Here is a 144,179-nt window from a genome sequence, read left to right as displayed (position 1 = left end):
ATTTAATATTATTTTTAATTAATTTAAAACGTTTAACACACTCTTCAAACTAAAAAATTAATTATATAATAATAAATGATTTGATAATACTTCAAAAATAGATAGAATGATAAATTAATAATTAATAATTAATAATTTTTTTTAAATATAATCCATCATAATTCTAATATCATATTAAAAAATAACTTTTAAATTTAACATTACAAATTCTAATCATAAAATACTTTTATTTCTAATTTATATGGAGTTCCACCAAACTATTTTCAAAGAGAAAATATAAAATTCTAATAACCAAATAACTTTATGAAAAAGTACATCTCAAACTAAATACCAAAACACTATGAAAATTACACCTCCTACAATAGCCTCTAGGTTTTTAATTCGGAGATTTTATAAAGATTGTGTATGTACTGTAAATAAAAACTGTTTTAAGATTTTTTTATTAAATGTATATTAAACCATACTTCCCATAATTTAAGAAAAAAGTTAATTTTTTGATAAATTAAAATTCATTTATGCCATTTCTCATATATCTTATTAGTTTCTTAATTTATGCACAAATATTTTTTTCTCTATAAAAAATTATCAAAAAGGTAGTCTAAGTAGTGCTAAAATTATATCATAGTCTAAAAAGGACATAATGATATAAAACTAGACATATTCCATGAATTTAGACTCTAGTCTCTACAAAATGATAATTTCATAAAGTTTCTATCCTTATTGATTTCCCTCTTTGGTTCTTTTCTTTTCCTTATTCAAATTTGCCAAATCTACACTATTCTATTTTAGTCTTATTTCAAACAATTCAAAATTAACTGATAAACAACTTAAATTCATTAAGAAACATAAAGTTACATAATACACAAAACAATTCAAAGTGACTTTTAGTGAGATTAACCCCTCTCGTGTCCATATATTTGATTTTTTTTTGAAGAAAAAATATTTAACAGCGTGTTTTAAAATTGTATCCAAAAAGTTAAATATTTAAAAATTAAAAAAATAATCATAAATAAAAGTTGCGTCCGAAAATAATCTTTCTAAACTTAATATATGACCCCGAACTTATTTATTGTTGCAACTAATGAGAAAACCAAAATGCTTAACAAACTGAAATGTTATACAGCCAGTAATATTATTGCACCTAATTATGTTTTATATGTTCGTGTATTGATTTCATTTGTTAAATTTAATCATATTAATGATTAAATGAGATATCAAACTTATTGAATATAATATACTTTTACACTGACATTTTCTTTAAGATGATAGCTAAACGTCTGTTAAAATGATAATAATTAAAAATGAGTAAATCAATTTTGTTAATAAAGTTATATTAATAGTATTAAATATTAAAAAATAGTATGTATACTCACAGTATAAATAATTTGTAGTCTACATCTAATTTACAAATCTATTGCGAATAATGTATTTATTTGTTTGTACAATAATTATCTCAAAATCTCTTACCAAATAATTATTTATAATCATTTAACATTACAAATTACAAATTCTTAAAATATTAAACTTCGAGTGAAAATGTCCTCTTCTCACTTTATACACAGGAACATAGCAATACCAATAATGGAAAATTACGTATACAGCAGTTTATTCTTCTCAGAAATCTAGAAACTTGATGACGGGGATTCCGTAGAGAGAAATAGAGTGAAAGGGGAAGGTGATGTTAAGAAACTTTGCAGAACTCACGAGTTTTGGACTGAAATTACAACAATTTTGGAGGCAAAGCAAGCAATGGGCAACGCTCAATCACCATCCAACAATGATCCTCGATATGTTTCTGCAGCCAGGTTCCTCTTTTTCTTTCACCACACTTAATTTCACAAATTCATTTCAATAGATTGATTTCCAAAAGCTTTGCAGAGCTTTTACTCAAAAGGAACTTGAAGACTTGAGGTCTCTGTTCAATCATCTGGCAGCTCAGTCACAGAATAACGCCAAATGCATCTCTCCCTCAGTTTTTCAGGTTTCTTTTGCAATCCAATGATTAATTGTCTTCGTAATAACCCACTTTTATTATCCCTAAAACACATAAAAGATTTGTTTTTGGGGGTTGTAGTCATATTTTGGACTTCATGGACCTCTTGGGGAGAGGATGTTTGATTTAGTTACTCAAGAGCGCAAGGATCAAAGGTTAACCTTTGAGGACCTCGTTGTTGCTAAAGTGAGTTCTGGCTTTCCTCATCGTTTTTTGTTGGTGTTGTCTCAAAATTAGGACATATTTATCGTGGTGTCATGCATCCAATATATGTTGGGTTGTTTTTCATGTTGCAGGCTACTTATGAGAAAGGGACAAAAGATGAAATTGAAGAATACATCTTTCGCCTATTAGACGTATCTGGAGATAATTTTATAACGAGGTAGGATGCGGGTCTGATCATATACAAGCCTCCATTTAGTTCAAAATAATTATGTATTAAAGCTAGTTTGCCTATCTGCTAGTTTAAATTCACATACTTTTCTTCGCGGATAAGTAAAATTTAGTCACTTTATATATAGATATCTCTTGTTTTGTTCAGTTCTACAATTGATATTTCTTTAGAAGTTATTTTGTCAGCCTGGTTGATGTTCTGTTTATGTTTCTAACGAAGGACAAAGGATTATAAGACGTGTGAATTTTATGTTTAAGTATAGGTTCATCCATTTGAAATTCGGTTTTAAAAGTTATTTTGCTTTTGCTATCCCCTCTTAAATTCATGTATATATATTTGATATGCAGGTCTGATTTGAAAATTGTTATGATCGCCATTTTTAACAATATATTATGCATAAAAGATTCTCAGGATAGATCAAGTTCACATGAGGACATTGTTAACATATTTCTGAATGCTGCAAAATTCTCCATGCATAATGAAGGGGGCACCGAGGAGACTATGTCTTTTGAAGATTTCAGAAACTGGTGTACTCATCTCCCATCTGTGAAGAAGCTTCTTGGAAGCCTACTACTGCCACCTGGTTCAGGTATTGCAGCACTTAATTTCCAAATTTTTTGTTATTGACTTATTTTCTTACAATTTTATCTGAAATATGAGAAGGCGGACGGACTGCAGATTGGTTGGGTTGTTTGTTTCATGTAAATTGAACTTTCCTGTTGTTTATGATTTTCCCTCCCCCAAATTGTACAATGTCAGTCCTGAAGTTGGGATAAAAGAGGAAGCTGGGCTGGACAGTCAGGAGCCTATGTAATACTTTGTCTAACCATTTGTGTCATGGATCAATGATACAACTACTCTAGTGTCAGGTTGTTACTTTTAAGTATGCTTGTATGTATTAAGCTGAAATTCCGTTAAATGTTAGCCATTTAGCATCCAGATTTAGTTTTAAATATTTGTTTTTTTCCTTGATGTGTCATAAGAATATCATTTGTTTCAGAACATAAATTACTGGAACTCCTATAGGTGTAGTTGGTACCATGATTATGAGGATGAACTACATATGCCTTCAAAAATCATGTGGGACTAATAAAATGCTGCAAAGTTAGTTGTCAAGATCTGTATCTGGTTCATAGGTAAGGTAAAGTTAGAACAAAAAATAGGGTGGGTAGTATTGTTGATTACGATTGACAGAATGATGTGGGGAATGTAAGGGGAGAAACCATTCAAAAGGTTATAACGATTCACTAGTATTTTGGTGTCTATAGAGCCCAATGCTATTTATTGATTCACTTGACAAACACCATTTAGTGGGATAAGGCTTGGTTGATGTTGTTTATATTGTAATAGTAGTTGTGATAGTCTTCTCATTATCCACCATTTTTTTTTTCAGTGCAATTTATTTGACCTACCTAAAACAAAACGTTTTGACTAAAATAGTGATATTTCTTCTGTTAGACTAGTTATTGAGTAATATTAGATAAAAATAGCAATTAATGGTGATGATCTGTGCAGCGCACTTGAGAAGCTTGGCTAAATGGCTACCGGTGACCTAAGAACAATTCTTTGCCTGATATATAATTTTGGAAACTGTTCTTATAGTTTCCAAAAACACTTTTATGTTAATTGTAAATTTTATTTTTCTAACTGTTTGCACAACTCAAATGTATCTGTTAGACTGTTACACAGACACATGCAATTCATTAAACTATTGGCTTCACATTATGACTGTATTCATTTCATTACCATTTTCTTAGATCAAATGCTACTGAATTAGTTTTGAGCAAAGTTCACCATATATGATTAGCATATATTCTTATTCCAATGTTTTTCTTTTTTCTAGGACGACCTGGTTCTCAGATTCCTAAACTATTAACTTCAACGGCTATTGATCCTAACATTATACTTTTAAGAAAGGAATATGCTTGGCATATTGGAGGCGCACTCTCTCAGCATGACCTGGAAGATTGGAATCTTTTGTATCATAGTTCTGTTAATGGTCTTAGTTTTAATACATTCTTGGGCAACATTTCGTAAGTATATCGTCTTTTTCCTTTGAAGCATCCTACTGCTCTAAATTAGTAGATTCCTAGACACTTTGCACATAAAAACAAAATTGTGGAAATTTGCTAGAGGGGATTGTGAATGGCTTGGCTTTTTAACTATAACAATGTCTCCAGTATATTTAAATATTGAAGTGTTGCAGGCTTTATGTACTGGTTGTACTGCTACTTCGTTTAGTGCTTTTAATGCAGTATATTCCTCAGAAAGTTTTCATTTGAGATATCTAAAATACTGCAAGCATTCGGTACAACCGATGGACTATAATTGGTTTATTGTTAGATTTAAAAGCCAATAGTTATGCATAGGTTTTAGTATTTGTTAGGAGCTTTGTTATTACAATACAAAGTTAAAGGCTCTGAATTAACTTATAGTTAAATTTTATTGTACAATAAGAATGAATAGTTTGTCAATTTGAAATTCGTATTTGACTTTTAATTTTAATTGCAGAAATCATGCAGGCCCAACTGTGTTAATTATTAAGGACAAAGAGGGTTATATATATGGAGGGTATGCTTCTCAACCATGGGAGCGACATGCTGATTTTTATGGAGACATGAAATGTTACCTTTTTCAACTAAATCCAGTGGCTTCTATATTCAGGCCGACTGGAGCAAACAATAATCTGCAATGGGTAACTACTGTCTACTTGAATCAAAGATTCTAGAATGCTAGTTTTAACGTCCCTTTATTATATGTTGAACTCTAATTGTTAAACTGTGTCTGTATTTTGTATTGGCATTACAAAGTTGGTTAAGGTTCTGTTTCTGGTTAAAATTTTCAGTAAATATTAAAAATAAAATAAAATAAGAAGGTAAAAAAGTATCGATCTTTTATAAGTTAAAACCAGCCTATGCGGTCCAATTTTTATAAGAGTTCATTCATCTAACTTCTCCAAAAGCATTACAATTTATGCTAAGCTTATGATCTATCTAATAAAACTCTTAAGTAACATTGGTGCTGCAATTTGAACAAGGGAAATTAGTCCTGAATTCTACATGATTTTCACTCTGTAGTAAATATTATATTGGAAAGACTAGTTTTGTTGAAATCATTTCACGTTTGAACAATAATAATTTGCCAAATGTGAGCTGCAAGGTGTTGGGCTTCCTATCAGTTTCAACTGCTTTTTTGTATGTTGGAGGTTAAGCATGATCAAATTTTTTTTAGTGTTGTTATAGCAGAAAGGTAGCTCTATGGTTAGCCAAGTCTTACCAGCAAGATCGTTTGACACAATTTTATAAGGAAGATTAGTAAAATGCTTGAATAGGTTCCGTTCATTCCAAGGCAGAACAGTGATCACACTGTACACGTTGGATTGGATTTTAATTGGTAATGATGTATTTAAAAGAGTTTATATATTTTTATTTAACTCTTGAAAATATGTATTGTAGTGTGCTATCAACTTCACTTCAGAGGACATTCCAAATGGCATTGGTTTTGGGGGACGAGTCAATCACTTTGGTTTGTTTGTATCAGCAAACTTTGATCAAGGACATACATTTTCGTGTACCACGTTTGGTAGCCCTTGCCTCTCCAAGACTAATCGTATATTGCCAGAAGTAATAGAATGCTGGGGAGTGACTCAAGTTGCAACACAAGACAAGCATGATGCTGTTAAAGGCACTGTTCTGGAGAGGTTCAAGGAAGATCGCAATATGCTTAAAATGGTCGGGCTTGCAAATTCCAGCGAGTAGAGTATTGCATGAGTGTCATATACTGGCCTTTTCATCATTGTTCATCTCATCAGAAAAACAAATTTATGCAGCAAGTCTTTGTTAAATAACATATTGTGAATCTGTTTTTTTGTTATTCTTTTTTGTACTTTTAGAATAGTGAAATATATACATGTACTTTCTTCACACTCTCTTTGCTAATTAAAAATTAATGATAGTAACAATTTGTAATGAGAAATGGGAGTAACTTACCTATTATTACACACTTTTAACAATAACTGAATTTTATTGAAAATCATAGAACTAAGTTTTATTAATATCAAATGAGAAACACTCGTGATTTTATAGCTTTTAATAAATTTTAACTTATAAACAAAGTGTATTTCAGAGTTCGAGAGACTTAGCAATACCATGGTTTTTAAAAGAGATGAACCAGGAAAAATTGCACTGCGGCCCTCGTGAGGCCCACTTAATAATCTGAGCTTATAAGACTATGCATTAATCTGAGCTTATAAGACTATGCATATGGTTTTTAATCCTGTAAGAAAAACAAGCTCATATACAAATAACTAAATTCATAGGATCCAACCTTAGAAAGATTGATTTCTGTTTGATTAATTGACTGTGAGGAATTGAAATTGTTGCTAATTTTTTAAAATGTACGACGATACTTTGTATTGAAATTATGATAGTGAGTGTTTCAGTTGAATTAAAAATAGTTATTTGTGGAACTCATTAGTTATAGTAAGATTGTTTAATGTAATCTATTTGAGCTACATTTTGAACTAAACAATAATGACTTTGAGCTAAGATAGGGACAAAGTTGTCTATACAGATAAATTGGATAATGAGATATGGTTAGATAGTGTTTGAGTTTTGATATGGTATTGAAAGGTATCCTAAATTTGGGTATTACAAATTTTACTTTAATATTTCATTAAAAAAATGTTAAATAACAGAGCTTTACCAATTATTTTAAAAATGTTATCTATTTTGGTAATTTGAAAAGAATATTAGTTTTATAGAAAAAACTTGTAATAGAATGTCACATAGTGTAATACCATTAAAATATACTAAATTAATGTATAATATACTTTATTTTCAATTCAATTCTCTCCTATTATTAAATAAAATATTGATATGATGGAAGTTACTTTGATTAAGTGTTTACATTAAAGTGTATAAACATTAATATTTTCATACTAGATCTTAAATGATAAAAATGATTTGTTTAATTAGAAATGAATAAGTTCGAAACAATAATTGACTATTTTACTTAAGATGATATTACTTCAAACGACACTGGATTGTTTAGTCATAAGTAATTATATTTTAAATAATATTTGGTTGTTTAGTTATAAGTGAATGTATTTTAAACAACGCTGAGTTGTTTATCTGTAAGTGATTGATGTTTAAATATTTGGTTATTAAGTTAAGACTGTTATTCAAATAATATTCAATTATAGTTAAAAGTGATTAAATTCCAAACAATTATAGTTAAAAGATAATATTCATATTGTATTTGCAGTGTTAGACTACTTAGTAAAATTTGATCACGTTGGTAAAAAAAACTAAACATAGAATATATTAAGAGAAAAATCAATATAAAAATACAAAAAAATAAATATTTCTCTATCTTTATCTATTTTGAACTGTATATCATTAGTGTTTTCTCTTTGGTAAATATCATGTTCATGTCACATAATTAATCTCAATTTACATCCATTTGCATTTCACAACTCATTATTCATAACTACATTATTTATACAACATAATTCATTTAATACAAAAAAAAAATCAATTATGTAGGCACACATACACACATAGAATAAAAAATATAGTAACATAGACACAAACACTAACATAGAGACACACAAAAAAATATATAAAGAAAAAAATACTAACACATACACATTTATTTAATTTAAAAAACTCCATTTCAAAGTTTTTAAGTTCTTTTATGAATTTTAGTTTGAATGAAAATATCTTTACTTGAACCAAAATCATTCTTATCTCGATTTAATAAAAAAAATTGAATCCTCTCAAACCTTTCACCATAGAAAAAGAATTATGCTTGAGTAAAAATTACCAAAATTAAACCCCTCCTCTTATCTACAAATTTGCTTGAATAAAAAAATGTGTAAACTAAATAAGATTTGTGTAAAATTAATACAACCAAAATTAAATAAGAATTATTTAATTCAATAAAAATGAAATTAGTTCAAACTTAAAATATTCCACGTAATCCTAAAAAGAGTAAAATTTATTTATTCACTACTTATTCATTTATTTCTATCTAACAACCAATTAAAGGTAACTATCAATTATTCAGACCAAAACATAATCTCATCAAAATACAACTACAAATTTAAATCATTTTATCAAAATTTTGAACACTTCCACATTTTTATTTAAGTCAATATTTTAAAACCTAACCTTTCTTGTTGATAAAAAAATAAAGAACAAATTATTGACATTCTTTTTAAATTATAAATTTGGGTAGATCTTATAAAAATTATTCAATATTTTAATTATATGTAAAAAATTATTATGTTTTAATAAAATGTTTGTAATTATATAAAGTGAACGAGATACTAATCAATGAGTGAATAGTATATATACATAAGTGCAATATGAAATAAGAAATAATTAAAGTCATATAAATGAGATAAAATTGTAAAATATAATAATATCATCAATAAGTTCCCATCTCTCACTTTTTCTTCAGATCCCACCAACAAATAAGTAGTAAGAGTTTCCTTTTCAAGTAATTGTCATCCTTTTTCACTGTTATTTTCTTAATACTAATAATTAAATTTATTTATGGTAACAATGGCAATAAACCTTAAAATTTTGAAATATATGTTACCAAAGTTAATTAAGCACGTTTTATTATCGTAACAAAAAATTAGTATAATATATCTGATATATTTGTACCGATACTATTTAATACAAAGGAAGATATACTTAATATATTTATACTTTTGGTTTTAATTGTAATTATGTTTGTATATTTTTCTAATCCTTTTTAGTTTTTTATTATTTTTATAATTTTATTTATTTAATTTTTAATTATCAACAATTGGATTGTTAACTTATCTATAATTTCATTACAGAAAAGAAAAACTAAATAAGCTATACATATGATTTATTATACTCTATAAGTTATAACAATAGCATTTTCAGGAGAGGAAACAGCATGCTGCATATTGGATGGATATGGAATAGATGGTTTATAATTAATTCAATAAAAAGAAAGTCCTTATTTTGCTATTTTCGTTGTATACCTTCTTTAAGGGTTTAAGGGTGTTGCTCCCACCACCACCCCAAGTAATTCTACACCTTCTCACTATTTTTTTATTCCAAAAATACTCTACATCTCTCCACTATTTTTTTTTATTCTAAAAATACCCTACACCTCCCCACTATCTTCAACAATCTTTCTCTTTCCCTCTCTGCATTAATGGAGCATTTATATGGCTTAGATTTAAACTTGTGATATATTGCAAAATATAAAATTCAGAGGAAACTTCAATATTAGTGCTTCTACCACTTTCATTTTATAAACTTAAAAGTTAGATGCAAATACAAAATAATAAACATAATAATATTAATAGTAAATAATATATTATTATTATTATATACTAACTTTAGAATGACGAAAGAACTAAATAAATTCAAAATCTTTAACAAATAACTTTTCTTTTATATTTTAAGTATTTAATAATATTTGTATATTATTTATCTAATAAATTAAATATTTTATTCAAGTTATTTGAGTCAAACATGTCGGTAAGTTAAAACATAATATAATGTTAAAAATTATAGATATTAAATGTAAAATAAAACACACATATATATAAACATTTTTCTAAAAATTTAGAACAAAATTTTACTATTTATTAAGTAATTTGAAGAAAAAATATATATGGAACAATGAAAATAAGATTGAATCAAACTTATTTAAGGGAAATTATAAATAAAGTTTTGCAATATATCATAAGGTTTAAATCTCTAAGCCATGTGAATGCTCCATTAATGTGGAGAGAGAAAGAAAAATATTGTTGAATATAATGGGGAGGTGTAGGGTATTTTTGAAATAAAAGAAAATAATGAAAAAATGTAGAGTATTTTTGGAATAAAAGAAAATAGTGAGGAAGTGCAGGATCACTTAGGGTGGTGGAGGGAACAAGACCCCTTCCTTAATTATACCTAACAAAATGGGCTCTTAAAAAGGCCCAACACAATCACGTGATATCTTAATCCTTTGGGCCTACAAAATCCCGTAGTTGACGGTAATAATAAATTAAATCATGCAACAGTTAAAATACAGCATATTAATTAACCTCAAAATAACTCCATAAATGTTAACTACCTGCACTATGAAAACTTTCATATTTTCAAGGGTGTTACTCCCTCCACCCCCACACGTCTCTTCCTCCACCTCCCCAATTTTCTAAAATGCCAATTATATCCTTCTAAAATGACAATTATATCCTTAAAAGTTAAAATTTTTTATTTTTATTATTTTAATATTTTAATTTATTTAAAACTTCTGATTTACTTCCCTCTGCACCTCTTCTTCTCTTCCATTTTCGTTTACCTTTCTCTCTTCCGTTAAGCTTCTTCTCCACCTATAACAAATTCATATTTTAACAAATTCATATTTTAACAAAATTATTACGTTTAAAAACTAACCATATATAACATTTAAAATTATAAATTTAAATATAAATTACTGTAAATAAAATAAACAAATAAAATAAAAACGAAACGTAAAAGGAACACTGCCTCTGGACGGATGACATCCTTCAACGGATGTCAACATCCGTTGAAGGCAAAACGGATGTCGACATCCGTTTTGCCTTAAACGGATGTCGACATCCGTTTTGCCTTAAACGGATGTTGATATCCGTTGAAGGATGTCATCCGTCCATAGGTAGTGTTCCTTTTACGTTTCGTTTTTATTTTACTACGTTTTGCGGCTCATGCAAGGATTATAGGCTTGGATATTAAAAGGATTATTGGAAGTATGGGAAGGATTTAGGGTTTAGGATTATTGGAAGGATTATGACTACGTACCTGGAGAGGAACCACGACAAGGACACTACACCATAAACGCACTGCACCACGTACTGCACCGAGAACAAGAAGAAGATTGTTTGATAATTCTTTTCACGATCACCAAGCTTTGTAGAAAAATATTTTACTCATACAAGAAACTACGTAGGTTATCAGTGAAATATGTTATAAATGAATAAAATTAAAAAACAACAATTTTAAAAATAAAATTTTACTGAGGGGCAAAATAGTAAAGGAAAGGTGGAGGAAGGGGCAAAATAGTAAAGGGGAGGTGGAGGAAGAGATGTGTGGGGGTGGAGGGAGCAACACCCTATTTTCAATCAATTAGAAAACGTTATTAATATAATTTCTAGGCAAATTACAGTAAAAATCAATAAAATTTTTATTCATGTAGCTCTATAATTGATAAAAGTATTTTTTTTATGCAGTGTAATTTATTTTTTCTAAATATAAATATAGAAATATGCCCAGTCAATATTTACTACTTTTTCTTTTAGTTTTGTGAATTTTATTCGTTTAAGAGAATAGAAAAAATAAAAGAAAACGAATGTATATAAGAAAATGAAAGATGAAGTTAATAAGTAGACGAATTAAAACGTCTTTACTCTAAAAAATTAAAATGACCAATCGCATGATGAATTTGTTTTACAGATTTAAGACAGGGCTATGCAATTTGAAACGGAAAATCCATTTTAGGAAGATTATTTTGGAACCTATTGTGCTTTGCTTCTATCCTAAAAGATTTACATGTCTACTTATAATTTATGTCAACATATAATGGAATTTTGGATTTGTTTTAAACAATTCATTTTTTTATTATATTTTAAAATGTTAACATTTTAAATTTCAAAATTATCATCGTATTATACATTCATTTAAAATCTTATACTAGACATCAATATATAGAATAATAATACATATTTTTATTTAAATGAATATATAATTGATTAAACTTAATAAAGTAGGATATCATAATAAAAATTAGATATATATAAAGACAATGATTTCTATGCTTGCTTTAGCTTTAAATCAATAAATAAAAATGAAAAACTTACTCTTTGTAACTTTAAATGGGTATACTGCTTTCAAAAAACTAAAACAGTAAAAACAACTTATAGGAAAATTTGTAATAGTTGATATATATTACTATTTATAATAGCAAAACAATGGTAATAATAAGAATAGTATAGTTTTTTTTCTTAAAAGGAGGTAAAGTTATATAGTGTTTATGATCTAAATAGTATAATATATAATAATTATATGTATAAGGTCATTGTTAACTGGTCACTGTTGGCTGAAGTAGATAAGGTCGGAATACAATTAATAAATGATGTAAAACTAATAAATGTAGCTTTTATTATTTTCTTAAAGAATTTTGAAAATATACAGTTTACAATTGTTCAAATATCTTTATTCTTCATTTAACCTTTCATTTATTAATTATAAAGAAAAAGATAATGAAACATGCCCATTTAGCTAACTGTTGCTGTATGCAATAATGTCACTTGAATCCATAAATCTTGTTAGCGACATTTAATTTGGAGAATTGAGTTTGAGTAATTCATTAAAATATTTTGTTGGAGTAATATTATGTCCTTTTATAATTTCTTCAACTAATCTTTCCAAATTTTTATAAAATTGTCTATAATTCATAACAAAAATAAAATCTACAAAATGGGAAGATTAATAAAATTATATTGCTATATATATATATATATATATATATATATGTATAGCTTAACTTAGTTACTATTTATAAACATGTAAAAGTTTGGTTTTAAACTCTCTATTTACTATCTCTTACGTATATGACGTGACACCATTAGATCTTGTGTATTGAGATAGAAAAATATATTTTTAACAACTTTTTTTTTCTTTTGAGAGATTAAGAAATTGTTTAATTTTTATTTTCCAACTAAAAGGTATCCGTAATTTTTATTTTCAATTAAAATCTCATTAAAAACAATAATATCTGAAAATTCAAAGTTAAACATAATTAAGAAGAATATTTGTTTAAAAAATGTATGTAGTACAAAAAATGTATGTAGCAACTTTATATCTTTTGTGACATTTATATTTCCTACGAGAACATATTGGTTTAATGTCTTTGTAAGTCTTTATTTTTGTCAAAAATTTCAAATAGGTCTCCTTCTTTTTCGGCGTCTCAATTGAGTCCTTATTTTGTGAAAATTGCATCAATTAGACTCTTACCGTTAAATTGGACCGAACGACAGTTACTGAATATTTGACGTGACACGTTGGATTTTATTTTTAAATGACATGGTTAAATGATTTGGATTTGAGTTATTTTAAAATTAAAAAATTAAAAAAGAATTAGGATCCTTTTTACTGCATCATCATCTTCACCAATTCCATCCCAGAATCCTTATCTGCTCCATCGTATCCTCATCATCCTTATATGCTCCATCATATGTTCATCGTAACCATCATCCCTTCTTCTATCATTCTTATTTTTGCACCAATTGATAATCTTTAGACAGAAACAAACTAACCTACCCCAATCAAAAAGAGCAATTGAAAAACAGGAAAGAGCAATCAGAAAGAGCAATCTGTAAATGAAGAAATTCACAAACATGGAAGGAAGGAAGAATTTGAGGCCTCACAGTTTCAAGAGAATCAACACCCAAATATGAAAATTTAGTTTGTAGAGTCAAAGTGGTTTCATTAATAGAAAGCTCCTTTACAATTGTGCATTGGATAATTTGCAGAGTTTCTGGATGAGCCTTCGGCTAGTAAAGGGAACATATAAGAGAAGCCATTGTTGAAAGTTTCTTCAAGCACATCTCGACAGTCACCGTCAACTCACTCCCTTTCGTCAACGAAACCTCCAAAAAGGTTCCAAACCAATTTCACCCAAATTTCTTTTAAAGAAACGAAAATAAAAATGAAGGATATGGACGATGAGGAAGAGATCCAGTCTCATCTGTCGCTGACAAGCGAATCTCCGATATCTTCTCTGAGGGCGAACGGTTGAATAATGCTAACTCTTGGAATGCTGACACCATTGAATAGTTTGGCATTAGCGCTTCTGATTCAATAGTCGTCGAAGGGGAACGGTGGGGAAGTAGGCGGCGGAGGAAGGGAGGATTGCTGGAGCGGAGGCGCAACGATGGTACTAATTGACTCATGGGGAGAGAGGTATATAGACGAACTCAGATTCCAAAGGAACCCTAATTTGAGGAAGCACTCAGATTTCTCTAATCCCTAATTTTCATAAACAATTCATTTTAATTAACTTCTCTCAATTTCTTTAATTTTAAAAAAACAAATATCCATGTTAGAGTAACTTAACCCTTGCCACATCATTTAAAACACTATCGTCAGCATGCCACATATACATCAGTCTAACGGTGTTTGTTCAATTTGACGGCAAACCTCTATTTGTTTCAATTTTTCAAAAATAAGGACTCAATTGAGACACCGAATAAGTAAGGGACCTATTTGAGATTCTCGACCAAAAAAAGGACCTACCGAAACATTAAACCATAACATATTTATTATATTATTGATCACCAACTTAGTTTAACTAAGAATGTTGTAATTTTAATTAAAATAAATATAATATTATGTGCTTTAAAAATAAAATAAATTTGAAAGATCTTTATCTTATCTGAATGGTCAGTCCTTAATAGTTCCATCATCAAATAATTGATTGATCTCTCTCCATGTGCTGTGTTTGGTTAAATAAATATTATATATATATGAATGTGCGTGACCATTGACCATATACAGATAAAGATATAATAATTGTTGCATATAATTAATGAAATCCAGAATCAATTATAATACATAGCTCTTTTATAATATTATACATCAGCATCAATTTGATCCTCTTATATTTTTCAATATCAAGGAAAAATTGTTAGAGAAGTAAAGACATTTTTTTCCTGCTATTGAAATGTTAAAATCATATTTAAAATTTTGAATGAAGCAAGATCATATTAATCTAGATTTATAGTGGATAATATGAAAAGAACTACAAATATTGTTGCTACGTGTATAAAATAAAGCAAATGAATATTTTAATATTTAATTATCTAAACGAACCTCAGTATCATAAGAATCAGTCTTCAACTTTCCATTAAAATATACCGTGGCTTGTTCAAAAATCAAAACACTAATATACAGTGTGGTTGGTGTCATTCAAGAAAACTGTTACAAGCTAATGGTTAGTTTTTGAGTTCATTCTATTAGTATTAATTAGTATAACTTTTCCTTAACAAAAATTAAACTCAATATAAATATTACACATTTACGTACATATATATTATCTTGTAATAAATGTTATTACAGTGTACAGAGTAATATCACTGTTAACATATATACAGCAATTATTATTAAAATTGGTAACCTTTTCATTCATAATTTATTTCTTATTAATACGAAATAAAAAGAATGTTAACGTAATATATATACATTCGTCTCTCTCTCTCTCTCTCTCTCTCTCTATATATATATATATATATATTCATCAACACATTAAAAAAATAAAAAATGTAGCTTTACAGCCAACAGCACGACACACATTTTCATTTAAGGAAAGGCCTAGTTAGCCAGTGGTACATTGTTGCATTAGAGAGGAAACAGTGTTGAGTTTTCCATCCTCACGATGTAGTAGAAAAACCAGAAAGCAGTGAGAAAATAGATAAACTATAGCTTAATTATTTCAGCATATATCAGTAGAAGCAGGAAATGCGCAGAAAGGGATATTGGTAGCCATGATTAAGCATGGTTGTTGCTGTTGATGTTGTTGGTGTAGTTATCCATGAGACCATTCAGCACTGAATTGAATGACATGTTGGTGGTGCTATAACCACCGTCCAGAACAAGGTTAACTCCACTCACGAACTTCGCCTCGTCGCTGCACAAATATAACGCAGCTTTTGCTATGTCTTCAGCTTCAAGAACCGTCCCTTTCAACACTGCAACCTTGCACAGCAATTCCTGCGTCTCCTTCTTGTTCATCTTCAACGCCTTGTTCAGCATCGGAGTGGGAATGCCACCTGGACAAACGCAGTTCACTCTGATCCCATGCTGCCCCAGTTCAACGCACAGGTTCTTCATCAGTCCCACCACTGCGTGCTTTGAAACGGCGTAAGCATGCGACGTTTCGCCACCCAGAAGCGAAGCAATGCTCGAAGTGAAGAGAATCACCCCTCTCTTCGCTGGAACCATGAACCTCGCCGCATGCTTGGAGCCCAAGAAAGCTCCGTACACATTAACCTCGAGAACTCTTTTGAAATCTTCCTCATCGGATTCTACTACGGATCTGTTCGAGTCTCCCGAGATGCCGGCATTATTGAACATTATGTCGAGTTTTCCGTATTTGGTTATGGCGACTTCCACCACGTTTTTGACGTCCGAGTCGCTTGTTACGTCGCAGTGAAGGTAGTGAATGGGACTGTTCGTGGTGAAGGTTTTGCAGAGGGAGTGGCCTAAAGCATCTTGCACGTCTGCAATGATCACTTTGGCACCGTGTTGGAGGAATAGTTTGGCGGTGGCGGCTCCGATGCCGCTAGCTCCTCCGGTGATTATCGCCACTTTTCCTTCAAGCCTACAAGGTTCCAGATTGTCATTATTAGGAGAACACAGAACTTATATTAGATCTCTTGGCTATTTTCTTTTCAAAACCATTTTTGTGGAGGTTATTGCATGAGTTGACGTGAGTCTCCACTATCAATCAACAAATTACTCCTTTTTGGGGGTAGCCAATTTTTGTAAAAATTTGCTTTTAGTAGAGATTTCTTTTATATATTTATATATAACTTGGTCCAATTTTTCGATGAAAATCAATTATGATGTATAACTTGGATGGATGTTTTCCTATATGGCATGTTAAGAAAAACTCAAATATTTTCTTTATGTATTCTTGAAAGTAACCTTTTAAGAAGAATAATATAAAAAGAATAAAGAATTAAGATGAGTTGAAGATAGGGAAGTTTTTTAAAGATGGGAGAATAGTTTCTGAAAATAATAAAGAAAGAAGGGTTTAATATGAGAAATTTACCTTTTGGAAAGTGAAGCCATGGAGAGGGAGTTGATGAAATAGGAGGAACAATGTAAGCAATGAAAATGTTGAATGAACGATAATATTGGTAGTGTATATATGGAGACTTTATAAAGGGTTTAGAGCAGTTAGATAAATGAAGACCACCGGCCAACATCATCAAACAACTACTTTCATTTAATGCTGTCAAGTGACAGAACAACATAAACCAATGGACATTACATAACCATCGGGTTTTCAAAATTGAAAAAAGAAACATTTTTATTTATATTGCAAGGTTCTCCAGGTTGAGACTATCTCATTTAGTATATACTTTCTACACTCATATAACCAGTTTTATATATAAAATTTAAGCTTAGAGAATAAAAAAAATCATTTAAAAAAAATCGTTGAAACAGTTATAATCAAATTCACTATAAGGTCTAACAGTCTTAATACTATTTAATAATTATTAATAGATATTCTTATGTTCTTTTTATTAGATAATCTAATTATCTGATTTAATTATATCACTAAGTTTTTTCAATAGATAGTGTGGTACATATAATTCAGAGTCAATCCTCACATAATTTAAATTTAATTATACTATATTCGAAAAGTACAAATGTTTCACACTATATACGAATTATTATGTATAGTAAGCGTAACAATATATATTAATTTCTTTAATTTAAAAATTATATTTAAGATACCTTTTAAATGTTTGTGAGTATTTTTTTTTTCATTCCAACCATTTATCTAAATTTTCAATTTTTATGTTTCTTATTAATTGAATTTTATTAAACTTGTATAATTGTGAACGAGATTCATTGAACTAATTAATCCTTTTACATTTCATAAAGGTGAAAATAAATTCAAACTCACATTAAACCTGAACAAGATAATTTGTATAAATATTGTTGTAAGTATTTAGTTTCTTTTTATTAGCAAGAATTACTATTTATGAAACTCTTTGTTTTTCTTTAAATAGTAAAAAATAGGTTAATTACACGGATGGTGATTTCATTTTTAACACCAAATAATCAAGGTTAAAAATAGGTGGTGACATTTTTTTAATAAGAGTAATTTTTTTAAAAATCTAACTCCTTGTGATCAAACTTAAAAAGTCTCATTATATTGAAAGGCCTAGAAGTCCAACATAAATGAGTCTTTTTTACCTTTGATCATAAGGGATCCAATAATGAGTTTTTGAAATGTTGCTTGTAATTTTCTTTTTCACTTCTTCTTTCCCATAAAACTTGTGTGTGACTTTTCTCCTCTGGCGACAACAGGCATGGCAGAGACTTCATTAGTGACAAAAAACTCTTTTCTTCATCTTTTATGGATTGTTTCTTGAGGGGAACAATTTTGTCCAATTGAACTATGTCATGCATTGAGTTAGTTGTTTAAACATCTACTTGTTCATATTGAAATTGTGATTATTTTTGAAAAACTCAATAATGTATCCTTTTGTTGTTAATGAGTTGTTTGTGGTGATGGTGGGTGTTTCATGGTAGTTGTTCCGATTGCATTGAAGTTTTGTATATCAAGTGCATAATTGAAGTATGTGCTTTGTATCTTTGTGGTTTTTTTAGGGATCTTAATTATGGAATTGTATGAATACTATAGTGATTCTCTTTCATTTTTGTTATTATTTGTGTTTCATGTATGTAGAAGCCATTAGAGAAACCCTTAATTCTGTGACTCTGTATAAAAAAGAATACAAAATATGTAGATCACATTAAATTCATAATAAAAATTATACTTTCCAAAATACAAAACTATACATATTATAAAAAAATATAATACATGAAAATAAAATATTAAACCACTTATATTATTCTTTATAAAAAATTAAATTAGCTAATTTAATAACAAATATCAAAGAATAATTTACAAAGCTTAATACCTATATACTAATTAGTGTAAAAAAAATTACAACTAATTAGCAATTAATAATTTTGTATATACATTTTATGTTGAATTTTCTCGAAATTTAGGTGGATTTTCACTTCTTGCTTTGACTTTATATCTTCTTGCTTTGACTTTATGAGCACTAATGATGCCATACATTGTGGAATAATTCACCCTATACTTAACATTAACATAGTTACTAGAATATATCTTACAAAATCGATAAAGAAAAAAACTTTGCATATACTAAAATCAAGACTCACTATTTCTAAAAAAAAAGTAAAAAAAAAAATTTAAATGAAACAAAAATTAAATATTGTACTGTAAGTACTATTATATTTTCTAATCAAATTTAAAGGTTAACTTGAATAATTAACCTGTTTAATACAAAATTTATTAAATTTCAACACTTCCTGTATTCCCATTAATAAAAGGTAAAAGTTTTTTTCCCTCACTACAATGGTAAATACCTTACTTAATTCAATAATATATATTTTTAAGAAAAATCCAAACTTTAATTAATATACGACATTTTTTAGTTACACCATTATAATATGTTTTCTAGTGCAATAATTGGGGTGGCCACTTTCTTTTAACGAAATTAATAACGGGACATTTTAAGATGAATATCAGAATATTAGTAAAATTGAATTCAATTTAATACGTATGAATTTAGTGAGTCTTTGTGTTTTTTTTTACTCATAAATGAGAATGACGGCATTATATATATATATATATATTATAGAAATAAAATCTTGATTCTTGTTAAACACCAGCACCGACAATAGCTAAGTTGGTATATATATATAGAATAATTTCTGTTCATAAAAAAATTGATAAAGTGTTCTTCCTGCTCCTTAGACAGGGAGCCATTTAGTTTTTTGAGTTTATATCATAAGAATTCGGTATTTATGTCTTTATCACATCAGCAATGCCAATTGTAAACTGTTCCTTTCATTTCACCTAATTGCCAACTTTTCTTCAAAATGAACAACTTAATACAGAATGTAAATGTCCACCACCCTCGAGGGGACTAAATTCCCAAGTAAAATTGACTTTTTAATTTTGAAAATCTGTCATTAACGGGAAAGAATACACGCAATCGTCAACAATTTCGAACTTCGCAACTGTCATGGAACAAACACCTTTATGAATGAATTGTCGGTGGAATGATCTTTCAAGAGTATAAAGAAAAGTCAAAGAAAACTGTGTAACAATAAATGTTTTCTTTTGAAATTTGGATCATGAACTTAAGTACTGTTGTTTTGCAGGAGCTCTAAGTTGATTTTGACTCGATGAATGAAAATTTTTGGATCTTATAATTAAAAGGAGATCGTTGCGACCCAGGAATGCTTTGATTATATATGTCTCATTTGTGGTTTGAGACAGAAGGGTTATGAAAGATGGTTGAAGATTTTTTCAAATTGTAAAGTTATGCTGCGGCTTGGCCTAATGCTAAAGATAAAGAAACATGGAAAAAGGAAAAGTGTTCTCTTAAAGTAATTTCATCGTCTTCATTCATCTACTTTCTTTCATTTTTTAAAGCTCCAATACCAGACTCTATTTAAAGAGAAACAATACATTATTAGGTAAACGAAGATAGAGGTTGAGGGTTGAGAATGATAGGTTGCAGAACAACGTTTTGATGTCAAAATATGATTAGGTGCTTAAAAAAGGAGTCTTTTTTTGAGAAATAGGGCTCGAGTCAGTGGAAAGTTTTTAGTTAGAATAAAGGAAAGTGAGGGATTTTAGAAGAATTACAGAAAAAAGGAATCGGTGATGGACAACTCTACTATATATAGTGGTACTTAAATTGGTGATGTTATGTTCCCTGGGTTGTGTAATTAATCTTGCCTCAAACAGTAATGAAAAAATAGGTCTCTTTGGAAAAATGGTAGGTGGTATGGTTCGCACTCATTTGGAAAATTTGCTTACATATTCTTCTTAAAAGATAAATATGAAATTGGTGAAATTAAGTTTATGATCTTGGTTGAAGAAAAAGTTGTTTTTTTCTGATATTAAGTTAATCGAGTCGTATTATTTCATCTTAAAACTTGAAATTCGCTCAGAAGATAAAAAAAAGCAAATAATATTTAATTTTATAAACAATATAAAATTATTGACTGAGATAGTAACAATTATTAATTTTTAAGGACAATAATACGATAAAGCAGATTTTTTTGACATTTTGGTACAACATACACCACAAAAATAATTAATTTTAGAAGGGGTTATTTTTCGGGGGTTTTATAAACCTCAAATAATTTCGGCGGTTTAATGTTAAACCGCAGTTAACATTTTTTAAAAAAATAAAAAAACTATTTCCGGAGCCGGTACTCCTTAAATAATCCCAAAATATTTTCCCGCGCTTTCATTCCTTCTACGTCTAATTCTTTCTGAATATTTTTCCTCCAAACTCTAGTCCCTCCCCGCTGCCTCATTTCTCCCAAACCCCTTGTCTGCACCATAATCTTCATTTTACTACACCACAAGCTTCATTGTTCATGGATTTTCAACTGCTTCGTGTTGGTCTCCCTCTGCTTGGGTGCGAGGTGTCCGTCTTGAACTTCAACGTCAGCTTCAAATTCTCTCTGTTTGATCCGTGGATTTTCTCCGCTAAACCTTTCATCTCTCACCAAGGTATGATCGTTTGTTTTTTCTGTATAAATTTATTAGTTTAAGAAAAGATAATAAACACTTCTAAATCATAATTTTGGTGTGTTTGTTGGTTGATTGAAAAAAGTGTTAGATTAATTGAATGTTAGGGAAAGTGGAAGAAGACAGGGTGGATGAGGTGGATGGGTAATGTTATGTAATGGAATTGATGAGTGCTAGTTGGATAGGGTTCTGAAATTACTTGGTAAATTGTTACCTATATGAGTATGTGGTCTGACAAATATACATGAATGTGTACAATAAGATCAAGTATTTGACACAGCTTTGAGATTGATGAAAGAACTTTTGATTTTGTCTGTGATAGAGATTGAAGAATGGAATAAATAATAGGAAATGGAAGAGATAAGCAGTGTGAGATGAGACGTCGAATTTTTTAACCTGTACCATTTTTTTGGGTCCTTTTTACCAAATTAATAGTAATTTTCTACAAGGATCACAATTATACGCACTGTGGCTGCATTTTGTTCTGAAGAAAAGGTCCTTGACCTTTATGCTAATGAGCTTCTTGATCCCTCTAAACACTCATTTAAACAAGGCCAAATTGCTGGCATATTCTATGGCGTTTCCCAGTTCTTTATTTTCTAATCTTATGGTCTTGCCTTGTGGTAGATGTTTTAACTTTATTATGTCTTAAGTAGGCTACTTGTAGGATTAATGTCTTACCAAATGTTGGTTACATTTGTGCTCAGAGTGTAAACTTTTTGCAGGTATGGATCTACTTTGATGGAAAAGGAGCCTTCAAGCTTTAAATCAATTATGAAGTCATTTATGGTTTTGATAGTAACAGCTCTGGCTATGGGGGAGACTTTGGCCCTTGCCCCAGACCTTTTGAAAGGGAACCAAATGGTTGCATCAGTTTTCGAAGTGATGGATAGAAAGTCAGGAATAACAGGAGATGTTGGAGAAGAATTGAAAACAGTGGAGGGAACAATTGAGCTCAAAAGAATCAATTTCAGCTACCCTTCAAGGCCAGATGTGATTATTTTCAAGGATTTCAACCTAAGAGTTCCTGCAGGCAAGAGTGTTGCTCTAGTGGGGCAAAGTGGTTCTGGTAAAAGCTTTGTGATTTCCCTTATCCTCATATTTTGTGATCCACTCTCCGGAAGGGTGTTAGTTGATGGTAAGTTTTTCGTAGAACTTTATCCAATTAAATGCTAAGGATTTGTCATTGACCCATTTGCATGCATACGCTATTTGCCTGTAACATTCTTTTAACAAGAATAAATTAAACTTTTACAAGCAAAGACATCACAAAACTTAATCTGAAATCTCTTAGGAGCACATTGGTCTTGTGCAACAAGAGCCAACTCTTTTTGCCACATCAATTTATGAAAACATACTCTATGGAAAAGAAGGTGCCTCTGATTCAGAAGTGATTGAAGCAGCTAAGCTTGCCAATGCTCATAACTTCATCAGTGGTCTTCCTGAGGGCTACTCCACCAAAGTAGTTTTTCCCCCACATTTATAGAGAATGATGTGGATTGGGAAGCTGATGTCGGATCCAAATAGTTTCATACAATATATGTGTATGTAATTGCCATAAAATGTAAAATAGCTTCATGTATTTAGTTCTTCATTCTGATTTATTATCACCTCTGGTGCATGCTTATAACATAAAACAAAGAAAAGATTGCACATTTGTTTATAGCATGCTTTATCCTAAGAGTGTTTTTGGGACTTATTCACATACAACAATGATTGATTGGCTTGGAGTTGCTGGATGGGGTGTTGGGGGTATTGAAGCAGAGGTAGCAATGCTTGGCCAAGTATATTTACTTCCAAATTTTTTAATGGTTTAAGTGTCCTTGGTATATAATGTGAAGAGGAAAAATGCAGCTTGAGTTGGTTGATAACTAGGGAGTGATCTTTGCAGGAGATATTTCCTTGGGGAATGGCTCAACGTGGTCTCCAACTTGGAGGACTCAATGCTATTGTTGCATTTACCCAACAAACATGGGTTAAAGTAAGAAAATAGTTTCTATAGGTCACGAAACAGCATCATATCAATTTAATATCCCATCTCTAAATAGTCTGATACAATAATTAACCCATAGAAAATTTATACTTTTATATATATATATATATATATGCATGTTGTTTCAATTTTACATGCAGGTCTTTCCAACTAGTATTTATGGACTTGGAGGTCAGGTACTGCAAACTTAGAATTGTTTGCTTACCCAGCCAAAGTATTATAATTTTGTTATTACTCCCTTGTGTTCGGGTAGTATATAAAAACATGATTTAAACTTCTTTTATTCTATAAAATTAATTTTTAGTACAATTAAATTTGAAGTTAAGTGAATTATATTCAATGTTTTGTTTTCAAAGTAAGTCTATAGAAAAATAATATTTATGTTACAAATGCGTTTGTTTATCACTTTCAAGAATAAATTTGATCTAGTTTTCTTGGATCAATCCTCGACATTTATCGGTGATGTTATGTTTCTTAATTCAAAAAAATGCATATATTATTGCCTTTTTACTGATAGAAAGAAATAGTTATTATATTATGTTATAACATATAACAAAGTGTGTTTTTATTAAATATATTACTGACTAACTATTATGTTATATTGTAGGTATTTGACCAAGGGAACATGCCAAATAATAAAAGTAACAAAGAAGAACAAACTTCGACATTGTTTCTTTTTTAGTAATGTAATAAACATCTTAGTCATATTTTTAGTATGTTAATTTAGTATTAAATATCTTTCTTTTTAATATATGAACAATTAGTTGTATGAACATATTAATATGTTGAACAATGTAATTTATTTTATATATAATATTCAGTTTTAGTTTATATTATTCCTGTTTGGTTAATAAAAATAATTTTATTATAATCTCATTTTACAATTAAAAACTAAAAAACAAGTGTACACATTTCTGGCGGTTCCAGCAAAAACCCCCGCTAATTCCGGCGGTTTTTTCAAAACCCCCGCTATTTCCGGCGGTTTTTCCAAAACCCCCGCTATTTTCGGCGATTTTTCCAAAATCGCCGCTATTTCCGGCGGTTTCCCAAAACCTCCGCTATTTCCGGCGGTTTTTCCAAAACCCCCGCTATTTCCGGCGGTTTTCCAAAACCCCCGCTAATTCTGGCGGTTTTTCACAAAACCGCCGGTAATCACTTAGCGACGCAGCTTTTCCCGGCGGTTTTTTTAACCGCGGGTAACGTATTTTTCGGGGGTTAAAACCGCCGGAAATGGAAAAAATAACCCCCGGCAAAAATCTAAATTTTTGTAGTGATATACGTCTGATTTTTTTTTATTGGATTTAGAGTACGTAAACATGATGACAAATAAAGAATGAGCCAATTAAAAAAATGATACTTATGCGGTATCAAAATATTGTAAAAAATTTGTGTGTGAAAAATAACTTTTTCCAATTTTTAGATACTGTCACCTTTTGTTGAAGTGATACAATTACAGCAAAGCGTTTATTTTGCAGAATGTTATGAGTAGGGAAAATCAAGATGGGGGATACTGAAACATGTTAAAGGAAGGATTAACAATGCTGAAAGCTCCATCTATGAGCAAATTATGGCCACTGACGTAGCTGGAATCATCACTGGCAAAATAGAGTGCTGCATTGGCAACATCATCAGTTTTGAGGGTGACACCCTTGAGATTAGCGAGTGAGTTCATGATAGTCTCAAGCTGTTCATCATTAGCTCCGACGAAGCTGGTGGCCAACGGAGTGGCAAGAGCGTAAGGTGACAAACAATTCACCCTGATTCCGAACTGTCCGAGCTCAACCGCTGCATTTTTAGTTAGACCAACCACCGCGTGCTTGGCACAACAATATGCATGGGAAGCTGCACCACCGACGTAAGAGCTTATGCTCGCCGTTGAGATAATGCTGCCACTGCGTGCTGGGATCATCGCCTGTGCCGCATGCTTCATCCCGAGGAAAACACCTGTCACCTTAAACCACATATCAGATACAACAATGCAACAATATAAAATCTTCTTATTAAACAATAACTTATTCTATTAATTACTGTAAATCTCTTAATCGTTGATATTATAATTTCATTATGACTTATAAATATACGATATTCCATTAATGAAACAAGTATTATACCTGTAACATTGACGCTGAGAACACGTTCAAAATCTGCCTTATCGTTATCAATGATTCGATGCTTGTTGGGATCAACTATGCCGGCGTTGTTGAACATGATGTCTAGCTTGCCATAAGTTTCGACGGCTGTGTGGACAGCGTTTTTGACCTGATTCTCATCGGTCACATCGCAGTGAACATAAGAACAAATTGATGCCCCTATGGACTCAGCCACTGAATGCCCCAATTCGTCTTGGATGTCAGCGATCACTACTTTGGCTCCGTGCTGGGCGAACACTTCTGCGGTGCGTTTCCCAATTCCACTAGCTCCTCCTGTTATCAATGCAACTTTTCCTTCCAACCTGCAAAACAATCAATGTTATAAGAAACCCTAATTCAATCTAATATTTCAACTATGCATCACATTTATATAATCTAAATTATGAACTTCCAACACAACACATACCTTCTGTTGGTAACAGAGCTTGAGCTTGCCATTGATAAATCAGACCTAAGAAACAAAATCAAAGGATACCAAATTATATAGAAACAAGGTTCATATAGAGAAAATAGCAGCGATAGGAGGTAGGACAAAGTTGCTGATATTTTATTATCCGATTTATTGGAGGTTACGCTATGGGGCTTCTGCTTACAAAGTTGTTTATATTCAATTGGGGTATATCAATGATTTGAACCAATTTCAAGTTGTAGCAACTACATAAATTTTTTATATACCTTGGGTTGTTTAAACACTTATTCATATTCCCTGCTTGATATACGACAAGGTCAGTTCCTGCCTTGGACAGGGAATAATCAAGTTGGAATCTTACTACAATATTACTTCTTTTTTCGATTTTTTAAGACCAAAACTCAACATTATTTAACCTTTTTTTTGTCAGCAATATATTTATGGAAATGAATATTTCTATTTTTTAAATTAAAAATATTTGTTGAAAATTATTACTTATATATATTAATTAGTGTGAATACAGAAGTTGTCGCATTTTTATATACATATTTAAAAAAATAAATTATTTAATTTTTAAAAATAGTAATTAAAAGTGTGAACTTAAAAAAATAAAAAATGTATATAATTAAAGATAAAATATTATAAGTAATATTGTGTAAATAATTTTTTTATTATGAATAATTTTTTAAATTTAAAAAGTAGTTACTAAATTGATAAAATAGTAAATAGTTCTTATTATGAATTTAAAGAAACAACTATTTTATATAAATAGTTGATGAGCCATCAATCCTTGCTAGAATTTTTTGGTCAGTCAATACACATTCCGTTTTTTATTAAATACTTTTGATACCTTTCTTCATGCTATATAGCCAGCTTCAAGAAAAATTGACTTACATTTTTTGGTGAAGATACGACCTGCTCTTGGAAAAACTTGTAATAATAGTATTTTTAAGTTAAGATACAGTATGCTCCCAACTGAGATAGTATATTTTTAAGTCATGATACAACCTACACTCTCAACAGAAATAGTAATGGTAGTATTTTTAAGTTAGGATACAGTCTGCTCCCGGTAGAACTGGTATTGATATTTTAAGCCAGAATATAACTTACTCCCAACAGAACAGATAATGGTAGTATTTTAAAGTTAGAATACAGCCTGCTCCCAGCAAAATTGATAATGATAGTATTTTTAACTCAAGATATACTCTACTTCCAGCCGAGTTATCTCCACCCTTGTTTTCATAACTTCGCTGGTTATCCTTGCTATGTCATGTATTTCTTCCATAGCGTCAAGGTTAACCCTAATTCTTGTTTTTTACTTTTCAATGGAAAATTTCTTGACTCTCCAGGTTGGTTTGGACACTTGGTAACATGTCATCAGTTCCATATACGACCATATTATACGAAAAACTTCTTTCGGCCACTCTCCCTTTGCAGCTATCAACCTTCATTTCAGACCTCCAAGAATGACCCTATTAGCGGCCTCTACCTGCCGATCTGTATGTGGATATTCCATCGAGGAGAAATTTTGTTTGGTTCCTAGATCCCAACATCGTCAAACCAGAAAACTTGTAAGTTGAATCAAATTATCATATTATATCAATTACTAATGGACGGTTATGATCATTCAATGATATATAAAAGTCCAAATTGGAATATTTATCAAATGGTCATATTGATCTCTTGGAATTCTTCCATATCATGATGGTCCAGTGTGCACATGGATAATAAAGAAGTGAGTTTGTTGTACCTTATGTAAAATCCAAGTTAAATTTTATCATTCAAAATAATAGTTATTAATGTAAAAAATTCTTAAGTTATGTTTGATAATTAAAATATAAACTAAATAATACATTTTCATACTTTTTTAGGATAGCTGAGTCTAAAAAAACCATTATATAATCTTCTATCTTATTGACATGTCATAGCAAAATTAAAGAAAAAGAAAATCATGTTTGATAAGTATTTTGGGGGGTGGAGGGGGGGGGGTGTAAAAAGAGAGCTCGGAGAGTTCAACTAAATGGACACATGGTTGTTGGTCCAATAAACTAGGGAAGGAGGAAAAATTCAAGTTCCAAAATACAGAGCATGTTGAATGATTTAGACTGTGGTATATAGAATTCTATTAGAAGAGAGAATATGCATGGCTGAATTCCAATCTTCTCATTATAATATTTTTCTATTCTATCTACCTTCTTTTTTGCGTCTTACGTTGATATTGCTACATATTTCTCCTTCTTCATTCTCTGAATGTCTTCCACTATACTCATGGCCACTTCTCGGGTATAAGGAGCCTAATAAAATTGCTATAATTTTTCCCTGCTAGGGTAGCATTTTTCAAATTTTCTAAGTTGTGAAAAGAGACAACCTAACCTAAAACCAACCATGATCATGTCCCAGCCAATTTGATCTTCCTCCCTCAAAAAACACATTATGGGGGAAATAGTGGTAGCATCTTGAGATTCAGATGGGAGAAAATACAAAATGTTCTTAATCACCTTCAGCATATATTACAGGAGAAAACAAAAACTCGCCGGTTATACTTATGTAACACATGTTCTGAACTCTACAGACACGACCGTACCTACACATAGGGTGAAACGAAAATTTAAGCAGCGAGTGCTGCAACTTCAGCAGACATGGGCTATCAACAAGATAAAACTCAAAAGGGGAAAAGTTCTTTCAGCTACTTGGCTAGCGGATCTATGATATTCGCCTTGAACAGTCACCACCATAGCAGAAGCAAACGGGTATGCGCTTCACAATCAAGGCCATTGTGTCAAAAGATATGGGTATTAACTCACCTTTTGGACTTTCTTACACTCTGGCCCTCACCCCTGACTTCTCCTAACCTTGATTTTGGACCATTGCCCTGTGTTGTGGCAGGTCTCTCCTGAAAGTTATTTGTGAGATCACGTGATGGCCAAGGCTGAGAAAATTGTCTGGTGGGACTGCCATAACCTCTTGAAGATCCAATCTTCGAACCAGCCAATATCTGATCCCTTAAACCTTTTACTGATTTATAGCCTTGCATTTCATCCCCGTATCCTTTTCCTTGTGCTTGCTTTTCCAGCTCATAAAAGCTTTCCCAATCGATCCCATCTGAATTCTGAAGCTTCTCAGCTTGGCCACCCCATTCCATTCCGTCTGATATACTCCTTTGCAGGGATGTGCTTCTCCTTGAAGCCCTCCCAGAGGTAGACCTCCTGCTACCTTTCACTTCTTCCTCAATTGGATATCTTCTTGTATCAAATCTGCTTTCAGAAGGGTAGGACCACTTATAACTCTTGTTGTTGTTGTCCATATTTAACTCTATAGAATGCAGATCACTTTCAGCGGATTCCTCCTCACACTCTACTCCATTGTCAACCTCTCCTCCATCATCTTCTTTGTCTTCAATGAAGTGGGAACTTAATCGGCTTCTGCTCAGATACGCAGCGATTTCTTCATCATTCAAGTGAGTGGAACTGCGACCTTTCTCTTTAACTTGTTTGCTTCCTAGAAAAGCTTCAAGTTGATTCCTGAGCGTATCCACAGCTGCATTTTTTTCCTCAAGCTGATATTTTTCCTCGGAGAGTTTCTTTTGAGCTCTCTCCTCGCGTAACCTATCAGTCAGCTGCATTATTTCCTTTTCTTTCTCTACCTCTTCACAAACTTTTGTAGACACTCGCTTTTGTTGCTCGATCTCGGATTTATCTTCATCAGCATCTCTTGCTAACTCATCGCATACTTGCTCAATAATTTCTCTTGCTCTTTTCTCATTTTCAAGTTCTTTCACAACCTTAAGAAGGGATGTTTTGGTGTCAGCCAGTTCTCTCCCAAGCTTCTTGTTCAAGCTTTCAAGACGTCTCCTGAGCTTCCTCTCTACATCAAGTTCTCCAGCAACAGATTCAATTGCAGCCTCAACAATTTCTTGCTCCTTGTTTTTCCAAGCAGCCTTTTCTTCAGCAAAACACTTCATCAAATAATTTATCTCATTCTGATCCGAGCGCTGTTCCTGGATAAGCTGATTGACCTGTAGGCGAGCCCTCTCCAGCTCAGTATGCAAAGCTGAGATTAAGGACATACTAGATGAAGGACGATCTTCATGACCCCACATGCGGTTTATAATCTTAAGTAGCTCTTTAGATGTTGTTAAAGCATTGCTAACATCTTTTAAACGTGATTTAACTCCAACAGCAGATGAGGCAGGGGTCTGTGCTCGGGATCTGGTTTCAATCTGCAAACCAAGAAGCAACTGTAAGGAGGCATGGGCATCACATAAGGCTGAGAGAAAAGCGGAATGCAATTGTAAGTTGAATGGGGGAATTGCAGGACAAGTGTTTTGTGCTTGTACAGAGAACATTTCAAACTATACAAAAGTACAGAACAAAACAGAATCTTCCATTCAAAGTAACAGAACAATAAGTTAGTTTTGTCATGTAGTTTGGCCATTCTGATGTGAATATGAATATTGGCATTGCTATATCTGTTTCAGTATAGATATTCTATTCACATGTCAAGAAGAAATATTAATCTGTCACCAAACATCGAAGTGCTTACACGTTAAAAATATAATTACTGGTAAGAGTATCAACGAGGGACTGTGTGCAATTGGTGCACTGCACACAAATCCCTTGCAGCTGGCTCCTATACATCCTTTTAATCGAAAGAAGCTCCAAACTTTTCCAAATTCTACTGAAAACGTACAAGCAACTGAGAGGTAAAAAGGTCCAATAGTTGTACATGACAGAGCATTTCACACTGGAGGGATTTCAGCCTCTTTAAACAACAACAAAAACTTAAAAGACTTCTATCCGAAAAACTAAAAATATAAATAACTTCAACGAGAATGCCTTCTCTCATGTGACATTTTCACAATACAAAGATCATGTAAAATTTGTAATTCTCTATTTCTGGGAGGAATGGATCTCACATCAGCGGCTATATCTCTCTTTACAGACACCAGATTGCAGGACCCATTCATCATCAACGAAGAGACAGAGATACAGACAAATAAACATAATTTTCACGTAACATGTTCACATAAAAATCTCCAAGAGAGGGTCCATCTCCCAAGTATGACAGGAGCCCACCCATTTAATGTTCATAAAGAGAGATAGACACAATTCTCAACCAAACTTAATACGTTATGAAAATCTGTTACGCAATTAGGCCAGAACCGTTCTCATAGTATAAAGGCTTTATATTAGATAGTATTAACATAGATTAAATACCTCCATGAGACTGGCATTGCTAAGAGAGTCCAAAGGGCCAACATGGTGTTCAGGGATCCTCGGTCTGTGAGAAACAGAAGGAGTTCTTCTCTGGCGACTCCCAGTTCCAGATCGATCCATCCTCTACAAAAACAAAACTCTGAGAAACATATACAGTGATATAATATGTAGTTGGTTAATTAGTTAAAAAAAGAAAAAAGAAAAGAGAATTCGAGAGAAGGTACCTCGGACACGGGACTGTGTGATGGATCGGACAAATGGGGAGGCAAAGAACCAGAACGCATGGACCTAGCGACCTTTTCTCTGGCTCTGACTTCCTTCTTGGACCTCAAGCTGGGCGAAGGAATCTCGTTCATCTCCCAGAGGGTGGCGGCGAGCTTCCTGGCCGACACCGGAGCCAGACGAGGCTTGGCGGCGGTCTGCGACGGCGGGTACTTTGGGGAGGAGGCGAGTGGGCGGAGAGGAGATCTGGAGCTCATGAGCTTCCAGGTGGGCACGGGCGTACTGGATCCGCCCCGCTTCCCAACCAGAATAGTCCTCTTGAAGCGGTAGTTGTGAAGCAGGGAGGAGGAGGAGGAGGCCGAGGAGGAACAACCTCGTTTTCTGATCTTGCCAGGAATGATGTCCATGGTGGTTGGGTTTTGGTGCCTGGGCATGAGATTAGAGTGACATAGCAACGGGTGAGTGCAAGAGAAGGAGAAGGAGGAAAGTGTGATGGAACACGTGGCGGGTTGTGAGTGGTGAGAAGGATGCAGAGAAGAGAAAGAGAGTTAGGAGTATTAGCGAAGATTGGGTGGAAGGGTATTATAGCGACACCATGTACGCCGCTTTTGGCAGTTGGCACCTTCATTCACATATCTCAATCATCATCACCACTACATTTGACTTTCCAATCCCTTCTACAATCCCGCATTCATTATTACCATTTTCCCTTCTCTTCCCACCTTCACACACCATCTGAGATACTATTCTTTTAATCAACTTTTATGGCCTCTTTCAAATCAAAGCTTGAAAGATTAGGTGATCTTATTCCATCTTAATTACCAATTAATAAAGAGATAAAAAAATTACCAATTAATAACGTCTTTCATCTTTGGTTACATTTTAATTTCAGAGTTAGGAGCTTATTTTTCTTATTCGGCTTTTAACATTTATGAGAGTGTACACTAATTTTCACCTAATACATATTTCAGATCCACTTAAAAAAAAAACAAAAAGAAGAAGATGAAGAACAGAACATGACAAGCCACGTGGTCAGTTGATGCCACAAATACAACCTCAAACAAGTCCTCCTCGTAAAGCATCGTCTTCCCCACTCCCACTAACACTCCAATTTCAAAGTACGCACAAACAAAGACAATTACAGAATTAGACAAAAATAAAATAGAAGGATAACGGAGTGAGAATCTTGAGAGGTGGGGACATGCATGATGATCGAGATCACACATCACATCCCCTAATTTGAGCCTGTCAATCTCAGCCAATTATATGATCTTCTCTTCATTTAAGCTAGGGGTCATTCTTTTTAATTTCTTTGCTTCGTAATCACTTACAGTCACCCTAATCCTTCAATCAAGATACTAATTTTAGTATAAATATTCTTTTTGGGACAGTTTTGACTCTAAGCTTATCAAAAAATTCTTTCATTTTTATACGACCACTATTTAGGTTGAATATAATTAATATAAAAATCACATGGAATTTTGTGTTTCCATACTCTTAACTTGTATTCCTTTTCCACGTTTATCAACGTGCTTATCTTTATCGTACTGTGGTATCCACTGTGTTACCATTTTTAATTTGAAAATAATTATCCGTTTTCTATAAATAATCTCATTTGCGAGAGTAATTATTTGTTAATGCACAAACTACTTTGCAGAAGTCGCACTCTTCATCTTCCTACCAATGTTGCTCTATTGGAAGCTGATGAGTACTTACTTTTAAACAGTCCTTCGTACGTCTAACGAAATCACGGTATTCATGTTTTCAGATATTATGGTAATAAGAATTATTTTTGTTAAAGAACGAAAAAAAGCAAAACTATAAAACAATGTAAGAACAGTTGTTTTTGGAAGGGACAAACAAAATGCTAAAATCGTAAATTATGTCTAAGAAAATAAATAAGGATTTTAATTACTTAGTTGTTTATTTTTAAAAATGTATTATCTCTTCAAATTCTCTCTCTCTCTCTCTTTATATATATATATATATATATATATATATATATATATATATATATATATATATATATATATATATATATATATATATATATATATATATATATATATATATATATATATATTCTTTCCTGTTCTTCGAAATTACTTCCTTTTTTAGTAAATGTTTCTACTGAGGGTAACTCTATTCAATCAAAAATTGATTTAAAGTGGTGTGTATATTAGCGTTAAGGAGTTTTTGATGTATTTCCAAATTTTCCTCCAACTAAGAGTTATATGTTTGGGAAAGAAACAATAATAAGGGGGAATTGATATGAGATTTTGAAACTAATTTATAGGAGTAGTTGTAACGTACACTATTGTGTATAGCTAAATGCTGATGAAAAAAATTACGGATAGTTGAATGATAAAATCTTGTGAATTAAGGAAATATTTACGTATAAATTGGATTTGTAAGATCACATTTTTTATATTCAGAGTAGATTATTTGAACATGGATAAATGTTAAAATTTTAAGTTATATTATTATTATTATTATATTAGAATTTTAGTTATTTAGTAATTCATTTTATGAATGTCAATATTTTTCTTTTATAACTTTATATAAAATTTGAGACAGGTTATTGTAGATTTTCCAATCACAAGTTACAATTTAGAAGGCAACAACGTTTAAAAAAATTATCTAATTATATTATTTTTTTAGTAAGCTTTTTATTTCTCTTAAGTATCAATTTTTCTCTTTTTCTTTTATGATAAATATCTACATTTTTTTTCTGCATGTATGTGGGTTTGATAGATTAATTTTTGCAAGAATAGGACAATAGTAATATGTTTTGTTTGTAACTCATTATTTTGTAACAGTAATTTGAGGATAACTATATACAATTGTATTAGGATGTATATACAAGCTGCATATATATGGTTAGAGTACAATATTCTTCCTCAAACAATAGGTTTCATTGTTGAAGTAATAACTTTTGAGATCTAGAGTGTGTTCATGTCTAATATAGATTTAAGGGAGAATAGGTAGATAGATTTGGGAAAATGTGAATGAATAGATTTAAAAAGAAAATTTATATTATTTTTTAAGGAGATTTAATGGTGAGAGTAAATGGATTTCAAAATTAAATTTATGAAAATTTATAAGTGATGTGATAGCTAACAAAAAGTTTTAATAGATTAAAATTTAATATTATTATTTTATCTTTATAGTTGAAATTAATATATTATTATTATTATTTATTATATATATATATATATATATATATATTATTTTAAGAGAAAATTTATGGTGTAAAAGTAGTTTTTATGTGAAAAATAAAATAAACTAAATTAAAATAATGTTATAAACATACTTGTATATTGACTTTAGCTAAAATTCAATGGATACATCTCAATCTATGGGTTCCTTCATTGTCTATAATCGATTCATCCACTATTTTCAACAAATAAAAATTGTTTCATTTTCTTTATAATTGATTTCATCACCATGTGTGCATCCCATAATCGATTTCCTTAATAGAAGGGAGTTATGTAAAAACATAATCCACATCGTTAAATCTTCTCATGGAGTGAGGATAGACGAGTGCTGGGATCCCGCATATCCATCATCGCAAAGCCTCCTCAATCGCTAGAAGTGAACATAATATTCACAAAGCTTATTCATCTGTTCATACAATAAATCATACAAGTGAACACAGTGTAAGAGACATCAAATATATTTTCTCTCTAAATTAAGATGAGATTAGATTTTCAAAATATCTTGAACTTAATAACTTATTGCACTAAATCAACCCTATGCCCGAAACAATGATGGTGATGATGATGTAACATTTTAAGAGACAGAGAATTAGTGTTGATTCTCTCTTCACTGGATTATTGGGTGACAAAGAATAAATAAGTTTTTTTTTTGTAAATAATACAGTTTGAATGCAATATTACAAAAATTGACAAATTTTTAAAAAAATTACAGAATTACTGAAGTCGTGCTAAGATGAATTTTTTTTATGTATGTTTTCCGTTTTTACAATCTACTTTTTGTTTTTATTTTAAAATTAAATTTAGATATTTAAAAAATATATTATATGGCAATATCATGAATCTTTAAATATATTACAAGATATAATTATAATAAGTATATATTTTAGTGATGTAAAATAAATATTTATTATGCTAAAATAGTATTGTACATAAAATTAAGATTTTGGCCTAATATCTACTTAGTTTTTTATGCACTTAGTAGTGAATACTTGGCACTCGGGCTATGATGAAAGGTGTACGCACTCCAATTTGGACTGAAACCTATTCAAAGAATTTATGAGTCATCATCTATCAGCCTTTTTGGCAATCATTCAATCCATGTTCGTTGTCACAAACTTTAAACAAGCATAAATTCAAGGACAGAAAAAGGAAAATTTAAGTTAAAGCGAGTCCTGCATACTTTATCACTTAATGTCACATGCATCTTTTTAGTACCTCACCCTTCGTATTTATGCTAGAAAATAACGTACATTCACTAATCGCCAATTAACAACACAACAACTTCACACCACGTTTAACTTAAGACTTCAAAACTAATTATATAAATTTGTCAGTTCTTTTATATAGATTTTTTTACTTCCTTTTTACAGAACGTGAAATTTCAATATATACTTTTTTGCTCCCCTCGTAGTTATAACTATCATTGCTATTCATATGAATCCGATCCAATAACTTATGATGTTCACTCCTATTTGTACCATTATCTTTTAACAAAATCTACAACAACTTTACCACTTCTTAACATACCAACACTACGGATTCTACAGTATAAATTAACTCACTTATCATGAGTGAGAGCTGAATTAGGTTGAAATATATTTAACTTTTTTTTAAATGTAAGTTAAATATAAAGTTGATTCAAACCCTGCTCACTAATAATAATTATTTATTAATATTTTTATCATTTTTTTATAAATTCTTTATTATAATTATTTATTAAAATTAGTTATACATGTTATCTTTTTAAATCATATAATGTTCAGGCTAGAAACACAAAATTACATTAAAATAACTCCCATTCATTAACTTTTAAAAATCACAATTATTACACAGCTTTCTCCATAATATATATATTATTCTTATCAATATTTTTTTTAAATGAATTAGTCAGATTAAGTACGGGTAATGTTCTTGCACTATGCACTAAGTTTGAAAAAATTTGTCCAATTATTAGGGATTGCAAAAATATATATGTTTGTGATAAAATTTGCTAGGTTGATAGGTGGATCCTTTAGATAGTGGGTAATAGCTGATAGATAATTTAATATTTGTTTATAAACTGTTAAGAATACCGTGTTATTTATCCTATGAATATTTTTTATTTTAAAAAATAAAATTTAATTTATAGTTTATTATATTAAGTTTAATTAAAATTAAAATTTAACCTATATTTAATTTAATTTACATTATATTTTATATTATTTTTGTAATTTTATTTAGATTTCGTTTTAAAAATCTATAATTTTTTTAAATATGGGTTTTAAAAAATCCATAAATGTTTTTTAAATAAGATATATAAGAGGTAATGTGATCAGATGACAAATCGAATTTTATGTTGTGAATCGGATGACTAATAAGCATTGTTGACATGTTGTTATCCCTACTTGTATCCGTCTTATTATCTGTCGAGTATTCATGAAAAAAATATTTGTTTAATGTTTTTAAACATGTTAGATATTCATGAATATCATAAATATTCTTATATTTTATTTTTTATAATTTTAAATAAAATTATTAAGTAATAAATCTTCAAAATATGAAAGTAGATCAAAATAATAGTTTTTAAGTATAATTTAAATTATAATATCCAATAAAATTTTAATATAAATAAATACTTTTTTCTTTTAAAAAAACGATTTTAAATAAGCTTAGTTAAAATTTAAATTTTAAAAAATTAAATTTCTACAAAATAACTTTAATAATGTAGGTCTTAATGAAAAACAAAACAAAAATATATAAAGAGAAAATTTAAACTATTCTTCGATTATTAATATTTTTTTCACTAACAAATTTATTTTGATAGTTTAATTTTTTTAAAAATTACTCAGATAAATAGTATTAATAATTATTATCAAATAACAAATATACGCGAATCAAATACTATTAATATATCGATTACAAATAAATAATTAAATATTTATATTTATTGTCCATAAATAGTCATTAAAAATATTGATTTAATATGAATAACAAATTTTAATAGAAAATATCAGTGAATATGGATTGTTCTGTCATCTTAGTCAAAATAGACTGGACTCCACTTATTTTTCTTTATTTTCTCCTTTTTCTTCATCACCATCACTTTTGCACAATCATCCATGTAGAAGCCATCAATTAAACTGCCTTTTCATAATGGTTTCCTATTTTCATGAAACCTGGTTATTGTTCATTCGTATGATTCTATTTATTTCTAGAAATGTATACATTATGACGCGTGAATATGCTAACTATGTCTGCTTGATCTGTACCCGTATCAAAGTTGTGAATTTTAAGAAACGTAAACTATTCATAATCCTTGAAACCAAAAGATAATTTTTTTTTTATCGTAATTGTTGTATGTCTTGCTTGTTGAGATATGAAGTGTTATTTTGATTAAGATGTCATATTCTCGTACTAATGCCTTTTTTTAGTTAAATTAAAAATAATAATATTTTCTATTTTCAATTTACATTTAGAAAGGTTAATATATGTTGATTTATAATTTAAAAAACATTTAAACGAAAACTTTAAAGCTTAAGCGAACAATTATATCCTCCAATCTCAATGAAAGATTAATAATGAAATTTGCTTGATACGAATGTTGTATAAAATGTGTTTGTTGATGGTTACACTATGCATTGAAAGTGTAAAGGAGGATGATGACATATATATTGATAATAATGATTCGATTGATATTATTAATTGAGAATGTTATCGAGGGACATCTTCATTTTATTAATGACGTACATAGTAATATGTAATCTATTATGTTTAGTATGTAATATAAGTATGTGTGCCAACATGTTATATATATCCCTAATAGTTATTTTAATTTAAATTAATTCGTCTTTACATGTATATAATATCCATTGATATAATTATATGATTTATGATTTAGAGTTTAAGATTTAAAATTGAAGATTACAATTATACATAATACGTAGCAAATGTTAGATGTAATATGAATATATGATATTTAGTGCACATATTCTATTAAAGTCTTGATCTGATGTTGATTCTAATATATTATATAAAAATATAAATGTTATGACCATGTTCTTATATAGTTATATCCCCTATCACAAGCTTATACTTAACTTTTTTTCTCTCATTTATAAGAATAAAATATTTAAACTAGGAATAATGTGATAATTAAAAATTTTCATTCATCTTGTTTCTGTTAGTTTTTTAAACAGGAAATGAAATTATTTTATTCCATCAAAATATCCTATCAAAGCAATATTATTCTTATTTCCTTTCAATCTAATTCATGATTTTATTATATTATGATCACTACATTCCACTTCGAGTACTAATATAGACATGTATATACAACTAAACGTATATATGTTTTAAATAATACATTCTTATAAATTTTGTCAAGCACATTAACTTAAACTTCAAGTCCATATTCATTTATTGTTCATGTTAAAATTGATTAATCTCTCCTTATAGCAGTTTTTTTAAGTTTCTCACAAAGCGGATATCACTTCAATTATTATATTTTTAGATCTTAAAGTGGAACTCAAAAAAAGAAATAAAGTTAAGTACAAGTCTACATTTATTTATTTTTGCTATGTTTCATTTTGCCAAACTATAAACTAAAAAAAGTAGTGCATTTATTTTCATTTAAATGGATATGAGATAAATTTGCATATTCACCCAAGTAAACATGTAAAAAAACTCTATATAATTTATATATAATACTTTAGATTTATCACGATATACCGGGATATATAAATAGGAAAGTACATATAAAACAAATTTTAGAAGAGGTATGTGAAGAAAGATATTAATATCATGCATACATGTAATAAAAAAAAATAAAGAACAAGTGTTATTCCAAAATTATTTTAAGTAATGCAAGCTCAATCAGATAGTGATACAAACATAACATTTTTTTTATTGATATATTTTTTAAAGACAAATGTTGTTATTTATATAATTTAAAATTTTCAGAAAATATGAATTAATTTTGAACGTAAATTTATATTTTAAATATTTAATTATAAACGTATTGGAAAAGTTGAAGTTGAATGAGTGGAGATGGTTTACGTGGTGAGTGAATATATAGGACAAAACAAAGTAGGGGCACAATGATTGCAGAGAAAGAGCCTATTATGGTCACCATTTACAACGACTTCTACATTCAAGTTGGTACTTGCAATAGGTAAGAGATAAGAAAGGGTTACCTACATACTTCAAGGCATAATTTTATATATTTATATTCTTTTCAAAACACTAATTTTTAATGATAATATTTAAAAACATTTTTTTAACAACATTTTAACATGTTATTTTATAATTAATTCAAAATTATTTTACAATTAATAATAATAATTATAAAAATTAATATAGACTACTCATATAATGATACATAAATGGTGTTAAAATATTGTCAAATATTATTATCTTTCAATATATAATTTATTCTTTTGTAAAATCAAAATATTGTGTCTACTTTCTTCCATCAAAATTTTCTACACAGAAAATTAAATGACTCTTTCTTTTTGTTCGTCATTGAGTGACTGTTTAAACTGATATATCAAAGAATTCCATTCCAAGCATAAATAATAAATTATCGAGTTTGTGTTAATAAAAAACTACTAAGTACGGAATTTGTAGTTTTCTATTTTTAAAAGATTTTATTTTTTTCATTGGAAGTGATATAAAATGCTGTTACAGTAAAACATTTCCTTCACGAGTCAATAATCGTTTTCAAAGATTAAAAACTTCAAATCAATCCAATGGTAAACATATTATAATTATTGGCAATGGTGGTCCTGTAATGTAGCCCAACCAAGAAGGCTTTAATCTGCAGAAGCTCTGAATTTGAGATTCTCTTTTCATATTTTTCCTCTTTAAATACACATCTGATTTGTAGCCACAGTTCATCAGAAAAATAATGGCAATCGAATTGTACTTCACACTCATACTTTTTTCTCTGTTTTTGGTGTCCTCTTTCACCTTTCCTTTGCCCCCTATTCTACCCAGATTTCCCTCTTCAGCAGTCAGTGCGGAGCTAAAGCAACGCTCTCATTCTGCTCCAAATACCCCATACAGAACCAAGTTCTTCCCTCAAATACTCGATCACTTCAATTTCAATCCCCAGAGCAATCACGTTTTTCAACAAAGGTATCTCATCAATGATACCTTCTGGGGTGGTGCCAAAAACAATGCTCCAATCTTTGTCTACACGGGAAATGAAGGGAACATAGAATGGTTCACTCAGAACACAGGCTTCATGTTCGAAAATGCTCCTTCTTTTCATGCCCTTTTGGTTTTTATTGAGGTAAGCTTTCTTCTTCTGTAAACCCATTGATCTCTGTCTCTAATTCGTTAAAGTAAACTTTATGCTTTATCGATCAAACTTTGAATTTTGACGGTTCAAAATTAACTCAGTAACGTATCCTACTTCATATATCACAAATCGAACTGCAGCATAGATTCTACGGAAAATCAATACCATTTGGGGGAAACAGGAAGGTTGCATACGCAAATGCTACCACACTGGGGTATTTGAGCTCCACACAGGCATTAGCCGATTATGCCACTCTCATCATTGATTTGAAGAAGAATTTGTCAGCAACTGATTCTCCCGTTGTGGTGTTTGGAGGATCCTATGGAGGAAGTATAAACCTATCTCTCATGAGTCATCATCGCTGTTTGAGTCCCCCAAATCGAGATGAATCTAAAATCTAAATGGGTATTGTTTTGTAGTGTTGGCAGCTTGGTTCAGGATGAAGTATCCACACGTTGCAATTGGAGCTCTGGCATCCTCTGCTCCCATTCTCCAATTCATGGATTTGGTTTCACCAGATATCTTCAACAGCATCGTCTCGCAAGATTTCAGAGTTTGATTCTCTTAATAATCTGCAAGTAATACACACGTGCGTGTGTAATAGTACCACTATTTGAATGAAAATTTTCGTTTCATGTGTTACCACAGAGCGAGAGTGAGAATTGTTACAAAGTGTTAAAAGGGTCATGGAAACTAATAGAGCACACGGCCAACAAACCCGGGGGACTGGAACTGTTACAGAAATCATTCAGAATTTGCAAGTGAGAGCATGATTAATGGAAAACGATTTAGTTCAATGATGAATTAATTTAGTTGATTATATAATTAATAAATATATATATGTTTTTCAGAAGCAATGATTTTGGGGCAGGTTCTCTGGAAGGATGGCTTAGGACGGCGTGGGTTTATACAGCTATGACAGATTATCCCACACCATCCAATTTCCTCAATCCCTTGCCAGCATATCCCATAAAAAAGGTACCATTTACATTCTTTTAATGCTTTTTTTAAGGAAATTGTTTCTACTTTTCAGTGATTCACTTCTATCTGTTTTATTACATTTATCGGATGTTATTTCTCTGTTATTGGTGAAAGAACAAACTTCAAATTCATTGTTAAAATCATCAGTCGTCGTTGCAAATAATTTATTTAAGTCCGTTTGACTAAAGGATCGTCATGTGATAAAATATTCCCGATATGATTTTAAAATTGTCGTTTTTGTCGCGTGTATTTGATCACGAAGACAATTATTAAATGCATGATATCACAATGTTTTAGCTCAAAAAACTTTTCCAAACATGTGGTTGAGTGTCTTTCAAGTTGTGATGATAGTGACAGAATGGAATTTGAAGATTTTTAGAGACAAAAGCACGAATTATTTTATTAGAATAATATTAAATAAATAATTTAAAAAAATTCCTAGTTCTTCCCAAACAAATCGTGGTCTTAAATAATACTAATTATTTGTAGGGTTTTTCATTTATTATATGGTTGATTGAAAGCAAAAAGGGAGAAGAGAAGGGGATTGAAATTGTTTGAGATATTATTATTAATTTATTTGTTCGTATTTAGATGTGTGAAGCCATAGAAGGGACAGAAAAGGGAAAAAATGATGAATTGGAGAAATTGTACGCAGCAGTGAGTCTATTCTACAACTATACAGGCACTGCCACGTGTTTCGATTTGGATGATGATTCAGACCCTCACGATCTCGGGGGATGGCAATGGCAGGTAACTTATAGTTAAATTTCTTCGTTACCATTTATTTCCAAAATAATATTAATAATAGTTTTCTAGGCCGGCAGCGATAATAATAATAATGAATAATTAAATGGATAAAATAAATATATTATATCGAAATAACATATTATATATATAGTCATAGATATGCTAAATAATGATAGAATCCAACAAAAAACAGGACCACGTGACATCTTCTCTAGTTAATGGTGGTTATTCCAACGTTATTGACTAATTGTGTTTCAACTTCCCATAACCCACCGGACAAGTTTAATAATATTTTTGGGTTTAACCTATAATTTTTAATTAGTATAATTAAATGGTTTAAGTGTCAAGTCATCCTGAGTTTTTTTTTATGAGAGAAAACACAAGGAGATTTGGTATTAATTATAAAAGAAGTTAGATTTATATGTTTTTTTACTTATATATTAGTCATATTTTTCATTTTTATCTCTAACTCATCTTTTTGGACATAATAAATATATACTTTTACATAATTAAATTAATAATAAATAAGATATAAGATAAAGGTTCCTTTTTCGTTTTTAACTAATCATGAAAAATACACTTTTCTAAGTGAAAATTATATTTTCTTTAAGTCAACTTTTGATTTGTGGACCAACTAGGAAGTACCGGTCCAATAGCTTTGGACAAAAAAAACCTATAGTCCAATCCCGCTTTTCAGACCAATAATTATAGACCCATTTGCTTACAAGCTGGGCAGGCCGAACCTGTATACCTCTATCCACGCACTTATATAATAAATAACCATTTTTAAAACAGAACTCATATTATAATTAAAATAAAAATATATAAATGTTATTTTAGATTCATAATAAATATTAAAAATTAGTTTATTTTGAAAAATGATTGAAAATTAATTTATGAATAAAGATAAAAAAAATAGAGTAAAAGAAGAAGGCGGATAAAAGACTTCATGTAGACTTAAACATAAAATGAGAGTAATTTAAAATGACTCAGAGAGATTTTGTTTAAACGAATTTAAAAGGAGAAGGTGTGAAAAAATGCATATAATATACATGAAAAGACGTGTTGTTGTTAATGCGATGTAGTTTTGTGCATGCAGGCGTGTACGGAGATGATAATGCCCGTAGGTGGAAGCAATAAGCACAGCATATTCCCAGAATATAAGTGGTCATACGAAGACAGAGAGTCTTCATGCCAATTTTTCTACAATGTTACGCCTAGACCACACTGGATTACCACTGAGTTTGGTGGCCATGTGGGTGTTAACTATAAACTCTTTTTATTATGATTCCATTTTAGTTTTCTTAACACCACCATATGTTCATCCATTATGTTTTCTGCAGGCCATTCAGACAGTTCTGAAAAGCTCTGCAAGCAACATTATATTCTTCAATGGTTTGAGAGATCCTTGGAGTGGTGGAGGGTATAACATGCCATCTCTTCTTTTTAACCACTGTCATTTCAATAATGCTAAAACCAATTATTGCAACCCCACATTAAAACCACACTATCTATTGCAGGGTGTTAAAGAATATATCAAAAACTATAGTTGCTCTTGTTGAAAAAAGTGGTCAGTAATTACCAAACTAAACTATATAATTTGTGTTTTACTTCCTTTCTTTGCATTTCTCTGTATTTATATTTACATTTTGTGAGCAGGAGCTCATCATGTAGACTTAAGGTACTCCACTAAGGAAGATCCAAAGTGGCTTAAAGATGTAAGGAAACAGGAGATAAAGATCATTGCAAGTTGGATCTCTCAATACCATCAAGACCTACACTCCAATAACTAAGGCTTCTTCTCAATTTTTTTTGGGCATCTCTGGAGTCACTGCAATTATTGTCAGATGAAACAGATATTAATGGATACCCAGAATAACCATAGTAACATGTATCAAGTGCTTGTTAGTCATAAAAAAAACGTTGTTCATTTTTCACAGTAGTTTGCATTCTTTGGCCCCCTGATCGTGAAGCCTAGACTCCATATTATAAGCTTTATTTGATTACAGTATTCTTTGACTCAATTGATTAAAACAAGAACGGTAAGATTAGAAAAAATAATTAAGTGTCCATTTCTTTGTTTCACTATACTGCATATAGTTAAATTGAAAAAGAAAGAAGGAAAAAGTAAAAGAAGGTTAGCCCCTGAAGAAAATGACACCATGTTATGGGTGAAGAGAGTCAAATTGAGATGCCTTTGATAAGGGTGGTCCTTCTCATAAAGTATGCTCCAGTTTAATGGTCCTAGCTAGCTAGACCTAAAGCTTATGAGGAGAGTCAATGAGGGTCCAAATTAGTTACCCAAGACCCCATGTCCATTTAGGTAGAGTAATTCAAAGATGAGGTAAATAAGATGTTGAACAGCCACATCAACAGTACTATTACAGATCCCAAAGGCGGCAATAAATAAATTTTGCTTGAAATGAAAGTGAACAAGAACAACAGTAAAAACCAAACTGGTCCAAAAGCTAGGCTTATTCAGAACAGTAGTTTACACTTCTAACCTGTCTCTGCCATCTTCACTGCAACTTATTTACGTTGTTTGCAAGCTCAATCTTGAATAATAATGATAGGGAAGTATAAATTAACATCTCTCAAATATTTGATAAGTAACACGTGATCAGACATTGTAGTCACAATGCTTCACCATTTTTAAAAACGTTTTAGTTGAGAATCCAGATATTGGGTTAAGTCCCACATTATAAGCAAGAAAAATTATAAAATCATTATTTGTAGATTGAAAAGGTGTTAATTCTTTTTATGCTAAAGAGTTCAAACATACCTTATTGATCTGTCCTGTATTCTACATATATCAGACACCGACACACAATAATCATACGACACACTTATCAGTAAAGTTTTCAATATTAAAAACATTTTTTTATCTCTTACGTTGACATAACTTCAACACAATGTTAATAATCACAAGTCTAATGATTTTATGAAAAACCCGTAAACTCGTAAACTTATTATATAGTTTCTATTATAATTATAGAACTAAGGAACAAATCTTATATAATCACTATTTCTCGTTTTTGGATATAAGGTAGATATATTATATTTATTTTTTTGTTAGGTGACGGTGTGTTTAGATTATTATATTTGATTAATCTTATTTATAGATGATTTTGAAGATGTAAATATATAATAATCTAATATATAGATCTATGTTTCTTTAACTTACATTTTTGAGACTACATTTGTCAATGTGTCTCACTCGTGTCCAGTGTGTCTGTATCAGTATCTGTGTTACATAGTTTGTGTGTGAGTTAGACTCATATCTCATCGGTGATCCTCCTTTGAAAGATCTACAAGTGATACTAAAAGATATGATTTGTTTTGATGATTAACTGAAACAAGTTATTACATCAAAAGTCTTCTTAATAAAGTATTCAATTGAAATGGATAACGAGGGAGTGCTTGTTAACTTGAAGGAATAATATATATGTAAAGAGACTCATATTTAAAAACAAAATTATTAAAAAATTAAATATAAATTTAAGTCTCACTTTGTATAAAATGGAGAGAATTGAATAACATATAAAGAAAAATAGCTATAAACTGATTAGTTTTGAAGGTTTTGGGTTGAAATAGCTTTTATAATAAGTGATTGGTTAAGTGTAAGAGGATGATGCATGGTCTTTAAATGGCAAGTCAAAGTTGATGTTGTTTGGGAGAAGTAAGAAGCAAGAGGCGTGGGAGCATAGTACATAAATATCCGTCTGTGAGGGGAGTAAAATGAAAAGTAAAAAAGGAAGAAGGAAAAGGAGGGTTAGTTAGGGCCTAGTGGACCATTGTATTGGGCCTGCTACATAAGTCAAAATGGTGGTGGAATGGTCCCAAGTCTAGATCCACCCCTCTACTTCTTCCACAGACCTACACAAATCACGTGGCACGTGCCGCTTACCCGATTCCATCACAACTCTGTGCAACTCCATCTTTTGTTGCAGTTTTCACACCACACAACTGAAGCAGATTAAGAAAATGCCCCTTGCCACCCATTAAAAAGTTAAAAAAGGAATAAAGAGAGTTTGACAAATAGGGGAAGGAGAATGCCAGTCTGGGCCCACTTTCATTTACACATTGACATTGTGGGCCACAGCCCACCACGCATGCCTTCTCTGACGGTGAGAGCCACAAATAGCTGACGTGGCACTTTCTGTGCTTTTAGGAACCCACACTCTTTGTATTTCATTCTGTGTGTTTGTTTATATGTGGAGCCTTTACTTTCCTGTTTTACTATTTTTGCCTAAACATTTCTTCTCGCTTTCTTTTTTTTCTTCTTCTTCTTATGTCTGTGTTTATGTTAAATATTTCATAATTACTTCTAATTTCAAGTTAAAACCCAAAATAATAACTACAAATTCAATAAATTTTTATTTTCATTTTATACTTACTCTTAAACAATGAAATTGATTGCAAATACACAGTTTATGATTCAAAATGTGTCAACTCTGACATCTGTTTCTTACAGTAACTCAAATAACTCAAGTTATAGAGTTTATAATGCTAAATTTTCGTCATCCAAATTAGCTTAATTTCTGTGTGTGTACAATCTGATTGTTTGAACGAGAGTTGTAAGGTTCTTTAATGTTTCAAGAGGTTGCTTCTGCTTCTGATATACTTCTTTGGTTGGAAACTGTTACTGGCCGTTTATTTAATTCATTCAACAGCTAGATTATTATGCAGCACAGTATATCTATGTAAGTTGGTTTCTTTCTGAAGCTAGGTATAGCCTGTGTTTTGCATTAGAGTGTAGCCGGTGATTAATTTCATCGTGCCAGATATTCATCCCTTTTCACTCATCACAACCTTATTACAGAAATGTGGACCCCACCTCCACTGTTGTTTGATTCCAGATATTTTAAATTCTATGGACTCATACCAATTTAATATTACACACAAAATTTCATATTTTGAGTCTTACAAAGTAGTGATTATTTAATCAGTTCATGCTGATGCAACTCATTTCATATACTTTCATTTTTCTTCAACTGAGATTTGCTCATAGACAACACCAAAAGCAAATCGGACGAATCGATCCTTGTTGAACCCTAGCATATATATTTTGATAACACATCAAAATTTGTTTTTGTCCTATACTGTAATACTTACTGATCTTTCCTGTATCCGAAGGAGTGATTGCAACTACACATTAGAAAAGGAAGAGAGAAAAAAGAAAAGAAAAAAGAAGTCGGTGTGGTGTGTGGGGGCACAGTGGATATATATTATGCCGGCATAAATATGACATCATGCAGCACAAGATTAGACTTGCATGCTTAGAATTGAATGTTGTTGTTTGTTAATCTATGATTAGTTAGTTAATAGTGATCTTTCTATAACTAAGCCAAATCATATGTTTCAGCCACTCATTGCCACAAATAGATAGAACAAAATATATTGCATGATGAAACGCATTCTTGAAACAGGGTGTGTTTCTTAATTATGGCTAATTATCAACCCTACGAATCATCAATTTCCTAAGCATCAGGCCAGCTGCCATTTGGCGTGCTAAATTGCACTCTGATCATATCTTTTCTACTTTGTTTTTTCACCAGGGCCATATTTTTTTCTAAATACATTTAAAAAAAATAGTAATAAAAGTTTTGATCTCCAAAACGAAGAATAACTCCTTTATTTAACCTAATGATGTTACCTGAAGGTATATATAAAAGTGAAGCTAATTAAGTATAGACTTAAGGGCTAGGGTCCCCACTGAATTGGATATCTTGAAGGAGCAAATAGAGAAAAATTATATATATATTGCATGAGGGAAAGTTACTGAATTATGGCATGGACTTACTGAAGTTTGACTTGATTATATATAGTTTGAGCAACCTGTTTTGCCAATTGTATATGCAATGCTTTTGTTGGAGTTAGAGGGTCACACACTCAATATATAATTGATGCATATGAGATCCTTGTACTATTTGGAACTTTAATATAGCCACATGCAAACATATTACTATATTTATAATGATTAATGCGATAACTTCCAAGTGAGGTGCACTGCGATTGGCCCACTTAAATTAAACCTTTACCTACTGGCGTTTTAGCATATTCTAGACACAAATTTGATGAATTAATCTGCACTTGTCTAACGGATATGCATGTGTGTTAGCAAAATTAGTGTCAATTCAAACTAGTAATAAAGAATAAATTGAATGCTATAAAGTTGTTGACAAGTGTGCTCATTATTCTGCCATAATCAAGCACAAGGTGGGTTAATATACACTTGACCAGTTCTTTATTAATCTCTCTGTACGATAAACTCAAACTGTAGGATGCGTATCAAGATAATAGATTGCGTACATTGTTCTTGGCCTTTTCTTCACAAGTTGCTTTCGGAATTTATAACTGCTACAATGAACTAAGTATTACAATCTGGAACACTTTCTCTCATTTCTCTTGCATGAGACAAAATATTTAGTTAAACCAATCATACCATCTCTTTCACCTTTTAAAACTAACAAATTTAAACAACACAAAATCCAGATATATATAAAAATGCTGGCTAGCTTCTCCCCATACACTGATTCATTGCTAAATCAAAGACAAAGACTTTAACTACTCACCACCTGAATTATTTATTACGAAATATACTGTCATAAAAGCATGACAGTTTTCTTTTTGCTGTAATTTATATATAGTTCTGTTAATACATCAATGTATATATTTTATCTCTTTTGTTTTCCATGTGCCTGTTCCTACCCCACTTTCCTTAAAAATCTCGTGGGGGTGTCTTCTGTGTCACAGTTTCCCCTGAAATTAACTATTGACGTTTATATAAAAAAAATAAAAATATATTGACATGTTTTGCAGAGTCATATACTACACACCACACTCGAGCTATTAACAAGACAGATTCTCACCTTGCCCAGTGCCATAATTTCTTCATGGTCAATGATTCCAGCAATTAGCCGACCAACATCTTTGGGATGGTTTTATTTATACAAAATGATATTTTTTTCTCTCTTCTTATTTCTCAGTCAATTCCGAAGATAATTATATATCATACTTCTCTCTTTTTCTGTCTTTTTTTATTGCTGTAAAATTAATTATGCAAGTAGTTGAAGAAATAGTATTTTTGAGAAAACAAGGAAATTTGTTATTTACTTCCATGTAAGCATGTATCATCATTTTACAGGACCCGCCATTTTGATGGTCCCTTCTGTGAATTAATTGCACTCGCCAAGCATTTCTGGTTTATGGGACCGTCGCATCCAAGGTTTCGTGACATGACAGTGAGCATTAACAAGTGTGCATTATTTTCTGATAGAATAAAGCCTCATTGACATCTAATCCTGAAAATGTGCAATATTTCTAATTTCTGATGAATATAATAACTAAAACACACACTGGCCATAGATATTTCTCTGATGACGCCAAGATGATTATTTAATTTGAAAATTCAAATAAAATAAAAAAGAAAAAGAACACCGAACAACTTTTTTATCATATAGATGTGTCCCCAACATATATTTATATATACTTAAACTAAAGAAATGAGTTAAACCTTTTGTAGGGCAAAAAAGGGTGTCTGAATCTACCTGGAAACTGAGGTGGGTTTTGTCTCCAACTCATAGAAAAGACATAATCTAAGTAAAGAAATTATTATATATAGAAGTATGTATAAAAAAATAAAGATGAGTAGACAGCAATAGGACCATATAATAAGTAGAGAGAGAGAGAGAGTGTGATTATGTGTAGCAGAGACATGCGAGGTGGGGATTGAAACACGAATATGATGCAGGATTTGTGTGTTCTGTAATTGGAGAAATGAAATCTGATTACTCTTTGCTAAGTGGAAAGAAGATAGGAGAAAGTTTATGTGTGGAAATAAATTTTTACTCCTCCCATGCCTTTGTTTGTTTGTGCTGTTTTCTTCTCTTGGCTGTCTCCATGACGCATTCAATTTCATGTATAGCTTCCTTAATTTGAAAACCAGGAATGGCCAAACACCAATAATGAAGTCATGCACGTGACACAACACTATTCTTTCATTATCTTCACCATAATACATTTTCAGAAGACTTCAAATGAATCAGACCTATATTCATTTACATTCATATTCAACACACAACTTGTGGAGGACGTACGTGGACCACTCTAAGTTAGTTTTTCCCTCCATCCATGCCACCATTATTCAAATTCACACTATTTTCTCCATTACTAAACATGAGAAAAATATATTTAATATCACCAAAAACAACATATTTAAAGCAGAAAACAGTAGCAATAGTGGTAAGAAGGAGAAATGAAAAATGGTGTGGAGTTAAAGTGTTGAGAATGAAAGAAAGAAAGAAATTATGATGAGTGGTGAGGGTTGGGAGAAAGGGTCCCATCACTTGATTTGTAAGCCAAATTACTAACATGGGATGTCCCTAATTACACCAAATTATTCACCTGTACTCTGCAATCTCTCTCTCTCTCTCTCTCATCCTCACAAACATACATGTTCGGTCCAATTCAGTAATTATTTCATTTTAAAAATCTCACCGTGTCTCACTTACAACACATACAATACAACTCTGCGATCTCATCACACACACACACACACTTTCATTATCATTCCATTTAACAGAACAGAAAAAGCAACCATCCTAATAATACCACCAAGTTCACACGGAAACAAATAAAATAAAAAAACGTTAATTTAAAAAGAAACCGAAAAAAACATCGAAATTCGAAACACCCAAAATAAGACTTTGTCTTTTTATTATTTTTCTTCTTCTTCATATAGTAACGCACTTGGCACATTACATAACCTTAAAGTACTCTGTACTCTCTCTCTCTCTCTTTCTCTCTCTCTCTCTCATTGTCATATCTTTGCTAGGTCCATCAAACAGGCAGTGATTCCCCCAGCTTCCACATCAAATGAACCCATAATCATTATCATCATCACACGCCCCTTCTCTTCTCTTCTTCCTTCTTTCTCTCTCTATTTACAGCAGCTCTCAATGTCGATAAACCACTACTCACCAGAAGCCAGACTATACTGGACCGACCAACATCAAGCCTCAACGTGGCTCGGAAACTCTCACACTCCTCGTTTCAACCTGAATGACAACCAGGAGGAGGTGGACGAGGAGGACGAGGAGGTGATGGAGAAAGCTACTGCTGCTGGTGCTGGTGGGGAGGCGGCGGCGGAAGAGGAGGAGAAGGAAGCGATGTTCGAGAAGCCGCTGACGCCGAGCGACGTGGGAAAGCTGAACCGGTTGGTGATCCCAAAACAACACGCGGAGAAGCACTTCCCGCTGGAGTCGTCGTCATCGTCGTCGTGCGGTGACAGCGCGAAGGGCGTGTTACTGAGTTTCGAGGACGAGTCCGGGAAGTGCTGGCGTTTCCGTTACTCTTATTGGAACAGTAGCCAGAGTTACGTTTTGACCAAAGGATGGAGCCGTTACGTGAAGGACAAACGCCTCCACGCTGGCGACGTTGTTTTCTTCCACAGACACCGTACCCATCCTCAACGCTTCTTCATCAACTCCTCCCGCCGCCAAGCCAACCCCCCCGCTCACGTTACCACCACCGCAACACCCTCCTTCTACTCTGCGCACCCTTATCCTGCGCATCAGCTCCCTTTCCCATACCAACCTCAGTCCCTTCATGCACCACCAGGTACGTTATCTTCTGTATATTTATTATTTACACAGTGTTTGGTTTAGTTTTGGATTGGGAAGAAATGTGGGTTAGGAATTGAGTGAGATTGCGTAGAGAAGAGGGAGTGTGCCGCGTGAGGAGCACGCTCGAGATATGGTTGAAGTAAAGGTGGTGAAAAATAGGAATGAGATTTTGAAGATAGGAGGAGGGGTGTTGATAATTTGCAGATGTTTTTGTTGGGTTGGTGGGGTGGAATTTGAAAATGGTATTGTAGTATATGGTTAAAAGAATTGATTGGAACATGAAATGTGTATGATTAAAGCGCGGGCATTTGCACGTGTTGTAATGTTTTTTGCTTACAGGTGGAGGGTCCCAAGGACAGAACCAAACGACACCGGGAGGGAACAGTTCAGGTGGCAGGGTGCTGAGGCTGTTTGGGGTGAACATGGAATGCCAACCTGATAAGGATTCCCAAAACTCCACGCCACTATCCTCTTACACTCTCTCCTCAACAACAACAACAACAACACTTTCCCACCACCACCTCTTACACCCTCATACTACTACCTCTTTTTCTTCTTCTTCCTCCTCCTCCAACCCTCACCATCACCACATGCTACGTCAACAACCGTAATAATACAATTACAATCAATCACCTTTAATTCTCTCTCTCTCTCTCTCTGCCCTTAATTACTTTTAGTCAATCATCCTGCCATTAACATCAACCCCTCTTTATTCTAAGTATATTTAGGTTGACGTTAAGATTGTAGACGATCTTTCTTGTCTTGAATTAGGGAGATGCATGCAAATGGAAATGCCTTTGTATTCGTTTTACCGGATCTTCTTGTTCCCTCTCACTCCAGCATATTTATTTTATTATAAACCAAGCTGTGAATGCCAGATGGATCGTCCAACATCTTTTCCATCAACTTTCCCTCTTATTATTATATATACTATATACATTCGCACACTTTAAATCTCACCAAATTACAGTTTTTTCTTCTTCTAATTTTTACAATAATCGCCTCAAATTCATGTTAATTTGACCTTTTGTTGATTGACAGTGCCAGATTCTTACACTGACGATGCATAAAACTCACCCATTATATAATATTAAAAGGGCCAAGGGCAAAGCCCTACATAATATATTATAAACCAAAGCTAAATATAACATGAATTGAGTAGACTTAATTTGAGTCATGTGAAGTTTGATGAAGTCAAGATTGTCTTCGTTCATTTAATTGATTCAGCATCTTGGATTAATATGGATGGAAAACTACTGTTGGTTTCCTTTTACCCCGACAGAGCTAGCTTCATTCTCTATTTAATTCTACAATTAAGTGGTGAAGGGCAACGAGTGCAAATAGATTAACCGTGGACCACAGTTAATTGGGTAATCTCATTTGTTTTTTGGCCCACTTTGTTTGATGTGCACTTGGTGGTGTGGTCTACCAACCATTATTAGCCATACAATTAGAAGTTTGAAGTATGGGAAAAACGGATTATAATTAAATCTCTCCGAAAGAAAACCTTTTAATTAAGTTTCACCATTAAACATAACGAATGCAGTGGATTGTCTTTCCGATATATATATATATATGGTTGAGAAGTTGATCCAAAACTCCCCTAAAGCGAACTCGATAAATCTGCGACACATGGAAGTCAACCAACCATGTAATTAGCCTTTCCATTGTGACAAAGCTGTTCTAATCAATTAGTGTCTCTTCGAGTCATAGTGGAGTAGTTTATCCCACTGTAGAATCCTGAATTTATGGGATTACCTGCTTCGCCCATATTTTGGTATCCGGAAAAAGAAATGTTCTGTTGATTCTTTAAACAATTTTTTTCATAACTTTTCACGTACAGAAAGTTTCTACCAAAACCCTTATACCTCCTTTTATTATGGAACTAATCTAACCATTAGAAATGTATTAATTGAGTTGCTAACTTTGGAGTCCTCAGGAGAAACACCCATTGGAGAAACAGTCAAAATATTATGTACACTTTACACAACCATACACTCAACACGTGCAGGAAAAATAAAGCATGCACATGATAATCAATGAAAATCACCAATAAATTTTTTGAATTTAATCGATTTTTTTAGATAAACTGATCAATACCTTTATTTTCCTTACATTCCTCTCTTTTTCCTTCATAAAATCAATGGCACGTCTTACTTTATATGGGGTATGTGTCATAACTATTTAAATGTTTTCAACTGCAGTGGGAAAAAAAAGTAGGAATTAACATAATCTGTCGATGCGTGATTGCAACAGGATGTCAACCAGAAGAGAAATCACCAAGGACAACGATAGGTGGATGCGACATCTCATAATTGATCCAATTAACCCACTTGTCAGGTTCCCCTCAAACCCAGACTAAAAGGGAAAGGGAAAGGGAAATGAAGAGGGGAGGGGCAGAAAGAAAAATAATAGAAAAACTAGAAGGGAGAAAAAGAAACGAATCCCTGATTTTCTTACCAAACTTTCACACCAGAAGAGTAGAGCAATGAGTAAACCCCGAGGGTGGAGAGTAGTGATGGGAAAAGAAAAGAGACTGCAGCCAGAGGGCAGATTCAGAAGGTAAGGTATGGAGAGGTTTTGATGGGCCCACTGAGAGAGCTGGGTGACGTCATCCCAGTGCTAAATGGAGAATTTTAGGTCATTGGAAATCAGAAATGAGGAATCAATCTGCTACTGTTGGGATTCTGCCTCAAGATTTTCACAAGGGCTCATCATAATATACGTGGGAGGTAAGGTATGGTGCCACAGATGGTGTGCTGCTATTTGGCATTGGTGGGTATGATGGGTGGGTGGGTGGACTTGACTTGACTTGATAGATAACACAGCCAAAGACGTACTACTAAGCCCACTCCTCTAGTTAAGCAACACAAAACCACATGCTATATGCTTCCACCTCTTAGTGGTGGTGGTACTCACATCTCAACTGGGCGTATATTATATGGATCCCGCTATCTTAAAAGTAAGCATGTTGGTAAAATAAGTAATCTCAAACAAAAAACAATACCCTAATCCCACAAGGTGTGTAATTTCAACCATACATAAATTATGACTGTATCATCAACAACTAATATTACTTATTTTAGAAAATCCATATCCATATTATATGTGCAGATATAGATTAGCTGCTAGAGCCTACAGGAATGATCATCATTCCAAGGGGGATATTTGGACTTGGCTTCCTAAGAGCTGATATTTCAAACTTTGTTTCCATGCAAATTTTCAGGTAGAAATATCTGATGATGCATTTATCTGGGGAAGCTGAAGACAAATAAATTTGGGCACGTCAACAGACCATGGTCCCCCCCACCCCCACCCCGGTTGTGGCCAGACCTGTTTTTTATGGTCTGTTGTGTGCAGATGTAAGTTTTTGCAAACTATAAACAACACGCAATGATATAAAAAGGGAAGAGAAAAACGTTCACAACGTAACTGGGGTAAAATGTTTAAACAAACATGGGAAAATGGAGAATATAGACCATGAACTAAAAGGGAGACAAGGATATCCTTAACGAGCAAGCAAGTAAAAAACAGGATGTCACTCGGGCAATGCAGTACGGCTCAATTGAATGCTGTTTATATCAGCTATAAATTCTTAATTGTGTAATTCACAACTTACAAATACCTTTTAAAGCCTAGTTCAACGCTATAGACGCATGGCAACCTCAGGTTTTCTTTGCTGGCTTATTAACTGATTATTGGGTAAGACACAATGAGTGAAATAGTTTTGGTCCACTAGAATTTACTGATTTCCACCACTAAACCTCTCTCTTCAAGTTTATAGCTCCTCCGCACCTACACGCTATTTCTAATGTTTTTTTATTCATTAAGGTGATGTGGATCCAAGGTGAAAAAAATTCCAAACTTCTGGTACAACAGAGGTATTTTCAGGTGAAGAAAGACAGTTTCACTGACTGAAGTTTTAGCTGTCGTACAATTAACTGCCTATATAGACGACGAGCAGGTGCTGAGGAAACGAGAATGTGACTCCTCAGTGAAGTGCTTTTAATCAATGATACAGCACACTTAATTACCAAAACTCGAGTACAAGTCCCTGCCTTGGATCTTACCGAGGAAGAAGAAACAGAATAATCAAATTTTTTGAGAACCTAGGGGGAGAGAGAAGTGCACGAACTGATCACTGTGCCTAAACAGTGGCTTCAACAAAGCCTTTTTGCTTTCAATCAATATGATCGATATGAGTTCCATCCAAGTTAATGCAAAATAATTGTGCTAAAGAACGACAGGAGTGCAGAATACCTTTAAGAGTAATCAAATAGTGTGTCATGCGATTATCAGGGGCCCATAAAGATTTACACAAGAGACCCATTGAACTCCTGCAAGTGAAGGCGTCCAATCTCTCTCTGTGTGGCTCACACTGGCTCTGCAAGTGGGAGGGTCCTCGGATTGTGGTGTTTATCATTGGCCTACACATAATGGCCTATCAAAGAAATGAAAGGCTTTGACCTGCAGGAGTGATACAGTTATGCATAGATAGTAATACAGTACAGATGACATTAAAGAGAAAAATAAGAGAGCAATACTATATGAGTGTTGTGTATCTTTTATGCCACACCACTTCGCATTACTTTGAGAGGTGGACGAATCTCACACTGTACCTCCTTTAGGTGAGCTCTAGAATAAAGAACACAAATGGGAACTCTATTTCTTGAAGAATAAAGCACGTCTTCATATTAGCATCAACACCTACTAAATCTCCCTTTGCATCTCGGTAACCTAAGCCTCACGTTTCAGCATATGAACTACCAAAAACAAAATTAAACAGATTAATCACAAAACGATGCTCTTTCCTGCATCCATTCACATGGAAAGCTCAACAGGCTCATCCTGACAAATTCATTCTCACTACAGAATGGTAAAGCTAAAATGTATGACAATCTTGTAGATCATGCCCTTCAATGTTATAGCACAAGTGATCCAAAACTTGAGATATAAAAGATTCTCCGCAAACTATGGCAACGAGGGAAGGCTGAAAATAAAATCCCTACCCATAACGTTAGGCATACAACTCTTACCTGAAATAGTAAGAACTATTCCTCCATAATTCAGACCAAGACTGTAGATGCAATCTTCATAAAGAAATAGACCCATATACCAGGCTTATCACCCGAAAGAAGGAATCAATAATATTGTGGGGACCTAATTTTATGTCTCGTCTCTCATTATGCAAGTCTTTTCAATCATCTCATTCTCCACAACAATGCCAAAACTATTCAACCTGGCATCTCATGACCCAAATTGTCTGCCACATACATATTTTTAAATAAAAATGACAAACCGAGGTAGAAGCGCTAGCTCAAGTTTCAGCTGATAATTCAGCCCACCTGCATAGCCATCAGTATAGTAGGATGCCAAAGTAATTCTACCTGGGAAAAATGATAAAATGATCTCCAGTAAACAGTATTAGACAAAGATACCGTCCAACCCAACCCAGAGTCAATCATATATGAAGATTTCCTTATAGCATCTTTTAGCAGGTGAATGCACATATCTCGAAGTGAATAAAACAAACATGCAATAGTGACCTTGAAATGTGTTAAATGCATACAGTGATTGTATTCCATGCATCCATAAGCAGGAATGGGGAGAATCAAATTAAAGGACTTCGCCACCACCCCATCCCTGCTTAAAATCTTTCACATAATAGGATCAAGCACGGCAAGAAAGAAAGCATAACTTGATGTGATTACTTGAATAGTAAATTGAAACCATAACTTCATGTGTATCTTCAGGGGCGCACGTATAAATGATAAGAGATAATACATCATTAACTATAGCTAGCTGTTAAAGATACCTTTGGAGAGCAAAGAGATACCTTTAACATCACTAATAAGCACCTAAAATTAAAAAACTCAACAAAATTTGCAAAAACAAAATTCAGATCTACTAATAGATGTATAGTATCCAAAATACACCCATTTGGAATATTCGACCCTTTATGTTTAGTGAAATGTACATTAAAACCTTTTAATCAAGAGGACTGGCACTAATTTCTGTCAAACTTCATGCGTTAGTCCAAACTACTGGTGGGTCTACCAGAAAAGAAGCATCACCCTTCCTACAAGCAAGTTCAAGTTGGTTTTTTTGGGGGTAGATCAGCATCTTCTTGCGTATTGGAATCTTCCTTCTTCTCCATCACTTGCTGAACACCCTCTTGGTATCCTTCTATGAAACTTTTAAGAGCATCTCTGTATGCAGATGCTCTGGTCATGTACACACGCTGCAAAGCAGGTCTGAGGGTCTCCATTCCCCCTCTAGCAGCTACAGCTGTAATTTTCCATAAAAATGCACGTGCTTGGTCAAAATGAAAAAGTACCTTCAAAAACTCATTATTCAAAACTATGGAGGGAAAATTTGACTAGAAAAAAATGGTAGGAAGACGTAAACCAAAAAAGAAAGGAGAGAGAGGTTATAGAATAAAAATCTGAAAACAGAGGTTTATAGAAGAAAATATAGCAACGACAAAGAGTTCTACTCAATTTGGGTTGCACTCTAGTTGGTGAAAACCTTCTATTAATTGTTCAAGCTAATCATAAGTTTCTTTTTTACCGCAAGCACTGCTGACTTGATATTCAGAAGCATCCTCATTGATTTTTCTCGATGTAAATCGTTAAGACATTATAGTTTGATTAAGTAGTTCACATAACTAGATGAACACACAGTTTATCAGTTGGAATTGAAAACATGTGAGGGAGTTTACAACAATTCACGCTTGCTCAACTATGTCAGATACACCAAAGAGTATAGGTACAGAATAACTAGTGTTCAATAAATCCACTGCAATAAGAACCGTTGTACTTCAATCATAAAGATGGTACCGAGATCCTCAAGTGTTGAGGGTTCTTTTCCTTTATCTGTTCTCTTTTCATCATTTGTTTCAGTAGCCATGTCATCCTTCTTGTAATCGTCTGGCCGAAGGTCAGGACCAATGTCACGAACCCAGCTTGCGGCATAAAGCCTGGAAGCTCTCTTCAAAACCTGGACATTGAATGTATCAGTACAATCTAAATTACTAACTCAGACAACTAACTAATCCACAAACAACATGAACAAATAAACCCTAAAACCATGTATGTCAACCACGATAAGCTATTTCTGATTGAGTTAACGGGTAAAAATTAGAAGGAAAGTAAACCCTAAACCCATACCCAGATACGCTCATCCCTGGTCAATTTGCGACGCTTTTTTAAGTGAGGAGGATCCGGCAATGAAGAGGGGAAAGCGATTTCTTTGAGATCATACCTTATGTAGTCGTAAATTTTTCTGCAGACAACCCTCAGTTTCATTTGAACCTCCAAACTGTGAATACAGTTAGAGTTGTAGCAACTATTAACCAGCTGCGAGATTGCAACTGTAACTGTAAAGAGCAAAAAATGGACTTCCAATTAGTTCACCAAAAAAAAAACTAAATAAAGTTAAAATTTCAAGGTTTGATCAAATTTAGGGTAATAATAAATTTTATAATTTTTAATTGAATCTCAATTAAATTTTTACAATCTATTGAATATTTATAAATTATATATATATATATATATATATATATATAATTTATAAATATTTCTAATGAATCATATAATGACTTCTTAAGTATATAATCTAAAAATAAAAAATATTTTCAAATTGTAGAATTTAAAAAGGATAAAATAGGAAATAAATTTATGGAGTACACAGATTTTTTTATAGAAATGCAAGAAGAAATTGCTATATAAAATTTGTCATGTATTTCGATGAGTTTCATCAATATACCATCAACATAATTTAAGCATAATCACCCATGCCAGTAATATTATTTTATGTTATGACTATGTTGTCTCATGATTGATCTGCTATCCCTATGTTTGGTTAGTTGCATGACAATATTGACAATGTGGTCTTTATTTCAAAGGTCATTATTTAGTTGATCTATATATTCTTCTTAAAGTTAAAATATATATAATTTTAGGTTGATATTTTTACACTGTGTTAGAACCCATTTAAAACTCACTAAAAATCTTATTTGAGTGGAAGTCAAATGTCAAGGAAGAGAGCTGCAAAGAGTGGAAAACAGGTGACAGCATGAGGTTGGTCGTTCGCTAATGACGGTAGGAGTAAAATTCTAGGTTTTCAAAAGTTCACGTCACTTCTGCATGTTTACCTTCATCTCCAAATCTCTGAAACCATTTTCTCCTCCTTCTCTCTAAAAAGCTCTTACTTCTCTCTAAGAAATCTTCATCTTTCCTTCCTCCGATCACCACTCAGGCACCATTTCTACTTTCCCGGCGTCGAAGGCGTTTGTTTGAACCGATCAGTTTCAGATTATGGACTGGTAAGTTCATCTCTCTCAGCCGAGTGGTTTTTCTATGCATGCAAGCCTAGTTTTTTTATTGCTTGAGTTGATCACCTTTCCATATTTAATTCTGATAGTGTGTTGGTCCTTTACTCTGGTATAGTTTTGAAATCGGTGAGCTTTAAGGGTAGAAGAAACCATAGTGGTGAACCCGTATTCTGCCTCTGTGAACGTTCGGTCACGCTTAGAGGTAAGGGAAACTTATATAATTTGATTTATTTTGTTGATTTGAATGGATGCATGTTCATTGATTGTTGAATGAATATGAAATCTGGTTGTTACTGCATTGTTGGTTGTATGAGTATATGAATCTAAGAGATGACAAACTGGAATGATATTGTGTTTGATGATTTGGTTGATGATGAAATATGGTATGTTGTTTAAAAGTATTGATGATTAATGAAAGCCATGAAATGGGTAGGGATGTTGTCGAGAGTCAGTATTGACCATTCAATTATACAAGTGTTCATTCTGAGTAGCGTTCGTTCTTAATAAGTGTTTGGTATTAGACCATGTTGTCGAGAGTCAGTATTGACCACTCAATTATACAAGCGTTCGTTCTTAATAAGTGTTTGGTATTAGACCAACGCTCGTTCGATATAGTGTTCAGTTTTCTTGTGGACTCGGTTGGAACTAGACTCTTTCATTTGGAGAGAATTCTAGTTGAAGACTAGCGTCTTCGTTTCGTTTTGTAATATTTGTACTTAAGCATTCAACCAAGGATATTCGTTCCTTGGTATTAGATTATAAACTTCAGTATATCTATATGTATTTGTATATTTCGTTCGTTCTTGAACAGTAGTTAAATGATATCTGATATTTATCAAGCCTTTATTCTATAAGCTGAGTAGTGCTCGGTCTTACACCAAGCGCTCTTACTAAGTAGTGATCGGTCTTACACCAAGCGCTCGTACTAATTAAGTGGTCGGTCTTACACCAGGCGCTCGTTCTCATTTTCGTAATCTATCTTTATAATAAGAGCGTTCATCCAAACTCAATAGCGTTCGTTCTCTACAGTGCCCGGTCTTCGACTGACATTCAGTTTCCTTTATGTTTAACTCATTAAGAAGCTAAGTATTTATTGGCGTTCGGTTTCTTCATATGATTCTGTCAAGTACAATTATTTGATGTCCTACAATATCTGTCTTAATTGGTTTCGGTCTAGAGTCTTAGTACTCGACCTAGGCTTTACAGTGTTCGGTTTGAACTCTCAATAGTTAGTTTATTAAATTGGCTCACTTGGAAAATAACGTTCGATTCTATTAGTCTCTGAGAAGTATTATTGTATTTGGTCTCTTTCACAACAAGTGAGTAACTCTCTCGATTTGATCTGTTTTGAGTTGGAGATATCTCGGTCTCACTCCAAGTTTTCAGTCTTGTTCTAGGTTAAAAACTAACGTTCGGTATTTGGTATCCTACGGGATCTTCATTCAAATTGGTTAAGTTGAGGTTTTAATAATGAAATATGATGGAATATGATATGGATGAAATGACTTTGGTTATGAAAGAGTATTCTGGGGAGGAATATCTCATGAATGGATATTGGAATTGGTAAAGTATGAATGTGGATAAAGTTAAGCTGGCGGTTCATCCTCATATTTCGTGATTACTCGTTCTCACGTAGAGAAGGGTAAGTCATGTGTGGGAATGTCAGGAGGTCCTAGTCCTTATGGTTAATTTGGATAGATAGGACTAACCTCGGGTGACAACTGTTGAGGGTATCCCAGTTACTACATCACCCGAGTGCACGAACGTCGTAGCTACACAAAATTCATACAGTCCGGACAGTCAGAGTCTAGTATTAGGTTTTGCATGAAAGAGTTAATGATTTATCTTGTTTAGTTGATTGTGTGAAATATATGTTGATACTTGGATTAAATTACATAAGCTTACCCTATTTCCTGTCTTGTCATGTATTTTCGTTCGTCCGTCCTTGTCATTGCGATGATTACCCTGTGGGTGGGAGCAGAAGGAGAAAAGTTGCTAGAAGAAACATTAGAAGAGACGGACGTGAAGGTCGACCTTAGGATGCTAGGTGAGTTGTTGGCCTACTCTTTTGTAGGAGCGTTCGGTCATTCGTTTACTTTATCTTTTTATTTGACCGTTCAGCATAGGAAGGGTTATAAGTCATTCGTTCTATATTTGTAACCATTTGTACAATTTTAACTCTGTGCTATTTTTGTAAGGTCGTTCGGCCTTAACCGTACTTCCTATCTTTTGTAAGAACTGAGTTTTAATATTATTATATATGATCATTCTATTATATGGTTTTATACTGTATTTTTGAGATTTACACATTGCGTATTACGAAAATAAAATATCATAAAAAAATATTTTTTTGTATTTTTTTACATGTGTTTAAAAATATCAATTTTCTTTCTTTCTCCTTAACATTTAACATCTTGATCTCATTTCTCTTACTCCTTAATTAACACTATGTACGTTGACATATGCGCTTATTGTGATTGAAAGGCTTAATAACTATATCTAAAAAGTACAGATTATAAGGCTAAGTAAAAAAGAAACAGGGACGTTCCAAACGAGTATTCAATGTAAGAATAAAAAACCCCACAATTAATCTTACACATTCTGAAACCAAAGCATAGCAAAGTATTTTATTAAAATTCAATGAAAAAGTAATTAAAAACTTTTGTAGTGATTTCTTCAACTTTTAACTTCTACCATTTTCAGACCTCAATTGCTTCTCTGATTCATCTCCTTTTTGTCGGTAGAACCCTTCTCATTCCTTCCTTGTCTGATTTTTGTTCAAAAACTCCCGGACCTTTAACATTAGTATTTATATGAACATTCATATTTCACACCTCTCTAACATATTTTCAAAAAGAAAGTTGATAAACCAAAAGGTATGAAAAGTGTGACTGCCCAGAAGATTGGAGAAAATTTTAAAAACGTGTCAAAAGAAAGGAAAAAGAATTAACATGTGTAAAAATGTGATCTGACACCTCATGAGTGAGAATCATTTTAAGTGGAGTGTAAAAAGAAAGGAAAGAGAATACATATAGGACCACAAACACATTGGAAAAAGATGTGATAAAAATCATTATGGTGATGAATGGGGTGTAAAAAGAATACATATCAGACCACAAACACATGGTAAAACGATGCACAAATAAAATGAGGGAGATATAAAAATAAACTAAGTAACGTGAGATTTTTTTTGTTTTTAAAAAAATAGGCTTACTAATCATAAATGAAAAACAAGATGATATTTTTATTAAACAATTTAAATAAATTTTCTTTTCAGTTTTTATTATTTTCTTTCTATTCTTTCTCCTCTCTTCTTTTTTTCTCTTTGTGGTTTTATTATTATTTTAGTTTAAATTTTTATTTTATTTAAATTAATAATTTTGTAAATTTTTTAATTTAATTTCCTAATTTTCCAAAAAAAATAAATTGTTATTATTTTTCCTTTTTCTATACATTATTATTATTATGTATTATTTTTAAATATATATATATATATATATATATATATATATAGTTGTTTTAAAACCATAGAAATAAATTTTATTTATCCAACGAAATTAGATGTTCAGATATTCTTCATAAGTTCATATGGTAAATGATTTTGTATTTTGATTAGCAACTTGAATAAGTTGAATCAAATATGGATTGTGTGATTCATGATCTGGTTTCGTTATGGACCATTTTTGAAGAAGAAACAAAAAATGAAAGAAGAAACAAAGAATAAAAAATCACGAAGACACAAGATAGAGAAAAAGTTCAACAAATAAAAAAATCATTGTAGGAGATAAAGTCCAATGAAAAAAGACAAACTGCAACAATAAAAAAATAAATATTAGATAATAAAACAAAGAAGTCAAATAATAAAAAGATAGTAGAAAAAGATGAACCAATACAAAAAAACATGTTCGTTCACATATATTTGAAAATGTATTGTGTGGACAATGAAGACAAACATGATATTATGTAGTCACAAAATATATATTGTTTTATCATAAGTTTTACATGAATTGTAGAATGAGCCATCAAAACTAACTCACAATTTTTATGCATGACAAGCCAACTTTTTTATACATGGGTCAAAGTCAGCGATATGGGTCAAGGTCAAATGTTGTCCAAAAGTTCAAGAGGTCTAACCGTTCGTCCAAATTGTTCAAAGAATATTTGTAGAAAGCACTTTAATGCCAAAGCCAACTTAACATTTGACAATTAAACAATTGACACAACAATAAATGCACATAACCTACATCTTTACCTCAAACCTTTATTTATAGGTTTCACGATGAACTTTTGATTAACATTGGCCTAATCACGACCTAAATGCGAGTAATTATACTTTATCTTTAAGTTATAGACTTTAAGGTTAACCTCTTAGGACAATCTATACTAATCAGTTTGATCCATGACTGACCAATTTGCTTGATGACCGATTGATACAATTGGGCTTGCTGGTTGATAAATTGAGATGCAGTTGACCGCTCGGATGATCATACTGTATACATACCCCTTAAGCTTGAGCCTTAAATGATTGATCAAGGGGTTTGAAATTAGCATTTGGTTCATGTCATTCATGTGTGCCTTAACTAGGAAAGGTTCCTTGGTTGGAGGAGTATTAATCCTCAATGAGGTTATTGCTTCAATTGAGGAAGTGTGGTTGATACCGATCAGGTCAACGGTATGAATTACGTTGTGTCGTCCGAAGTCCAAATGTTGTCCAAAAGAAAGTCCAAGTACTAGGTTGAAACGTTCATCCAAATCGTTTGGAAAGTACCTACAGAAGACACTCTGATGCCAAAGTCAGTTTAACTTTGATAGTTAGCAATCAATACAACATTAACTGCACAAAATCTACCTCCTCACCTGAAACATCTATTTATAATATTGACTTAATCACGATCCAAATGCAAGTAATTATACTTTATCTTTAAATTTATCAAGTTTAAGATTAATCTCTTAGGAGAGTCTGTATTGATTAGTTTGATCCACGATCAGTCAATCTGCTTGATAACCGATCAGTCCAACTAAGCTTGTTGGTTGATAAATTGGGATATAGTTAACTGTCTCGTTTGTAGCTAATCACACAATCATATAATACACCAACCAATATTCGATTTTTACAAACCAAATACTAGTTCATATTATCATCCTAATAAAATCACACCCATCTTGAATTCATTGTATATTAAAATTAGATATATAAACTTTTTGTTAGTGGATCACATGTCTTTAATATCTTTTATAATTTTAGTTCAATGAAAAAGGTTTGAAAAAAACCATACTCTAATTATATCTTACTTAATAAATAGCATAAATATATATTTTAAATATAGACAGATTTTTTTTTATGATCTAGCGTTCTAAATTTTAAGTAACATTATGTAAATGTTTATTACATTAAAGTGCTAAACTTACAATCATATAATAGAGATGCCCTACCTATTTTTATTGATGTTAATTCTTAGATGACATTAAATTTCTCACAAAAGAAACTGTATTGTTAGTGACTTATAAAAAAAATATATATTTCTTTATAATTTTGTATCTTAAATTTTACATAAACCTATATGAATAAAAGACTGTATAAGGTTAAACATTAAGATTATACTTATGTAATGGAGATTCTCTAATTATTTTTATATAGATTAAAATTTTTTATTATTCTTCTTGAGATCATAATTTGGTTCACAAATTTTAAACAATCTTAATTAAGTCCTTTTAAAAAAATGTAACAAATAGACGTTGTCTAAATGGTTAATGATAGTGGAGAGTAAATATGATAATATGAATTTTTTTTACGTGGAATTTAATTGTTGTTATTTGCAAAGCTTTAGAAGAAATAGGAATTTCAACATAAACAAGGGTACAGATTTCAAAACACTGTGAAAGGAAGAGGGAAGGAGATTTTACGTTCGTGTGGCAGACCCTTTTTCCGACGTAGAACCCATTGCTCACACTTCAGTTCACTTATAAATACATACGTCTCTTCTTTTCTTTCAATTTTCCATTAGTCTGATTCATACTTTTCACTGACTCAAATTTCTGAGACTAGGGTTTGCAAGATTGAAGGTGAAAGAACTTTGAAACTGAAAGAAGCGTGTAACATAAAGTAATTAATGATGGATGAAGAAACAAGGTTTATGTTCTTTGTTTGCTTTCAAAGTTTACGCATGGTTTTGTTATTTGTTTGTTATTTTCAAACAATAAATAACTTTAAACTAATCGAACATCATGAACACTCAATTTTTGTTTAAAATATCTTTTCGTGCTTCTTTTTACAATATTTTGAAATATCTGACAAAATTTTGTAAACAAGTATAATTACATTTCATGTAATAAAAGAAATCATATAATTATATTTATTCTGCATCATCGTTAACCATTTAAATCAGACCTATATATTATACATTTAAGAAAATAAAACTTGAAATTACTTAAAATTTAATAATCAAATTAATATTTTAGATCAAATACGAGAACGAACCAGAGTTTTAACCCTTTATAAACTATTCATCTCCAAAATAGCATATAGACAAAAAAGTTATTTATTTTTTAACATATACTCGTACAAAATAATATATTTTTATAAAACAATTGAAGGTAGGTGCAAAAACTCCAACCAGTTTGTTTACCGTGCTGGTATGTCAAATGCATTCCTCGCAGAATTAATTATTTAGCCCTGGAGTATTTAATTCACTAAAATATTGATGATTCCGTTACTATATAGATGTGGGGTTAATAATAAATAAGTAAATAATATATATAAAATTTTGGAACCAAGTTTTCTGACATAAAAAGATGATATTGAAAGATCATGCAAATATAAAAACACTCAACTAGATTGCATTTAAGCTAAATAATAAAAGTATAATACTTCCGCGTTATTATAATCATCCGAAGGATACGGTACCCAACAACCGTGTGCCTCGTGCCAAAAAAAATAATAATATAGAAATAAAGTGTCAGGCCATTAATTACAATAGTTTTTACATAACATGGATGTTATAAGTAACTAATTATATATTTTAAAATCACAAATCGTTAGTAAAAAAAAATACTTGATTAACAAAATATATTATAATAGTTTATAACTATTTCTTAAAAACAATATAGTTAGGCTAATTGTTTCATTTGAAATATTTTTTAATTTAAAACTCAATTCAAAATGTTTCTTATCTCAGCTTCTAAATGAATTAATCGAACTGAAAAATCACTTTTCTTTTTATTTTTATTGACAGTGTCAATGCTTCAACATCCTGTCCCTTAAAATAATATAGTTAGAATTAATCATTATCAATCTAAAGACATTATCTATTTTAGAATTTAATCTTATCATTAAAAAGAACTTAAAAATATCAAAAGAAAAAATATATTTTAATTAATTTAAACTTCTACTTATATATGATATAAAACTATTTAGACTATGTATTTTGTTACATTTAGTTATTGAAAAATAAAATTATTATTTAATAAGGTAATTAATTAAAATATTAAATTAATCAATACATACGCATGTCATAAAATCAATGAATTAGTAGTATATTAATATTATGATTGTTAAGAAATGAACTTTAAACCTAATTCAACCTTATAAAATTGACTTTCTCACATTGAAGTATAGACATCATTTCGAGCGTAAGACTAAACATTAATAAATTGTTAGATAACGACTTAATAGCAGGTAAAATAACATGCTAAATAAACAACAAATATTATTAGAATAACTCTAACCAATATCATATTAAAAAATAAATTTTAAATCTAAAAATCCGTTTTTAAGATAAAATTTGTATCCACTTTATTGATTTATATATATATATATATATATATATATATATTTATTTATTTATTTATTTATTTATTTATTATAAATTAATTTTATCTCATACATCAATAAAAATAAATACTAAAAATGTCATAATTGCGCGTTACGAATTTTTAACTTTGGTTTATCTCTCATGCACAACATGATCTTTTGATTGACTCCATAATTTATTTGGATATAATATCAGAGATGCCACTAAAAAAGTAGTAACCAATGGCTTCATGTAGGGACCCAACAGTAAATTTATAGTTGTAATATTATTTATTATATATTCTTAATCATATATTTTTTTCATGCCACAAAATTTCACTTCCAAATTTTATCTAATTCGGTAACATTCTGACTTGGTTGGAAATTTTTGTATGTAATCTAATTCAATTATATAGTCACCTCAATATTGGTTTAGTTAGATATCAATTTTGGTAGTTATAATGAGTTTTTTAATTCATAAATTGCTGAACATGTGTCAAGAAATAGTAGGTGAAGTGTGGAACATATAATAATGCATGTACAACCAAACAAAATGACGTAATGAATGGCATTAGATAATATTAAACAAAAAAGTCATACTGCTTTCACAAAAATATCACACTGGTATTTCGGCAATTTTACAAAATAAAAATAATTATGTAAGAACAAGTTAATTTCAAATTATTCCCCAAGTTAAAACCAATAACATATTAATATTTTAAATTATATATATTCATATTACTTGTATAAGATATAAGAGTAATGATACAAGTCAGTAAACTATTCCCTTAAATATTAAAAAACTAAATAAATTTTTAACTAATTTATATTTTAGCTGCAGTAAATGAATGGAAATTGACCAAAACTAATTTATTACAACAATTGGAGTAAATGTTGCTAGGAGTGTACTTATTTATATGTGTATTAAAAGTTTAGTTTGATAGTGGACAAGGGAAATGGTAAGCATAACCTACCTTCATCATTATCATTACCTTTTATCTTTATCTGCATCTTTTGGTATTTACTATATATGAGGCTACATTTCGACGAATAAAAAAGGCAAATCCACCCAGAAAGAAAAATAATAAAATCATAAGAAATTGAGTGCAAGGGTCCAGAATATTATATGACATCGTGGTTCATGTTTTTTATATGATGGAATATATTTAAGTGTATGACGGCAATTTGAAAAATACTGAATAGGCCATAAGTGAAGTCAGTCTCGTAACGATGAAAGTGGTGTCAGTCAAAGGTGGGAGAAGAGGGTAGTCTTGTAAAAGACTGAAAAATAAGGGATGTCTGACCCTTCACTCGTCTCACCCAACTTTAACTTCTCTCTATATATATAGTAAGTGGCAAAGAAGTCATAGCTTCAAACTAAAGACACTATGGCTTGCACCGATAACACAACCGCCGCCATCCACCGAGAAGGTGGTGCCACCACCATCTCCGCCGTGCATCCCGACATAATTCAAACCCACATCCTCACGCGCCTCGACGGACCTGCGCTGGCTTCAATTGCCACCACGTGCTCCCAACTCCACGCCCTCTCGGAACATGAGCAGCTCTGGGAGAGCATCTGCCATGCCACATGGCCGTCAACCAGCACGCCACGCGTGCGCCATATAATCTCAACGTTCCCAGGCGCCTCTCGTTCTTTTTTCTCCGACTCCTTCCCTTCGTTTGCTGCTGTGGACACTTATCGCCACGCGAACATCGAGCGTACGCCGGAGCTTGTCACGGCTGTGGACCTGTTCCACGGGCGGAGGCCGGTGCTTTCGCGGGTGGTGGAGACGGAGACGGAGTCAGGGTGGTTCCGGTGCTCGCCGTTTAGAGTTGACGTGCTGGATCCGAAGGAGGCGGTGGCGACGGCGATGGAGTATCCGCGAAGCGAGGAAGCGTGCGAGAGGCTCCGGGAGGAGTTGAGGCTGAGCTGGATAATGGTGGATCCCGAGGGGAAGCGCGCGGTGAACGTGTCGAGCGGTAGGGCGGTGTCCGTGGAGCGGCACTGGCTGAGTGGGGAGGTGCGTGTGCGGTTCGCGACGGTGGTGGGCGGCGGGGAGAGGGGTTCGGCATCGGAGGCTGTGCTGTGCAGCGTGACAGTGACTTGTGGGAGTGAGATGCAGGTGAGGGAAGCGTGTGTGCAGATGGAGGACATGGATGGAACGATTCTGAATGGGAGGGATAGTTTGGGGATCTTGCAAAGGGCTTTGGAGGGTAAAAGGGGAACATTTTTTGTGGCCGGAGAAAAGGATAGATTCTTGGAATTCATGAATCGAAAGAGTGAAAGAAAGGAAAGGAAAATGAGAGACGAAAGAAGGCTGGACATGGCCTGCGTGGCTCTCGCGTTTTTGTCCTTTGCGGCTATTTCCACACTCTTTTTCTTCCGAATATAATACTGTAATATACGTTTCAACATCAATATGCAATCTACAGACACAACAAACACACAGGAAAAATTAAATTGTACAAATTTAACTAAACCAAGTACCTCCGTCCATGATGTAACGTCCTATGCTAGCTTGATTTTTGTTTATTTTAAGCAGTAATCAATCTGCTAATAGCTACGTAAGAGTTTGTTAATTTGTGTACTACATTTTGGGTTGAAAGAAAGAATAATATTTTGTTTTCAGATTGACAATTGTGCACCTCTAACCCATTGGGGTAGATGTCCCAACAAACGCCATGCTTTACATTAGTAATAAGAGTAAAAAAAATGGAGTTTTTCTTTTACAATATGACAATCTAATTTAACCTGTTTAATATGTTTATGAAATAATGAAATTTGCTTAGATTGCTTGTCACATTACAATAAATTGGGAAATTTGAAAAAAAAAACAAGAATATTAATCAGTGGAAATTTGAGCATATTTGATAAAGTATATACTAAAAGAAAAAATTGCTTAAAATAAAAAATATCAAATGTTCTTTTCTTACAAAGAAAGTAAGAAGGACTAAACAAATGTGTACGAATATAATAACTGTAGTTGTTTGAAAACTAAGAAAAAACATATTCATAAAAGATTAAATTTATAAAAATAAAGATTTTCTTGATTCGTAAATCATACAATAGATAATCTTTTGTATTGGTTTGAAACCAAGAAACACCCGTTTTCTAACTCTTGAATCAATTGTATGCCTATAATGGATTAATGTAGTAGCATATGCCTTCTAACCAAAAACCTCTAAATCATACATTAGATTTTTCCTTCTAAAGTTTTAGTCTCGTCATCTTTTTCGTTTGAGTACTAGAGGTTGTGTGCTCTTATGAATTTACTTATACATTCAAGATTATTTCATTTTCTATATTTAAGTCTCATCAACCAGTAAGCTCGAGTGGGAGAAGTTATTATACCCTCAAAAGGTTATTGAAGTATCATATGTTACTAATTAAACAATTTGAAAAAAATATTATCCAAAACCAATCTATTATAGTTCTCGGTTTAAGGTTAATATTTCTATCTGAGACTTTGACAAATTTACATGACACTAAAATATTTTTTACATTCATTTCACATTATCTTTTATAAATACAAAATTTCATTTTTATTAGAAATCATTTTACTTTTATAAAAAGTTATTAAATAATAGTTATTTGTGTTAAATAACCTTTTTTTTACATACATAATAATTTTAGTTGATAAATAATACTATAAACACATAAATATATATCCCTTTAAAATAAAAGTATTAAAATCATGGTATATTTAAAGATTTAGAAAATAAATTATAATAACATTACAGTGTAAATCTCACTCACTGATGGGGAACCGGATGATAATGCATCTATAAATAAAAGAAGAATAAATTATAATTAGATTACAAGAAATCATCTTTAAAAAAATTAGTTATAAGAACATGGGACTTGGAATGAAGATTTATATGTGAAGATTGTATACACATAAATTATCGTTAGGAAGGTTGTACCATGTTTCGTGGACCAGATTGATATGTGTTTATGTCTTATTTAAGATTGTTTAGTACATGTGACGAAATTGTGTTCCTCGGACAATATGAGTTTGCTAGATTGTCATACAAATAAGATCTTGGTGGCACCTGATTACAATCTTTGACTTTTTCAATTCACACTTGGAGAATTATTTATTACTTAGTATTTACTATCATAATGAAGCATGAACCTCATTCAGTAGTTTAAATTCAAATTTCTTGGTAAAAAATATTCTTTTATTAACAGATAATGAAGATTGTGTCCATGGACAGTATGGTTTTCATAGTTTGTTATGAGTTAGATGTAGCGAGCATGTTGTTACAATATTTTAAGGCTTTCAAACTCCCTAATGTATTTTGACTTTTTGGTTCAAGATTTAAAGATAATCATTCATTACTTACTACTTACACATCATAATAAATGCAGTGACATCATTTATTTATTCCAGATAACAGTACTTTTATATTCCCATCCTTACACGCTAATGCTCACGGCATATATTATTAACCTTAATTATTTTAACCTTGACTACTTTTTCAGTACCCTTACCAAGGCTATGTTTATTTTGGAGGATAAATTTGATAAAAAACGTCGAAACGAATTTGAAGAGATTTAAAAATAAGTTGATTGTTATTTTTTTTTTAAGAAATTTGGAGATGAGTGAAAGTAGATTTAAAAGTAAAATTTATAAAAATTAGTGTAAAATTTAATTAATGTGACAAATAAAAGATAATTTAATGGGTAAAAATTGAAGATTATCAAATTATATTTAGTAATGAAAGTAATATAAAATGATAATTGTTAATAATGAATATAATTGTAAAATTTAATATAAAGAGAAAAATAATAATAATTAATTTTTAAAATGAAAATATAAATTGCATCGAAGTAAAATGAAATAATTATTTTTAAAATATAATATTTTGTGAATAGAAGGTATGAAAGCCAATACACTCATGTTGGAACCAAATACATTGATGATGGAACTTGATGAAGGATAATGTAATCGAATATACTCTTTATGGAAATGAATATGCTGCATTATGTCTTTTCAACATGACTTGAAATCGAATAAAGCTTCGTTGAAATCGATTCCAGCAACAACGTGGATATGGTACTGGTAGCAAGGTTATTTCGGAATTTCCTCATCAACTCATGTAAATCTAAACAATTTCGAAAGATTATAAAATCTCACTCATCTCTCAAATTTGTGACTCACTCACTCTCGAATCATTATAAACGAACAACTCAAATTCTCTCACATTCATCTTCACATATCTACATGAACAGTAACATTAACGAAAACAAACACAATTTAAAATGAAAAACTTTATAAAAATTTATTTTATGAAATACTTTTGTAAAAAAATATATTTTTATGATTTCATATTTCGTATTAGAGATAAAATAAATTAATAATATATGAGTTGATACAAATATTATATCTCTAATATATTTCATAAGACTAAATTAAAATTTATTTCTTATAATAGGATTAGAATCATTTAAAATTATCCTTAATAATATTATGTTTGATGGAAAAATTATATAGCTTATTATTAGAACCACAATAAATATCTCTCTATATATACATATATATAGTTGAACAGCTTAAAAAGTTGAACGGGAGATTTTACCGTTAAAAACGTGCTATTAACATAGTGACTACTAGTTCATTAAATTAGTATAATCCCAACAGAGACAATTGATTCTAGTTTTGACCATAGTTTTTCTCACACAAGCAATATAGAAATACTCAAAATGTCTACAGGTATTGTGCAACTCCACGTTTAATTCTATTAGTATAATCATAAAGTTACGTTTGGTCTTAAGAAATCCTTAAATTGGATTTTCTCTTGAAAAAGGAGACATGATATAATGGAAGACAGTGATGTTTATGAAAAGCACAGAGAATTGGATTAAAAGAAAAGAAATCCAACCAACAATAAGACCAGTGTCTCCTCAACCCTTCTTTGTTTACTATTGGACAACGTTATCAAAATCCAAACACAAAAAACAAATAAATTCAACCTGACACGTGTCTAAACTTAATTCATCAATTACTAATTATTTTTCAACCATCAACTACTAATTGACCAATATTGGTGTGGAAATGTGAGACTAATTAATAACTTATATCACGTTATGGTCAATATTTTCATCAACACTTCAATTTTATTTCTTATTAATACCGTTCAAGATTAAATAGGATGAAAAAAAACAATTCAGTATCGAATTATCGAATACTGTAATAAATACGAATTTTATTAATAATTATTTGCTAATAATTATTAATAAATTTTATTTTAAGTATTTTAAAAATTCAAGTGTCCAAAATACTTAATTTATTTACACTAATGTTTTATTGAATAATTTGATTTAAATTTTATTTTTATCTGAATTTCTTTTTAAATAATTTTATTTGAAATTAAAAAAATATATATAAAAATATCTGTAAATATTCATAACATCTACAAATATAAGAAAAACATATAAATATTTTTTCACGAATACTCAATAAATGAAATAAGTAACAAGATATGAATTATAATACAAGCTAGATAACAAATTCAACTAAGTCAACTTTCCAACCACCAGTATTTTAATGAAGAATTATTCTGTCTCTTTTGTTTTTTTCAATGATATAGAATAGGCTAGATAAAGAAGATAATAAAATATTTGCAATTAGGACTAATAAATTATTTATATTCTTATTTAACACTTATATTCCCATCTCACTAGCATTTTGGTTATTGTAATAAAGATAAGCAAATTCCATAAGGAACCCAACTACCATGAAAGTTCCAAATCGTAGCTGTCATTGTTGCAAGAGTGGCCTACGCTATGCCCCTTCATATGTTGCCAGTGTTTGCATTGTCCATCGTACAAATCATAAGGTAGGCACTCAAATTTGCTTGTGGGTGAGTGTGTTGCAACTTTTTCTCGTTTTCGAATACCTATTATTTTGGTAAGATGGCATATTTTATAAGATAGTTTGAAAAAAAATGCACCTTTCAACAAAATATTGAAAAACTCAATCTAAAACGATGGAAATTGAAAGGACAACAACAACCAACCAATTATAGGACTGTAAAATAAAATCTTTAAACAATATAAATAAACCCAAAATGATACCGTCAAAGCCGTCTTAGCTCAGTGGTAGAGCGCGTGGCTTTTAACCACGTGGTCGTGGGTTCGATCCCCACAGACGGCGCAGTTTTCTGTTTTTTCTAATGTCTTTTTACGATTTTTTTGACAAACATTTTGTTTTAGAAATATAAGTGAGTGGTTGTGGAAGTTGTTAAGTTAGATGACTTATTTTATATATTTAGCATTTATTTTTCCTTTCAGCACTACTTTCCATCTTTTATATATTCTATTACGGTTAAATATATGTTTATCATTTATATTATAAATAACTGTTATTATTTCTTTATTTTTAAAGATATTGATTTTAGTCCATTATTTTCAATTATGTTAAATTTTATCGTAAATGACAAACAACTTTCATTTCAATATCGTAAATGTTAAACATGTAAGATGATATACATATATATATGTCACGTGTTATTTAATTAAAAGAAAATAAAAATCACTTGTTCAAAAATTGCTTATCAAAGTTTTGAGGAAAGCAACAAAATGGGGTTGCAGAAAGCAGGGATGATCCATATTGTTGTCCTTCAAACTTAGGGCCACCAAGGAAATATCTCTAGGAAGCATCTTCCTCCTCACGCATGCCACCTACTCCGGCCAACAACGGCGATGCCAGGATCCACATAGGTCTTGTTGGAATTTTGTGACTCAAAGACTATATGGTTGAAAGAGTCAAATCAATTAAATAAAAATATATTTCTATCCTATTTTGTAGAAAAATTTTATATATTATTTAATTAATTAGTTTAGGAGATATTTCTCAAATAACATAAATATTTATTGTTTATGTTCAATAAAAAATACCACTTTCGCTTTCATTCTTTTGTCTTTTATACTTTAAAACCCAACAATTGGTATGAAGAGCAAAAATGATCTTATGGGATGTGTGATATAACTCACAAACACCTACAACCACAAAATAACCACCACACATAAGATGGAATCTCAAACATCATTTACTACCGTTTCTATACCTGTATTTAATGGACAAAACTATCAAATGTGACAATCAAAGATTATGCGGACAAACTTCTCGACATTGCAAACAAAATACGTCTTCTTGACACTCATTTTCGAATTGTTCAAAAAATACTTGTAACAATTCCAGAAAGATATAAAGCCACATTGGCGTCCTTGGAGAACTCAAAAGATCTTTCTACTATTACCTTGGCAGAACTTTTGACCGCACTTCAGGCTCTAGAACAAAGAAGACTCATGAGAGAAGAAGGACATATTGAAGGGGCTTTCATAGCTAAATTGCTAAAAAAAAGCCAGGAAGTTTCAACCACAAAAATAATAGCAAATCCTCTAATGTTTTCCCACCTTTTTGTAAGAAAAACAATCATCCACATACAAAGTGTTGGTGGAGGCCAGATGTAAAATGTCATAAATGTAGACAATTAGGGCATGTGGAGAAAATCTGCAAGTCATAAAAAACACAAGAGAATGTACAAGCTCTTATCGAAGAAGGTGAAGAAAAAGAATTGTTTGTTGTTTCTTGCTTTATTATTGTAAGATCAACAGAAAGTTGGCTAATTGATAGTGGTTGCACGAATCACATGACTTGCGATCAAAAATTATTCAAAGATTTTGATGCAACCTACAACACAAATGTCAGAATTGAAAACGGAGCAAAAATAGCAGTGAAGGGCAAAGGAAACATCGCGATCAAATGTTGCATAGGTTTGAAATTAATTACTCATGTTCTATACGTTCCTGAAATTGATCAAAACTTGTTGAGTGTTGGCCAACTTCTAGAGAAAGACTATAAAGTTCTATATGAAAATAAAACATGCATGATTAAAGATTTAGATAATAAAGAATTATTTAGAATTCAGATGAAAGGCAAGAACTTTGCTTTGAATTTGATTGATAAAGAGTATTTTGATGTGCACAAGGTTGAAGACAACATGCAGGTACAATGACTGCCTGAATTGAAGGGGAAATCACCCGTATGCGCAACTTTGCAATATGAAAAACAAACAAGGTTACTTTTTCCAAAAGACAAATCTTGGAGAGCTGTTACTAAAGCCGAAGCTAAAAATGCGAAAAAGCCAAAAGAACAACTACAAGTAGATGAGAAAGTTGCGGAAGATTGTAAGGACGTGCAAACTAAGAAGAAATTGTGATCGATATCTTTCAAACGTGAAAAAACTTTTAATGATACAGTGAAGAACGAAAAAACTATACTAACTTTGAGTCAAAGAAGAGTTTGTTGAAATTTTGTCACTCAAACAGGTTAAAAGAGTGATATTAATTAAATGAAAATATATTCATATCCTGTTTTTTAAAAGATTTATACATTATTTAATCAATTAGTCTATGAGATATTTCTCAAAATTAATTGTGTATGCTCAATAAAAAAGTTTCTTCGTTTTTTTGACTCTTATACTTTAAAACCAAGAGGCCTCACCGTCGTCAGCCGTGCTCCACTTCTTCCAATACCGGAACCTCTCCCTAAGCTTTTTACAATAAATGAATCTGCATTGACCAAACTCTGCTTGACCATGTCTCTGCAACATTTTCCGAACTCCACTGTCTTCTCCGCCATCCCAACTGTGATCTCCCTCGCGCACTCCTTCATCTTCACCCACTCGCTCATGCTTCTCTCGCTCTCTTGATTTCCCCAAACAAAGAAATGAACTCAAGAAGAAGATGAAAAAAAGATGGTGAGTGAGAAAAATGGGAGTGGCTTTTCGTGGATTGGAATTTGGATGGTGACGTTCTACCTTAATCTCCAAAAATCCCTTCCACATCTCATCATGAACTAAACCCTAATTCCCAATCTTTTTATTTTCCAAACAAATCCCCTTCCAATTTCAATTCAACGTCTCGATTTCACCTCTGATTCCTAAATCGCTTGGTTTTTGGAGGAAAAAAATTCCTTAAAACGTTTGAAGCAGTGTTGCGTGTTCTATAAATTTATCATTTTAATGAAGATACATTATCTATATTATATCTTATCATCGTTATTATCATTGTTATAGTTCTGATCTTATTTGCATTAAAAATTAAAGGTAATTATACTTATTTTTATATTATTCTATCTATAAAAAGCCTCTGTCAATTGTAACTCGACATTCTATAGTACTATATTCCTTTCAAAACAATAATAGTTTTTTCTTTAATCTAAAATAAATTTTTAACTGTTTAACATTTTTTCCAATAATGTTATTAGATATCATTACAAAAGTTCATATAATAACACCTGTATTTAAAAATATAGTTAAATAGTTAGTTCAATACAACAGATATTGATATATTTTGTTTATAGTATAATAGAATAAATTTGATTCAAAAACTTTATTTCTATTGGTTTTATTTGAAATTCATAGTTAATGCTTGAAGAAATTGAGGAAGTGTTTGATTTTTAGTTGACACGTGTGATTAAAAAAAAATTAAAGGTTTGACCTTAATAATTAGTGCGTATGTTTATTATAAAAAAAAAATGAATGTTCATATGTCATTAACTTTAAGAGAGATTTTTACACCCTTTTCTTTCCTTTTGTTATAAATTTAATATCCTTAGAAAAATACTAATAAGGACATTATTTAAGATATAATTAATGATAATTTATTTCATCATATTTATGTTGAAATCTCAAACAATTAATTATTTTTTAATTATTATTTAAGGTATAATTAATTATTCTTGATTCAATAAAGTATCAAAATATATTTTAATTGTTTTTTAGTAAAATTTTAGATATTTAACATTTTATTACTTGATAGTTGTTATGTTAGATTATTTATATTTTGAATCTTTGTTTATTGTTATCTCAGTTAATTTAAGCTTTTTTTATGTTTAATTGTATTTTAATTTTTAGTAATACTAAAATGAAAGACAAACTATTAAAAGATAAGCGAAATTGTACAACAATATTAATATTATTTTATTCTCTTTTATTTATTTTTTGCATAAAATAAATTATCAGTTATAATACATGTGAATATTTTTGTTCTATAAGTAAAGTAAAATTAAATTAATGATTATTAAGATTAAAATTAATTTAATGTTATAATTAAATATGAACCTTTATAAAGTTAAATGTTTATTAATTATTTTTAACCAGTGACACCGATCATCAGGACCCATATCCTTATTAATTTTTCAGAGTTAATTACATATTAGCCTTACTTTTCTTTTCAATAAATATATGTTATAACTAATAAAAATCAAATTCATGCTCAATTACCTTAATTAAATAGATTTAAAACAAAACCTACTAAAAAGATTATAGTTTAAATATTTAATAGTAGTAGTATTGGTTGAAAGATAAAAAAATAGTCTTCTACTAAACATACAGAGCTATCAAATCGAATTATCCAGCCAAATCAATTATAAGTTGGCTATTTGATATACCAACATAATTCCATTCACTAATTAGGAAGTTTAACAGCTACATGATAATGGATTAAGTGAGTAAACTCATTCAATTTAAAAAAAAAATACAACTTTTCAGTGTTTTTTTTCTTTAATATATTTTTTAATATGAAAAAGGAAACCAAATTTCAAATTAGTTGAATAATCACGAGAAAAAAATCATCATATTAATCTACACATACATGACATATGTCAATATTTATAAAATAATAATTTTAAATATCAAAAGAGCCTACAAATTAAGATATTTTGAATTCTAATAAAAAAATGAGTGAGAAAGAAAGATGGAAATTAAACCATATATAATTCCTCCATCCCATTGTTTTAATTATGTTGATCTAACTTATCACGACTTTAACTTAGATGAGTCCAATGCTTAAGGCTGAATTAAACTTTGGTGTATTTCTTGTAATTTCTTTTAAGCCAAACTTGACGGAAACCTATGATGACTTTGAGACTTTAACCTCTTTGAAGGCTCTTTCATGTGAATCATTTTTAATTAAGATCTTAATCTTAAAAACACTACTTTTCTCTATTAAAGGAAGTATAACATTTCAACTTAAACTAAGGATAAAATCACCGAGACTGTTTACGTTATTGTCTGCTCATAACCATATAAAATCCTCAAAGACTGTACTATTATAATTGAAGAATCCTATCACTTGTGCTGAACAGTGCTTTGTAGTAAAAGAAAGGCTCTATATACACTGCTGCAAGAGCTGATGAAAGAAAGATTGATACCATTTTTCAACAGCTCTCTCGATCAAGAATACATAATATCAAGTTTCTGGTGTTGGTTCAGGAGGTCCTCTAGCAATTGGCATCGCACCCTTACTGTTGGTATTGGGTTTTGCATAATCAACAAAGATAACACGTCCATTTAATGTCTGCAAAAAAGTTTCAGTCAATCCTTACTTCTAAGTTCCAAGTCAACAAAGAACTCAAGACTCCCAAATTTGATCATTACCTTTCCTTTCATCTCTGCTATGGCATTCTCAGCCTCGTCTGCTGAAGCATAGGTGACAAACCCAAATCCCTTAGATCTGTCTGACACCCTATCTGTTACAACTTTGGCTGCAAAATAAGAAACTCCGTAACATTGTCAGAGGCCAGAATAATCATACAGTGAGATGACACAGAATGGATCATTGTTGGTGCATTTCATCGTTTATACCTTCAAGAACTTGCCCGTAGTTGGAAAATGCCTCTGACAGTGCTTTCTGTGTGGTGCAGAAGGACAGTCCTGAAAAAACACCGAGGAACCAAGCTCTATGGATATAAATAAGTAAAATGTTTTTTTAACAACTTTTTTTTGAAACAGAATCACTTCAAGCATTCAAAATAATAAACTGAATTTGAAACAGAAGCCACATGCATACTTTTCACAGGTTGATTAATAACTTATAAAATCATTGGGAAAATCTGATTTTTCCCATTAATTTGCATAAAGGATATGCAAGACACAACACCTAACCTTAGGGCATGCTCAGTTCGAGAACACATTCTAACTAATTGCTATTGCTGAGAGTGTCAAGAAGCTTATCGTTAACATCAAGAAGAAAATGAAAAGCAATACGAAACTATTCTGTGGAATTCATCGATAGAAACAAAGGACATTAAACAGCAAAAATTAATTTCCTTAATTTTGGCATGAAGAGTAACAAAGCATACGGTGATTTCTTCGGCTGAAAAGAAAAGGAGAGTGCATACCTCCAACAAAAAGCTTGTAAGCAATTCCTCGGCGAAAAGAAAAAAGAGATGGCGACAAATTTTTATTTTTATTGGCCTGAATTATTTTTCTCACAGCCGCCATGGAATTCAATTCGATGTTGCAGACAGGGAATAAGGGAAACGAAGAGTTTTTGATGCATGGCACATTCACAGAGTAAACGGGCTCAACACACAGCAGAAGCCCAACTCATTGGTGGGCTTAGGCTGCTTCAGGCCCACCTCCTAGCTTTACTAGCATTAGCCTCGTTCAATATCTTCGATATTTTTATATGTGGATAATTGCTCCCACTAAAGATTCAGTCTCAAATATTTAACTCTATATGTAATTAAGAGATATTCTATTAAATGTGATTAGTGGTTAATTCCAGGAATATTTTACACCAATAAAATATTTGACAAATGGAATATTTAATACTATCATGTATGAAGACTCAAATTCAGATATTCAAATGTCAGACAAATTTTTTGCTAAAATCCTTTGAATTCATCCTTCTTAGGTTACTATGCTAAAGTAATGTCTCACTATCATTCACCCTTATCGTGCAAGGGAAATCAAAATCTCACAATGAGTAACATTTCAGGATTACAATTATGGTGTATTTCTTCTCATGCTTGTGGGACTAGGAGTTAGGATATTGTATTTATATACCAATGTGAAAATTTCTTAGTGTTGGAAAGAGATATGACATTTGAAAATGTTTTGAACCAATTTTAGAATTGCCCTAATGTAGTTCTCTTCTGTTACTAAATTATTTCTTTGTGTTTTATGTACTGTTGGTCAGGGTTAGTTGGAAGTGTAACCTTGATTCATTTTGTGACCTATGACTGTATTTGAAACTTGTCTTATGCTTCTATTTAAAAACAAAGTTACATTTAAGAATTGATGAGGTACAATTATCTTCAATTGTTCAACCCAAAAATTAACGGTGAAAGAAAGGCAATTACCATAACACAAAGGAAGAAGAGATTTTATCTTATAATTCTTTACAGGGCACAAAAAATGGGTGTAATTATTGTTAATAATGAGGTTTTTTCTTTTTCCTTTCATGAACATAATTATTGTGTCACGTTGAAATTAGGAAAGTCGTTGAAAAAAAAGGATACTAACTTAACACGTTTTCGAAAACAGTTACCTCTCAATTAATAAAATAAATATCACGAGTCATATCTTAATACACGACTTCTGCATAAAAAAATGAAATTAACAAAATCGTATCTTTATATATGACTTCTTATTAAACACATTAAAAGCTAAAAAAATGAAATTATATATAAAAATACGACATATATATTTTATTTATTTAAGGACTAAATTGACATAAATTTTTATTTATTTATATGTAACAGCATGCTAAACATGGTATTGTACATATATCTTGATTAGTCCATAGAGAGAGGACTTGTCCGACAGAACCATGACTGAATTTAAAAACACAGCACATACAACAAAGGGTAATAAGGCGATACTGACATGGAAACACTTATCATTGTGCAGAAACATACGGCTATTTCTACAATACACTACAGAGTTACAGTGTAAGAATGCACATTACTTTCACCATTAATTAATTGTGTAAACGTGGAACAATCTTTAGATCAACATAGCAATTAAAATCATGCTATATTCAACCATTATTTTCTCTAATAACTTGTCCACGTATACACACATAAACTCAGTGGTGAAGATAATATGGTGTATTAATGCACCGTATGATTTGTTAGTATATTGTGGAATTGGCCATTACCGAAGTATCATGCAAAGTTGTGGCTAAAGCTAAAGAGGGACGGATGTCTCTATATACTAAGTTACACCTCCTGTTAGACGTGTGGGTGTGTAACTATATACAGAACTAATTTTATATGCACTTTCCATCCAACCTTCAAGAGTTTGACTACTCATGAAGGACTCACCTTCAGTAATGCCTGGAACATCATGTCAATGAATTGATCATCCTGACACAGGAAAATTCCGTTAGTAGAGAAACTATATAAAAAGTTAACAAGGAAGAGGAGTCAGAATATAACAAGCGTCAAAACAATTTGGTTACTCCAATTCTTTTGCAGACTAGAGATTCAAATTATACTGAAGTCATACACAGAAAAAAGTAATAAAAACATGAAAATCTAAGATTGCTTACTAAAAATCTTGTGTTTATACTAGTTAGTAACAGTAGAGGTCTGTTCCTATATCAGGCTTATAAAAACCTTATCGCCTTTCTTCAACTATACGCATTTTTTTCAAAAAATTGCTTCTCTGGAATTTTGTTATATGAAAACAAAAATCTTAATAATTAGGATTAGAGCACTTCCAGTCTAATAGTAAGCTAAATAGTCATTAAATTAACAACAATATTTTCCACATAATATGGTTTATGATACGTTTGGTCTGCTTTTATGTCTGAATAAAATTCGGGCTCTTAAGAAGTGCCCAGACGAAATCATAAAATAAAATAATTCAGACTTCTCTCTTGAAGCAACTGGAAACCCTTTAACAATGACTATGGCTCAAACTGGACTTTCTGTACTGCGGAATAACTCATATAATCATTTGTTAAACACCCTAATGATATTGAGGACACTAGTAGTCGTTATTTCCCTCTTATTTTAAGGCACACACCCACCCCAAAATAAAAGAATTTAATAACAATTTAAAAATACAACTAAATTAATAATGGTCAAGAAACACAAGGGAACTAAACAAAGCTGCAAAATTGTGAAGTACCTGAACCAATGATAAAAGTGCACTGCGAACGCTATCCCTTCCAATTACAGGTCTATTTGGACTGGAGCTTGAAATGGGGGTAAGAGAGAGAGGAGGAATAGGGGGCGGGAAGGGTTGAAGTACTGGTGTGCCATATGGTCGTGGCATTTTCAGGGAATGATTACCAACTGAACTAGGCAGCACAGATGAAGAAATAGGTGGAACTAACAGTGATGATGAAGTGGATGTGAAAAAAGTAGAAGGCTTAACGAGATTAATGGCTTGATTGCCATTCTTGACTGTTTCAAGAGAGTCAACAGGTAAGCCTGATATAGATGAAGTTGAATGAGAAGCAGGTATTTGCACAGTAGGTGCAGGAGAAAATAAACTACTAGGAGCAGAAGAAGTAGAATGCTGTCTATCATTTCCGATAACGGAAGCATAATTTCTAGTAGCCTTCAATGTCTGCAACAATTGAATTAAAAAAAATTCTTAAGCCACAGATATCATCTTATAATAAAAAGTGAAACTTAAAAAAATAGAAATTGCAGAATTATTAACCAAAAAACATAGAAAATAGAAATGTGACAACATCACATACGCTGCAAAAGTTTGAAAATACAGCATCTTCAACAGCATCAATTGCAGAAGCAGCAGCTGAAGACGATTCTAGAGGGCTTCCTGATATCACTGACACTGGCTGATGTTCCTCAAACTCACTGTCATATATAAAAACATCAGCCATTAGACGTGCAACATTTATTACTCATAAATCCAACAGTAGAGATCACTAAGTGGGGGAAATAAATAAATACATTTTGAATTTTGAGCAAGCACATTCGTTGGACAAGAAAAACCAAGCAGAAGTACTTTATTAAAGTAATTTTTCATTTTGAATAAAAAACTTCTTCACAAATAATATGTTAAAGTTGATGCTGTTTGGAATTTCACACATGTAAGTAGCACAACATAGTGGTGCAGAGCAATCGACCCCAAACTCAACATAGTTGGATGACAACTCGCTAAATAATCTGTGCTACATATAAATACATTTTTTGGGGGACACTAGGCTTCTGCAAATGTAAAAGTGGTCCACAATTTGAAATTCCTAGTGTCCAGAGGCTTGGTCACTCTACCGTTAAAGCATGCCTGTTGATAACTATGCAATTGAAACAACTTCATATTTTGTAAAATTTACAAAAAAATGCTTACCTTCTGTTAGCAGGCGTTGTGGTAGTTGGAGGTGCCTTTGGGTACAAATTAAGTATCCTGTAAATTGAATTTGGAAAATAAGTAAGATTATCTGCACCCAATTTCATGCATTGCTAAGCAGAAAAATATAAATACACAACCCAAAGACCCTCACAGTTTATGCCAAATTGGTTGAAATTAGCACCCTGTAAGTTGTAACTGTAAATAACTAAAGAAAAAAAAAAACCCACTCAAGTAACCTGTTAAAAAGATTTGCAACTTCCTCGCATTCGTCTGGATTATAAAACCATATACCATTAACTTCTTGAGCAGCATTCCGATATAATAGGTACGGGCTTTTAAGTTCATACTCAAAATCCAATAGATTCTCCACAAGGTTATCTGTCCGGACCCAGGACAAAATTAAGAGAGAAAGTTGTTGAATAGGTAATACATACCAAAGATTCATAAATGAGGCAAAAATAAATTTCGCATTACCAAAAACAGCATCCGTTATTTACAGCAATAATTAGCTCACTTGAATCTAACCCCTAAACCTTTCTTGGTTCTTCTAGTCAAACTATTTTCCCAAATAATAGTCATAGTGATAACAACAACAACAATAATAATAATAAGGTTTTCAAACAAAACAGAACCTGTACTTCGTCGATTCATTACGATAAACTGAAACCGTGGCTGTGAATTCCTGAATCAGAAAAAGAAAATGATGAACGATTTTGGTGGATATGCATGCATCAATGCATACAAAGAATAGCGAGAGAAGATTGTGGATGAACTCACCTCTTGACAACGAAGAGAGATCCTTCGACATCCTTGCGACTCTACAGTGGTGAATGAGTGAAATAGATGAGAAAAGAAAGTGTGAAGAAGTGAAAAAAAAGAAGAGAATAGAAGAGAAGAGAAGAACGAACCCACTGGTTGGTTTCGATGTTGAAGTCGTAGAAGGAGACATGAGCGGCGGTGAAGAGAATCTCGTCGATGAATGGATCGATTCGCTGGAGCACCGTTAGATTCAGCACCTTCGTGCTCTGCTGATCCAGATTCGGCGTCAATTTCTTGGTCTGAGACATTTGAGTTTCGCTCAAAACCTCCAACTCGGGATTTTCTCTTCACTCGTTTCGCCGTTTCTTGCAGAGAAAAGAGAAGAAATGAATAATTGACTCGCACTCACTCCAAGCAAAGAACAATGTTCGCAGTTTAATCTACTCCCACCCAAATCAAAATATACAAATGCTGTTGCTTTATTTTAATCCTAAATTATTTAACAAATATATGGTCGACAACCACTCTCCAGTACACTACAAGTTTAGTTAACACACAAGTTAAAGAATTAAAAAACAATATTACTTTTACTATACTATCTTTTATTTGTTCTTAATATATATATTTTTTATGTAAAAAATCAAGAAATATAATTAACTTTTAATTCTCATAAAAAAATTAGTAAGTTTTATTTTGTTTATGTCATAACCATTAAATTCAATTATGAGTGAAGTCACATGTAGGTGAAAGAATTTAGAAAATTCAGAAAGTGGAAGATAGATGTGAACAACTGGTTAGCCGATCGATTTTTGACGGCAATATATAAGCAAAATTTTTAAAGGTTGAGTCACTTTTGCATGCATCTCTTCTCTCCAAAATTCTGAATTTCTCCTCCTTCTCTCTACAATTTTTCTTCTTCTCTCTACAAAATTCTCATTTTCTTCTCATTGATCATCATCTAGGCTGTGTCTGAGTTCTTTCTTGGTGACAAGAGTTTTCTTTCCATCAATCCAACTGCTGTGTGAAGTTGGTAAGTTAAAATCACTCATTCTTTGAAGTTCTGCGTTTTCTGATACATGCAGCTTGCATGTGTTCTTCATTTATCTTTCTTTGAATCTGTTTGTCTTTGATTCTCTGGTTGGTCCCTGTTCACCGATCAGAAATTTTAGAAGGTTGCTTTAGAAGTGGTTGCTGATTAGTCCAAACGGTGGAAGCTTAGGAAGTGTCGAGTATATTCAAGGTAAGGGAAGCTAGTAATTTAATTATGCTTTTTTGTGTTTGGAATTTCTATTTGAATGCTTGCATGTATGAATAATGGTATGTTTGATTGAAATTTGTATTAAAATTCTGTGTTTGGCCGAGACCTGTGAACTGGGTTGGAGTTTCCTAATGAAGACCGTTCGGTCTTTTCTGGTTGTATAAGAGAGGATGTGAAATGTGAGTGGAGTTAAATGGGTTCAGTGGGATAGATTTAAAAGACATTGTTAATCAAGTTTAGAGTTTTAGAAGTTCAGAAAAATATATTGTTTTGGTTTAGGGAGTGCCATTCAACACTCAGTAAAAATGTTACAAAATCATGTATAAAACCGAACTGTTATTGTTGACCGTTCGGTCGTGTTCCATACTTAGTCATTAACTGGGTTCGGTCTAGTGGAAGTATTATCTAATCATGACCGTTCGGTCTAGTCACAATTTTTGATATTAAACTAGTATCCAGTATAATCCAAGTGCACAGTCTAGGATAACATTCGGTCTAAGTTTTAAGAGTTCGGTTTAAGCTATGAGTGTTCGGTGTAAGGTCTTCGAGTTTGGTCTAAGTTCCTAGTAGTTAGTTTTCTATAGTGGGCAGTCAATAACAACGTTCGTTCATTTCTTCTGTTTTGTCTATTATAAATCGTTCGGTTTCTCCAAAGTTCACAGGTTTTCTCTTTATTATGTGAAAATTTAATTGATGAATGATTGTGTATGTTAAGAATTGAAGATTTATACTTTCATATATTGTGGAAGAGAATTCCAAGAAGGAATGTCTCATGGATGGTTGTGGAATTGTAAAATATGAATATGGTTATGCTAAGCTGACATTCATCCTGATATTTTGTGAGTTACTCATTCTCAAGTAGAGAGGAGTAACTCATGAGTGAGAATGGCAGGAAGTCCTACCGCCTCAGAGTGCCGAGATAGGTAGTAAGGGATTAACCTTGGGTAGTAGCTTGATTGGTGTCAGCTGTTACACTAACACAAGTGTAAGGACGACTGTAGCTACATATTCATACAATCCGAATGATCAAGTCATAGTGTTCAGATATATATATATATATATATATATATATATATATATATATATATATATATATATATATATATATATATATGAATGATGATGTTTTGGTTGTATGTGATGAATTGTATTCATTGTTGTATGATGTACCGTTCGGTTTCATATAGATTGAACTTGCATGAAATGCATATATGCGTTTATAATTAAATTACAATAGCTTACCCTATTTTCTTGTTTTGTCTTATTATGTCTGTTCGATTATCTTTTTTTTTTGCAATGATCATCCTGTGGATGTGAGCAGAAGGTGATGAGTGTTCGGTGGAGCAAGCATTGGAAGGAGAGGATCCTGTTGCTTAGGATAAGACCGCTCGTTCATCAGTTGGGTATAGTTTTAGATTTGACCGGTCGGTCAATAGTTTTAGTTGACCTTTTGTAAGCCGTTCAGTTTATGTCTATACTTTTGCATCAGACTTATTGTTATTAAAGTTTTTAGTTTTATGGTTATTTTGAATAATTGTAAGGTTAAATACTCCACTAACTCTTGATGAACTGTTCTATCTTATTATTATGATTAATCTATGATATAGCATTATGCTATATTTTGGAATGTTACAATTTCCATTTACAATTAAAGTAAATGTGTAAGGGTGCATTAATTTGAAAATAAAATAATTAATGTTTTATTGAACTTTGAAGTAATAAATAAGTATTTTTTTTAATAAAAATTGACTTTTAAAACTAAACGGATAAAACGTATTATAAAGATGTATCTGTCTGTATTTTGACAAAAAAAAAAGTTTTGGTTTGTTAGTTGATGTCTTAAAATATTGTTTTTTATTGTCTACAACTATAAGTGAATTGTTATTAATAATAGGGAAAGTTTAAGATTTGAACCGAAGAGATACTTAAATATAAATTTGTTAATACTAATTAGTTTGGATTAAGCCGAAAATTTAAAAAGAAAAAAATAGGCTGTCCCATAAAGAATCAACTAAATCACATTTAGTTTGGTTCAACTTAGTCATTACATAATAAAGAGTGCAGAAAAAAAATTATGATAAAATAATAACAATTCATTGTGCATTTCAAAGATGGGGTGATTTATTTTTCAATGAGGTAGAATACCATAATTATTTAGCTTATTTGAATAAAGAGTTTAATTTTGATCGTTTTCATGATAATAACTTCTAAATTGTGAATAACTACAAAAATTATACCACTTTTCAAATAATTACTACATTGCAGTAATTTTATCGTCACAAATTGTTATTGAATGAGGTAATAAAAACTCCTCACATTGCGAAGTACACTTCAATTAATATATTATAAAAAAAAGTCAACAAGCATATGACTACATTTAAAATAAGAGTCTAATTTAGATACTTTGTATTTGTAGAACTTTTACAGTATGAATGAAATAGGAATGATCTATACATAGTTTTTAAATTAATTATGATAAAAATAGTAATTTGATGACAATTCTGATTAAATTACAAGGATATAAAATTACTGGATTGTAGATTACAATAATGAGTACATTATAAATAATTTTATGTAGAATATTCTTTTTATTAATTTAATAATTGAATTATAATTGAATATTATCTATATTGTTTGGGTAAATTTGGACCAAACTTGAACAATTTTAACATATTGTCTTACTTAAATTTATTTTAAAAGTATTTAATCAATTCAATGGTATCAATTAAATTTAAATGATTTAGATTAGAATACCATTATACATATGACTTACATGATAATTTTTTATTTAATGATAGATTTTAAGATAAAAACCCAATACATGATTATTGGATGATGAATTTTTTATGTGAAAATATGTAAATCAACTTCATTTTAAATTCAGAATAACGCTCCTGTTTGAGAGTGAAAATAATTGTTTCCAGTAGATTTGAAACTAATTATTTTTTAAGTAGAAATTTATAAGAAATTGTGGATTAATAGTTATTTCGCCAGCTTTCCTTTTCTTTGAAGCATATTTTATTTGGTTTCCCCTTTTTTGGAATCTATAATAAGCAATTGTATGTATAATCAATCGCTTTGCTTCTGTTATGTTCCAAAAGTTGGTTGTAAGTTATACCCTACATTTGCTACACAACACAAATAGATAACGCTACCACACCATATAGTAACACATGCTTGAAAGAATAAGCAAAGAACATCTCCTTATCAAGGAGAGACTCAACTTCAAAAAAAGAGAGTAAAAAGGAGTGTGAAAATATCTTTTAGTATGATTCATTTTTCATTATCATACAGTTCCTGGGATGCCAACAACAAAAAAAAGATTTGAGATGTCTGACATGCCTAAGTGCTATTCAGCTTACATTATTCTAAAGCTCACAATAGTTCCAAAAAATAGTTGGGAATAACTTAACAACAATTTCTCTTATCAGCAAAAGCAAAAATTGGTGAAACCGCCTAATGTCCACATATAGCTATATGAACAACCTCTTTAGAACTATTATAAGTTTCCGAGGAAACAACCACAGTTAACAAGCACTCTGAAAACTAAGACAAGCCACAGTATTTCTTCCTCAATCACGTATCGTTTATGAATTCCAAGAAGGAAGGAATATTGAGAGGAAAATCCGTTATGGGTGTATGGTCCATCCTCGCTGAGCAAGAGCAGCAATTACTTGGCGTGAAGCCTCTGCAGTGTCATTCAGTGGAGGATAACTCCAGCTTTCGGTTATCTGTATTTTTTGGAAAAGAAAGTGCAAATCAATATCTATTCAACAAAACATCTATTTGCAACAACTACCCCAAAATTATTTCTAGGAAGTCTTAGAACATGGGGTTGGATTACATCAGTTGCAAAATATTTTATCATTTGCTTACCAGCATTCTCAGGTATTCCATTATTTTGGTCTTTATTGGTCGTTTTGCTCAGGGGCTTATTTGGTACCTTGCCCAGTCATTTTACTACTTAAAAGGTTAATCAATTGTTCCTTGACATTGTTAGCAAGTACCATAGTTTATCACATAATTTGGTTTCAGGTCGTGATCCTATCTTTATTAACAATTCTGGTGTGAACTCTTCAAACGGTCAAACTAGGGTTCTTAACTTGGTTTTGGAATAATACCTTTGTGGGTTTGTTCATTCACAGTCATGGCGTTGGGTCAAGTATGTTTCGTATGTTGAATGGTCACACAACACAATTCACCATTCAGCAATTAGTTTCCCCCCTTTCGATATCACATTTGGCAAGCCACCGCCTACATCCCTCACTACTTGATTGGATCCTCTCAAATTGAGGTTGTGGATCATTTGTTTTCTCAGGTATAGTTGGTTAATTGTGCTCCAGAAGAAACTCGACAAGGCTAAACTTCAAAAGAAAATCCAGGCTGGTAAGAAATGTTGTGATGGTCAGTATGTCCTGGATGATTGGGTTTATCTGCAACTACTTACCTGTTGCCAAATTTTCTTAACTGATTCTTGTTATCACAAGGATCTCCAACACTGTAAAAAACTTTTAGAGTTCCTACAAGGTTCTTGAGAAGATTGGACCTGTAGTTATTGGTTGGATCACCCTGCAACTTTAAAAATTCATCCAATTTTTCATTGTTCATTGTTGAGACCTCACAAGGCATTTCTCCTTTATTCCACTAATGAATTACCTCCTACTTCCCATGATAATCATAAGCTTATTCGATCCCTTCCTGTATTACAGTCCAAATCGGATCACGTTTCTATCCACCTCAACTTTTGGTATTGGTCCAATGGCAGGGTCTTTCTCCGGATGATTCAAGGTGAGAGAAATGGGATCACCTTTGTGTTTCCTTCCAATTTGAGGACAAAGTAAATTTCACTAGGGTAGGTATTGAGAAGGAATCTGTTGATAAACCTCTTTCAACACCAAAATCCGTCCCAATTGGAATAGGCAACCCCAACAGAAATGCAACAAAGCATTATGCTTCAGGATTAATCATTTAATGAATTGCTAAATATTTACTTTTGCGCCCTGTTTGTTATCACGAGTTGTTTGTTAGAATATTATTCCCACTTGCATTCTACTTTTCGGTTATTGATAATGAGGGCTCATCCATTATTGTGTATTGTCAGCTCTATACAAACATCAAGTACTCATGAATAAGGGTGAGGAAGAATTTCAGACCAATTTATCTTTTCTTCTGAAAGCTATCCTTTTCCCCGAATTCAAGGTATTTTGTGTCCCTACCAGATTATCTTTACTTATAATATACACTATTTAATTTGACAGTAAACTATCTTAAAGATTTGGACCTAATTCTGCCTCAACAGCTAACTCAAAATGAGAATTGTCTCTACTTATATATACTATTTTAGTCAAATCACTAATCAAGGTATAATCTCTAACAGTAAGTCATAAGGCCATATGAAAAGTTCTTTTCAGGTTTACTATTTTATATTTCCGATTCAATAAGAAACCCTTTACATCAACAGCTTTGCAATATAATTGCAAGATGGACTTTTGTATAATTTAGTTAAGGAGAAAGAAAAACACAAAATTTAGACACACCCAAAAGAACCCAACACAGAACATTAGCACAAATGGCAACTCACATTCTCCTTTCCAGTGAATGGTCGAGCTACCCCATGTTTTTGCAAAGAATTTTGGAAGTCAGCAAACTTCCAAGTACACAGCTCTGCTCCAACTACATACACAGGCTTCCTGTTGTAAAAGATATAGGGTTGTGAAATTATGGATTTCATTTTAAGGAATAATTAAACAAGAATTATTTTATTTGTTATCTATTAACGTTAGAAGGACATTCCCCGTCATTGATTATTTGATCATACATACCCAGTACTGCAGGCCTCACTCAACATACTAACTGAATCAGCTGTGATAACAAAGGCATCAGCCCAGGCTAGATGTCCCATATGTGGATTTGGACCTAAACGCAAATAATAAAGTACATCAAGCAATCTCCAGTACCGGACTGATAAATACAAATTTCTTCTCTTAAGAATATGCAAACTAAAGTACCTTCACCGTCCCATATTTGGACCTTGGGATTTGTGGAAAATTCTTTAACCAAAATTTTGCTGATCTACATTAAAAAAAGGGATATTATGAATTCATTAAAAGAGACAACAAGTTATGGAGGATACGTAAACTGAGGTGGGTATACCCCCAGGCAACATCATTTATACATGCCATTGCCAACACCAAATCAAACAAATGAACAACCAGGAGAGAGCTCATGGTTTGAAGCCAAAACTGATTCACACACGACTTGAGAAATAGGCAAAAAGATTCTTACTAATTGCATAATCATTTGTACCTTGTCAGGAGTTCTTCTGGAGAAAGATATCCTGATACTCCCGCAACTCCACATAACACTCTGAAGCATAACCACTAACTTCTTTACAAGATCTACACCATAGGGACAATTGCCTGACACCCCCCACCCCAAAGAGAGACTTACGATGAAGGTGTGGTGCAGTGTGACAAAAGATTTGAAAAAGGAAACTATGCACTTAACATGTGGAATACAATATTGAAAGAAGAAAGTATAAGGCGAAAGGCATACAAATATTCGAAGGTTTTAATTTTAAACTCAACTTCTTCAAAGTTTCAAACAAGTGATCATTGATATAGACAAAAATCAAAATCAATCTACTTCATTAACTTTTGAACTATAAAATAAACACATTTGAACATTTTAAACGAGCCCAACATTGAATATAGGGCACGCAATTTCTTCCAAGCTATTAATAACATTTTCAACGCAGTTTCTATTATTAAATATTAGACTAGTGTTGTTTGAAAGAGTCTTCAATTTGCAATGATACATAAATCGGATGGAAGAGAGGACTTTCAATAATAACAGCAATCTTAACTAACACAATAAAATTTTAAACAATAAAACTAGAAAAACATTATAACTTATAAGTTCCTTAATGCAAAGTAAAATACCAGTAGGTCCCCCAACATTAACCACAAGCAAGGGCTTTGGCAGAATTCCTAACTCCTTATGCCAGGCAGAAGCGGCAACCCTAAGAGCAGCGGAATCAGCTTGATGAAGTGCTCCCACAGTGAGGACCTGTAATAATGTAAAAATGTCTCACTCAAGAAAAAACAAAAAATATAGTATTTCAAGTTATACATGAGGTGTCAAATGTTTTTCCTAGGCAGAGACATCAATATCCATCACAAAACCACTGTACCTACCACATTGCGGCCTGGAGGTTCCCATGGAGTCACCCACCTTCGAAGAAACCAAGGTATTTGCTGCTGGGCGTGCGGAGTCAGCGGGTAATAATCATGGCGTGGAGTGATCACAAGATCAAACCTATTCAGGTGAAATCTTGGATGTTGTATCTGAGTTGGACAACATCTAAGAGGGTTAGACAGCAAACACACATACATACGTACACATATGGCTTACTATATTAGCAATAGAAAATCACATCGCTACAACCATAGTTATTAAACTCTCAAGTAAATTCCTACGTTCCAGACATGGCTTCCGAGTTAACTCGGAAGTAAACTCGTTTTCTACGTAAACTCGATAGAATCGACTGTGAAATTGGTAGGATTGTGTAAAATCGCGAGTTTGGAGCAATTCTACGAGCTTGAAAGTTATATATTTAATGAAATGCATCAAAATTAATAATAATTCATGTATTTATGTTTTACAATATTTATTTTTATGAACAATATAACTATAAATTTTATTTATTTAAAGTTATATAATTTTGTAGACTTATTTGAATTAAAATATTATTTATATAATTTTTTTTCCTTTGAAGTAAACTCTTACGAGTTTACGATCTTACGAATTTACGAGTGACTCTCACGAATTTATGTAAATTCTCAATTTTGATAACCTTGACTACAACTAGCAATAAAGAGAAATGGCGCAATAGGCAATTTAGTTAAACCTCAAAGGAAGTAAAATAAGCTACAGCCAACGGGTAAGTCTTTGCAAACTTGTGACTGCAAAGTGCACTTAGGAATAATGTTTCTGATCAAATTTCTAAAATGCAAGCAACATCCAATTTATTTTGCTATTACCGTTTTCAAAGAGAAAGGGTCAATTGCCAGTTAACCACAGAGAGCAACAAAATCTGATAAATGTCTTGTCCCACTAAGTGAGGATGACTAGATAGATCATTCAAACCCTCATAGAAATTGGTTATGTCTGCTAAAAGTTATAACCGTTCATTATCATACTAACACAAAAAAAAGAGCTTCGATAACAGTCAATCATCACACTCACACCAAGTTATACTTATATACACGTCAAGGCACAATAAATAATAAGTGAAAAGTTTAACCTGAACTAGAAAAACATTTTCTGGAGCTAACCGTTTAATGGAGCTGGCAACAGAAATGGTGCCTCGTCCAGATGCAACCACCAACAAGGGTCCGTCTCTACAGATAAATTGATTGGGCATTTCATTAAATTCATTGTTTCCGATGGGATTCAATTTAACGACACGAGAACAATCACAAGACAACGTACTTGTGAAACGTTTTGCGAGCCATGGTGGCAAGGTGGAGAGCATCAGCTTCCAACACGTTGGATAAGCCTAAACACAACTATCATCATTGCATTTCATTACTCTTCTCAACAACATGAATGACAAACAGCGTTAATTACCGATAGTGTGAGGCGTTCGCAAGCTCGATTTGTCACAGGTCATTCTAACAACGGACTCTAACTTTTTGTGAATCGAAACCGGAAGCCATTGAAGCCACCGATTGATTCCTCCTCGAGGCCTCGTGACACGCTGCAACGAAAAATCCAACCCAATTCAATATCTATATTCAAGACAAACGAAAAAAAAAGAATAAAGAAAAAAAAAACGCTCACGTATATGGTGTGGCGGTTGGAGAAACCAAGAGCACGAACCAAACCAATGCACTGATTCTCAGCGCCAGCGAACCCGTTACCGATCACAACAGCTCGCCGAATTGCACCGTCCAAAATCTCCGGCATTGTTTTTGCATAAATTCAAATGAGAGGGAAAAAGGGATTTTCTATTTCCCACGTTCAAGTTCTTTAAGTAGAATACGCGCCCGACCCGACCCGACCCGACCCAGTATAAACGGGTTTAAATTTTGTTCATTTTATATGCGGGAGAGTGAAAGGGGAGTGCTTGGTGTGTGAAGAAAATGTGGGCAAGCGCAGAAGGTGGTGCTCCGGAGGTTACTCTTGAAACTTCCATGGGGTCCTTCACAGTGGAGGTACTTTCACTTTTTCTTTTTCCAATTTTCTCCCTCTGTCTATGTTCTTAGTCTACGGTCCAAATTTTTCTTTTTTCTTTTTAAATAAAATTAAACGGTGTTATCAATATTGTAAATTTGGGTTTAGCTGTACTACAAGCATGCGCCCAGAACTTGCAGGAACTTCATTGAACTGTCTCGCAGAGGTTACTACGACAACGTTAAATTCCACAGGATCATTAAGGTGATTATGTTCGGTTCTTTCTTGCCTTTGTGGGTGTCAAGCATCTGTTTGGATAAAATATTCTTACATTGGTTTGTGGTGTGGTTCGATTTTATGCATATGGGTGCCAACCCTCTGTTTGGGTGATGTATTCTTACATGGATTTGTGTGGTTTGTTGATTAGGACTTCATAGTACAAGGTGGGGATCCTACTGGAACTGGAAGAGGAGGAGAATCCATATACGGGTACCTTGCTTAAGCTTTTGAGTCTTGATTGTTATTAGGTTAAACTATTTATTTAGTCCTGTTTAGGCAATTTTTTTGGGGAAGCTTTATACTGCTGATGTATGTGACGGATGCTTAATTTTTGTGCATACGACATAGAATTTAAAATGGAGACAGTTTTAGGGATCAATGAACAGATTAACTTTATCATTGTTGTTGTTGATAAATGATGATGATAGTGATGGTTTATGGCGTTTCTCTCGCTCATGATTTTATTATACTCATGGTATCATGTTAACAACAGTGCAAAGTTTGAAGATGAGATAAAACGAGAGTTGAAACACACTGGAGCTGGTATCTTATCCATGGCAAATGCTGGCCCAAATACCAATGGTAGTCAGTTCTTTATTACTCTGGCACCTTGCCCGTCTCTCGATGGTAATTATTCTGTTTCTTACTGTTTAGAATTTAGAGGTAATAAGCGTCTATTGTTAAAATTTATAATTACTTGTGATTGTGAATCTTTGTTCTGTGTAACCCACTGGAATGTGGAGAATTTTCAGCTTCGAAGGATTTTTTTTTTTCAGTCCTAGTAAATTGAAAGTTAAACATGTACTTCCATAAGTAGCTTGTTAAATGATAACTCAGGGATGCAGCTCCATTCATATTTGCATAAACTGTTAAACACTTGGAAACTAAGAATCATGAAATATCATCTCTTTCTCACTTGAGATATGAATAAGAAATTTCTAAACTGTACATATAAAGTGAAATATTCTTTCAGTATGACTGCTTTATTATCATAAAATGAAGCCTGAGGTCTCTGGAGGGTTTGGATTTGGATTTGATGATACTGATAGTGATGAAGTATTAGCAATTAGCAATTAGCACAGTTATATAAAACCTCTTGATCCCCATCAATATAGACTATTAACAACGGTTTAAAGAACTCTGATACAGAGAATACGATAAAGTGTCTCGTTTGTGTTCCTTTTTGTTTTTGGAGAAGACACTGTTTTAGGCATTATAGTTAGCTCATCTCTTCATTCAGCTGTATTTTTTTTCTCTTATTTTTCGTACGTATGTGATTTCTCTAATATAATTTCTGCATTTAAGGTAAACACTCCTGCAGTCGTACTGATTAATATTTTTATTAATTGCTAGAGTTGACTCAAGTAAATAATTAGGCAAAGACAGGCTTGGTGGCGTCAGAATGATGAACAGTTGCAATCACATTGTTTAGTTTATGATTGATCATTCTAATTCATTGCATGAAATGTATGGAATGTCTAATGATACTCAATTCCTGTTTCTGTTCCCGCCAGGAAAACACACAATATTCGGAAGAGTGTGTAGGGGAATGGAAATTATCAAACGACTTGGCAGCGTCCAAACAGATAACAACGATAGGTAAGTCAAATATCTTTCAAGATAACCATTTAAAATATATACTGTGCATATAGCCAATAATTTTGCCCATAGACAAATTTCTAAACAAGTTTTATTACTGCGAGGTCTATGAATGAAGAGGAAGAAGCTACTATAGTGTGTATTTTGATAACTAGAGTATATTTATAGTAAGGGGGCTTCCATGAAGAACATAATTTTATGAAGAAATGCTTTGAACAACATGTTGAAGTAAAAATGAGGACTTTCTATGATCTTACTTTATGAACTTTCCATGAACATTTTCTGTTTCTTCAGGCCCATCCATGACGTGAAGATACTGCGTACCTCAGTGAAGGATTAATGATGAACCAAACTAAACAAAATGGCATTTGAGAGTGCTATGAGGAGTCTTCAGAACTGTCAATTTTAATTTTTTGCTCTAATCATCCATATGCTGAAGACATTTTTTTCAAGACTAGTTTTTGAGAAGCAGTATTGGAACTGTTTATGGCTGGGAAAGAAATTTGAATTTTAGATAGATAACTCGCACTCCTGCTGTAGTTTTTATTCATGGACGCATCGTAGAAAAGTGGTTCTGTTCTGGCATTGAGTACAAGCATGTTTGTATCTGCGTTTTTCTGGCTGATATAGAATTGAGCTACCTGCGATTTCGGGAAAATTAAAAACTCTTCGTCCATACAAAATTCTTCAACTTTAATTTGTCACTATAAGAAAATTAAATTATAAGATTATTTTTTATGTATTTTCAGAGTAAACTATCTTACTATCAACCGAGTAATAAACATATTTTGTTATTTGATGAAAATGTAAAAAGAATACTAACACTGTCAGGCTAATAGTATTCATTTATTTTTATCGATTTCTTATTTTATTTTTATAACTGCTTTTACTACGTTTATATTGTCAATAATCTTCTTAAGTGAGAACATGTCGTGAACATGATCATAATCATATTAGATTAATCTTACAGCTATATAAATTTAAGTCATGCTGCTGGGCGAAGGAACTTTATCAGGGGTTTGTTTATCCAAACTACATAAACTTTAATACTTGTTTTCTTCGGAAAGTTTATTTACTCCTTTGGATTGGTTTTTGCACCAATATTTTTCTCCTCCACCCCCATAAATTTGAAAATATCCTTTTGTCCTTCTATTAAATGGCAACGAAGGTTTCATGTAGCCACACATTTGTTCTTTGTGTTCTAGATAAAGACCCAGGAAATGCCAAAAGAGCATTTTGACAACACAGTTGAAGTGAAAATCGTTTGAAGGTTGGCAGATATTTGAGATTTACATTTCCATCTTTGATTGTAACAAGTTTTTCAGGTTTCTAGTTTGAAAATGTTTTAAATTGTGAAATTAAAAAACTCCCTAAATTTTCCGAAGTGTAATTTGAAATGGTAATTTGGCGTCTAAAATTAAATTTCACAATACAATTTTAACATCTGAAGTAAAAACACCTTCTAAATTATAAATTCCCAAATATCATTCCATACTTAGAAATATATTTCAAATTGTATAATACAAAAAAAAAATTAAAAATGCCCTTCAAATAGAAGTTTTCAATTGGAATCCCACGGCCCCAAAGAAACCTTTTTGGATTAAAAAAATACCTAGATCATACATTTCTGAATAAACTATTTAAAATTACAAAATCCAAAGAGTATTTTGAACTTAAAACATTTTACTTATGGATTACAAGATCCACAACTAACCATATTCTACAATCTGAATTTTCCAAATCAAGGAATTCAAAGTATACGCACAACGGATAAAAACAAAACTAACGGTGATGATAACAATTGAGGGTGACAATGTAATGGGAAGTGGAAGCGACAATTGGTGATAAAGACAAACAACGAGAAAGTGTAGAAAAGATGAAATAGAATTAGGTTTTTGATTACTTAGGGTCATTTTTGTCTTCTACATACACCCCATAGTGTGTAGGAGAAAACCATGGCAGTGCAAAAAGCAATCCCCCATAAAGCTATTGCGTGCCCACAAAAAAATGCCAATTTCAAAAGCAGTAAAAACAAATTGCCACGCTCTAATCTATTGATAAAATGAAGGGGAGGAATATCCAGCAGGCATCGGCTACCAAAAAACGTGTTACAGACTGCAGCTCAAGGTAGCTTCACCCTTTTGCACATCCACCGCACCGAAGGGGCTTTTATGACTTACTTTCTATAGCCCCCACCCCCTATATGCAAGTTAACTTTATGCGATGCAATGATTGCTTTCAGCTTCTTCCAACAGCAACTATACATCATAATGGTACAACTATTGTAATCAAGTTCTACATTCTTGAATCACTACAAAAGGATTCTCGGATGAAATTCAACATTAACCTGTCTTTTTCCTTGTTTACTACCGCCATTTGATGACCCACCGTTTTCTTCGCAGCTGTCTATGTTAAGCTTTGACACGGGCATTGTATCAAATCCATTGGCCTTGACAGATCCAGGACTGTCCTCCCTTGAGTTTGCAATTCTTGATTGCTCAGAATTCTTATTTGTCATGTCACCCATAGCAACTTCTTCTAACAATTCCATGCGTTTCAAAGATGGAACATCTCCTCTACAATACCTGTGCCACATATTTCTGTAAGTTGACTCTAGACCTAAGGTAAATTTTGCACCATCACAGAGAGGGGACTTAGACATGAGATCTCGTAGACTCATTCTCAAATTATGTAGTGAGGAAATGTCAGAAGCCAACTTCTTAGCCAATTCAACGTATTCATCTTCATTTCTGGCAATCAAATGCTCCATTCCTGGTTGAAATAAGTAAAATAATATTCAACAGTCTTGCAACTACGACCGAAAATAAAAAATAAAATGATGCTTTGCAAAGTTAAAGCTATAAAAATGGCGAAGAAATAACAAAGCTAAATTATAGTTTTGGTCTCCCTTTAATGTCTAAATTACAATTCTGGTTCTATTTGTTTCCATGATTTTAATACCTACATTTTGGAAAATCCACCATTTTGGTCCAATTCTCAATTTTGCATACAATTATTTCTTTTAATCTTAGATTTTAATTTTACATGATACCTTAAACAAAAATTTAGGTATGGGGTTGAATCAAACAACAATAAAGGAAATAAAAGGTGTGTGAAACTGAGAATTAACATAAAATAATGAATTTTCTAAAATAAGGGATCAAAAATTAAGGAGAACCAAAATTACAATCTAAGCATAAAAAAATCACGGGCTTAGAACAAAAAAACATCAGCAGGAACCAAGAGAAGCAAACCCAAGCCATATCAGGTAATAAAGGGAAACGTTGGAACTCCAAAGTTCACAAGATGGAAACACAAGCATATTGTTATTACACATTCCTTTTTATTGAAACATTCTCCCCTCTCTTTCAAACAATCCTTTGATCATTGTTGGTAGTCTAAGTACATGTGTTTATTATACATTCCTCTATATTGAAACATTTGTCCCTCTCCTCCAAACAATCCTTTGGTCATCATTGGTACTCTCTACAACCCGTCCACCATCTCCAATCCGCAACCATTCTTAAAGATTTGTTGTTTCTTAGGCCTATAGTGTCACTCACTATCAAACTGCTCATTAATGTCCATGCTTAAAATGTATATGCCTCAACATGAAGGGAGTGTTTTTGAGATCTTACATCAATTGGAGATAAGTGTGTGCAAACCTCACCTTACAAGACCGTTTTATAAGGTTGAGTTAAGATTAAAATTCACTTCTTAAGACAACATCAATAAGCCTTTTGGCACCAGATCTCCCTTCAACTCACAAATTACACTTTGTCCCTCCCCCTTAAACATCTTGACAATGAGCATGGTGGTTGGGGCCATCCATGTATGACAAGTCTCTTGGAATGCAAATAGTAAAGATCCCCTTTCATCACAAAAGCTGGTGAATCTACCATAGTCAAATAGCCAAACCTTAACTAAATGACAATTTGCATTCAATTTTCCCATAAGTGCTTCTTGGATGGAGTTGTAATTCTGACCTAAACTTCATATCAAATCTACATTTTCCAACAAATTGTCATCAAACATTCAATTTCAGATCTCTGTATTTCAATATCTAACATTGAAACCTTGAGATTCTTGAGATTTGATATTGGACTGTGCAAGGGCCACCATCTTGTTCACATATGCAAACAAGATATTCTTCAAAAAAAAAAAAAATCTTGGTTCCAGAATGGAATTAATTTTTTGATATGTGGATGTAAGTTATGTGTCTTGGAAATCCCTCTCCCCCTTTTCTATAGGAGTAAGGAGCAATTTGCAAGCCAAGGGGAGATTTAGAAATGTGTCCTTGGATGGTCACCGAAGACGACGGTGAAAGAGGAAACAAACAAGATTGGAGGTTGCAAGGAGATTGAAAAAGGACAAGATTTCATAAAGAATGTCTATAATGAACGTTCAAAACTTCCATTAATTGATAGTCAAAATATTACCATGTAGGATGGAAAACCTATGATAGTGGTCTACCTTGGCCTCAGCCTACTTTTAATGTTCTATTTTGAGATTTACTTTTAAAACATGTCAACAAATGAATTAAGCTATACATGACCAAAAGAACTTTATCATCAGATTTTGCTTCATCTTTTAGACTTTAGTCTGCTAACTTTTATTTGTTAATCTATACATAGAGCCATGAACCTTAATCAATTTTTTGGCTATTGAATAACATTCATTTCTTAATCAGGAAGTATTTTTCATTTTAGTAAGAAAAGCCTTCTCTAAGTACTTTTAAGTTATTTTGTTGGCAGAAATGATCCACAATCCACTCAGGGCTTTAGGGAACCCAAAGAACTCTTTTGACTTGGTTCGTAGATTGAATCAATGATAGATAGAAAAAATAGATATTGTTCATCTATCTTTCCCTCAACTCTCTCTCAAGAGGAATAGGATGATAGAAAACCCCTTAGATGTCAATGTATCCTTTATCTTCATCCACAGTTGATCAAGTCATGCCACACGAGTCATTGCTCCATGTAGTATGACCAAAATTGCAAGAGATCATACCATTTAGAGGAGGTTTGTTGTACGACTTAGTGAAGAGGAGGTTAGTGAAAAGGATGAATAAATTTTCAACAGTGAAAGTGATGAAGAGGAAAGGAAGTTGCTTGACATTGCTGCTGAAAACCACGATGTTTATATGTTTAGAACTTAGTCTTTACTAAATTGCTCTAGCAGTCTTGAACTTTCTAATTTGATTTCCTTTGCTGTTTTGGTCATCAAGTTTGACTATTTTTCTGTTTTGGACCTGGTGATACGTAGTTTTGCAGCTCTTGCTCTCTCAAACCTATTGGTTGGTCATGAAACTTAAACAGAATGTTTTAAATACGTAGTTTTCTTCATTTTTCAGCATACTACTTATAGATCCAAGTAGCAGTTGTCCCACCACTACTAACCAATCATAGAAGTTTTGGGGGCAACCGCAACACTAACTGCTATTGACTACTATGGCTGAACACCTGAATTAGAATGGTGGTTATGGTACAAAACTCTTAAATTGTAGATGAATATGCATATATTGACAATAAACAAAAATTATGAAGATCTTACCAACGTTTCTGAGAAGACTAACACCAACATTGTGTGCGTGTACTGAACCAGCCATAGTGACACATGGAACTCCCATATATAAAGATTCACAAGTTGTTGTTGTTCCAGCATATGGAAATGTATCCAAACTACATGAAACAAGGCATAAGAGTTTATACAATGTATCACAAGATCAAACGAAGTGCAAGGAGTCCTTCTATCGGAATAAGATATACATTTTTCATAGATATCCATTTTCCTAGAAATACAAAACAATCAACAACAACATAATAGAATCTTATGATTCACTGAGATTAAACCCACTGCATGTAGAAAACCTATGATATAAAAATCATATGCACAATCTTAAATGACAATTTTCAAGGGAAAGACTAAACTTGAGAACAAAATAGGAAAATCTGAAAACTTCGGGAATCAATGGGTGGAAAGGTTTATGAGAACAAAATAGATTGAGCTATTTGGTTGTTGAAGACTAAAGATGCCATGCAAATTGATGAGATAGCATGATGTAAAAGAATTTGAGTTGTTTCATTAAGGTGTGTATTCTCGCACTTTACTACCCCATTTTGTTGTGTGGTATATATGCCCATGAGGTTTGACTAAGAATACAACGGGAATCCATGAAGGTTTGAAAAGAATGGAAGAGATATTCATGAGCATTATCGCTATGGAAAATAAAAGATAGAAACACCAAGAATTGAAATATGAAAAACAACTCAACGATTTTTCATTTAGAACAACCAAGAACATTGACAATAATCGGTAATTAAGTGAACTAAACCAAAACGAGACAAAGCTTTGAGGATACTCCTAGGAAAAATACTACAACTATGTTTTCCTAATTGACATGACTTGCAACAAAGAAGACAGTTTGGACATGGTACAAGGTGTTTAGGTTTGGCAAAGCAGGGAGGGTACATTTGAGCACGGATGGGAGAAGGATAATCCACCACCAAGCCAACATGAGCAAAAGATTCAATGTTGATAAAGGCAATGACACTCACATTGAATGCCAATCATCCTTCCCAAACTTTGGTCCTATTAGAAAACAAGGACTTCAATAAAAACAAAACAGGTAAGATGGTGAAGGGATAATAAATTTAGCCGGGATCAAGGGGCATAAAGGAGATCCATCAATCAAAAGAGAAGTTGGAAGATGGACAATATTAAATACAACGAGAAAGGGCAAATAACTAGAAATGGAAAAGGATAAGAAGACAGATCTACTAACATAAATAAGATCAATGACACCAAAGTCAAGGATCAAGGGTCCGAGCGAGGTGGAGTAAATGAAACCGGTAAACAAAGGAACTAGAGGTATGACTTCCTCATACCATTTGAGGAAGTCATCGAAGAGAGTTGAAAGTTCAAAACTATCACATGAAAGTGGCACTAGAATCAGGAGGAACAACAGGGGCAACTAAGCAACAAAGCATACTAAGGAGAATGACCATGCAACACATAACACCAAACAATTGTGTGACTAAGATTGTAACAATGATCACACATGGGATAACCTTTGCCCGATTTGCGAGTGCGGTTGTGGTCATCACGCTGTGATTTTAACGCAGAGGAGACATCAAGGGACAAAAAAAGATAAGTCAGGGGACAACTTGCACAAGACATAGAAAGGACCAAGCAAAGTTCAATGTGGACACATTCATAGACCCCACAATCTGTGTATAGATTGACAAATATTTGCCTGAAACCTATACAAGGTGTTCAACTCAAAGAAGGTTTGTTTTTGCTTTAGTTCTTGGGTAGGAGCAACACAAGGAGGCAATATTTCATTGAAGTCTTGTAGATGACCATAAATTTTGCCTAACTACTCAGTCATCAAGGCATTTAGGACAATGATACGAGAGATTTTGGCAAACACCATGGAGATGTTAGTATCATTGGTGTATAACAATTAAGGTATGTTCCTAAACCCCAACACATCGATTAATGAATGCTAAAAGCTTAGGCAGCAAGTTTGGACCACCAAGGATAATCTTTTTCATTAATAAAAGTGACCAAATAATAAGAACAGCTGAAACAGTGGCCAAACATGCTGCCACACATGACGAATTATGCCAAAGCGAGAGAGAAGATTAACAGCAGTGGTCACTTGGGCAAAGCAACTTCGATTGGGGGTCACTAATCAAAAAGCTAACAATTACATCAATGAATGACAATGGTAGCAACAATAGTGGAAAACGGCCAGAAAAAGTGCACAATGAAGAGGCAATGCCAAAAATTGGAAAGAGATAATTTCTGGAAAAAAAACAGGCATGAATGGACATTCGGTCCACTAAGAGGCCAGGCCATGGGTTCAAATTAGGCTCCAGAGACCATATAGAGATAAAACATAAGGAGTCATATGATAGAATCCTTCTTTGTCTAGAACACAACAAAGAAACATTATGTGTGTATATATACATATATGTGTGTAAGTGTGTGTATGTGCAAGTGTATGTGTGCATAGAATTATTCAGCAATGGACCTAGGCCCGTGTAGTAAAATACATATCAACACATAACATATGCACAGCTAAGAAAATCTTAGTGTAAGCAAGATCATAAAAATACTCAAGGAATACAAAATAGAGATATTACCTGATGTCCATTAGAGAATAGGCATGCATATGATCATGGTTAAGCAGAATAAGGGGCAAAAGATCAACACGTAGCGGCTCTAAGCCTAACTGCTCTAGTGTTGAAAGGAATCTTTGCCGCACACTATCACAACAAAATGGTTTGCATTTTACCACAAGGCGCGAATTTGGAATTGCACACAATATCCTCGCCCAAACCTTCAATACCTTTGGTGTAATCTAAAGAAATAGAAGTACACACATCAGAGAACATATGACTTATTATCTTTAACAATTTGCCCTTGGTAAACAAAGAGCAAACACATAACGTTCTTTTAACATAATTGATACCTTAGCAAGATTGTTGAAACTACCAAATGTGATGAAGCCATTGGAAAGTGCTGGAGTTGCAGAAACAGGACCAGCCTCAGGGGAAGGGGTGTAACAAAGGAAACATTCTGGCAATCTAACCAACTCCTCGATGTGTCTATATTTAAAGAAAAGTACTCTAAGAAAATAACAAATAACAGGACTTGTATAAAAGTGTTATAGTATAGGTCAATGACAAGAAAGTACTGAAGTTCTTGAAGAGATCTACTTCTGCTTTGTTTCAGGAGGGTCTGCCAGAGAATCAGTGATTCTATAATCAATTGTAGGCAATCCTGTTGTATTGGGATAACCAATCCAAGTCACCTGCTTACAAAGCACACAAGTTAAACTTTTGCATGAGATCAAATAAATACAAAGCATAAAATGATAGCAAACGATATAATGAATGATACACACCACATCATATAACTTGATATCTAAAACATTAGTATTGCATACATACATTGAAATTGCTGTATGTTTTAGTCAAATAAAAAAACAAAGATGCATATACTTGGTATATATTCAAAATTAAGTTACTTGAGTTGAGTGTGTACTGAAGCATGTACGCATGTAAAGACATCTTCAGGATTTCGTTGCAGCTCATCAAATATTAACAAATTTAAGTAATGCAAATTGACTGGTTGTGGAAAGAGTTGTTCAAGCTTCAAGGGACAGCACTCAAAATGGGCACTGCTTACCACAAACAAATTAATGGTCAAACAAAAGTTGTCAATTACTATTTGGAGACCTTTTCACGCTGTTACATGGAAGACCAACCACAGCAGTGGGTGGATTGGCTTTCATGGTCTGAATATTGGTATAACACCAATTGTCATGCTTCCAAAAGGAAAACACCTTTTGATGTTGTCTATGCAAGAAAACCTCTTCCGATATGAATTAATAAGACTGGAAGCTGTGAAAAGGGAGTTGACAGACAGAGATGAAGCTCTCTAGAGGAGGTTGCTCTTGGCAGTAGGAATCATCATCCTGCTGTATTTTCTATTTCATTTTCAGGAATAATATATATATATATATATATATTCTCATTATCCCTGTTAATCTTCAACATTTTCGGTCTCTAATATAAACACGGCTCTTAACCATTCAATTTGAAAAAATTAAAATCTTATTAATTCACAACATTTGAGAAATGACAAGTTTATAGTTAATAATAATCAAGCTGCAATATCCAAAAACATCCAACTAAACAAAGGTTAAAAGGAAAAATAGATAAAAGAATATAGGAACCAAGGATAAGAAGTTACAAACTGAAAAACAAAGAAATCGAGTTATGTAAAAATATGATCAAGTCTAAACACACCTGAACCGGTGCAGGCCGACATGCCATCATTCCCAATTTATTGTTTGCAGTATGACCTGTAAGTTCTACCAAAATATCAACTTGATCTTCTCTAACAATGTCGGCAACCTTCTTTTCATCAATTCCATAAATATCTTTCCAGATACCACCCTTCTTTGTAACTTTCTCTCTAAATCTAATGGTTTTTGCATCTGCCTACAACATGCAAATCAATTCCAAATTATATGAAAGTCAAGAAATGTGAAGGAATCAAACATGTATGCTATTACAAATTCAATAGACTGCAAAGTATGTTAATGTAACCAAAGTCAGAATGTTAACCCCGCAGCCATCTTGAAAATTGGTTGTTTGGTAAATTGTAACAGCTGATTCCATGAAATCCTATTCTCGATTCTCCCAAAAAGAACTGCTAGGTCATACTTACGTTTGGCTTAAAGATAAAAATAAGAGGTCAAAAATAAGTAAAAGTTGTTTATTAACTTTCACTGGTTAGATAGTTTACCTCCTGTCTTGGGGTCTTGATATTTTTAGAAATAGATATGGCCTTCCTAAGTTTAGGTTTGGCTAGGCATTGGGTGTTACTCGTTGAGGTAGCTTGGTTTAGTCTTCAAGTGAGTTTGCTTTTGACATGGGTTTTGGTGTGCTCCACCCATGTCTTTTGTATTCCCTTTGTCGGTTTTCTTATGATTCTCTCATGTAATGGCATATGATAGAGCTTTGGGGTGTCAACCTAATTGGGATTGTAAAGTCTCATGGTAATGCCTACCATGCATTTTATGAAAAAATAAATAAATAAAACATAACTATCAAGGTCAATAACTTATACAGCAACAACTTGATGCTTACGCTTTTGTTCCATATAAGCCCCAACACAAACAAAAAGAATTAATAGCAAGGGAGGGACGGACGGAGTACAATTAAAAACTTTAAGGGGGAGGCAGAAGTCTATTAGGTCAGGTAGAGTTCAAGCTTTAAAAGTTTGAAGAAACTGAACAAATAAGGTAAAGTGAAAAAAACAAAAACAACGCTAAAATTGACTTGCTACGAGAATCAAATAGGGATTGTAAATAAATGTTATGCTTAAGCTTTGACTTAAGACTGAACATATGATTAAAGAGATTAAAAGATTAATTATCTCTCAGCTGATCTTCGTTATGTATGAAAGAAAAATTACACCGGGAACACCAAAAGGTACTAAAAAAATATATCTAGGTAATTAATGCTAATAAGTAGACATATCCTAGGAAAAACATATAACAGTTTCCCAATACAACTACAATTACCTATATTTAATAACTTTTCTAAAACTTCCTCTCAGACTTAAGCATACAAATTGTATGTGCCATGATTGGTACAAATAAATTCAATGTGAGGTCCCTTCAAAGATTTTGTTAACACATTTTTATGCTTAGCCCTTTCATTGAACAATGGATTGAAAGCAATGTGGAGAGTATCTTGGTGATCACAATATATCTTTGTTTGTTGGATATCACAAAAAATTTACTTTTAGAAGAAATTGTTTCACTCATACAAGTTCACGAGTGAGACACGTCATTGCCTTATATTCAGCTTCAGCACTACATTAGGCAACCACATTTTCTATCTTGTTTTTACAAGAAATAATCTTTCCTCCAATAAGAACACAATACCTTATAGTAGAGTGTCTATCCATAGGAGATCATGTCCAATCAATATCACAATACCCAAAAATCTGGGTATTCCCTTTATCATCATACAATAGAACATAACCACAATGGAAGGCTTTACTGTGAAATATCCTAAATCAAGTTTCAAGGTTCCATTTTATATTTCAATTTGTAACCAGCCAATATCTCAGACACTTGTTGCTCAACAAACCTTTGCTCAGTAAAAATTATGGATATTTTAGAACTGTATATAACCTAACAAATTAATTATGATTGAAAAAAGAAACCAGAATGGGGAATGAAACCTAAGACCAATTTTCTTTTCTATTGATTATATTTTATATTCAATATAAATATATATTGATCCATCATAGTTTTCCTATTGGAAAGCAGGACCAATAACTAACTGAACCTGATAGGATATGGAGGGTTTATGAGAGAAAAAGAAGAGTTATGAGAGGGGGAGAGAAGAGTTAATGAATCCTAACTGTAATAACAGTTAGAGAGGCGGGAAAAGAGCTCATATAAAGAGCTGTTGTTTTGTTGTACAGGGTAGTTTTGGGATTCTTTGTAAAGACAGGACTCTTTTATCATGTGGAGGGGGAATTGGGCTCCCTTGGAGGTGTTTGGGTTGTACAGTTGGAAGAAATATCAATACAGATTCATTCTTTGGTGCTTTCGTGTTCTTCTTTGGGTGTGTGAGTGGTGTTTTAGTTAGGTTTTATATTCAGAAACCTAACAGAACCACCCAAGAAAAAAATCCTTCCAATGGGTCATATTGTTTTCCTTCTAAAAGAAGGTATTTCGATCTCCTAGACCATAGACTGAGAATATTTCACCAACTAATCATTTTAATGGAGAACAAAAAATTGTTGGTTAAGGAGAGGAAAAAGCAACCCCTTCCGATATTAGTTTTACATTTCCAATATTAAAGGAGGTGAAACATTGACAAATATGCATCTCTGTAAGCCAACCAACTATGAATTTTATTCATGCTTGAATTTCAAGAGAACATGAGAATATATGTCATGTCAAAAGCTTTGAAAATGCATTAATATAGTTTATATTGCAAGTCGTGTGTGGGTTCACAATTAATACCTTGACAACTGCAGAATAAACAATCACTTTGAAATTGGAGTAGTCATGATATACAAGAGGTGCTTCAATGAAATACGATACAGAATGGGTAAAATAATCAGGCGAAACATAGCCTATCACAAGGGGCCGATCAGGATCTTTTGAGTTACCCCATGATGTGTGACGTGGATATAGTCTCATGAATCGCCTACCCCAGTTCCTGCATGTAAACATTTGATTCATTATAGTTTACGAGTTACATATTCAATTTTTAGCACAAAAAGTATATTGCTAAACAAGAACTGTAAATTATCCTTCATTAAAAATAACATAGAGGAATTAGATAACATATGAAGAATTATGTCCAAATTCAAAATAAAGTAACATAATATTAAACATTTCCTAAGGGTTTATGTTCAACATAAAATGGAAAAATTACTATTCTGAAGTCACACGTATTATCCCATCTTGCTACTCTTTAGGTACCAAACTAACACATTACTTCAATGCAAATAGATATTTGAGAAACCACGGAAAACAGTTTATATCACAATGACCAAGGTAAGTGATCACAATGCGTGTGTCAAACAATGCATTCAACTTAAGAAAGGACAAAACAACATTTCCCTAAAAAATTGCGAAGAAAGAAATTTTTAGCTTAGAAGTTGAGAACTACCAAATTTTTGGTCTTTAAAAAACTACCGAGGTTTAAATTTATAATACTGTGTTTCTTTCCTAACAGAACCTATCCAGAAAAGCATGTTACTTGTTTACTCTTTCATGCTTCAAACACATATGTCAAACAATGCATTCAACTTTAGAAAGGATAAAAAACATTTCCCTTAAAAATTTCTGAACAAAGTACGGGACCACTGCAACCTATCTAGAAAAGCACGTTACTTGTTTATTCTTTCATGCTTCAAACATAGATACAAGTACGGGACCACTGCAAATAAAATGGTTAAAACCATGCAGAGAGCAGACAATAACATGTATTTTTTCACAACACCCAAGGAAATTACATGTCATTAAAAATTTATCTGAAATCAATGGAGTTGACTAAATACGACCAATCATAAAAACTCAAGTATAAAGAAGTTCATTAGGGAAAGCTGTAACCTGTGAACCTCAAAAAGTGTGTCATCAATTCCTTCATCTATGTAATTCATTGCAAGTAAGCGATTCTGCATAATATGGTACATTAAAATGAGACATTGTATACAGGGGATAAAAGCTCCAAAGATCAAGAGATAACTTAAGCAAATGACAAAATACATTCATCCCCCCATGGTATCAGAACCTGATTTGAATGTGTAAACAAATACTAGTCATTTCTTTTTCTTGCAACTAATTAGAGAACAAATTCACTTTCCAATTCCGTTTCTTTCCTTTTCCATCCTCTCACTAGCCATCACACCATCCAAACAAACCATAATATATTTGCTGCTGGACCAAAATTTAGCAACATTACACATTTATTACAGAAAGTTGTTAACCTTTTAAACAGCAATTTTAGTCAATCACTGTATACCCAGTGTTCATGGTCACTATAATATGCATCCAAAATAGGGACTGCCACAATATATCTAGTTTAAGTTGAATCCCAGTTCATATATAAACCTACTCCTAACAGAAGATGTGGTGTTATGCATTTAATGCGTGATTGCACATGTCTAAACAATTTACAGAACAAAAAGTACGAAATAATCACCCATTATGCACCACACCTGACCAGCATTCCGAGAATCAGGGTCAATCTTAAGACATTGCTCGTAAGCATTAATTGCTCCAGTTATATCGCCAGCATCCCTGTAAAGAACTCCTGCACAAAAATAGAGAATATAAGCATATGACGAAAGGATGTACTCAGAATTTTTCACTGCCATATCCCTTCCGCAAAATCTGATTTTGTAATCAAATAACAACTAAAACCAATTAAAGCTTTTTGGGCAGAGTTGAATGGGGACTTGCAGAAACATCCATAAATCAATGCAAAGAATAACAGACAGTTACATTAAATCACTCAAAACTACTGTATAAAACATTATATTGCTCCAAATAATGTTTCAAAGCAATTTTATTTATCTTACCCTTGCTTCAGCAACACTAATATCATTTCAATATAGGAATTCTTTTGTTTTACATTATTCAAGGTATGATTTATAACCAGCTACTTGGTTAGTCTCTAGGAACAATATCAATTGAACAACTACTTAACTACAACAGAAAAGACCCAACCAATGAGAAAACAAGCATAATTACATAGTATTCAAGCATTATTTGCCATAATCTTTTCCGACCATGATAAAAGCCTAAAATGGAACTCAATCATAATTAAAACTTCTGGGAGAAGCACACCACTCGAAAAGTTAGTTGAGCAAGAGCCCTTATAAACCACGCATCTAAATCCCATTCCATGCAATAGATCCTAACACCACACAACTATCCATAGCTCCCATGCCCATGCAGGTAGGTGTGCACTATCCTTTTGACTAGTCTGAGGTGAACAAACAATAATATCAGTATCCACCACCCGCACCTCTCATTTATAGCTGGGAGATATGAAGAAAAAATTTAATATGATGGATAAAAACATCAGTGATACATGGCCATTGAACTGACTAGTAGCAACCAGCAAACGTAGAGAAATATGAATCAAATAATACAACCTTGACTAAGACAATCACTACTAAATGGAGTGAAACACTAACCAAACAAATAATTACAAAAAAGATAATAAGACCTAGGTTATTGTATGCTTCTGCATATGTTGGATTTGCAATGATAGCTTTCTCAATCATACTTGCAGCAGCATCCACTTTACCCTGGAGAAAAAAGGAAAGATTATTACTTACTGTAGATATTCAACAACTCACAAAATTCAGTGATTGTGCAAAACTTAACCTGGACAGTGTATACAACACCAAGATTATTCAACGACTGTGAAAAATTAGGTTTGATTGACAAAGCAAGCTGCATAACAACAATAATAAATTATTAAAATTTATGCAATCCAGCAATGCTTAAACAAAATGAGAAGGTCATCACCGCTACCTGGTAGCATTCTACTGCTTTATCAAGGTTTTCACGATCTTTATATATAACACCGAGATTGTTACATGCTTCCGCGCAATGTGGATTGAAGTGAAAGGCAAGTTCGTAGAATACAATGGCCTAAATTGTAGATTGAATTTCCAACAATATAATTAGTATAGACTAATATGCACATCTGTCATATCATAATAAAACATGTGCAGAAGTATGATAAAATATAGGCATGCCTGTACTCAACGTACCATATCAAACTTAAGCATCTCACCATAAGCAACCCCAAGATTATACATGGCATCAGCATAATGCCAGTTGTAATACAAAGCTTTCTTATACAAAGCCACGCCTTGGTTGATGTCCCCCTCCAATTTAACCTATAAACCAAAATAATAATCTTAGTAAGACAGAAATGATTCAAAGATGTATCTCGTCAAGGATGGGAAACAAGGAGAACAACAGAATGGAGCTTCAATTATGTGACCACCGTAGGGGACTAGAAGGGTCAAATATATGCAGCCTCCCACCTCAAAACAAAACAAAAAAGCAAGTGAAGAGTCTCTTTAAGTAACCAAGTCAGAAGGCGGTAACTTACTGCTATACCAAGGAAATATAGGACGTAGGAACATTAAATAGAAAGCGGTAATTACGGGTCTGAAGCCATAAATTTGGATTTTACCAAAATTGTTTCTCAATTTTCAGCAAACATAACAATTACTTGTATTTCCTCAAGGCCCCTTTAAAATTAAGATGAAATAAGCTAAAAGGCTAGTCATTAAGCAACAAACTCAACGTTTCCATTTCAATCCTACCAAACACAGAACTTTACATTGCATCAGAATCATTTTTTTATATGACAATCTTCATTATAAATTTACCACTATTGCATTAAGATATCAGCAATAAAATGCCTCTATACAAGTTGTATTTTAGTTGAAAATAAAGAGGATCTAAAAAATAGCTATTGCATAATTATCATTACGTAGAATTTCAGATGTGTCACCTTCGTTCCTAAATCTGTCAAAGCTATAGCCATATTATTCTTTGCAATCTCAAAGTTAGGTGATACAGTTAAACACCTGCCACAAAACATCACCTGATTATAAGACCCAACAGTAAAAGTCAAGTCAATAAAATAACAAATAAAATTTAAATTATTACAGGTTCTTGGCTCAGAAAATAACACCCAGCTCGAGATATATAGAGTACCTATCATAACAAGAAATAGCTGAATCCAAGTCACCACGATTTTTATAAATCACACCCATATTGCAATATGCTTCAGCATAAACTGGCCTCTCTGCTGCAGCTTTTTCATAGAAAGTGAGGGCCATGTCATATTGCATCATTTCTGAATAGACCACACCAAGATTGTAGTATGCAGGCTGAAAAAGCCATGTAGTATAAAAATATATATCATGCAAACTAAAATATATACAAAATTGGTAGCTTTAAAGATAAAAGCAAAGTATTCAGAGTACGAGAAAATTACAGCATAATGTGGATCTACTTTGAGGGCTTCAAAATATTTTTTAATTCCTTCCTGAGTGTTTCCAGCAAGCTTAGTGTTGGTACCAATATCTGTTAACACAATGGCAAGGCATTCAGCTGCTGCTCTGTATGAAGGATCCACTCGTAAAGCCTTCTGATACGACTGTTCAAAGTAAATAACTTAATTAACAGAAATAAATTCCACATAAATTTCAACTTGTACAAATACTAGCATGGTAAAGATCAATTTGTATATTGTGAAGCTTTGACTTTGAATCGTGAGATACATGGATGAATAACTGTAGTTCAGTGTCATTAATGAGAATCACATGATTCAGCAATTCGTTAGTTTTTTTATCCTTCGTCAATTCTAATTCTCATTAAAATAATTAAAAGCCAGATGAGTACATGATTGCAGTGCAATTGAGAATATCAACAAAATTGGGGTAAAAATAGGCAAGTTGGGCAACATGAAAGTGAGAAAGGCTTGCAAACCTATGCCTCAAGATTTTGGATTGAGTGTAGTATCAAGTTCACTAGTGTAGTTCACTAGTGGCTTATTGGTGGAGATAATCCTGATATTTTTACCACTCAACCTTGAATTCCCAACAAACAAACTATTAAATGAAGAGGAACTAGAAGAGTGCCATTATACACACCCTATTTGATATTACTCTTTTTTACCACTCACTCCTTATTCACTTATTCCACGCACTATATTGAGAAATTTGAAATTAGTATGCATATATGATATAGTTCAAACTATTTTTCATTATGTCATTTGAAATTACAGTTTGATATTGTTAACATTTCAAAAAATAATCATTTGCAATTTATGTAAAACAGCCCAGCCCAGTAGCATACAATAATTTCAGTTATATTATAGCATAAACTGCCATAAATATCCTAGTTCATAGAACACAAGACTTTCTTCCCACTAATATGTATGTATATCTTAAAAGATTGATGTCAAAACTACCTCAATCTCATAAAATCAACTCATAAGACGAGGTTTGAACTCATTTATATATTATAATTCAGTCAAACTTCTAATAAATGTAGAATCTCCAATATACCCCTTTACACCCAAAACTAGACATCTCCACTCATGAGAATAGATATTTAGGGATAGTCCAATAATAACTTGATGGCAAGTGTCATGATAAGTTCTAACAAACCTCATTAGGATATGTTTTAGTACCATTTTAGAAAATGAACTTTAAGTCTAACCCAAACTTCAAAAACTAACGTATAAAATGAGAGTTGAACCCAGTTATATGCTATAATTTGATTATAGATCTAGTCCACGGGGCATCTCCATCAATATGTATAACACTTACGTTCAGTAGAACTTCATTCAGTATAACACACTTTTGTGTGGCATCTAAGACTTTAAGAACTTCATAACAAGTACATATCCAGAACACAATAAGACTGGTCATAGCATAAACAAAGCTACATTATAAGCCATAGTGAATCTATTACAACAAAAAACCCTGCATATGAACAGAGATGGCGTGAAATCAACAAATAAACCTTTTACAACCTCGAATTCCGACTAGTAAAAATACAACCTCTGAAAAGAATAGGAAAATATTGCTGTGATAAAAGACGTCATCCACCTTGCTAACAGTTGATCATTCTCAAGAAACAATACAACAGAAAAGAAAAAGGCGAAGCAACAATTTCAACAACCGAAGTTATTAAACAGAGGTAGGCATACCTCTGCAGCCTCCACCAGGCGACCATCGTCCTTATACAAAATGCCGCAATGTGTGAGAGCACGAGCATTTTGAGGATCCAGCTTGATAGCCTCAAAAAAACTCTCAAACGCAAGCCTTCCCTTATTCTGCATCTGAAGGCATATCCCTTTCCCAATGAGCGCCTCCACATTTGCACCATCGCTCTCCAAGACACGCTCGTAGATAGCAAGAGCGTCAGCAAACTTGTTCCTCGAACGCAAGACGTTCGCATAAGAAACGCTGTCGTTCCCTTCACTACCAGCAGAACCACTACACTCCAAAAACCCGTTGTTACCATTTCCCGCTAATTCTCGTTCACTCCCGCTCCCGTCGCTATTCTCCGCCCCTGCCATCTGCAGAAACAAAACAAGTAACGGAATTCGAAATTGCAGCGACTGCGTCAACAAATTGCACAATCACCATTGTGAGTCTATAGAAAAATAGTCAGAATTCATCAACACAAAATCGATCGCAGCTGAAGGTGAAAGGACGAACCCTAGCGAAGAAAGAAGCGGCGGAACTGTCCGGAGGTGGCAACGGAGGGAGCCAAAACCGAGAAGATTGAAGAAGCGAAGGTTTCGAGGAAGCGATTAGGGTTTTGCGAGTTCGTGTGAGGGAGCAGAGTGAATAGAAACAGCGTAGTAGGGAGTGTTATTTATTCAAAAGAGTAAAACTAAGAGTAAAGCGTGAGATGAGGTTCTTCATCACGCTTTAGTGTAATGAAAAACTTAATCAGTTGGAGAGAGAGGTAGTCAAAGTCGGCAACTCAGTATACAAAGTAACTCTCTGTGCCTCTAACAAGCCAAGTTGGGAGCTCTTTCTATAAATACACTTTCAACCTTTTTACCTCACGTAATGTTTTATAAAAGGAAAACATAGTCATTAATCCGTTATCAAAAGGATCGTACAAGTATAAGTATACAAGAGGCGGTATACACGTCTTTGAAATTTTTTTATTCAGTAGTTTTATACAAGTACTTCGGTAGGGTCGATCAAATTTTTTTAAGGGTTAATCCTTCAACCGTTTTCGTTCCAAGTTATTCTGTTCTATCAAATATGTTCGGTATGAATATTAGAATAATAAATATATAGTTGATGTATTTATAATTTTTATAATGAATTTTTTATTATTTATAGTTTAACTACAACCCAATTTCATTTATTTATTTTCGAAGTTTAATTAGAATAGCTTTTTATTCGTTTTACTTTGATCATTTAATTTTTTTTTTTTAAAATGATTATCACAACCATCAGTTAATAATGTAAAAATATTATATTTGATTGACGGAAGAATTGACTATCCAACCAATTCATTAACGGAACAAAACTTAACAGGATTGTGATGTTAAGTATAGAGTTTGTATTAGTTGTTCAGCATATCAAACATGATGTTTGTTTAAGAAAATTGCACAAAAATTACTTTGTATATATTGTTTAATCAGGAAAATTGAAACAAAAGTTATTAGAAAAAAGATAAAATAAAGAGAATGTGTTACACTTGAATAAGAGAGAAATGAGGAAAGATAAAGATGATACAATAGTTTTTCATTTTACTAAATTAGTAATACACCCTACTAGAATGGTCTATGTATTTAATAAACTTTAGTACCTAAATGTCACTGAAAAAATATATTTCTTACAGTGTTTTGACTTTATTTTTTCCAATTTTTTGAAATTATATTTATTTTAAAATTTATTTTTAAGTTTTTATGTAACAAGTGATAAAAATTTAATTTAGAAAATTAGTAAACTTTACGTGAATGTAATATATTGTATATATGCATTACTATTGAATAAAGACACTAAATGATGCTTATAAAGTCTATTTCCCTTCATAACTCATTAAACATTCAATTTAATGAATCATAACATGAAAAAACCATTGAAATAAAACTTAACACAATTTTTTTCTCTCTCTGTCCATGCAGGTACAAGTCTCGTGAGGATGTTTTTAGTTAAATATCTACAATTGAAGAATTTAAAGAAATTATGACTAATTCAAATCCTATAATCTTGGTGAAAATTCTAGTAATATCGAATCATGCTATTGCCATAAATGAAAGTGAACAACACTAATTGGTTACCAGAAAATGCCAGCCCAGTTTGGAGGAAGAGAAAATAAATTAACAAACTTCTTACATATAATCTGTCTTTCTTAGGCCATCTTAGAATCTGTCCACTTAATTTGTTAAAGTTGAGGTCTTTGAAAAAAATTTGCAACCGGAATAAGCTGAAGGAAATTAGCTTAGAAAACATTCTATAGTGTCATAAACTCGAGGAGAATTGAAGTCGTGTTTTTTTAAGCATTGGTATAAAAGAAAAATTTTAAATACTATTGAAATATATGAAAGTAATACAAGAACATTCTTATAATTAATGCTCTCAAAATGTGTTGTAACCCGCGAGACAACCGGACTCATCACGGATTTGAGTCAGGTTGAATTTGAAAAAAATGTAATTTTTTTATGCGGGCTAGTATTCAATCCGGTTCACTTAGAACCCGGCTCACCGGGTTGAACATGTAACATCCCATAATCTCACACTTGATAATTCATAATTGATATATTGTAGCATTACAGCAACATCCCATAATCTCACACTTGATAATTCATAGTTTATATATATATATATATATATATATATATATATATATATATATATATATATATATATATATATATATATATATATTAAACTCAGATTTCAACTACAAATTCATAAATATAACTTGAATTCTTCTAATTTATTCTTCTATCTCTTTCTTCATTAACACTGAATCAGACGACATTCCTTCCTCTGCTCCCATATAATGAATTATACGATCATCGCACATACACAAACACAAACAAGTAGGGTGAGCTAACATGCAACAAATCATTTATAAAACATGCATAATTATTTTGATACACTCAACAAACATCATATAATAATTATGTCAGACATCCTCATATCATCATACAATAATCACACCATAAATACTCATCCCATAATACCACAATTCCTAATAGACACTCATCCCACAATACCCCATAAACATTCATCCCACAATACTTAATAGACACTCATTCGGATGATACGTTGATGAGCGGTCACGGGAGGTTATGCACTTGTGATGACTTCTACTTCTTCTTACAAATACACTTTCAAAATACTCCATATCATCCACAAGGTTAGTCCTCAACACTATGTCCAAGACCGACACATAGACCAAGACCTCCTGCCCCTCTCACACATAATTCATCCTTCTCTGCTTGAGATTGCATGATTATCAGAGTATCAGGATAACCTCCAACAATAGGACCCTCAACATCAACATATACACAAATACCATATCATTATAGGATCTCTCCACGAGACTCATACCATGCTCATATTCCTCAACTCATATTATACCATTACAAAATCTCCCCATAATATTAGTATCATCTTCAGATGCATAAATTCAAATTCAATATAATAAAATGCAATCATCACATAAATCATACAAAATGAATATATCACAAAATAAATTAACAATACTAAAATATCACCATAAATGGTCACCGGAGAAGAATCAAATGTTTGACGAATCAAACTCACCATAAACGCCAATACATATGACTAGTCACAACTTACTAGATTTGACCATGGCTGCTTTATGATTAGAGATGTACCAACTCCGATTTTTAAGATTCCTCTATCCTACCATCACAATTATAATTCATAATTTCATATCTACCACAATAACATGAATTCATTAGAAATTTTCATTCCAACAAGATATATTGCACAATAATTTAACAGTACATAATCTGTTCAACAAGATTTAAGTTAAAACTTGTCGAGTAGACTTTTAGGAAAGAGGGGTGCGTCACAATGGATAACTTAAGTACCAAGTCTTTTCTTAGCCAAAATGTTCCTTAACTAGTTTTAACAAATTTCTTATTTACAGATTCAAAACAACATATAATATTAACACAAAAATTCAATATGGATAGATATACAGTAAGCACATATGTTTTTCATTAACAGTATTCACACATAATTTCAAGACATGAATAGTAATAAAACAATACTAAATCATAATATAAAAGCTTAGAAAGGTTAGTTCTTTTACCTCTATTCCAGACTTAATCTCTTGCTCAGAATTTGTTTATCCGAAAACCCTCCAGGACCTCTACTCTTCTTGCAATTAAAATTTCTTCCTAACTCTTTCTTCTTTATTTCTCAAGCTTTCTCACTTGATTCTTTCTCTCTTTGTGTAGAATAACCTCCCTCTTATGGCTATTTATAGTCCAAAAATTTTAATATTATTTATTATTTTAATATTATCTTATTATATTAATATTTTAATCACCACTTGACATATTGGATCCCTCAATAATGCCTTTAAACGTGGAGTGCTAATCCACTATCAATATTAATTTTATATTTTTTTAACAAAAAGGTAGAAAATAGTTTGAATCCATGTTCTTCAAATCACCACAATTTTCTACCATTTAACCTACCAAATTTCTTATTTAACTTATTAATTATATTTTTCATTCACAAAGAAATTTATTACTACTAGTAATAAAATTGTTACAATTAAGGTAAATATTTTTCATGGGTTTTACAGAACCCGTGGTGAGTCGGCTCACCAACCCACCTAATTTAATTTAATTATTTATTATTTTATATTTCAATATTATTAGTTATCATTTTTGTATTATATTGTAGATAGTGATAAAAAATATTATAGATTTATCTATTTAAAACTCTAATATTATATGGACAAGTGAGACAAAAATTAACAATATTAAAAACTTATTTGTTCGCCTTTTGTACATGTTTTCGAATTACGCTTTGATTGTATGATATTTTTTTTGTTTTTAAATTGTTTTTGGAGTTTAACATCGGTTTAGAGTGACATTTATTTAGATTTGAATTAAAAAATAATAATATATTTATTTAAAAAAAAGTTTATAATTAAATGAAAGAGTGAACCAACCCGTTTAACCCACCAACCTGCAGTGGATGCAGTCAAATTTGAATTTTTTTTAACTGGTTAATAAATAAGTCAGGTTAGATTGACTCATGACTAATTCGTAATGAGTCGGATCGGATCGAACGTGATTATCCATTTTCACATCTTTGATTATAATTAGTTGCACTTAAATATTGGGAGAGTAAAGAGAAGTTACAAGTTTGTAAATTAGACATAGTCCCAAGATTTTCAGGTTCGGTTAATATTGTTTTTCTTTGAAGTAAGAGAATCAAACAGAAATCACCTTTTCCTTTTGTAATTGAAACCTATTTTTCACAATTAATCGCCATGATCGTTTGACAGTGGATATCATCATTATGTTTGCTTTGAATCTTTTATCATATCTTTATTAGAGGAAACAAATTAAGTCATATCCTATCAGAAATGATCAATTCAAATCTAATAGATGAAACATTTACAAAATAATGACATTTTGAGCAATTCCCTTAATTTTAAAAAAGAAAAAAAAATACAGATATTTTTATAATATTTTGATACATCACACATCATTTTTACCAGTTTATTATTTATTTGTTATTATATCAATATATTTTGAATCCAATAAAAATAACACATGTTATGTGAAAATATTATAAAAGAAAAGTCTATGTTACCGTATCATTACCTTTTTAAAAGTCTCTAAAATAAAATCTAAGGAAAAACAAAGTACATTCTTATTCATTAAATATTGCCTCACTGGAAACTTTATTAGTAAAAATAATTGAGAAAAAAAATTAACGGTTAAGGAAATAGAAATTTAATATCATTTGAGAACTTGATTAGACAAACTTTAATATCACGACCATTGCAACATCCAATTATTTTACAGTAGCAGTAAATTCTGAAATCTAACAACAGTAGCAATGAACTAAACTGCAAGGCAAATTCAGATATAGACACCACGAGGAACAACTAAATCAACTAAATGGTTAACAAAACACAATCAACAAATATTCAACTAAGGCTAAAAAGGTAAAATAAAATTTACACTGAACTAGTTCTTAAACAAATTGAAAGAAAAAAAATTGTATATAAAGACGTAAATAGCCATCGCTAAATTTTAAGATTGCGAGAAGTACACATTGCAATGGAAGTAATTAATTATAAGTTGGATATAAAAAATCACAAGCTCTAACCAAATACTATAGAATATACTAGGATTCTCGGAGGAAGGAAATCAAAATCACATACAATCTAAAATACTAACAAGTGAACAACTACAGTCAGTAACTTTGTTTTACAATTGAACAATAATATGCTAATATAGACTTTTTGACAATATTTTAGTATAGTATACGTGTAAATTTTTTTATTAGATTTAGAATATATTAATACGGTAATAAATAAATGACGATGTTATATCAAAATGTTGTAAAATAATTAGTGTAAAATTATGTGTTTTAGTAGTGGCTTTAGATGAAGCTTTTTACAACTTCAAATTACTTCATAAACCAAGTCTTTCCTCTTTCTCTCATCTTTATCTCATTCAACGGTGATAAAGTTACCAGAAAAAATATTTTGATATTTAAGTCACTATATGGTCGTTTAATAAACAAAGTTAACTATTGACAATACAATCACTTATTTATTTATCTTAAATTTGTGTTTATAAATTTTGAAACGAGTTTTTAATTAGCATTAACTTAATTACAATCCAAAAGTTTTTACTTATAAACATATTTAATTTGTAAGTTTGATTAATATTAGAGGAATTATGGGTCCATTAGTAACTTTTATTAATAATCATTCGGTTGTGTTAATTTTTATACTACTTTTGAATATGTTAAGGTTGACTATCAAGTTAACTTATGACCGGAGACCAAACAATACAATATTTAACCAATCATCGTGTACGACTTAAAATCACACGATAATTTATAATAAAATAATAAAAACACCAAAAAATTATTTGAAGGAACTACACACAAAGGAAAAAAACACATGGTGTAACTATTTCAAATGACATGTGATTGACTCTCTAAACCTATAGTAGGTCTCTAGATCAATTTTATATTTGGTACTTTTCTTTGGTTTGCAAATCAATCCTTTAATTTTTTTTATCTCAATTAGTTTTCTATTTTTGAGAAATTGAAACAATAAGTTCATTCCATTAATATAACACTAACACTCTTAAAGATGTGTCTTCTTTAAACTATTTTTTATACTTAAAAAAAATGATTAAATGTCAAACTGACATTTTGCCACATAACAAAAACATTGTGACATGAGCTGTCACTGTTATGTCACATGTCATTACGCTGTCTTGATTTGGTCTCTAGATTTTTATTTTGTCTCAATTCAATCATAATTTTTTTTAATTAAACAATTTTATTTCTTTTTAAATTAAAATTAAATTAAATTTGTATATAAATATTATATTTTTATTAAAATTTATACTCAGCCTTCCAATCTTTAAGTAAGATTAATGCAACTTTTTTTTTTGTTTCATATATTTTTATATATTTTCTTTTATACTTTTTATTTTCATTTCCTATTCTTTAATAAATGACAGTCATAAAATTTATTTCAAAAATATAATTTAACAAAGTTGAAAAATATACTTAATTGGAAAAGCAACTTTTTTTCTCTCCATTATCTTCGTTTTAATCATTTAAAAAATAAGATTACAAAATAACCGGTTCAAAAATCAGTTGTCTGATAACCGAGTTTCGAGTACCAGCTCGACTGTTGTTAAACACATGGAAACTTTGATTTCGGCTACCTAAAACCCGAGTTCCCACCTTTTCTCGATAATAAAAAAATGTATAAACCGACCTCTGAAATCGGTTCGCTGAGAATCCAGTTTCGTATAATTTTGTCATATAATAAAATTAAATTTTGGAAAAATATATTTTAGTTTTATATCTTAAAATTATAGTATTTAAGAAAATAATATAGATTTATTAATAATACAAAGTATTTACATCGTATATTTTTTTTTTCATGTAATAGGTCTATCTTATAAAAAAATTGTCAATAAAAAATTATATTTATCATTATTATATAAAATTATCATATAAATATTATTATTGTTGAATATTTTTTACACTTTTTTATTATGTAAAAATTAAACTAATATTATTTAATAAAATTTAACTTATATACTTGTAACTTCATAAAATATTTTAAATCAGAGTTAAAGTATTTTTTATTCTCTAAACTTAAATGTAAAATTATAATTAATTTTTGTATAAAATTTAGATATATTTTAATTTTCTAATTTTAAAAATGAATAAATATACTTTTTTCAATCAAATGATGTTTTTTCTTTTAGGTGTTAAAGTATCTTTTTAGACTAATATTTAAACTAAAAAGGTCTGAAAGAATATAAACAACTTAAATATAAAAGTGAAACACCCATACCGTTCTTTACATATGCTGCTTAACTGCTAATAACGTTTGACTATATTGTATCAATAGTAAATTTACATTTGATGCAATCTAGTCATATATATATATATATATATATATATATATATATATATATATATATATATATATATATATATATATATATATATATATATATATCCAAATTTACGTATGATATAGTAGCGTCAAATAAAAATTTTGATAAGCTATTTCTTAGTATGCCATAAAACATTTTTTTAATATTTGGATCCGCTAATAAAATAATTTATTTTGTAGTGCTAGTTAACTCAAATTTAGTTTTTACAAATTAATATGAAAATTGCTTATCATAGTATTCATTAATTGAATTACTTAACGTAGGAAGTAAAGTTCTTTATAGAGTAAATTATATTATTCATATATTTCTTGAAAGGTCCATATTTGTATTATTCTAATGAATTGTATTGAATGAATGTTGATTTTTTTTACCGCATTTAAGGAGTATTGGTTTAAAGAATTTAAACATTCCAGGTCTTTTTGTTAGAAACTCACGACAACTCTCATAAATATTAATTTTCTATTATGTCCAAATTTTCCTGTTATGTACGGGTTTCTTACTTTAGAATAACAAGATTGGATTTTGGTAAAATCACGTTTTAGACAAAAGTTAGGCATAATATAAATTATTGTTAATGAAAGTTGTGGTAAGTTTCTAATAAAAAAAACGTGGGATTTTAACTTTTTTAAAAATATTGGATTTTGGAAAAATCGCGTTTCTAATATATTTTCTCATAAAGAAAAATAATATTTTTTTCACAATTTAATGAAATTTAGTGCGTGTATTTATTTAATGTGCATTACACGAGTTTCATAAAATAATTACTAATATTTTATCACCAATCTTCTTTTTAAACTGCAAAATTTTTCACGCAACTTATTATTAAACTTTTAAAAATAAGTTTATATTTACAATCTAAAAGTAATTATACTTCATATTTTTAACTATAATCCTTAACGTAAAATAAAAATTTAAAATATCATTCAACTAATATTAATATTTCCGAAATTAATTTTAAACACAGCCATAAGAATAAGTTTATTGAAAGAAACAACTTAATTTTGTTTTGGTACGCTTAACTATAAATTTTAAAAGTTTGGTAAAAAAAGGTTTCAATTATTGGAGCTTCCATGAAGATCGAAATTTGTGCCCATGTAAATAGAAGTGCAGGTTCAACTAATACAAGTAACACCCTGTGACGTTGAAAGTTAGAAGAGAGTTTTAGCTTTGATTCTAAAGAAGTCTGATGTATATTTTATATATAAAAAAAAAACAATTATTTTAACACATGGAAAGTATAAAAGCCATTCTTCACTTTTAAATCATAGATTGATTTGTACTTAGCTTAAGGAAAACAAATAATTTTAATAAAAATAAACAAATAATTCGAAATCTTTTTATTTTAATCAACTCTTCTCCCATCTATTATTATGCTTGTAATTGTTGGGAATCTGATATTAACAGTAAATTAGTCTTTTCTGTTTCACTGAATTAAATTAAGTTTGGTTAAAGATTATATTTTAGAAATAATTGTGAAAATTTATTTTATTATCGTTAGTATTTATTTTTAAAATATATATCTCGATGGATTGAGATTTTTATGAACTAAAAGTAATAAAATTAATTTATAATATATATGTCATTTTTTGAGAAATTTCCATTGATGAACAAATTTTTAACTGTCTCTCAATCAATTAGTAGCAATCTAACAGTTGTCTGAAGGACAGGGACAAATTGATTTTACAAATGTTTTTGAGTTGCAAAAGCTAACCATACAATATTGACCATTAGTTTCACCTTCCCTTCCCTTTTCAAACTGGTGCTGCTCTGCTGCTGCTGTTCCTTTGATATTTACTTTGCCACTGACCCTTTTATAGGCATGCCACAGATCGCAGTTGTACTCCACACTGCACCAAGTTAACACCGGAGGCTTTGGGATCTGAACAATGTAAGCCCCTTTTCCAACCACGCTTTATTATACTCTGTTTTCATCTTCTATCTAGTTTTTCCCTTCGTTTTTTTGTCCCTGTTTTCTGAAAATAATCATCGGTCAAAGTCATTAAATGTTCTAACGCTCTCCGCTTCTCAAAACCATTGACTGTTTCTACTCTTACAAAAGTCTAGTTATGTTCTATAAAATTCCTTTTTGGACATCATTGTATACTTTCACTAGGGGTAAAAGTTTGCCAGACAACAAAGTTTATTCAGTACCTGGAAAAAAGAATTTGCATGTATAAAAGGTAATATAATATATTAAGAAAAAAACAGTTGCTGATAAAATGCATAATATACATATATGTCTATATATAGTCTCTCTTTTGTTTAAATGTGATTTGACCTGTTAATTAAGCAGGATTACAAATAAAATGGTGTCACATACATTTTACACATAACATGTTATTAGTATCTTTCTGTTAGAACAATGTGAAATAATACTGTCATTTCGTTTGCCTTCTGCTTCTTGTAGTCATATCAGGAAAGTTGCAAACAGAACTTATTTCAGGGTCTGCTGAATGCACAATGCAATAATAGTTAGTTATCTTCTTCTGCATCACTGAATAGTATATGTTTTTTTATATATGGTTTCTAGCATCACAAATTTTTAAATAGTCTTAATTTATCAGTAGATATGTATGGTATTTGATATAAGGATATTGGATGGCCTGATCAATGGGAGAAACCTCTGATACTATAGAAAACCATGTTAGATGTCTATTTTACTGTCCAAAACCGCCTACCACAGTAGTGTTTCTGATTTTGAATATTTGTTTTTATCCTAATTAACTTTATCGATGCCTTGGATGTGTGTGCAGCCTCACCAAGTTTCTGCTGAGCTAACAGCAGTTTCAGTAAGTTCATTGCTTCATCTAGTTGCAAAGGTTACACGTTATTTTACAATTCATTTTGTTTCCCATCTTGAGCTAACTCTGAGCGAAAAATGGAACAGTTTCTGACTTGCACATGCTAATCTAATTAACTGTAGAATTGCATTTTTCATGGATTCCGTTGAGGTCAACTACAGCATTCAAAGCCACACAGAGGCAAAACAAGGCGTTCACACGTATGCTGCTCAGTGGCCAATTTCCTCTCTGGCATGGTCGATGCGTCGTGACAAAAGCCCTCGCCTTGCCATTGGCAGTTACTTGGAAGATTACACCAACAAGGTTGAGCTTGTCCACTTCAACAACGACACCTTCAATTTCACCACCGATCCTCGTCTGGTGTTTGACCACCCTTATGCACCCACAAACATCATGTTCTTTCCCTCCGAGGATGACACCAATCCAGACCTCATTGCCACCTCAGGCGACAACCTTAGATTGTGGGAAATCCACGAAGACCACATTCAACTGAAGTCCCCGCTAATCGGTAACAAAGTCAGCGATCACTCGGCAATTACCTCGTTTGACTGGGCAGTGTTTGACACTCGTCTTATAGCCACTTCTAGTGTGGACACCACATGCACCATCTGGGACATTGAGAGGGAAGTCATGAAGGCACAGCTAGTGGCACACGACAAAGAAGTGTACGACATTTCATGGGGTGGGTTCAATGTGTTTGCTTCCGTGTCAGGTGATGGTTCTGTGAGGGTGTTTGACTTAAGAGACAAGGAGAAATCTACCATAATTTATGAAAATCCTGTGCAGGATTCTCCCTTGCTGCGATTAGAATGGAACAAAAGTGATCCAAGATTTATGGCGACAGTGGGATTGGACAGCAACAAGGTGGTGATATTGGATATCAGGCTTCCGACCACACCGTTTATGGAGTTGAGTAAACATCGAACATGTGTTAATGCGATGTCATGGTCCCCAGATTTTGGACGACATTTGTGTTCTGTTGGTGATGATGCAAGGGCCTTCATCTGGGACGTTATGGACTCAAGGTTTCCATCAAGGAATGGTTGTGAAGTGGAGCCAGTGATGTGGTACGGATCTCCGGCTGAAATCAATCAGGTCCGTTGGTCCCCAATGCAGGTCGATTGGATTGCGCTTGCTTTCTTCAACAACTTACAACTACTCAAAGTGTAGTTTTTGTTTCTTTTATGTGTTGAGTGAAACCTATAATAATGCTACAAAAAGCAAAGTTCTGCTTTTTGAACATCAATTTTTAGACATTTTGCATTCATTTGAGATGAAGGTGTTAAAGGTGAAATTTTTGACAAACAGGTGGGGGGAGTTAAGGTGGTTTTAACAAGATTGTAACAGTCTTGTACTTGATAAAAGAATTATCGCGATAAAATTGCCTTTCATATTGATTTACTCCAAATAAAGAATTTTCTTAAATGAAAAACTAAAATGTAATATTGTGCTTACTTTTTTATATTATATTAAATAAAAATTTCACTTTTTCAATTATATATATTTAAATATAAGAGCAACTGTATACTAATATGATAATTATCTCAAAACCTTACAGAAAAATACTTTTGACAAATTAGCAATATAAGTTTTTTATACGTAATAAATTCTAGTTAGAAATTTTAAAAACAACTTTTATATTCAAAGAAATATCTATCTATTTGATATAAAATTTAATTAAAATATAGTTTTTTATATATGCAAATATTATATGTTTTAAATAATAATTTATTTGGTGAAATAAGCATACTAAATCCTAATTCTACTATTATAAATAATAAATAAGAAGTGATGAGATGGTGAAGATAAATTTTGTTGAATTTTTAGCCAGCAGTATTTGTTTTTGTGATATAGTACCTGTTAATATATTGGAATAACTGGAAAGTCCAATAGCATTGATTAAAATTAAGGCGAGAAAGAGTGGGTCAAAATTCGGAGCAAGTCCCACATCAGCTCTGCACTTTCTTCCGTCGGAGAAAATCTCTGTTCTGTGAATTGCAATCGGAGAGAGCTGAGGACCCTTTTCGAGCATGGCAATGACAATACACGGTAACTGGTCTCTATTGCAACTTTCTTCTCTCTGGAATTCTCTTTATTACTCTAATTAGGTCGCAATTACTTTCGCTTCCACTACCCATTGTTGCAACAAATATTGCCACAACAAACGGATAAAACTAGACCTGTTCACAATTTGCTTAGGGTTATGAATGGTAAATTTCGATGGCAATTCGTTTATTGGGTTTTCTATGATTCTGGTGGGAATGGGGGTTAGGGCATACCAAGACAGTATCTTCACAAAGAGGAACGATGGTTAATGAAAGTTTTCAAAGAGCACAGAATTCAACATAAAATTTTAACAGTACAGGGGCCAGGCTGTAATTAAATTGGGAATTTATGCTTGGATGTTTGCTTATAAAAATCACCGATTGATAAATTTTCCTTTGCAATATTGAGTTCAATTCTAAAGAAGTAAGAATGCAAAACACAGGCTGAAGAGTAGCTTGGATGGTAAGATTAGAGGTCCAAATTAGTCACCTGCGTGTGTTTGTGTCGCCATCACCCTCAAGGGAATTGGCTTCTCCAAACTGAGGGGGGTGCTTTCTTAGAGGATATGAGAAACTATAAAAAGTTTGTTAAAATCTCATTTTTTTGGGTAACAGTTAAGTTAGAAAAGCTAAATCCTACTAACGGTATATTTATTTTCATTCCGTTTATTCTTTTGGGGATTATATACTGCTGTGGGAAGTGGCCAAATTCATGTAGCACTTTTCCAACTAAGGATTGTATTTTCTTGCCTTTTTATGTTCCTTCTTCTTTTATTTTTTTATTTCTCAATTTATATTTTAAATTATGTTACTGACTCTTTCTTGCATCTGATGCGAATAAATGGGTGTTCTGGGACTGTTATCGTCTTTTCAGTGTAAGTGTAAACTAAGCTCTCTTGATTTTGTACCATGATGATAGATTATATTGCAAACTAAGATAAATAAATTTTAAATTTATTTTTCCTACACTTGCAGCCTTGCTGGGTTGGCTTTTATGTTTTCAGCTAGCATTTTGCTTCAGATTCTGGTATGTTTTTCACAACGAGACTGATTGTGTGCTTATTCTGAAATGAATAATCTCTTCTTTTATCCTTTCACAATTATGTTTCTGCCAACTTTGGTTTGATCAATTTTGAGGTCTTTAATTTGTTTTTTGATTATTCTATGTTTGGTTTTGATTGTTACATATTGCTTTTCATGACTACATTCTGAAAAAAAGAAGATTGGTGTCCGAGTGGATGCATTGGAATGTAGGGAAATACATACTGGTGAGGTCCATAATCTATGGGCCAAATTTAGGTTAAACATGAAAAGAAAGATGATGAGTTCAAATAGATTTTTTTATGATGTGATTGATACACGATCTGATTGAAATGAGTCATCTTATCTGTTGAGAGGGAAAGTGTTAAATGTATTACCATTTACTTTCTATTTGCTGTGGCAGGCATGTGCAATATATAACAATTGGTGGCCCATGTTATCAGGTTAGTTAGAGTCTTTTAAACTGGAAATGTCTTGTATATTTGTTTAAGAAATTAATGGTGAGAACATTGCTCCTGCAGCTCTGATGTATGTGCTTGTACCTATGCCTTGCTTATTCTTTGGAGGTGGATCCACTCAATTTCTAATGAGCCGTGATGGTGGGGGGTAGGTATCTGTTGCCATTTAGAGCTCAGAAAAGCTGTCTGATTTATGTAGAAACAATTTCCATGCGATTGGCTTTTGGGTTACTGGTATTCTATTGTATAGCTGTATGCAATGCAATTGGTGCTGCTCTTCTTTATATAACCTTTATTCAACTCAATATGAATGCTTGGACAGTTATATCTACATATTATTTATTTCAACGGTAAATGTAACACCCGCCACTGTTTGCAGTTGGATAGATGCTGCAAAATTTTTGACTGGAGCATCAGCCGTTGGGAGCATAGCCATTCCTATAATCCTCAAGCATGCACATATGATTGAGACAGGCGCGATGCTCATTGAGCTTGTATCGTTCTTCATATTTATATGCACTGTTTTATGTTTCCACCAAGCCAACCTTGATGATGATTGGTAAATAGAACATTCCACAATGCTTTGACATCCTGCTAGTCATTAGGGTTTGTAACCATATAAGGGAAACCAGATAGTGAGACTTACCACAAACCTTGGAAAAGAAATGTATGTTCAAACCTCTGTAAAGCTCTGCCGCAAATTTCGTTTTTGTCACTTTGTATTCTTGATATAATAAGTTATTTGTGATAATTTTTATTCGTGGAGAACACATGACATTTGACTTTCCTGGTTTATTTATTGTTCATATAGGGTGGTGTATATCTTTCATGTAAAACAACATTCTGTTAACACTATATATATATATATATATATATATATATATATATATATGCTTTTTCTCGCCCATGCTCTTGAGACATGCAGATAAACCTATCTTTGTGGTGACATGATTCCATTTTATTGTGATTTGTTATCCTATATAGGAATGTTTCATGATTTCTGATAAATTAGGCTGAGTGAAACATTTAAATTAAACCAATCAAATATGAAGGGGAATCACGGGTACAATTGAATGGATTTGAGAGTGATGGTTCTTTTAAGGGATTCGGAGATGATTGAAAATAAATTTGAAAAAATTTAAGAGATTTAATTATGTGATAGATTTAAAAAAATGTTTTAATAAGTAGAAAATGAAGATTATCAAATTGTAAAAATGATACTTATAAATTACCTATGTTTTGAAAATTTTATTTGAAATATTAAAATTTTAAAAAAATAATAAATAAATAATAGAATACCCCAATACCCAAACAAGCACACAATATCCAATCACCACCTCCAAATCAAGTACCAATTCAGGCACACAATATCTTCTCTTCGAGATCTAGTACCACAAGCAAAGTGTGCTCATAAGTTTAGAAAAATAATAACAACAAATTTTAAGCAAAAAAGTATTGTTATCTCACCAACACAAATAAACCATCATTAACACATACATCATCTACCACCGTTCTTGCACCAAGATCTAACACCTCCATACACAATATCCACTATCTCGAGACACAATCACAAGCAAATACAATGCAAATGAAACAATGTTATCATGAATCACCATGAAAACTCTAACACACTACCACATATCAAACAAAACCAAATGAAAAACAACTTCACCTATAAGAACCACTAACGACCTCCACCAATTAAGAACCATTTGCTCCACCTCCTACACCAGTCACAAATTAAGATCCACCATGAGGTCAACACCATCTCACAAACCCAACTTCATAGCGTGTACGAGCACCAACTCTAGCTTGTCCTTTTCGCCATGGATCTCTTGCAACACAAAACAGAAGTACTGGAATGGGTTACAATGCCATAAAATTGATTGCAACCTCTTGGAATGGGTTACAACGCCTTACATATTCCAAACTCTTAGAATCAGTTCCCTATATGTTAGAATCAATTACACCTTACTGGAATTGATTCCATTTTTCATCTTGCTGCATGGTGGAATCGATTCCACCTTAAAAGGGATAAGTTCCCATCCTTCATCTTCAACTACAAGCTTTGGTTAATTTTCATCGTCACCTCATGGAAGTTGTGAATGATAAAATATTAACAACTCGATAACACACATAAGCTTGATAACACACCTCACAACTCAGTACTGAAAACAAAACTATGAACCCATGAACCATGCAAACACACAAATAACTCACATAAAACAGCTTAGAACACCATTATCTTCATCATAACAAAAGAAAATGAACTCAACTTTTCTATGTCTTAAAATTTATATACTCACCAACTACTTATGCCAACTAACTTCGTCATTAAATGCATATTTAATAATAAAAGAAAATCAAAACCAAATTTTGTATGATCACTCATGTGAAATTGTGTGATTCATGGCTTCACGAGAATCTTTGTCTAACTGAAAGAGTAACCAATAATAGAGTGAACAAACAAAACTGAAAATGAAAATATATTTTTATTAAAAATATCCTCAAATTAACGTAGGTGAGGAAAGATTTGAAAATCGCTTCATCCCGCAAAATCTCACATCTTTTAGTTTTCAAATATGTAAATAGGAATGCAATATCACCTTCAAATTCTTATTCACCAATATTTGTAAACAATATTTCACACCAAAGGAAAAGAGTATAACTATCGCGAGGGTGGCGGTGGCGCAGTTCACAATTTTACAGCTGATTTTATTCTAGAAAGAAATAGTTCTGTTTTCAAGACATGGAAAACGTAGTGCAGGACGAGGACCACTTTGATAGGAACTTTTTACAATATCAATAGAACCATTGTTGTAGGAGAAAGACTTTTTTTTTCCTATTACATATTTTAAATCTTCCAGACTATAGGTAATTCAGGTAATTCAGGTAATTCAAGGCTCTTATATAAATAAAAGAAAGTGAATTCAAAATTGCTATTATTAGCAAGTTCTTTTTTAAAAACTTCATAGAGGTCAGAATGTTCCAATTACAAATATTTGATGTTTCTCAAATCTCGAGTTTTCTGTAATAAGAAATAAAATCTATAATGTAATATTATTTGTGATAACGATTAAATTATTTTATAAGAATTAAATTTAATAATAATTAGATTTAATAATAATTATATTTTTTAGTATTTTATTTTCTTTATTTATTTTAGTATTACTCATTAAAACTAATTATTAAATAATTTATCATACTAGCTTCTTGTTCAAATATTATATTTAGAAGTTATTTTTATCAATTTTATAAAGTTTGGACAAGTTTCATCGTAAAGTACCGTGGATCTTTTATGGTCTCCATTAAAGTATTTTTTGAATGTTTCAATAATAATACTCTTACTTAATGCTTTTGATTAATTTAAATAATTCAAATATAAAAACTATTTAAAACTTAATTTAATATTTAGTCAAATTGAAAAACCTATTTTTTATAATTTTATATTTTAAAATGAAAAATGAATATTATAAATTTGACTGTTAAATTTATGTGTTAAAACTAAAAATAAAAACATACATATTTATTAGTAGTCACGTGATCACCAGTTGACTTATAATATTGACCATATTGAATGTTCATATTAAAAAGTTCAAGACTAATGGTCACTTATAAAATGGTGCAGTGAAGAATGAACAGAGTTTGCAGACAAGTCGTATACGCAGTGACATGGAAATGAATTAGGTTAGAAAAAATGATGATTTCCACACGTTAATAGACAATCTGAATTTAATTCATACCATATTTCAAGTCCAATTCTTCAACTCCTCACACTCATTTTCCTTGTACCGCGTCTTCAGTTACAATCATCAACCACACTCTTTTCTTCATTTTTTTTTAGAGAAAACCCATAATATATATATATATATATATATATATAATATTATATAGACGTATATTTGTATACACAGTCAATAACATACATGTCTCTCAAAACATAAATAAAATACATTATTAATTTTACTAGATATATAATCTTTGCCTACAACATTATCTATTTTTGCAAGTATATATCATTCACATGCTCAATTCTAAGATGTATCCCTAACATATTTTTTTAATACTCACAGTAATAAATTATACCGTATTTCATAGATTACGGTTGTGGAAATTTTTAACCCATAAAACTATCGCCTCAAACATTAATATCCTTAATGCAAAAGAAATACTCACAACAAAATTACACTTGTTGATCAAATACTAGAGAAATCATCATGGACTGTATCTTCTATAATGTTATAATAGTTTATTATAACACGACATATTTTAGATGTATAACTAAAAATTAACATGTGACAATTAAAATCATTATGGGTAACCTAACTCAATTTTGTATCTATGTTTGAATAGTTCCTTAATCTATTTTGAAAACTTGATGCAAAAGTTTCCTTCATGCAGGTTTGATAATCTCATTTTTATCATGTTTGAAGTTTCATATAAATTATATATAAAGTTAATTTATATGTGTGAATGTATATATTATTTTACAATTGTAAAGTTAAATTAGATTTAAAATTTACTTTTTGTAATACATTACTAAAGTAAAAATTAATCTTCAACTCCATGTTTAACCAATATCAATATTAATTCTCTCTAGCTTATTACACCATTGTTTGATTTCTTGCATCAAGTCACAAACTTCTAGAATCTAATTAAAGTTTTTACTCTTTATTACTTGAGTTTGAGAAATTGGAGTGCTAGAGAAGAGAAAATCATTTTGATAACTCTCACTCAAGTTTCAAGCCACAATTTAAACGAAAAACATTATCGTTTGAGTAAATATCCCATTCCTAAATTACTAGTGTGGTGCTTTAAGCCACAAATATATTCTATAACGATAATCGCTTGGATATTACAAAAATATTAATCAAAAAATTAAGCAAACTAAATATAAATAAAAATATAAAAAAGTAAAATAAAATATAAGAGTAAATTAGCCAAAGGTAAAAAAAAATTATTTCTTGTCAATAAACAATTGAGTATTCAATCTCATTAGCTTGAATATGAGATATATGGAATAAATCCCAAAACAGGAAAAATAAATTATTCGAGGAAAACCGTTTAAACTATACAATTATATTATGAGGTTGTCCAATAACCGAATCCATTTATACATATCTATATTTATGGACCTAATAAGCTTATATACACAACATATCATCATATGGCGTGAAGATCAATTTTTCTCGTACACTTAGATATTCACATTTTATAAATTTTTATTGACTTGAGTGTTGAAAAATATCTTACGAGTATAAATCATTTGTGTCTCTCATCAAAGCTCAAAGTTTATTTGTCAGGAGATGACAGTTCAACTTTGAGAGCATACACTTCACTACGGGGATCCTCCACATAAGTTCATTAAGAGAAATAAGAAGAATGAACTTTTCTATATCAAAATTTATTGAACTTGTATGATATACACCAAGCACAACATGCCTATTGAAAATAAGCATGAAAAAGACTTATCAATCGCAATCAAAATAATTATCTAATTAATTTAAATATATCAATAATAATGTTTAAACGAAATTGGATCGTAATTAGATCGACCATAATAAAAAAATCTATATAGAAAACTATAAATAAGTCAAAGGAACTTATTGAAACTTTTTATTATATATTTATTATAGTATTAATTATTTAATAAATCGAATCCAAATTGACTTTAACACCAAACAATTTTAAAATATATTTCTAATTAGTTGAATAACAACTTACTAAAAAAAAATCGAAATTAAGAAATTGTTGAGTGAATATTCGATCCTACACTCAAAGTTAACTCTATCATAATTATTCCTAATTATCTCCTCAACGTTATAATCTATTAATCATCATAAAATTAATGAAAGATCAGTGCCAAGTCGTACATGATATAAAGAGAATTTAAAGTTTTAGAAAGACAATTAATAAGAAAGAGCAAACTATTATTAGACAAACCTTTACATACTGATACGTTATAACAAGTGATAAATCTCAAATTAATTTTTAAACTATTAATGTTTCTTTCATGTTTATAGATGACAAAATTGATAGACTCCAAAACATTTTAATAACAACAAAGTGCAAGCTCAAACAAGTCTTTCAGAAAGGAATAATATATTTAAGGTTACCACCGGTTGAAACTATGAAAAGGTATACCTAGTAGTGAATTTTAATTGTTCATATTTAACCAAAAGTTAATAATTATACACAGATTTTATTAAACCTTTACGACAATTCACACAGACTATATAAATAAAACGACTTTATATATAAAAGAAATACAAAAACTTTACAAATCAATTTTATAGAATTAACTTAAAATTAAAATTTACTTTTTAACATACATAATTATAACATTTCATTAAATATGCATTATGAAAATTTAATCAATAAATTTTTGCATCTTGAAAGTTAAAAGACTGTATACCTACATGTCTGCAACTCTTATGTCTAATCTCTTCTGACCAGGTAGGCCAGGTTTTTTACATTTCTTTAACTTCTTCAATGGTTAATTTGAGAGATCATTCAGCAACAAAGGAAGAAATCCTTCTTGATGGGGTGAGTCAACTAGGTCTTTTAGTCAACACTTAAATTTCTACAGATAGATACAGAGACACCATATATAGTAACTACTCAGAAATTCATCAAAAGCGATTGTTTAATATATAATATATATTCGTCAGTACTATTTTCTCGTATCAATGATCAAATATTCAAAGCGTAACGCGTTAATGCATGAATGTCATGTTCTCTATGTTGTCCTTTCACTTTGATTCTTATCCAAACTACACAGATTTATGGCTATGACAGATGAGTCCGTGTATACACATAAAGATTTTTTTTTTTTTACTTTATATTATAAATGTGTTTTTATTTTCTCGAGCAATATCCTCAAAAATCTTAGTCCTGTTCTTTTTTTAGATAATCTCACAATTCTAACTTATTATTCGTCTCATGTATACATCGAATACTGATTTAAAAAATATTTATGAATATCATGTATTTAAAAAATAATAATTTATAAATTTTTAAAATATGATCTAAATAAAATTAAAAATATATAAAGTATAATGTAAATTAAATTTTAATTTTTTACAAAGAATATAGCTATACATTTAATTTATTTATAAACAGATATTAAATTATTCGTTATTTAATAATTAAATATAATTTAGCATTCTTGACAGATGCATAAATAACAGTGGACATGAGTATATTTTGGTATCTAAATGTCATAATGGAAAGTGTCCCCACTGCATTTAAGACTGGTGGTCCTGAAGGTGATTTACTTGATTTATGGTCAAGTAGAGGTAGGAATTAGGGTTTTGAGGTGCACCAAGGACCACTAATGGCGTTTTTTTAGGGAAGTCAATGCATCAGATTCTAAAAAATTATATTTCAAAATATTTTAAGAATTTCTTTCTAAAGACTTATAGTGGAAGGAGTTGAGCCTCTGGGCCAGTACCTGTGTGACATCTCCATTAATATGCTCCATTTTTTCTTCTATTCACATCTTACTGTTGCTGGTCTTTTCAAAACAGCTATAAAACACTTCCACGGATGCTTCGGAAAGAACTACGTAGTATACAAATGCGATGCATTTAACGTGGTATGATGATGGTTAACGAAAATATTGTTTTGAAAAACAAAACGAAAGGTAGAAAAAGTTACAACTTTGTTCTACCATGGTCGCCTAAACGAATTCATGGCATAAATCAAACAAGGAGTTATAAAAACTGGGAAAATGTAGTATACATATTTCCTCTAATAAAAATAAAAATGCTGATTATTTCAACCCGAGGTATTACTTTCTTAAGGTATGTTTATTTCTTAGAGACAATTTTTTTTTTATAAAGAAATGCGTATTTTAATTAAGAATCAAACTTTTCTATTTATCTGATAATATATTATTAAATAACCAATAAGATTTTACATTTCGCAGAGACAGAACATTAAACTTGCCAAATTACTTATGTTGCATTCTCCTTTTTTATGCATGTATAGGACTTATTATAACGGAACGGGAAAAAAAGTTTACGTTAAAAGAGTTGGAAAGAAATCTAATTAAGTACAGAGGAAGAAGATTAATTCATAAAATAACACTTTATTATAATTCTGAAAATGAAATGCTAAACTGCACAGATAATTTTGGAAAAAGGACTTACTCATCATCCTATATCAATAACCTTTTTTTTCGTCTAGATTTTATTTATTTCAAAATAAAAGTGCAAAGTCCATTTTATGAAATCTCATTCTTTGTACTAATTTACTACGTTGTATTAATCACTAGTTTGATCGCTATTAATTAATAAAGAAAAGAATGCTGTAAATACGTATAATCCTTGCAGATTTTTGAAATTTCGTGAGCCATAAAATGGAATTTATAATAAGGCTTTTTTCTGTTTGATACAATCTATTGGTATTAAAGTCTTTCTTTTGATATTTATTAATATAAATTTATATATCTAAAATTTAAATTTATAACCACACACAACTACAGTGAAACAATTGCTTTGAATTAATCCGCATTCATTTCGTGCTTTTGGTCCTACAATCAAGGATTCACATATGAGAAAAGATGCAAACAAGATCAAAGGAATTTTAAAGCAAAAGCGAACGTTTTTTTCTTATCGTAACACTAATCTCATATGATCCTAGAAAAGGATATAAACTAAGGCAATCTATTTTTTATAAATTTAAACTGATCAGAATATTAAGCGTTTAGTTTCGAGCAGTGAAGTCCTCTCTTTTTAACTAAGGATCTAGTAACATTAAATTTCTGCTCTAAAAGAAAAAAGAGTAAGTACGTAACACATTTCTGCTGCAAGAAAACAAATAAGTAACACTTTCTTTTAAATACATTCGTACCATTGATTAAAATTTGTATTAAATACTACACAATTGCAAATGAGACTTATAAAACAAAGAAACGAATCTTTTAAAATTTTGTGACTTTCAATAATTTATAATTAACAGAAATCATATTTTCGGAAAAATATTAGAAAATGTTATTAACCTTCTTTTATTCACAAATATTGATCCGGGTGAGATTAATCCAGACTCAAACAAGTACTAAAAAGATAATTAATTAAAAAAACAAACAAATATGTGAACATCTCCATGGAATTTTGGGATATCCAAGTCTTTTAATCCTTACATTAACATTGAAAAACACAAAGATAATCACGTTCAATCTAAAGAAACTAACGGTATACTGTAAAATTTTCATAATATTATGAAGATTTGCATGATGAAGATGGTTCGATTGATCACAGAACGAAGAGTTTGTGACAGTTTAAATTAGTCACTACATATCTATACAGAAATAGCAATAAGAACATAAAAAAAAAATTAAAGTACTGCAACATTTGTAATTAACATAAACAAGCTTGTCTTTTGATTGTTCTGTGTCTAGCCGAGTCAACTTTGTTGTAGCAGCAACAACGCATAGATATTAGATAGATCGCACGAGATAGGAACCCTTCATGATTCCGATCCCAAGAACAAATCCACTTTCTCCCAATCCAAAAAAGGGTCGTTGTCGACATCCATTTGGGTTCCTCCCTCACCGTGCAGGGTGGGTTGGTCATGGTCATGGTCAAGGTCTCCGGAGGAAGAACTCTCCGGTGAACATGTTGCACTTCTCTCCAACATTTGATGCTGATGATAATCATAACACGTTGAGATCGAACCCTTTTCTTGTTCTTCACCATTTTCAGCAATCGAATGCCTCGTTGTGTTCCTCCTTGGTGGTGGTCTTCTATCAAATGCACGCAAACACTTGGATTTTTTGTACACTCTGCATAAACTGAATTCCTTCCTTAACTGCAACTGATTAACATGTACAACGCAATGAAAAGATTGGTTAACTGCCACCGTTATAAAAACAGCACTAAATATCATGTACGATAAAATTGCGTTGTATATCCATGAAATTTCATGCAATGTATATACTATACAATTCAAACGTCTAATGGTTGATCTAAGAACCCTAACGGGCTGTTTAGAGGATGATGGCTCACCTGTGATGGTTCACCTTTGATGGCGGTATACTCGTTCATCTTCCAATCGGTTTTGGCTCCATTTGGAGCTCTTCCACTGTAGAAAACCATAGTCCTTTTAATTCCTATGATTCGATTATCCGAAGAATAAACATGATTCGGAGACCCTGTTGCTTTCCAGTACCCTGTGGTCGTGAGACGCTTTGGTCTTCCTCCTCGAGCTTCACTCTCTTGCCTCGGAATGAAAAAAAACCATTGTTCCGTGTCTCTCAGACTCGCCTCTCCAGAGATTTCTGCAAACCCATAAAAAAATATTAATATTTTATGACCAATTACATATAGATGTTTGACAGGAAACCCAAAAACACAACACCATCCTTGACTTGCATTGATGAAAAAATGAAAAGTAGAGAAATATAAGAAGTTTACGTGGGAGTTGGGAGGGGTTGTAGTCGTAAATATCCACCACTGGAATAACACGATTCATGTCCTCTCTTTCTCCTTCGAGTTTATTATGAAGATAGAACGAAATCAGCTCCTCTTCTGTGGGGTAGAAACGATAACCTGGTGGCATAACGTCCATCTTTGAGCACTTTATCGTACACTTTTAGTCTCTCTCACTGATATTTTCCTCACCAACGACCAGATAATCTTGTTTTCTTCGTTATTGGTGTAGACCAGTTCTCAAGCACTACACCTCGTGATGTTATATATATATAGATGAACAGATACAACTAGCGGTTTCAGAGAATCAACAGTAGGTACTGTAAGTAAAACAATGGCGCAGGACCACAAAATGTGAGAAGTCTAAAAGAATATTAATTTTGTTATCATTTTTATTGTATTAAAATTTAAATTATTGTATTTATTTATCATTTGAAAAATAAAAAAGAAATTAGTTTTGATATTTTTCTTGTTTTTACGTATTTTATATATTAAAATTAAAGCACGCGGCCTCGGAATCAATGACTGAGAAAGTTAGGCAAAGTGATTGTAAAAGACAAAATTGCATCGGAGTGAAAAGGAGAACAAAAGGAATTGGCTAGTTAAGTTAATTTGCCAGGAAATTTCCAATCCACGCGCTTACACCGTCTCTGGCATAATTATGCTTCCGTACATTTCTTTTCAAAATTCTTCCTTCTTTCCTTTTTCTTTTATGGCTAAGTTAAGAGGAAAATGTTCTTTTTAATAATTCTTTTTATAATTTTTTTATCACTTATTTTGTGATTCATTCTTTTTAAATATTTTTTTAAAAATAAATTCAAACATACTAATAAAATAATGACATGTGGCTTATTGGTAAAAAATTGTTAACCTATCAGCGTTCAAGTTAATATATTAATATTTTTGATGATGTGTACTTATTATTCCATTGAGAAACTTATTTGTAATTATTTTTTCTAGTTGTATATTTATTTAAAAAATACTTATAGATATTTGTATATATTTTAAAAATTTATTAAAATTTAAATAAATTTAATATATATATATATATATATATATATAATATAAATTAAAATGTAGTTCTAATTAAATTAAATTTAATAAAATATAAATTAATTTTAATTTTAATTAAATTTAACTTAATAA

General features: G+C 31.7%; 15 protein-coding genes, 1 non-coding gene and 2 pseudogenes across 19 annotated transcripts; 9 read left to right on the top strand and 9 right to left on the bottom strand.

The window, feature by feature from the left end:
• Positions 1-1,586: 1,586 nt before the first annotated feature.
• Positions 1,587-6,310, top strand: LOC124838428 (TLD-domain containing nucleolar protein). Its single transcript, XM_047314022.2, has 8 exons — positions 1,587-1,805; positions 1,879-1,981; positions 2,075-2,179; positions 2,290-2,375; positions 2,735-2,976; positions 4,231-4,420; positions 4,899-5,082; positions 5,843-6,310. The coding sequence occupies exons 1-8, from the start codon at positions 1,750-1,752 to the stop codon at positions 6,143-6,145; spliced, it is 1,269 nt and encodes a 422-aa protein (XP_047169978.1). The 5' UTR covers positions 1,587-1,749; the 3' UTR covers positions 6,146-6,310.
• Positions 6,311-15,715: 9,405 nt separating this feature from the next.
• On the bottom strand, positions 15,716-17,299 carry LOC124838427 (short chain aldehyde dehydrogenase 1-like). The gene is made up of 2 exons (XM_047314021.2): positions 17,235-17,299; positions 15,716-16,781 (listed from the first exon to the last, which is right to left on the bottom strand). The coding sequence occupies exons 1-2, from the start codon at positions 17,252-17,254 to the stop codon at positions 15,950-15,952; spliced, it is 852 nt and encodes a 283-aa protein (XP_047169977.1). The 5' UTR covers positions 17,255-17,299; the 3' UTR covers positions 15,716-15,949.
• Positions 17,300-21,631: 4,332 nt separating this feature from the next.
• Positions 21,632-23,296, top strand: LOC124841930 (ABC transporter B family member 10-like; annotated as a pseudogene).
• A 1,876-nt stretch (positions 23,297-25,172) lies between these two features.
• LOC124847326 (secoisolariciresinol dehydrogenase-like) lies at positions 25,173-26,474 on the bottom strand. Its single transcript, XM_047324789.2, has 3 exons — positions 26,335-26,474; positions 25,890-26,230; positions 25,173-25,722 (listed from the first exon to the last, which is right to left on the bottom strand). Exons 1-3 carry the CDS (start codon positions 26,364-26,366, stop codon positions 25,274-25,276), a joined length of 822 nt encoding a protein of 273 aa, XP_047180745.1. The 5' UTR covers positions 26,367-26,474; the 3' UTR covers positions 25,173-25,273.
• Positions 26,475-28,805: 2,331 nt separating this feature from the next.
• LOC124847325 (golgin family A protein) lies at positions 28,806-32,600 on the bottom strand. Its single transcript, XM_088116188.1, has 3 exons — positions 31,778-32,600; positions 31,554-31,676; positions 28,806-30,556 (listed from the first exon to the last, which is right to left on the bottom strand). Exons 1-3 carry the CDS (start codon positions 32,207-32,209, stop codon positions 29,138-29,140), a joined length of 1,974 nt encoding a protein of 657 aa, XP_087972314.1. The 5' UTR covers positions 32,210-32,600; the 3' UTR covers positions 28,806-29,137.
• An 8,174-nt stretch (positions 32,601-40,774) lies between these two features.
• LOC124829113 (uncharacterized) lies at positions 40,775-44,938 on the top strand. Its single transcript, XM_088091625.1, has 10 exons — positions 40,775-41,264; positions 41,414-41,603; positions 41,693-41,826; positions 41,922-42,034; positions 42,125-42,251; positions 42,846-43,004; positions 44,101-44,256; positions 44,345-44,424; positions 44,522-44,571; positions 44,661-44,938. The coding sequence occupies exons 1-10, from the start codon at positions 40,878-40,880 to the stop codon at positions 44,792-44,794; spliced, it is 1,530 nt and encodes a 509-aa protein (XP_087947751.1). The 5' UTR covers positions 40,775-40,877; the 3' UTR covers positions 44,795-44,938.
• A 6,679-nt stretch (positions 44,939-51,617) lies between these two features.
• Positions 51,618-53,574, top strand: LOC124829115 (B3 domain-containing protein At2g36080-like). The gene is made up of 2 exons (XM_047302580.2): positions 51,618-52,622; positions 52,967-53,574. The coding sequence occupies exons 1-2, from the start codon at positions 51,962-51,964 to the stop codon at positions 53,236-53,238; spliced, it is 933 nt and encodes a 310-aa protein (XP_047158536.2). The 5' UTR covers positions 51,618-51,961; the 3' UTR covers positions 53,239-53,574.
• A 4,735-nt stretch (positions 53,575-58,309) lies between these two features.
• EMB2735 (embryo defective 2735) lies at positions 58,310-59,987 on the bottom strand. The gene is made up of 3 exons (XM_047302582.2): positions 59,797-59,987; positions 59,467-59,626; positions 58,310-58,915 (listed from the first exon to the last, which is right to left on the bottom strand). Exons 1-3 carry the CDS (start codon positions 59,932-59,934, stop codon positions 58,719-58,721), a joined length of 495 nt encoding a protein of 164 aa, XP_047158538.1. The 5' UTR covers positions 59,935-59,987; the 3' UTR covers positions 58,310-58,718.
• Positions 59,988-69,980: 9,993 nt separating this feature from the next.
• On the top strand, positions 69,981-71,383 carry LOC124829118 (F-box family protein). Its single transcript, XM_047302583.2, has one exon. The coding sequence runs from the start codon at positions 70,140-70,142 to the stop codon at positions 71,145-71,147; it is 1,008 nt and encodes a 335-aa protein (XP_047158539.1). The 5' UTR covers positions 69,981-70,139; the 3' UTR covers positions 71,148-71,383.
• Positions 71,384-75,842: 4,459 nt separating this feature from the next.
• TRNAK-UUU (transfer RNA lysine (anticodon UUU)) lies at positions 75,843-75,914 on the top strand. Its single transcript has one exon. It is a non-coding gene; the product is annotated as a tRNA-Lys (tRNA).
• Positions 75,915-80,802: 4,888 nt separating this feature from the next.
• Positions 80,803-82,103, bottom strand: LOC124829124 (RNA binding (RRM/RBD/RNP motifs) family protein). The gene is made up of 4 exons (XM_047302589.2): positions 81,948-82,103; positions 81,412-81,480; positions 81,205-81,311; positions 80,803-81,124 (listed from the first exon to the last, which is right to left on the bottom strand). Exons 1-4 carry the CDS (start codon positions 82,048-82,050, stop codon positions 81,017-81,019), a joined length of 387 nt encoding a protein of 128 aa, XP_047158545.1. The 5' UTR covers positions 82,051-82,103; the 3' UTR covers positions 80,803-81,016.
• A 1,178-nt stretch (positions 82,104-83,281) lies between these two features.
• Positions 83,282-87,108, bottom strand: LOC124829119 (mRNA-decapping enzyme-like protein). Its single transcript, XM_047302584.2, has 8 exons — positions 86,793-87,108; positions 86,662-86,702; positions 86,517-86,566; positions 86,121-86,262; positions 85,882-85,938; positions 85,271-85,388; positions 84,691-85,134; positions 83,282-83,921 (listed from the first exon to the last, which is right to left on the bottom strand). Exons 1-8 carry the CDS (start codon positions 86,949-86,951, stop codon positions 83,865-83,867), a joined length of 1,068 nt encoding a protein of 355 aa, XP_047158540.1. The 5' UTR covers positions 86,952-87,108; the 3' UTR covers positions 83,282-83,864.
• Positions 87,109-91,148: 4,040 nt separating this feature from the next.
• LOC124829120 (fission ELM1-like protein (DUF1022)) lies at positions 91,149-97,001 on the bottom strand. Its single transcript, XM_047302586.2, has 11 exons — positions 96,746-97,001; positions 96,533-96,662; positions 96,395-96,461; positions 96,207-96,303; positions 95,098-95,247; positions 94,843-94,969; positions 94,208-94,320; positions 93,910-93,973; positions 93,724-93,817; positions 93,483-93,591; positions 91,149-91,632 (listed from the first exon to the last, which is right to left on the bottom strand). Exons 1-11 carry the CDS (start codon positions 96,869-96,871, stop codon positions 91,531-91,533), a joined length of 1,179 nt encoding a protein of 392 aa, XP_047158542.1. The 5' UTR covers positions 96,872-97,001; the 3' UTR covers positions 91,149-91,530.
• LOC124829121 (Cyclophilin-like peptidyl-prolyl cis-trans isomerase family protein) lies at positions 96,963-99,551 on the top strand. The gene is made up of 6 exons (XM_047302587.2): positions 96,963-97,119; positions 97,247-97,342; positions 97,506-97,567; positions 97,851-97,984; positions 98,872-98,956; positions 99,251-99,551. The coding sequence occupies exons 1-6, from the start codon at positions 97,048-97,050 to the stop codon at positions 99,294-99,296; spliced, it is 495 nt and encodes a 164-aa protein (XP_047158543.1). The 5' UTR covers positions 96,963-97,047; the 3' UTR covers positions 99,297-99,551.
• A 1,271-nt stretch (positions 99,552-100,822) lies between these two features.
• Positions 100,823-118,574, bottom strand: SPY (Tetratricopeptide repeat (TPR)-like superfamily protein). Of its 2 annotated transcripts, none has more exons than XM_088115157.1 (18): positions 118,277-118,574; positions 117,763-118,176; positions 116,041-116,202; positions 115,758-115,933; positions 115,552-115,627; positions 114,797-114,925; positions 114,555-114,674; positions 114,405-114,473; positions 114,244-114,325; positions 113,228-113,322; positions 112,620-112,684; positions 111,522-111,720; positions 108,778-108,972; positions 107,683-107,777; positions 107,436-107,571; positions 107,107-107,324; positions 104,510-104,637; positions 100,823-101,728 (listed from the first exon to the last, which is right to left on the bottom strand). In XM_088115157.1, the coding sequence occupies exons 2-18, from the start codon at positions 118,132-118,134 to the stop codon at positions 101,268-101,270; spliced, it is 2,778 nt and encodes a 925-aa protein (XP_087971283.1). In that variant the 5' UTR covers positions 118,135-118,176; positions 118,277-118,574; the 3' UTR covers positions 100,823-101,267. The 2 variants fall into 2 exon arrangements, with proteins under 2 accessions (XP_087971283.1, XP_087971282.1); XM_088115156.1 differs by having other exon boundaries at positions 117,763-118,134.
• A 9,405-nt stretch (positions 118,575-127,979) lies between these two features.
• Positions 127,980-130,328, top strand: LOC124833424 (WD repeat-containing protein LWD2 pseudogene; annotated as a pseudogene). 2 transcript variants are annotated; one of them, XR_015779790.1, is made up of 3 exons: positions 127,980-128,143; positions 129,009-129,074; positions 129,179-130,328. The product of XR_015779790.1 is annotated as a WD repeat-containing protein LWD2 pseudogene, transcript variant X2 (transcript). The 2 variants fall into 2 exon arrangements; XR_015779789.1 differs by having other exon boundaries at positions 127,981-128,143; positions 129,009-129,044.
• Positions 130,329-131,119: 791 nt separating this feature from the next.
• On the top strand, positions 131,120-133,370 carry LOC124833426 (Vacuolar protein sorting 55 (VPS55) family protein). Its single transcript, XM_088114885.1, has 5 exons — positions 131,120-131,976; positions 132,077-132,128; positions 132,546-132,585; positions 132,664-132,748; positions 132,980-133,370. Exons 1-5 carry the CDS (start codon positions 131,858-131,860, stop codon positions 133,161-133,163), a joined length of 480 nt encoding a protein of 159 aa, XP_087971011.1. The 5' UTR covers positions 131,120-131,857; the 3' UTR covers positions 133,164-133,370.
• An 8,430-nt stretch (positions 133,371-141,800) lies between these two features.
• LOC124833425 (NAC domain-containing protein 90-like) lies at positions 141,801-143,330 on the bottom strand. The gene is made up of 3 exons (XM_047307912.2): positions 143,019-143,330; positions 142,611-142,882; positions 141,801-142,419 (listed from the first exon to the last, which is right to left on the bottom strand). Exons 1-3 carry the CDS (start codon positions 143,170-143,172, stop codon positions 142,072-142,074), a joined length of 774 nt encoding a protein of 257 aa, XP_047163868.1. The 5' UTR covers positions 143,173-143,330; the 3' UTR covers positions 141,801-142,071.
• Between the last annotated feature and the right edge of the window lie 849 nt (positions 143,331-144,179).

The sequence above is a fragment of the Vigna umbellata genome, chromosome 5 (assembly GCF_029865625.1).
Source record: "Vigna umbellata cultivar VRB3 chromosome 5, Vumbellata_1.0, whole genome shotgun sequence".
NCBI lineage: Eukaryota > Viridiplantae > Streptophyta > Magnoliopsida > Fabales > Fabaceae > Vigna > Vigna umbellata.
The sequence above is the reverse complement of the archived record's forward strand: the minus strand, read 5'-3'. Positions and strand labels throughout refer to the sequence as shown.

Bases quoted from the DNA above. Each gene is read 5' to 3' on its own strand.
- LOC124838428 (XM_047314022.2), top strand. From the start codon at position 1,750: ATGGGCAACGCTCAATCACCATCCAACAATGATCCTCGATATGTTTCT. The intron at 2,376-2,734 runs GTAGGATGCGGG...TTTGATATGCAG, and splicing joins GGAGATAATTTTATAACGAG to GTCTGATTTGAAAATTGTTA. The intron at 2,977-4,230 runs GTATTGCAGCAC...TCTTTTTTCTAG, and splicing joins ACTACTGCCACCTGGTTCAG to GACGACCTGGTTCTCAGATT.
- LOC124838427 (XM_047314021.2), bottom strand. From the start codon at position 17,254: ATGGCTTCACTTTCCAAAAG. The intron at 16,782-17,234 runs GTAAATTTCTCA...GGAACCTTGTAG, and splicing joins ATGGCTTCACTTTCCAAAAG to GCTTGAAGGAAAAGTGGCGA.
- LOC124847326 (XM_047324789.2), bottom strand. From the start codon at position 26,366: ATGGCAAGCTCAAGCTCTGTTACCAACAGAAG. The intron at 26,231-26,334 runs GTATGTGTTGTG...ATTGTTTTGCAG, and splicing joins AGCTCTGTTACCAACAGAAG to GTTGGAAGGAAAAGTTGCAT. The intron at 25,723-25,889 runs GTATAATACTTG...TTAAGGTGACAG, and splicing joins TCTCAGCGTCAATGTTACAG to GTGTTTTCCTCGGGATGAAG.
- LOC124847325 (XM_088116188.1), bottom strand. From the start codon at position 32,209: ATGCCCAGGCACCAAAACCCAACCACCATGGACATCATTCCTGGCAAG. The intron at 31,677-31,777 runs GTACCTTCTCTC...TTGTTTTTGTAG, and splicing joins CACACAGTCCCGTGTCCGAG to AGGATGGATCGATCTGGAAC. The intron at 30,557-31,553 runs GTATTTAATCTA...CTTGGTTTGCAG, and splicing joins GCAATGCCAGTCTCATGGAG to ATTGAAACCAGATCCCGAGC.
- LOC124829113 (XM_088091625.1), top strand. From the start codon at position 40,878: ATGGCAATCGAATTGTACTTCACACTCATACTTTTTTCTCTGTTTTTG. The intron at 41,265-41,413 runs GTAAGCTTTCTT...ATCGAACTGCAG, and splicing joins CCCTTTTGGTTTTTATTGAG to CATAGATTCTACGGAAAATC. The intron at 44,572-44,660 runs GTCAGTAATTAC...TTTTGTGAGCAG, and splicing joins TGCTCTTGTTGAAAAAAGTG to GAGCTCATCATGTAGACTTA.
- LOC124829115 (XM_047302580.2), top strand. From the start codon at position 51,962: ATGTCGATAAACCACTACTCACCAGAAGCCAGACTATACTGGACCGAC. The intron at 52,623-52,966 runs GTACGTTATCTT...TTTTGCTTACAG, and splicing joins GTCCCTTCATGCACCACCAG to GTGGAGGGTCCCAAGGACAG.
- EMB2735 (XM_047302582.2), bottom strand. From the start codon at position 59,934: ATGAAACTGAGGGTTGTCTGCAGAAAAATTTACGACTACATAAGGTAT. The intron at 59,627-59,796 runs GTATGGGTTTAG...TTCAATGTCCAG, and splicing joins CCAGGGATGAGCGTATCTGG to GTTTTGAAGAGAGCTTCCAG. The intron at 58,916-59,466 runs GTACCATCTTTA...GGAAAATTACAG, and splicing joins CTCAACACTTGAGGATCTCG to CTGTAGCTGCTAGAGGGGGA.
- LOC124829118 (XM_047302583.2), top strand. From the start codon at position 70,140: ATGGCTTGCACCGATAACACAACCGCCGCCATCCACCGAGAAGGTGGT.
- LOC124829124 (XM_047302589.2), bottom strand. From the start codon at position 82,050: ATGGCGGCTGTGAGAAAAATAATTCAGGCCAATAAAAATAAAAATTTG. The intron at 81,312-81,411 runs GTATAAACGATG...CTTATTTTGCAG, and splicing joins CTACGGGCAAGTTCTTGAAG to CCAAAGTTGTAACAGATAGG. The intron at 81,125-81,204 runs GTAATGATCAAA...ACTTTTTTGCAG, and splicing joins TAGCAGAGATGAAAGGAAAG to ACATTAAATGGACGTGTTAT.
- LOC124829119 (XM_047302584.2), bottom strand. From the start codon at position 86,951: ATGTCTCAGACCAAGAAATTGACGCCGAATCTGGATCAGCAGAGCACG. The intron at 86,703-86,792 runs GTTCGTTCTTCT...TCACCACTGTAG, and splicing joins ACATCGAAACCAACCAGTGG to AGTCGCAAGGATGTCGAAGG. The intron at 85,939-86,120 runs GTTACTTGAGTG...TTCAATTTACAG, and splicing joins GTTGCAAATCTTTTTAACAG to GATACTTAATTTGTACCCAA.
- LOC124829120 (XM_047302586.2), bottom strand. From the start codon at position 96,871: ATGCCGGAGATTTTGGACGGTGCAATTCGGCGAGCTGTTGTGATCGGT. The intron at 96,462-96,532 runs GTAATTAACGCT...AGTTGTGTTTAG, and splicing joins GCGAACGCCTCACACTATCG to GCTTATCCAACGTGTTGGAA. The intron at 91,633-93,482 runs GTGAGTTGCCAT...CAAAAAATACAG, and splicing joins CATTCACTGGAAAGGAGAAT to ATAACCGAAAGCTGGAGTTA.
- LOC124829121 (XM_047302587.2), top strand. From the start codon at position 97,048: ATGTGGGCAAGCGCAGAAGGTGGTGCTCCGGAGGTTACTCTTGAAACT. The intron at 97,120-97,246 runs GTACTTTCACTT...ATTTGGGTTTAG, and splicing joins TGGGGTCCTTCACAGTGGAG to CTGTACTACAAGCATGCGCC. The intron at 97,985-98,871 runs GTAATTATTCTG...TGTTCCCGCCAG, and splicing joins ACCTTGCCCGTCTCTCGATG to GAAAACACACAATATTCGGA.
- SPY (XM_088115157.1), bottom strand. From the start codon at position 118,134: ATGGCAGGGGCGGAGAATAGCGACGGGAGCGGGAGTGAACGAGAATTA. The intron at 113,323-114,243 runs GTCTTATTATCT...ATTTTTGTGCAG, and splicing joins AGAAGCATACAATAACCTAG to GAGTTCTTTACAGGGATGCT. The intron at 104,638-107,106 runs GTAATATCTCTA...TGTTTCATGTAG, and splicing joins TATTCTCTAATGGACATCAG to TTTGGATACATTTCCATATG.
- LOC124833426 (XM_088114885.1), top strand. From the start codon at position 131,858: ATGTTCCTTCTTCTTTTATTTTTTTATTTCTCAATTTATATTTTAAAT. The intron at 132,129-132,545 runs GTATGTTTTTCA...TTGCTGTGGCAG, and splicing joins GCATTTTGCTTCAGATTCTG to GCATGTGCAATATATAACAA. The intron at 132,586-132,663 runs GTTAGTTAGAGT...TTGCTCCTGCAG, and splicing joins TTGGTGGCCCATGTTATCAG to CTCTGATGTATGTGCTTGTA.
- LOC124833425 (XM_047307912.2), bottom strand. From the start codon at position 143,172: ATGGACGTTATGCCACCAGGTTATCGTTTCTACCCCACAGAAGAGGAG. The intron at 142,883-143,018 runs GTAAACTTCTTA...ATGGGTTTGCAG, and splicing joins CAACCCCTCCCAACTCCCAC to AAATCTCTGGAGAGGCGAGT. The intron at 142,420-142,610 runs GTGAGCCATCAT...CATGTTAATCAG, and splicing joins TCAAAGGTGAACCATCACAG to TTGCAGTTAAGGAAGGAATT.